The sequence below is a fragment of the Biomphalaria glabrata genome, chromosome 1, assembly GCF_947242115.1.
Source record: "Biomphalaria glabrata chromosome 1, xgBioGlab47.1, whole genome shotgun sequence".
Taxonomy (NCBI): domain Eukaryota; kingdom Metazoa; phylum Mollusca; class Gastropoda; family Planorbidae; genus Biomphalaria; species Biomphalaria glabrata.
Genome location: NC_074711.1, coordinates 2,297,430 through 2,419,325, shown reverse-complemented (window position 1 = coordinate 2,419,325; position 121,896 = coordinate 2,297,430). Strand labels below are relative to the sequence as shown.

The window sequence follows — 121,896 nt, the reverse complement described above, 5'->3', positions numbered from 1 at the left end:
CTGCAGACTCACCCTCGTTGTTAACAAATACTATTTTTCAATTCAAGTAGCTTGTCATCTCTTGTTTTCCAGCGTAATAGTTTAACATTATTTTGATGATATTTTAGGTGGCCAAGCGGGCCGCATTCGTCCCCCGCAAGCCCTGTGTTTGACATGCCTGTAAACACACTGGGGATTGGTTTCTTAATCAAGCAACTCTCAAAAACTTGCCAGATTTGTTATTGGGGGGGGGGGGGGGGCTATGTTAGTCATGTCATCTCTTTGTGCTAAGGAATATTTCTGTTAGGGCATAAAAATTTTGTTTGCTTCAGAACTAAATGTTCAAATAGCTTCAGAACTAAATGTTCAAATAGCTGACAAATGGAACTACTGAACTTTTCCCTTGTGGAGTGTCTCCAGAGAATGCTGACCAGGTCCTTCAAAACAGCTGGAAGGAAAGCTGCCAGATTTGGCAACCACTTAGCAGTTAACCTTAGATATTGATCTAGTCATCTGAAGTTCTGAACCCTCCAACATAAAAATAAGAAAGCTGAATTGCCAATTAGAACCTCAAAACTAATTCCCAAGCTTTTATTAGCTACCTTCTTAAATTCAATGATAATATAAAAAATTTACCTTATCTAACCAAAATAAAAAGCAACTTGAATTTAAGTAAAAAAGTATACTAGTGATTTTGTTGAAAAATTTATTGTTTAAATAATTTTCTAGATTGATTATTATAACAACTGTACATAAAAGATAAGATAAATATCAAAAGATGTATATTTATTATTAACATGAAATGAAAACACTTCACATTGTTTTTAACTACATATAAAATGCCATAAAAAAAATTAATTTATTCATGTACAAATTTTCGACTAAAAGTCTACACCCAAATAGTTTCAGAGATTATATATATATATATATATATATATATATATACAACTTCACAGTCCAAAACAAAGAAATAAATATACACAATTACTAATTCTTCATGGTGGGAGCTACAAAAAATTTGAAATCATGCATAGGAAATGAGATTCTGCATTTCTTTGATCCTGAAGGTGAAGCTTTACCTAGATTTAAAAGATATCAAATTGTTTCTTTTCCAAATTGATTATTAGTCACTGGTCAGTTTTAGTTCAACACTCCAAAATATCTCATTTTCTCTTAATCAGCTGAGTATTCATTTTAAACCTAATAAAATGGAACTATTTAAAATGGCAAGACAGATCTCTCATAAGTGAAGAATTTTCCAGAATCCTCTAAACTTAAGCTGTTTATAACACTCAGCATAAATTCGACAGTTTGTTGAGCAGTTAGTAGCTTTGGTACATTCTTGTGGTATGGCCGAGAGAGATCCGTATCCACAGTTCCAGGATGCAATGCAATGCACACAGTTTTTTTCTGTCCCCTGGTCAACTCGATGCTGAGATTCCTGGTGGCCATGTTCAAAGCTGCTTTAGACATGCGATAGCTGTACCAGCCGCCTAAAGCTGAACAAATGAGACAGTGAAAAAAATTATTACAAGATAAGGAAGTTTCTTCAAACAAGAAGATAACTACATCATGATTATATAACCTGTTAGGAGGCGCGGTGGCTTCCAAACCGGGGTCCCGGGTTCAAATCCTGGTGAAGATTGGGATTTTTAATTTTGGAATCTTTTGGGAGCCTATGAGTCCACCCAGCTCTAATGGGTACATGACTTTGGTTAGGGAAAAGTAAAGGCGGGTGGTCGTTGTGCTGGCCACATCCACAGATGACCTTTACATCATCTGCCCTATGGACCACAAGGTCTGAGTGGGGAACTTTATTTTTTTTTAAATAACCTGTTAGACATAATGTAATGTATCTTATCTTAAAAAGTATAGTATAGTAATCCCTTTCAGACTTTGCCATTTATTGGGGCTAGAAATATAAATCTCACGTGTTTGTATGGCAAATTGTAAACAAGGTTTAGCACATGTGGCTAGCACAACAACCAACAGCCTTTACTTTCTCAGAATAATGTCAGGTAGCCATTAGAGTAGAGTGGACTCATGTCAGGTAGCCATTAGAGTTGGGTGGACTCATGTCAGGTAGCCATTAGAGTTGGGTGGACTCATGTCAAGTAGCCATTAGAGTTGGGTGGACTCATGTCAAGTAGCCATTAGAGTTGGGTGGACTCATGTCAAGTAGCCATTTGAGTTGGGTGGACTCATGTCAGGTAGCCATTAGAGTTGGGTGGCAGTAAAAAGTCCCAGTCTTTACCAGGATTCAGACCCAAGACTTTTGGAAGTCAAGTGCATTACCACTCAGCCACATAGAGCCTTGTTATGACTTATAACACTCTAATTAATAGCTCATAATTAATGTATTTATACCATTATCACTAATGGAGCCCACTTTTGCACTCATGTTGACCAACACAGAAGAATGCTGACTTTTCTTATCTGCAGCCTGCTTCCCAATGAGACCTTGACCTTTACTTAAAAGTGCAGCAAAATGTTTTGCCATCAACAGAGGCCCGACAGAATTCACCAGATAAGTTTCCAGTAAACCCTAATGAAGAAAATCAGAGAAGTTTGACCCACATTAAAACAAATTCACTCTTATCTTTTAAATTACAGATTTTCCTTGAATAAGATAAAATACATTCCAAAATATATTGAGGCTAAAGTTAGTTATATAAAATTTTTCAACATCAATTTGGATCAGAAAATCTTGGCTCTTAAACAAAGAGAAAAACTAACCCTCAAAGATGAAAAATTGTTTTAATAACACTAAATAACACTGCAGAATATGTTTTTCAAACATACAATAAACATTTTTAGACATACATTTAGCTTGAATAAATATTCGCAACTTAGAATGTTTAGGCTGCATAGTAGTTTACCTGACTAGTCACAGCTTTAAGACTTGTTTCTCCCAATTTAGAAGGATGGATTATTCCAGCACAGTTTATTAGCAGGTCAAGTTTGCCGTGACTAGAGAAGAATGAATAATGAATGTTCTAATAAATACTAATTACAAATATTCCACCAAAAAATAACATTATCAATGTGTTAACCTTATGGAAAATGTTAATTAGACTAAAAAGTATACTATAATTGGTTTTCCTAGCTGAATCAGACCTCTTTCAAGCTCTAATAGCACTAGAAAGAAAGAGCACTAATACAAATTAGTCTTAGCATTAGGTTTAGTCTCTAATTAACAAGCACAACTAGCTCGACACATGGGTTCGCACAGGATGTAATTATCTTCTTCTTGGAAAGAACATCTGTACTTAAAAGGTAAGAGCATTGCTGTGAAATTGTTTTGTTTATATCGATTGTTACCACTAGTGTTTGTTTATATTTGTGAACTCATGTGAGATTGTGTACTGACTATCTTCTGTGTCTTGACCTTTACTATGTGTGTAATTAATTTTCAGCATTCAGTGTAATAACGCTTTAGATGTTAACACTGTCATTTTTTTGTATTAAAGTAAAAGTATAAAAAGTCAGAAGGCAAAAAACTCTCGATTGCCTATTTGACAATGAGATTTATGATTTATCTCTTCACATCTTATTTGAAGGTATTTTAACTCATTAAGGCTTCATGGAGGCTCTCACCTAAGTACAAGATTACAACACAAATAGTGATGCTCTGATGAATGCTGGCATGGACAGTGTATAAGCACCTGTCATTTATGGGATATGATGGTATGCTAGAGGCAATTTTTTCTGCAAGCTTAAAGGAGGATGTGTGGGGTGTGTAACTGAGGTGCCCTCCTAGAAATGTTTTAAAGAGGCTGGTCTTCACTGGATTCTGTTTGATAAGGTGGTATATATATATTTTAAATTGAACTACATGAATTATTGGATTTATATGATGTTAATGGTCAATAGCATTATATTAATAATCAAAATTAGATTAATGACATAAAAATATATATGCAATTGACTCCAAACATGAATTAAAATTGTTACACAAACTTTCTTGCCTTTGTTCCACTTGAGAAGCAGCCGCTGATATGGTGCCTTCATTAGTGACATCAATATTTAATACACTAAGTCTCTGGCTATTGTCCTTCATTAGCTGTTGCAGGTCAGTGGCTTCTAATGGCTTTCTACAAGTAGCTATCACCTGAGTCTTGTTGTTCATTAATAAAGCTTTACAAAACTGCAGACCTATGCCACGGCTAGCCCCTGAAAAGATTATATTTCAATATAGGTTTATATTGAGTATTTTCTTTTTTTTTTTAATTTTATGCACATATTTCTGTCTCTTTTAGGATAATGGCAGCCTGAACTGCCATTCTGTGGTTTTGAATGTCCAGGGTTCAAATCCCAGCCTATTACCCCTGATGTCCAGCAGGAGGTTTGGGCTAGGACGTAATTGTCTACAGAATCTGAAGGAACATCAGAAATATGTTTTAATAATGACTTACACTTATTACATCTATATTATATATATATATATATATATATATATATATATATATATATATATATATATATATATATATATATATATATATATATCCCTGTGGCGCTAGAACACACAGAGATACCTGGCCTGCTTTAGCATATCTCTCCATTCTGATCTATCCTGTGCTTTACGTCTCCATGACTTTTAGCTGTTGTAGATCTGCCTCTACGTCATGAAGCCACCATATTCATGGTCTGTTTTGTTGTGCCTGCCATTTGGTTTTTGCATATATTTATATATATATATATATATATATATATATATATATATATATATATATATATATATATATATATATATATTTCAAGTTCAATAGTCTACACGTACACCATGGCCATGGAACTAGAAAAATATTTAATATTATATTAATACTGTATTAGTATATATTTGATATTAGTATGTAATAGATCTAGATCATAGATCTATTATATTACGACTATATATAGCTCCTCCTTCGTTGTCGAAGATGAGCACATTTCTCATTTTTTATGGACTCGAAGATGACTGTAAAGTCCAATCCTCACTTTAAAAAGCCGGACGGATACGTGGCATGGGTAGGTTTGGTCAGTTAATAATAATAATAATAATTTTATTTATAAAGCGCTGTTAACAAACAAAATGTAGGCTCAAGGCGCTGTAACAACATTACAAACATAAACACAACTGCTAGAATAACAGTTAATCTAAAAAAGTTTTAAACAAGTAGGTCTTAATGTTCTTCTTAAAAGTGGTATAGCATGTTGTCTGTCTGAGATCAATGGGGAGTGAGTTCCAAACCTTTGGTCCGTGAACTGAAAAAGCACGCAGACCGTAGCTTTTGAGGGAGAAACGTGGCACTACTAAAAGCGTTGAGTCCATTGAGCGCAGGGTTCTCTGGGGGACATATGGAGAAATCAGTTCGCTAAGGTACAAGGGCATCTCATTGTTATATATACACTGATGACAAAGTGTGGCGACCTTGTAATCGATTCTCGCTTTCACGGGAAGCCAATGGAGCGTGCGCAAGAGCGTAGTAGCAGAATCTTGTCTAGTTTTTTTAAGGACTATTCGAGCGGCGTTGTTCTGTATACGTTGCAGCTTGGCTATTTTGTCATCAGGTATACCTGCTAGCACGGCGTTGCAGTAGTCAAGGCGGGAGAGTATGAATGCCACAGCTAGCGTTTTTGTTGACTCCGTTGTTAAATATGGTCGGATCTGGCCTAATCTGCGCAGCTGCAGATAAAGACCTTTGCAGAGCTGATTTATGTGTGGGTCGAAAGATAGTGTTGAGTCGAAGAAAACTCCAAGATTCCGCACTACATGGACAAAAGGAACATGGCAGTTCGTGATAAAGAGAGAATCTGTGCTTTCAACTTTTGAGACATTGTTCCTAGTGCCAATCTTAATTATTTCTGTCTTGTCTTCGTTCATCTTGAGTTTATTTTCAACCATCCAATCGCTCACCCTTGCAACGGTACTACTGATTTTCTCTGCCAGATGCGACACCTCTGAGGGTACTGATGAATCGTATAACTGTGAGTCATCGGCAAAGAAATGGTATAAGATGCCGGTTGGCCGTATGACACCGCTGAGTGGATATGTGTACATAGTGAACAGTACTGGGCCTAGAACTGATCCCTGGGGTACTCCGTACTTCAAAAGTAAGCTTGTTGATTCCGTCCCGCTAACAACGACACTTTGGGTGCGTTCCGTCAGGTAGGATCCAAGCCACTTTAGGACGACTCCTGCTAAACCAAAAGTTGCAGAGAATCTGGCCATCATAATTTCATGGTCTAGCGTATCAAAGGCTGCGGACAAGTCCAGCATAGAAAGAATTGATATGTGGCCTTTGTCGGAATTGTGAAGTAAGTCGTTTAGTACCCTGACCACTGCTGTCTCTGTGCTACGGCACTTCCTATGTGCAGATTGAAATTCTTCCAAGAGACAGTACTGTTCAAGATGAGAAAGAATTTGCACTAACACGATGCGCTCCAGAAGCTTTGACAGGAAGGGAAGATTTGAAACCGGGCGATAGTTTTTTAGACATTCCGGGTCAAGACTGGATTTCTTTAATAAGGGCCTGACAAGTGCATGCTTAAATTGCTGTGGTACAATGCCTGAAGTCAGTGAAGAGTTCACAATGTTGGTAATTGTAGGTACAAGCTCATCTAAACATTCAAGGAGCAAGGAGGTTGGAATGGGATCAAGGTCACATGACTTATTTGGCATCTTCAAAATAGTACTTTTGACATAATCTTCAGATACACGCTGAAACTCGCAAAAAGGAGTATTTTGAAAAATTGGAGAGTGGTCAAGCTGTGATGAGAGGGATGGCATGTCATTTCTAATCTGCTCAATCTTCCCAATGAAGAATCTATTGAAGGAATCAGGAAGTTCAGATAATGGGATAGATGACGGCAAACGTTCGTTATTTGCTCCCCCTAACATTTCAGCGGTGATCCTGAATAGCTCCTTTGAAGAATCAGAATTTTCGATTTTTTGTCGAATATGACTAGCTTTTGCGTCTCTAATCATACGGTTAACCTTGTTTTTTTCTAGTATGTATATTTGTCGATGTATCGTCAGACCTGTCTTTTGAAATGTACGTTCGGCACGTCGGCGAATAAGTTTGGCAGTCTTTATGTCTTCCGTCAACCAGGGTGCAGATGGCCTAACTGAGACTGTACGAGTGACAAGAGGTGCATGGCTGTCCAGCAACTTTTTCAAGCAAGAATTGTAATTGCTGAGAACGTCTGTGTTGCTCTGTTGCAACAGCAAAGAGGTCACGTCCATTTTGAAGGAGGCAATATCTATGGCTTTAAATTTACGGGAAGTCACGTTTTTCTTTGGCCTTTTTGCTTTTGATAGGCGCATTTCAAAGTTTACGAGAAAATGATCTGACAAGCCGCGGTCTGAGACATTGAGTTTGGCTACAAGCTCACTTGCATTTGTAACAATCCAGTCAAGAGTATGGCCTTTGACGTGTGTCGGAACATTTATCAGTTGGTCTAAGTTGCGATCCTTTAGCGCATTTTTCAGCGACATCGCGTATGTCTCATTTTCACTGTCAAAATGCAAGTTCACATCGCCTATGACAAATAGATCTTTTGTTGATATGTGACTGTCAAGGAGGTCTTGAAATTCTTCGATGAAAACTTTTGTTGTCAATTTATTTCTCTTGCTTGGTGGTGGGCGGTACAGGAAAATAAAAGTCAGTGTTCTACTGTGGTGGCACATCTCAAAGGTGGTGTACGTTGAGCTTTCAGGTCTTATTGTTACATACTTGGCTAGACTGTCTCTGTACAGTATTGCTAGACCCCCTCCGCTGCCTGTTTTTCGAGGTAGACTCTTTAAAAGAAAGCCTGGTGGCGTTAGCTCAATGGTTCTTGGCTCATCACCAACTTCTTTAAACCATGTCTCACTAAGGAAAACGATGTCGTAGCTATCATCAGTGATGGTGTCTGCAAGCTCAAGAGCTTTGTTACTGCATGACTGGGCGTTGAGGTGCATTATTTTAAGCAGACTGGAGGATATAGTCACCAGAGGCGTAGCACATTTTGAAGACACCGGAGGAGTAATATCCCGAATTATAGGTTTTTGATGGGGACATCTGACCTCTGTCGTGTGAGGAGTAATAGGGGTGGGGTGGTTAATAAAACAGTTTAGTAGGGAACTGCTGAACTCTGTCGTAGAAGAAATGACAGGGGTAGGGGTGGGGTTAACAACACAGTTAAGAGTCCTGGAAACTGTGTGACATGTATCTGTTGAGTTGAATTGCGGTAGGTTATACCATAGGCGAATAAGACGCCCAGCCCTAGACCCACGAACTGTCGGCAGTTTACGCCCGATGCCAAGTCGACGAATATTTCGGAAAACCTCGCTGTCTAGTCGTGATTTGAGTAACACACATGTGCGTCCTATGCGACGTAATAGATTAGCGTCCATGACTCCAGTACGGTGATTTGACACACTAGGACTGATGACACACAGGTTTGCGCTCCGACTGCTATGTAGTGGCCACGGTACACGGTTTTACCAAGCACATCAATCCCTCGGGCTATGAGTATCACTCTGTTACTGTTTATATAGATGCTTGTAGTATATATTGTTGCAGTATATATAGCCAATATAGGCCTTCTTCTTCTCTAAGCTTTTTGTTGGTTCGGCGCTCTTTCACCCTGGCCAAGAAGAGTGGCCATTACGACTATATATATACTAGGACACAAGGACTAGGCCTAAGCCCTAACTTAATTTTATTAAGTCACTTTAGTCTTAGATTCTATATATCTAAATATAACTATATTTTTAGTATATTAATCATTACATTATATTATAGTTAGATACTAGATTTATAAATAACCTGAATCCTAGATATTATTTACCTTGAACAAGACAAACTGCAGACATTTTTAGATTTAAAAGCAGAGAAAAACTAGATTTAAATTTACAGAAGAGTAGATCTGATCCTCTGTTTTTGTATTATGATTATCTGACTTATTACTTAAAGTTACTGTTCGTCTGTTAGTCAACTTTAGTGTTAGTCTTGAGTGACTTGAGACACTTGTCGTCAATCGAGTGTTAGTTAGTGACTTAGTCTAATAAGTTAGACTAAAAAAAATATTGTCATTGTGAAAAGGCAGCAGACTCTACTAAATTTCTAAATAATAATATTTATATTATATAACTAAACTGAAACTCTAAATTCTAAATCTATTGTTAATTGTAACATCTCTACTAGTACTAGATGTAGATTTCTAGAATGAAAATGTACTTTCTAGAAACTAGAATTAAGAATACTTTATTAACTTTATTGTTACTTTAATCTTTATACTAGTAGTAGTACTAGTGTTACGTGTAATACTAGTCTAGTCTAGATTAAGATTAATGATTAAAGATAGTAGAAGTCTATCATTATTACTATTATTAGTCATTAGTCAATAGATAGTGACTCAATACTTGACAATAGTACTAATAGTAATAGTATCATCATAATCATCTATGTAATTTGCTACTATCGTCTAGCTAGATCTACATCTGATCTAGTTATTTATAAATCTAGATCTAGATATTTAAGATATCTATCTAGAACTAGGTCTAGCTAGATCTAAGCCTAGTCATAGATCTAGATTCTAGATGTAGTTCAATGTTAACATTATATAATCTATATTATTAATATGTTTGATTTCGTTAAAAATGTCCGGTTTTGTTTTTTAGTGTCAAAATGTTTTACTCTTTTATTCTGAAATCACATTATTTTAATTCATTCACAGGGTTTGTCAACAACATGGGTGACCTCTGAAAATATTGAAAACATTTCATCATAGAATATTTTAAAAAAAATATTTATCGTCAATTCTAACCTGTTCTAATTTGGAACAGTATGAAGATTATTTGTCTCTCATCCATGAACCTATATTTCTTGATTTCAATATGTTTGTTTTAAAAGTGCACTTAAAAAAACACAGAGTAAGAACAACTAAAGTAAAAGTTTAAACCGGACTAACTTGACTAAGCACTAACTTGACTAAGCGTTGCGAGTGACCACTTTACGATAGTTACCTTTTATAATGATAATCCTCATGCCTCGTTATGTTTCATAACCCTCATGCCTCATCAATAAATGTATAAAAACTTATCATTAGTCTATCATTGAAAATGAAATAATTCTTTCAGTTTAAAGGGGGAAAAAGAATCATTTTTAGATCTTTGCTAACAATTTGCTTAGACTTTCTAGATTTAAATTTTAGATGTGTTACAATGTGTAAATTGTGTACAGTCAGTTGTACAGTGACAGTACACTATTCACTAACTACTACTACTTGAGACACTAGTCACTAGAGTCTAGATCAGTAGATCTAGAATATAGATAAAGATAGATCTATATTTTCTCGTCCCATATGCCATGATATGCTAGGACAAATTTGTACAAATACTCCTTCTTCCCTAGTGCTATGCTATACTATTTATTAGACTAAGTCACTAATTAGAATTAGAACATGGAATGGGTTGCCTTAGCTAGCCAGGAAAACCAGTGACTTGGCAGAATTTAAGTCATTGGTTAATATCCATGACGCGTAGTAACCTCTGTATTATATAAGATCCTGTCTGATAATATCTAATCCAAATAATTTTTTTTTAACATAAAGTATATAATATGAATTAATTTTTTTTTTAATTTTATAAAAATACTTTAAAAATTTTTTAAATTATTTTGTTAAGTGTTTTCCCTCAGTCAGAGAAAATATTTTAGGCCTGTCTATAGAGCATTTGTAGATTCTAGGGTAAATGTAAATTTATCATCTTGTATTTTACAGTTAATATTGCTTGAGTCGTTGCAGATTACTGTTACTTGTTTGTTTCACATGTGATAAAAGTATTGGAGTAATGTACTAAATGCACTATTAATGATTCCCCTTGGGTGTAAAAGGAACCTGTGTACGAAATTTCATGCTGATCCATACGACAGTTTAAAAGATATCTTGATCAATGAGTCAGTCAGTCAGTGAATGGTAGCTTACATATAGAATGTAGATTGGGGTTAATATTTGTTTTATTTACTATTTGTTTGTGTTTTATCTCTACTAGAAGTGAGGTACCATGTCAATGCCTTCGACCAAAATGAGAATGTTAGGAGGTAATGGACCACAACCACAGTTTAAGAAGGCTCAACCTCAGAGGCGACTGCTCAGGAAGAGAACAACACAAGTTGACTTAGAAAAACAGGTTAGTATTTTTGCAATGTTTATAATAAATTACTCTGTTTGGTAGAATTCTTTTACATCTTTTTTTCTCCCACTTCCCATTCTTGGATCAGATTGAAACTTAGCACATTATTCATTGTCCATGAAAAAACATAATCAATAAAAAAAAAAAAAAATTAGTTGTAATTAATAAATTTAGTTTTATTTAGAAAAAGAAAAGAAATCTTGTAGTATTGAGAATATTGCAGTAATTGAGAGGTTCTTTCCCATATTTAATTTTTTTCTTTAAAAAAAAAGTATTTTAAAAATATTTTGCTTGTTTTTTATTTCTATTATTTTTTAATTTTTTTTTTTTGTTTCATTTCTAATTTGATACTGATCAAACTCGACATAAAATTGACCAAATTTAGATGTAATAAGAAATTGTTTTCTATAAATGTTTTACAGCTTTTCTTTCTCTAATATTGAAACTTTGTTCTATGTCTAGTCTCATTTTGTCACCACTATTGACCTCAGGTCTATGAAATCCCTCAGCTATTCATCCTCTTTCATTTCCAATGATTATATAATATACTCTTCTACATTTAACCTTTGGATATTTCAGATTGACATTCAGACTATTTGTGCTTTCAAAATGGCTCCATCTTTCCAGCCTGATCATTTCATGACTAAAAGGCCGCTCATGGGAGCTTGTTGTGCTTGCATGCTATTGAGTAAGGTCAGTATCACTGAACATTCTTCACTAAACAAGCTGAATGGTTTTGTTTTCAACATAACTTCTGTAACATGGTAGAGCATTTTACATAATGATAGCGTCATGCCTGTGGCCTCAATATTTCTTTCATCATAAATGTCAATTAAAATTGTGAAAATTCAACTTTTGATATTTCTATTACTATTTATTGTCTATTTTCTTTTTTCTCAAGACATTCCTGAAAAAAAATAAATATATATATATATATAAATATGTATAAGTCTTGATCAAGAACCTCTTTTTACCCTCTAAATAGTTTATCTAGTGATGGTGGTCAAAACCTAATAAGAGATGAATTAATTAATTGATTATGCCATTAAAAAGGGTTATCAAGTCAGCTGAGCATTTATTTCATAATAAAATAAATTCTTGATATTTTTGTTTAATTGTCAGAGTGATTTTGTAAGGCCCGAGCTGCGAGAATTAGGCATGAGAAACATACTTGATGTCAGAACAGAAATGGCGTAAGTTATCTCTAGCGAGGCATGCTAAATATAATATATGTTTGTAAGTATACCAATAGACAAGATTTTTTTCTTTGCTTTGTTTTTCAAAATATTTCGTAACGTGATTTGTTTACTTTCATTGCAGCAACACTGGCTATATGTCCAGATGGTTTGCAGATGAAGCCTATGCCCTAAGACGACCTCTCTTCTATACATATCCTGATGTCTCAATGTCTGTACTTAGGAGTCCAAGGTAAATCATTTCCTAGTTTGTGATAAGAAAATGTCAAGATGACATGTGATAAGAAAATGTCAAGATGACATGTGATAAGAAAATGTCAAGATGACATGTGATAAGAAAATGTCAAGATGACATGTGATAAGAAAATGTCAAGATGACATGTGATAAGAAAATGTCAAGATGACATGTGATATGAAAATTTCAAGATGACATGTGATAAGAAAATGTCAAGATGACATGTGATAAGAAAATGTCAAGATGACATGTGAAAAGAAAATGTCAAGAAGACATATGATAAGAAAATGTCATAATTGTGTCATCTAAGTTAAAGCAGTTTACATTAGAAACATTGCATTTCAGAAAGGTTGTCTTTATATTCCATTTTTATGTTTATCCCGATTGAAGTTTTGAAAAAATCTTCTTTCACTCCTTGGAAGTGGAAACATAGCTCTCTTTTCTTTGATGGTAGCTTAAATAACTTGCATTAGAAAGATAAAAAACTTGGAAAGGTTATTACAACAAAACAACTCTTGTAAGATTAGAGGTGTTAAAGCAAACTATAAATTGGGAAACAATTAGTAAATAGAGATAACATAAGATTTGTAAAAAATTTCTTGGATAAAAGCAAATCTGGTTAAAAGGTTCACATTGTGTTATTGCCTGGCCAATGCTTTAGATATACTTTGTTAAACATAAATGATGTCTTTAATAGTATGCTTATTGGAAAACATTTTGTTTGTATATAGTTTGATTGTATGTTTAAACTAGTGAATGCAGTATAGATCTCAACATTTCTTATCATTTGTATTTAAACTTTGTCATTCCTAGAGTTTTAAATGCTATTGAACAAACTGCCAGTCAAGAAATCCAAATTTTACAAGGTCAGTACATTTTTTATTAGGCATAAATTGTTTATGCTTTTGTTGATCACCAATACATCTTGTAGTGTGTTGGCCTCCTTCAGTCAGGGAAAGAAACATGGCTCATCTTGTAGATAGTGAGATGAAAGCATGGGCATTGTAAAGATGTTGTTCAATCTCTATGCAGCCAATGTGTCCTAGGGAACAGCAAGTATCCAAAATATTTTGGGACCATCAGCATCACAGGCTCTATTTGAATGTAGTGCTGTGTGCTATAAGCTACCTAAGGATCACAGAAGCCTTTAATGTTATCTCATGTTTGGGTATAGCTGCAAAGCAGCAGAATTTTTTTTCTTTCTTCTATGTAGTCAGCAGAGGCTAACGAGCCAGTTTCTTGTCTTTGCCATTTTCCTAACGGTGATAACTTAGCAGTGAAAGCATATGTCCTCAAGCTTAGATTTTAGACACAGAATAAACTAGTCATTTGTCAAATAAAATAATTTATTCGTTGATTAACCAACCATGATAAAATAGATATACATTGATAATAAGTTGAATTATTGGAACTTTGAAAGATCTAACACCAGGAATATGTCAGGTAGTTAAAATTGTTAGAATTTAATCATGTCCTCCCTGTGTGTTTTTTTAAATATTTTTGCTAAGTGACTGGTTTAGACCAACACCATCCCAATGATTTTATTTACCTCTTGTAGTATATATATATGGCTCCCTTTTGTCTCGAAAGGCAATGGATGCGCCCAAATGAGTCACTAGTTTTGGCTTAATCTTGAGACGGGGCAGAATCTGGTGTGGCTAATCAAGCCAATTCTAGAACGGCAGACTTTGCCACAATTCGTACATGTGTTTGCCTCTGATTTAGGGCTAGCGGACAGGGCAGCTTTCTTTTTTTCCCTCTTGATTAAGGGCGCTTCAATTCTTTTGTTCTCAGCAAGGGTTGTCCCAGCACGCACAGTCTGTCTCCATGCACTCCGGTCTTTGGCTATGTTTTCCCACATACTTTCGCTGATGCCTGTGGCTCTCATGTCTCGCTTGCAGACATCTCTATATGTTAGTCTTGGGCGGCCCTTGGGTCTGACTCCTTCCACAAGCTCAGCATATAAGATATCTTTCGGGATTTTCGGGATGTAGTATATACTTGTGTATGTAATCTTGTAAATGTGTATATTGTCTTTGTCAAACCAATTTTCATGTAATGTGCAAAAGAATTGATAGAATTTAAAAGCAGAAGAAACTCAGATTTGTATTGTTTGTATTTGTCTTGATCAGGGGATGAAGCAGCGATGCAGAGACACCTCTCAGTAATACAGAAACATTGCATCTACACTATAAACAAAATGAAAGCTTCAGTCTCCAGTGTATTTATCAAGTCAGTCTACTTCTCTTAGTAATTTAGTTTTGAAATACTTGGGAAAATTTTTGTTTTCTAGATCTATACATCATTAAACAAATGAAAGCTATAGTAACTAATCTATTTAGCAAGTCTTGCTACTAAAGATAAGTTTATTTGGTTTGAAAAAAATATGCGAATTCGGGTTATTATCATTAAAGAACTTTGATATCTCATGATTCTTTCAAAAGATCAGACTTGTCATTGCAACATGAAAGAGGTATCTCTGTTCAGTTAAATCTCTGTTATTATATTAGACAAACATTAGTGGGATTACTTTCAGTATGTAAACATTTAAAAGTAAACAAATATGAAATCTATGGGGAAAAAATCAAACTATTAGACGTACATGTAGGAAACCCAGCTGCACCAAAAGTTCCCTATATGGATGTAGGCCCTATATACAGGTGGCTGCATGGTCGTTATGTATGCTCTCTTGGCTGTCACCTCGATGGTTTCAGGTTTGAACCCCGCCAACCGCCATTCATCAATGTCCTACTGGAGGTTTTGGGATATGATGTAAGCTTATTGAATTTTTCTTTAGAGTTGTTCACCCCACTAGAGTAAATCTTTTTTTTTTAACAACCAAAAGTAACCACATGTGTATACTTGTTCTTTTCTTTTAGAATAACTGCTTGGTTTCTCACCAAATTTTTGTCCAAATTTTTACGAAGTGTGCAAGTGTGTCGTGCACAGATGTTGATGGTCAAGCAGGCCAGTGAGGTAAGTGCATTGATATATGCTATATATGATATACATATAGTTAGCATACATTGGATTTATTGTTACTGTTTTTTTTTGTGTGTTTTATTTTACATAATGTGCCCTTTTTTAATTCCATTCTTAAAATTTTGAACCGAATTTAAATTTACAGAAAGGTGTCCCCATGATTTATTTGCCCCTTCACCGCAGTCACTTAGACTACATCTTGGTGACCTACATTCTCTGGCACTATGACATCAGAGCCCCCTATGTGGCAGCAGGCGATAACATGGACATTCCTTTCTTCAAGTATGTATGTCTTTGTTTTGTTTGCAGTGTTGTAGAGCTATAAATAGTATTTTGTTTTTCTTGGATCCTAAAATTTGATTTTTAAATAATTTTTTTGTTATGTTCATGTTTTGTTTAGTGAAATCTGTCTCTATTCAATAGTAATTTTACTGGTTTATACAAATTTATCCTATAATACATTTTTTTTTTAAAGTGTGCTCATGAGATGGCTTGGGGGATTTTTTATCCGTCGACGTTTGGACACAAAAGCTGGGCAGAAAGACTTTCTATACAGAGCCATATTACATGAGGTAACATTTATAATTATTCATTCATTTATATATTTTATTATATTAACACATTTTTTAAAAAGAAGTTTACGTGTAGGCAATTTTTAAAAACTTCTATCATACCTTTTTTTTTTTTACATAAAACTTGTCATTAAATCTATTTGGGAAACTGAAAGAACTTTTTATATCTATTTTAATTCAACTATTCAAATTCTATAAAAGTCTTCATAAGCTGATTATCTGAGAAAAATAACTAGTAACCACTTCTAGTGATGTCAAGTCTTATTATAGCAAGCATATTCCAGAATAGTTGCCGCATAAATTGTTTTGTTTTATAATTGAATCCTTGTTTTTATTTAGTACATGACAAAACTTTTGAGCAATGGTGAAGGTTTGGAATTCTTCATTGAGGGTGGCCGAACACGCTCTGGGAAAGCTGTCATACCAAAAGGCGGGCTCCTGTCTGTTGTTGTCGAGGCTTGTAACGAGGGTAAGATATTAATGTTCTCTAGCTGGCACTTGTTAGCGAGTGTCACTTATTCTGTTGTTGTGCAGGCTATGATTTTTTAATCTTATATAATCACATTGAAATGTGTTTGTCTTTCTATTTAATTGGTAAACCATATTTTCAAGGTTAATAATTTCATAGTTGGCAGCTAATTTCTAATAATTTTTGTTTTCACAGAGGAAATCTCAGATGCTTATATTGTACCAATCACTTTCAGTTATGAAAAAATTATTGATGGCAACTACTCCAGAGAACAAATGGTAAGTTTAACATTATTTCAAACCAAACTTCTTTTTGGTGACTGAGTGGTAAAGCACTTGACTTTCAAACCGGAGGGGGTTCCTGGTTTGAATCCTGATGAAGACTGGAATTTTTAAAATTTTAGGATCTTTAGAGAAACTCTGAGTCCATCACCTATCCTTTAGTCTGTTGGACCATTGGGACACTACAAGAACTGTCAACCATATTTCTCCATCCCTGTCCTTTGCCTTGGATAGAATTTAATTCACGAACAGACTTGTCCATTCTTTGGTTGATTTTGGAGTCCACTCAGCTCTAATGGGTACCTAACATTAGTTGTGGAAAAGTAAAGAAAGTTGGTCGTTGAGCTGGCCACATGACACTCTCTATTAACTATAGGCCACAGAAACTAATGACCTATGCCGTTGATGAAAGGGGAACTTTACTTTACTAAACTTCTTATCATATTCATTGTTGATTGATCAAGTATTAAAACTTGTATTATATTTCAGGGTCAGGGAAAAGTTAAGGAAACCTTTTTCGGAGCAGTGAATGCCATTTTTCGTGTTTTCTTCAATAGTTATGGCAGTGTTCGAATTGATTTTGCCCAGCCATTTTCTCTGAAGGCAAGTTATGTACACGAGTTAATAATTTGAATCTTAAAGAATGAATATGTTATACAAAATAAGAAAAGTTATTGGGAAAAATGAACGAAATTATTGTTAAGATTTTGTTTGCTTTTTGTTTCTAGGAATTTTTGCTACAGGCAAAAAGCAATCCCTATCAACCACTGACTGCCCCTACCACACCTGGACGTCTTCAGCTGGACTATGGGACATCTTACCCCAACTTCTCTCAGACACTTTTGTCCACCAATGGTGATGCTGAAAAGACAAGAATGATGGTCAAAGCATTAGCTGACCACACAGTTTACAGTAAGTTGTCATAGTGCAGAGGTTTGATTTGTGTTACAGTTAATTGTAGATTGATTTGATTCACAATGACATGTTGCATTAGTTTAATTCATCATCATCATGTTTTTATTTGATTTGCTTTACGACGTGTTACAGATTTAGTTTTTTATTTATACTTTTATTTATTTATTTTTTTACTCTCCAAAGGCTATTACATAGTTAATATGTTGTTTTTTTTAATCTACAGCAAGTGACCATTCAACTGCTCCAATGGCCACACATCTTGTAGCATTTTTACTTTTGACCAAATACAGACAGGTATGTCCTAGTATTGGCTTGGTAATGATGTTTTGAAAACTCACATGGAAAATGTCTGAAATGCCTACTATTAGACATAATTATTTTAAGTTATGGGTTAATTCAAGTCATACAATTTATAAGAGTCTTGTTTCAATTGATGTGTAGTTTTTAAAATTAGTTTTTTTTTAGCATGGAAGAGGTCCTCTTCAACTTTGATATGTCAAAATGTAATTTTGCACATCACACCATGTTTTTTTTTTATATGTAACTTCTCGAAAATACGAGTTTGACAAAATAACGATTTACTTATATTTTTGTCTTCTTTTCTGCAAAAACTTGACCAGTCTTTCATTGCTAATTAAATCAGTTTAATTATTTTAATAGTGGTAATTAGTTAATAATCATTATAGGTTATTATAATAGGTTTGTTTTTCTATTGCTAAAATAATAATGCTAATTTTTTTTTTTAATCACTGTTTTATGATATACAATAGAGCTATAAAATAATAAACATTTTACCATCAGAAGACACATTCTTATTGGACAATGTAAACATCCTTGGTATAATAATAATCTAGCTGTCTCAGTTATTATAAATACTAATTGCATTATTTCTTTATGTCATCAGGGTGTCTACACCAGAGAACTGAGTAAAGCCATTCAGTGGCTGGTCAGAGAACTGCAGGCCCTGCAGAGGGATGTTGGTTTCTGTGGCCGCTCTGAAGATGTTCTCCTGTACGTTCAGACTTTGCTGGGAGACAGACTCATAACAAAGAAATGGTCAGGCTTGAAGTTGTCTATAATTTAATTTAGGCTACCGGATTACACTTTTTTTTTTTTTTGGTTTTTATCAATACCTATTTATGACTTCATGTTCAAGTTATTTAAAAGTGGTTGGATACATTTGTAAGAGTAAAAAAATTAATCATGTGCATTAAATATTTAAATTTGAGGATGTTGTTATTTTGTTGTCTGTCTGCACAGGAATGAGGAGGATAATGATCTCAAACTGTTTCCTAACTTGACCTTGCCAGCCGTGTTTGAACTCAGTTACTATGGCAATCTAGTCACAACACATTTTGCCTTAGAGAGTATACTTGGTAATCCATTATATAAATAAATCTTTCACATTAGCATTAGACTCAATAGCTGTATGAATAATAAACATTTTTTTTTTTCGGCATTCAGCATGGTGCACTATGTCAATACTAAGTTGTTGCTGTTATTTGTTTTAGCTGTTGCTGTCCTGCTGGAGGCTGATATTTCACTCTTCAACTTGCTGACAGCTGCTCCGCTGAGAGACGCCAAGGTGTCCAGGGAGAAAGTGATAGAGGTAGCTGAGGAGATTTGCATGATCGTCCACAATGAGTTTATCTTCATACCAGTAAGTGCCACCGTTTTTTTTTTAATTTATTTTCTAAGATGTTGACATTGTAGCGCAACATGAATGGTAAATACACTGCAAGGAGAACTAGAAAAACAGTAACATAGGATTCTGTACAAAAATATTTTGACTACTGGTGCAGTATGTTTGTGGCATCCATAGGCTAGCACTTTTTTTGTTTACCAAAAGCTTTCATCTTTCTATTATTCCTTCGACTCCTGACTAAACTCTGTACTTGTCTAGACATAAGACACCTACTTCCGTGCTCATAATGAGTTGATCTTAACTGCTTATCCCATTGCTAATTGCTTTTCCTAATTATAAGCCCTCTGAAGACTCTCCTCTCCCACTCCGCCCCAAAAGAACTTTTCAACTTATAAAATGAATCATTAGCTTGTACATGATACATATCTAAATGTATCTTGTGTGTTTCTCAGCAAGCTAAGAGTTATTTAAGTATTTGGTTTTCTTATGGGGACATACCCTAACATTTTGATCATTCATTGAAATACCGGTACTGAAAACTGTAATTGTTTATCATTGATTATGTCAATTTTTTTTGTACCTTGCAATACTGTGAGTTATGTTTGGATTTGTCTAGCCCTGTGAAAACTTGAACTCAGCTCTTGTGGCCATGTTGGAATCTTTCATCACCAAAGAGATTTTGTCAGTTGAGGATGACACAAAGGTAAGTCTGCTCATGTATACACTTTTTTTTTTACCTTTTTGTTTCACTATTCAAACGCGTATACAAAAAATTAATTGTTCTTTACTTTGTGAGACTATCGAGGTTGTTAGTTGACTTGGAAACATGAAAACATCCAAAAGTCTGTGTGTATAGTGAATTTCTTTGTCTTTTGGCTTTTATATAATACATTTTCAATTAGGATAGCAGTATTAGTCTAATTCTGTCTTGATTTTAAAAGAAATGTTGCAACTGTCCAGGTTTCTGACCTTTTGTTTGCTGGTAAAGACAGACGATGGGCTGACAGATTGGCTTTGGTTTTAGATGTTGATGAAGAAGAAAATGATGGTTACTATTCAGAACAAACTTTACTGGTAAGTTGGCCAGGTTTCATTTTGTCTGCTTTTAAGTGTTTCCTGAGTCTATGTATGTTAATTTTGCTTACCTAGTTCATGTTGATGAAACTATTTATAATAAGCTTTAAATTTTACATTGAATCTCTAAAATGTGTAATCTTGGCTAATTGAAAATATCTGGAATTTATTTTGTTTCTTAAAATGATTAAGAAGTCTTTTTTTTGTTTAAGAATTATGCTTTTGTTATGACATGTTGTCATTATTGTTTTTGAGTTGAAATCTTGTATAGATTTAAACATCAAATTGAAACATTTTCACAGGTTAATTTGAACAGCCAGGACATACGAGAACGTCTCCATTTCTTGGCGTCAGTAATTGGTCCCTTTCTGGAATCTTATCAGACAGCAGCAAAGTTTACACTGCAGGAACTGATAGCAGAGCAACCAGGTGCCCACACCTCAATAGTTTTGTTTATTAGTTGGACATTCTTAATTCTGATTCAACATTGATGTAGTGATGTACATAAACATCCGTTTGGTTATACCCTAACTTAGTCATCAAAAGTTTTCCTTTTTGTTTGTTTGCAGAGGAAGAGTTTATGTCTTCCCTAGGACAGTTTGCCAGAAAGAGAGTGGAAGATGGTCTGACTTTGTTTTGTAAGTACCACTTGTATGTTTATTGTAATACGATTCCTTGTGTCTTGAGAGATGATGCGTGTACCCAGGAGATTTTCATATTTGTTTCTTCCGCTTGAACTCTGGGAGAATCTCTAGGCCAATCTGGAGTATCTTTGTCAATGTTTCAATCTTATAGCTAGCAGTGTTTATCTACTATTCAGGCTATTTCATCCTCTGGGCTCTCATTCATTCCAGCACTATCATTATCCACTATTTTCAATCACAGGCAACTTTCCATATTTACGTTGATAACCTTGGTTCAATAGAGGTCCTGCTTAGGGGCATCTGTTAAGTCTGGTTCTTGATGCAAATTCTAGATCAAACATGACATGTAACATAGAATAGCAAAACTAGGAAACAGGGGTTATTGAGAGAAGAAGAAAATATGATGACACATAAATAAGCATCTACTCAGACTTCTGAATCAGCCCCATCGCCTAGCAGTGACCACATAGCACTCTGGAATGCAGCTGACTTCCAGCCTAGGCAATCTTCAATGATGCTACTCTCTTTTACTGGCTTGAAATTTCTTGATTTGAGTTGCAGACAGCGCGTACAGAATGTTACTTCCAAGATCTTGGTGTATACTATAGAGCAACTCACTACACTGTTATTAGAGATGAGCATTTAGTTACCTGACTTTTCCTCTGACTTGCTTTAAAGTTTTTCCAATTCTTTTTGTTCACTCATTGACTTGGTTCAATTTCTTAACAGTAAATTAACTTAGAATTATTCATGCACCTCTAAAAAGCTGTAGCTTCTGTCCTGTTGACATTCTTTAACTCTTTCTCTCATAACTAACGATACCAATGTTGATTCCACCAGAATGTGGTAAATAATTACGGAGAGAAAGAATTAAGTCTAAGTTCTTAGGATAGTTTAAAACACAAATAAGTCTTTGCAATCATGCCTGGCAATATTAAGTGATTGCAGCTTTATTGTAGTGAAAACCAGTTTCTGAATAAGAATGCACCTCATAATTTTGGCTTTATGGTGAGGCAGGTTTAAAAAAAACTTCCACCTTTTTAACTTTACATTTAAAATCATCTAAAAAGAAAATGTCTTGATGTGTTTTGTGCCAGAATTCATCCTAGCTTCATCTTGTCATAAATAAAGAGTCTAGAGATAAAGCTATGGAACTCAACAGGGTTATGCTTTACCTTCACCTTTCTCTTACTCTGTTTAACTGTTGGAGCATGCAAATAATCTGTTGACTGTCTTTCTCCATTCATTTGTCTTTTGCCTTGATTAGAATCTCTTTTAATGGCAGGTCTGTCCATTCTCTGATATTGTCTTCCATCACTTTTTCTGTATGCTTCTTCTTCCTTTCTTTTTTCCTAAACAAAGGTCTTTACTAGCCCTGAGCTTACAAAAGCTGAACAAAGTTTCATCACTTTATTAGACTGCTTCTGTTAACTTTGTATGAGACCTAAATTAAATGACATTAAACAAAATACAAATGACATTTTATGAAAATGAAAGATGATAACCTAAGTTAGAATTCAATGTAATGGTATTTTTTCGTATTCAGCTGAAAGTTGTGCCATGATGACCCTGAAGTCAGCGATGAAGTCATTTCAAGACCTGGAGCTCGTCTACTGCTACAATAACGCCAACTTGACCATGATTGGGATGAGTATGCAGATGGACTCCAAAAATACATTAGAACATTACAGTACTCTGTTGGAATCAGCCGTTAGCTAAAAATATCTTTAATTCAACAATGAGATTAACAATGTTTTTTTTTTATATTTGTAACTTAGATACTCAGCTCAAAGCTCAGTTACTGCACACAAACACATCAAATATCCGACTCAGGGAAAGAAAGATTTTTAAAAGTTTTGATAGCACAAACCTAAAATCAGTTATTGTTTTTTTACAACAGTCTTGCAACAGTCATTAGTGATGTATCAGTCTACAATTACTTTGTATGTCTAACATTTTAATAATTTCTAGACCTAACTATTCGATGGTTACCAAATTATCATCTGGTCTTTTTTTATTGTCTAATCCCACAATTCTCTTCTTCAAGGAGAACCCTTTTATTATAAAGTTTCACTTACTTGACTATTACATTAAGGTCCACAATGAACTGTTGCATTCTGTTTAGTACTAATATTGTCATCAAACTTGCCCACATTTTTTAAAAAATTAAAATATTCTTCAAGTTAGTAAATATTTTCAAAATACTCTGTTCATTTTGACGAGAAATCAAAAGCTAATGTTGACATTTTTTTTTCTTTGACAAGTTCTGTGTTGTGCTTGAGATTTAGTTTTTTTTTCTATTGGTGTACATTCATTATGAAGTAATTTATTTCTTATAATACAGACCAGATTATGTACCCTGATGTTTAGTTAAAGTGACTGTATGAGTGAATGTCTGATGTGTGGAAGTAAACATATGCCAGATGTATGTATGTAAAATTTTGTTTTGACTCATGAAACATTAGAAATTAACTTTGTGTGGTTGACTAATGGATACAAATATTATAACAAAATGGTGAAATATAACAGTATTGTGGTCAGTTGATTTTCGGTATCCTAGCGTCTGCATGTTTTATAGGGTGCATGTTTCTAGAGAGGTGTGTTTTGTTGTTGGTAGATTCTAGACATGGGTGTAACAATACCATGTTGGTAGAATTAAAAATGACCAGCTGATTGAGGAGACATTGTTGCTGTTTTTATGTTCATCATGTTGCTTTGGTTTTTTTGTTGGATTAGAATAGAAACTGTTCTCCTTCATCAACTTGTGTTTTTTTTTTAATCTCTTTTTCATAGAATTATTTTTGGATATTAACTCTTTCTCTCCGTAATTATTTACCACATTCTGGTGGAATCAACGTTGGTATCGTCATTTAGGAGAGAAAGAGTTAAAATGGCTCTACCGGTATAACCATCAGCATTTAGAGATGAATACAAATGTATACATTATTGACAATAATCTTCTTTTTGACCACATTCCTCCAAGTGTTAGGATGACAAACAATTATATTTTAATTTAAAACAATCAACATGGATTAATAATCAAATCTATTTAAGTGTAAAAAAATAAATAAATCATGAAATGTTTGAATCCATATGTTATATGCATGCAACAAGCTTGTTGCAGACTTGTTCAGATTTTTTAATTTTAAAAAATAATAGATATTTCTTTTAGATCTACAGTAGCAGAGATTGACTTTTAGGGATTTCTGGCACGACATGGCGTAAAGTGTGCCAAAAAACTCTATACAGACAGTAGCACTTTTATTATTTATGCATAAGGTCTTGGACAGCACAATGTTGAAGATACATTTAAATAAATGATAGACATAAACAAAAAAATAAGATCCAAAAGCAAAAGCTTGTTATCTGTTCTGCTAAACATCTTTATAAATATATTTTCTGGAGAAGTTAAACAAAACTAATAGCAGGCCCAAGTGACATGGCTCCAGACCCATCTACCAGTTTGACTGTTTTTGTTGCTATGATTAATATTAAATGGCATGAGTATATTGCCCTGACAATAAAGATATAAAATTAAAATTTTTTTTTAAATTAAAAAAAAATGCACAATACTGAGTTTGAGCTTTACCGAGTGGAATAACAATTGAGTGCTCCACACAGTTCATAGTTCACCAAAGGGATGCATGGTCAGTGACCAAGCCAGTGCAGGATTTAGAGAAGGGTCCTCCACATACCTAGATCCGGCCCTGAACCTCGCCAAAGTGTATTGTCACCAATCTTTTAAATGAAAAAGAAAAGGTATGATCAAGCGAACAATGACAATAATGACAAGTTTGTAGATGTCCACACATTTGGATATTGTTCGTTACAAATGGATCCAGTTTATTGGTTGTTATTAGCAAGACATTCACATTACAGTCAGTCACCATCCTCAACCATTCCAATTGCAATCAGTCACCATTCCCAAGACATTTACATTGTGCATCAACATTTTGAGGTGTAGTTTTAGCGTATGTCAACTTAAATAACTCGAGATGCATGTTTTCCTTTACTGAACTAATCCTGAAAAAAAAAAAAAAACTGTGCTTTAGAGGACCTGGATTTCGACGATGACATCTGCCTCCTCTCCCACATACAACAAAATGCTCACTTCTGACACCATGTAATAGACCCACTAAAACAACATGAGCTTCAATAAACACAATGCTTTTATTTGTCTCTATTTATGTTCTTTACACCAGCCACTTGTTCTCTAAACTGACCTCCTTTTACACACAGTCCTGACACACGGCTGTTCACTCAACCATGTATACACTCAAGGTCCACTGGTCATTTCATACACAGACACACACACTGCACTACCAGCCACTCAAAACACATACATTTACTATCACAGACTACAAACCAAACTGATCAGACTCTCAGAAATAGCGAAAAAGAACTGGACTTCTAATCAGCAAAAGAAAGAATTTATGAGGATGAACAACAGACAAGAGAACCCAATCCTGCTACAGGGAGAGAACATCTTTGATACGGACCACTTCACTTATCTGGGAAGTAGAGTTGGTAAAGACGGCGGAGCTGATGATGATATACTAATTCGGATCAATAAAGCTAGGTTTGCCTTTTCAACTCTTCAAGCAATCTGGCGCTCTAAGGCACTATCTCTACATAACAAGACACGAATCTATAATACAAACGTTAAGTCTGTCCTTCTATACGGTTCAGAAACTTGGAGAGTCACTAAAACATATGGAAAAGCTCCAGACCTTTGTTAATAGATGCCTACGCCGGATATTAGGAATTATGTGGCCAGAAAAGATAGCTACTGTCGATTTGTGGGAGAGAACTAGACAAAAGCCCATAGCCCAAGACATCACAAAACGAAAATGGAGTTGGATAGGACACACCCTGCGAAAACCAGCTACCAATGTTGCAAGGCAGGCACTTGACTGGAACCCACAAGGAAAGTGGACAGACCCAAACAAACCTGGAAGAGGTCAGTCATCAGTACTGGAATGACATGGGAGCAGATGAAGGAAGCTGCGCAGGAGTCAGAACCGAGTTCTCTGCTCCCCTGGGAGTGCACATGATTAAGTAAGTAAGTAAAGATGAAATGAAGATATTTAAGACTTTCACTGGAACCTTCTTACAAATTAAGCAATTAAGCTAATTGAATTTGTAGTTTTACCAAAACCTTTTGCACTAACGGGAATTGGCTAAACCTGTCTACTCAAGCCAGTGGCGTAGCAAGGTACCCGTGGGCCAGGGTTCAAAAACATATTGGTGGGCCCCCCTCCAGCCAATAAGACAAATTTAGTGTGTGACAAAAATGAGTAATCTAAATGTAAAGATCGTATCTTTTAAAAAAAAAAAAGTAATTCGAATGGATGGTTTTGAGGTCATACGATGTGAATGTGTGGGCATTGGCACCGTATTGGTTTCAAAATCAACCACCGCTTGAATCCGCTGTCAGAATAATTTAAATCGGCACTCGCTGAACCTCCAAGAAAACATTTAACATTTATATTTCATATGTCATTGACAAAAATTTTTTAGTATGGGGATCGAACCCAGGACTTGCGTGTCAACAACCAGTCATTCTAATATGTACAGCATTTTGTTTAGGAAATAAATGATTCCGTCTTTTACAATACCTAGATCTGCATGTGTCTAACATGTTGGTTCTAGAATCTTTTTTTATTTCTTTTCTGTTCTGAAACAGATATTGTTAAATCTGTGTTAGTGCTTTTGGAGATTATGGCCTCATGACCAATCTACCCGCTGTCTCGCACCCCCCAGCCCCACTCCCCACCTTCGAGATGCTGTCGTTGATAACGTTTAGAAGCTTAACGTGTATGACAAAAGGTTGGTTGCCACCTAAAGCTAACGAGTTCCTCCTGCCCGAGGGAGAAGGAAAACTCAGAATTCAAACCTCTGCTGCCTCCAGATATAAATATGATGTTTAGATCAAGGCATATTTGATATGAGATACAGCCCGGTTTTTTTTTTTCTCCTCGGCACTATTTTAAAGACACCATTTTGTCAGCGCTACTTTGTTGTACGAAATTTTGGCATGTAACCCAATTTCAGTTATGTGTGCTTCTTGAAACAAGATTAATTCTAGGCAGTTCTATTTATTATTCAAGTCTTTGTTCGTCCATCCTCGGTAGGAGCGTGAAAAGAACACGTAATGGTGCTGTCTCTTTGTTTAAAGTCTAAAACTATAAAATCATATATAGGTCATGTTCACGTCGGATCTATTCAGACAAAGGTTAGCAGGCATGACCTTTTGTTTTGATTGTAAGCTATCGCAGCAGTGCAGGATTTAAGGGATGACAGAATAGAGACACTTTGAGAAGAAGACTCGACGACCATTTTCCCTGTGAATAAACGTTTTAACGGATAACTAAAGCGATATCCAGTTCTTTCAATAGCGTCTGAAAAGCTGTGCTGACTGGCATGTGTGTTATAAGTCTTGATTGGAGCATAACAATTTAGCCTATCCAATGTGATAGCAGTCTGGGTGAAAGCACAAACAGTAGAGACTGAATTAGACATAGCTTAAGGGACCATAAAGACAGGCTCGAGTTAAATGGGAGATAGCATAAACACGGCTTGGTGTTGGACCGAATTGATGTTGGAAATCAAGTGACAGTGCTTCTTAGAGACAGTATTATAAGCGCACATTCATAAAAGCACGGGATAAAACGATATTATTAATTAATATCTATTCGTTTTAAGACACATTAGGAAGTAATATGTAAGCATGTAGTTTAAATATTCGACTATTAGTGTTAGGTTAAATTTTAATTTAGGTGATCGCCAGAGATTGTAGATCTATACGACATAACCACTGCCTGCTACACAAGTAAATGTCACACTAGTAGGCCTACTGAAAGGACTATAGGACGTAACCACTGCCAGCTACACAAGTAAATATCACACCCAGTACTGCGAGGACTATAGGCCGTAACCACTGCGCCTGCTACACAAGTAAATATCACACTAGTACTCCGGGTTCAAGAACATCTTGATGGGCTCCTCTCCAGCCAATAAGACAAATTTAGTGTGTGACAAAAATGAGTAATCTAAATGTAAAGACATTCCAATGTAAAGATCGTACCTTTTTCTTAAAAAAATAATTATGTCATAACGTTTGATTCAGTTAGGACTGCATATAAGTAGTGGTGTCTTAAAAGTCAATGTTTTTACAACTTCTTAACAGAGTTGTGAGCCCGGGTTCATTGAACCCCTTCGCGCCATGAATGCTAGCCACTGACTCAAGCTTGTCTGGAAACCAAAATGTATTTATCAGAGGGCGGTATAATTCAATAAATCTATACTCTGGCGGAAAGCCTGTGTTACTGTGGCCTCATTGATTGACTCCCTAAACTTTTACCATGTTTTGGTATATCTGTAAGAAAGCAGAGGTTTGAATTCGGAGTTTTTCTTCTCCTGGGTGGGTAGCAAGGCCAAGGCTAACAAGTCTGTCCTGATCGAAGCTTTCTTATTTAGGGGCCAGTTACTCGTTTTAACCCCTTCTCCTGTTAGTGAAAACAGTTCTGCCAGATCCAATATCTGAGCCACACGTGAAGGCCCAGGGCAGTTAAGAATTTTAACTCTTTCAGCCTGTTTTGCCAGTATACTGGCAAAACAGCTATACCTCATAGCCTGGTTTGCCAGTATACTGGCTTTTGGGGGGTGGCTTCTAAAATTAGTCCGTTTCTTGTAGTTAGAGTTTTTAAAGTTATTTCTAAAAACAAAAATAGTAAAAAGAAACGAAACCTTCCTTTTTTAAGCGTCTTTGTGCAATAACCTGGATTATTTTTTTGTTTTAATAATATTTTAATTAGTGTGTTGCTTAGTAAACATAAACAAACATGGATGCTATGCCTGGATGCAGTGGTGTTAGTGGTAGGCCTAAAAGATTGACGGTAGCACAAGCTACTCAATTGTTTTTAGCTTTAGAAAGTTCTAGTGATAGTGATAGTGAAGATGATTCAACATATTTGCCAGAAAATCATGGTGTAGATGATAACATTGTGAAGAAGAAAAGAGCTAGATATGATGATACTGTGGTTGACTCAGATTCTGACAGTGATAGTGGCAGTGAAACTAACAATGATGGGACTGGTATTATTGCTACAATTCCAGAACCAGATGATTTTAGACCTAGAACTAGTGGTAATAATGATGGGTGGCAATGGGAGAGGGTTGCTGACAATTGTCCTGTCAGTACTGCCAATACATTTAGAATGTCCCAGCCTTCTAAAAGTGGAGTCAATTCTGAGTTAGATTTGACAAGAGATTCTACACCATTTGATGTTTTTACCAGGCTAGTAGATGGTTGTATCATGACCTTTTTAGTTGATAGCATAAATGATTATGCTAAAATTGTGATTCAAAAACACAATCCTCCTACTGTCAGGTCCACTTTTAATAATTGGACAGACACAAATGTTGCAGAAATGTACAAGTTTCTCGCAGTTTTTATTTCGATAGGTCTACAAAACAAAAAGTCTGTCAGGGACTTTTGGTCTAATAAAGACATATATTATCAGCCATGGTTTAATACCATGTTTACAAGAGCTAGATTTGAGCTCTTGTTCTTTAGCATGATGCATGTAGGTGAAGCGGTCTCGGTCGGTAAGGATAAAGTTGAACCCTTCGTAAAGATGATGTGTTCAAATTTTCAAAAGGCATTTTATCCTTTTGAGGAGGTTGCTATTGATGAGATGGTGATAGGATTTAAAGGCAGGTTTGGACCATTACAGTACAACCCTAGTAAGCCTGAAAAGCACCACATAAAAAATTATGGCCTGTGTGATAGCAGTACAGGTTATGTGATAAATCTTATTACTTATTATGGAAGTGACACTTCTTACTCAGACTCATCCAACAGTATTACCAGCCATGCAGTCAAAATATTTGATACCCTTCTACAACCACTTCAAAGTGGGCATCATATTTTTGCTGATAGATATTATACATCAACAGATCTCTTAGAATATCTAACTCAGAAAAGATTTTATTATACTGGGACAGTCAACTTGGCTAGGAAAAATTTCCCTGCCGAGCTCAAGAAGCAAAAGCTGCGTCACAGAGAAACTCAATTTTACAAGTCTGTGGGCAGTATAGATGCTCTTTGTGTGGCATGGCAGGATAAGAAAGCTAAGAAGCCTTGCATTATGGTGTCCACAAAATCAACCAATCGCATCATTAATGTGCAACAGAAGCGCAGTGTTGTCGAGAAGCCAGAAATGGTTCACGACTACAATATGATGATGAATGGTTGCGACAGGGCAGACCAAATGCTCTCTTATTATTCTGTGCATTCTAGAAAAAGCATGAAATGGTGGAAGAAAGTCTTCTTCTGGATATTAGAAATTGCACAGATTAATGCCCTCATCATTTATAATGCCACACAGGTTACATGTGACCAGCCTTCAAAAAAGCTTTCTTTAAAAAAATTTAAAGAAACTTTAATTGATGGTTTAGTTGATGCTGCCACTGCACTGGGTGATGTTCCCAGACAGGTGAAAGTGAAGACTGTTAAAGCTGACAGCAAAATAGCACCTGGGCCTCATCTTGTTCATTATGAAGAGAATGATCGCCCTTGTGTCTATTGCAAGAGTCAATCACAACGGAAGCGCACTAGATTCTTTTGCTCGGGTTGCCCGTCGCAACCTCGGCTCTGTGTGAAACATTGTTTTCGTCTATACCATGAGGATCTGGCAAAACAATAGCTTTCAAGTAGTGGCAGTAGCATCAATGTAATGTAAATAAATGTATATATATGTGTGTGTGTGTGTAAAATGTAAATATTATTCCTATTTCACTGGATATTGTTTTTTGCCAAAAATGATTTCCAATTGGATTTACAACTCTACGCGTCTAAGGTAATATCTGTTTTATAATCTTCACTGCATGTTTAAGTGTTGTATATCAAATTATTCAGAAATGAATCTTCTTTCTAATTAATAAAAAGTATTTAGTCAAAATGGTCAATACAAACAAAATAGAGAGTATATATTGATGTTATTGCAAAGAAAAAAAATCTGCGAAAAAAAAATGACTATGATCTAAGACATGAAATTACAAATTATTTACATGTAAGAGAATAAAGAAAGGGTAAAAAGGAATTCTTATGCATATCTATGTAGTTTGATATCTAATTTATGTTGACTGTAATAATAAAGAAATTTTAAAAAATTATTTTATAATAGATATGGAAAAAAAAGTAGTTTAATTAAAATTAATGCGATTTAGAAAAAAAATTAAATTAAAATAAATAAGCAAGAAATTAGGAAAAAAAACTTCATTTATGTTTATCAAAATGAATTTACTTTAAAATGAGTTCAAAATATACTCTTTTCAAGCAATATTATACATATATTATGTATAACAAACCTAGACAAAAAAAATTTTTTTTACTCTTTTATTTTTTTCCTTCCTATTCAACCTGTAAAATCATCTATACAAATTAAATAAACTACAAAAAGATTAAAATAGTTGTGTTGGTGACGATCTTTTCTTTAATTTGATATATAACTTTATTTATCTGTGATTTACCGTTTATGAGATAAAAAATATTTTCATCACCCTATTGTAAACAAAAACTGGTAGCCATTTTTGCCCGCATCCATTGCTATTTTAGCAACAGGCTGAAAGAGTTAAAGAACTCTTTTAAAGATTTCAGCTCAACCCCGACCTAGACTTATATGTGCATCGTACATTAGAATTAGATCTAGGTAGATGAAGTCTGATAAATGTGATAAAGATCTCTTTTCATCCAAGTAAATATTTACAGCTGAATTTATTATGCTAGATCTATATAGTTCAGTGCTCTAAGGATACTTTAAATATCTCTTCCAATGAAGACGTCCAAGGGAAGCTACACATTTTCCCTAGCAACAGCTTTCCTCAAACAACAGTAAAATATATTTTATCGAGGATAACTTTGCTATATTTATTTATGTTTTCGCATTTTATTGAACAACATCCACGATGACAGAGGTAAACCAGTTAGATCTTGATCTAGAAAATAGAGTTTAGAGCTACACTAATATTTATAATAATAATATATGGGTTTCAAGATCCACTTCTTTCAGTAATCACTAAATCAGTTCTTATTTCTTCCCGAATCCTGAATCATTATTATTATTATTATTTATTTATTATCATATGGTCATATGATATAATCATATATTCTTATAATTATGTATACACTACTACATTTTTACTGTATTAATGTATACTATAAGTGTATTGTGAAACAAGAGGCTAGGTATTTTTAGACCCGTCTTTAATACTTTTCCTTAACTTATTAAGATTATTGTTACAGTCTACTTATTATAATTAATAGGTATTATTATCTATTAGCCAGGGGTGTAAATAACAAATACTGATGCCAAAAGCTGAGATTACCATAGATTCTATTTAGAGCTTATACTACATTATTAAAGCATGGAATAGTTTACATGTATCATGTATCAGCTAGAGAAATTTAATGAATTATTGAAATTCAACTTTGTAAACATGAAAGACTAAATTAAAGTTTTTTTCTTTAAACTTTAAAATGTAGGAGGTAAAACTTCAAATTAAAAGCTTTAAAAATTGCACTCTAAACTAATTAGGAGAAAAAAGGAAATTGATCTTAAGGTTGATCTGCAAAGTAATTTTCCCCTTATAAACGAAATCTATAATTATTCTAATAGTATCATATTGTTTATATTAAATACACATATGCTGTGCTGTGTCTTTTATATGTGAGGATATTTTTTTAGAGATAAGCTGTTAAAAATTATAAATTAAATGTCTAGCCTAAAATTTTTTTTTTCATGTTGAATATTTACACTATTTTTAAACCTATAAATTTCTTATCTGTCAGGAGAAAAAAGACAAGGAAAAAGCACCAATCGATGATAGTGCCTTTGAAGCACTAGAGAAAGATTTTCAGGAGGTGCGTACACCTAGAAATTCCTAGTTTTAACTTCTCAATCCAGTAGTGCACTATTTTTTTAACTGAGTCTGAAAACTGTGAAACTGACATAAGAGGGTAAAGTATTATGGCCTCCTTTAGTCACCAAAGGACTATAATATGGATCATCTCATGGAAATTGCAGGCACTGTTAGTGTGTAGCATACTGATTAAAGTATAAGTAGCTTGCTTTTGACCAGACTCTTATTCACCTGGTCCATAAATGACAAGATTTTGAAGGACATTTAATATACTAAAGTTAGGTAAAGTGTGTTATTAGGTTTTCATGCTGTGAGGTTAGGATTAAAATGAAATTGTTATTTTTCTTATTTAAGTATAGAAATATTTACTGCTGCAGAAGAAGCAACTGAATAGAGATACAAAGCTATCATATAAAAAGGAAAATATGCTGGACCAAAATTAAAACTAAAGATATAAAGATATATTGTCAATATATAAAGATATAAAATGATCAAGTTATATAGATATATGGTCAAGATATAAAGATATATATATATATGGTCAAGATATAAAGATATATATATATATATATGGTCAAGATATAAAGATATATAGTCTAGATATAATAATATATACTCAAGATATATAGATATATGGTCGATATAATAATAATAATCAGCTCCTCCTTCATGATCGAAGATGAACACATTACTCATATATTATATGGTCACTGAAAGTATATGATGGTCTCATAGACCAAATGCTTTTAGTTTTAATTTTGGCTCCGCAGGGTTTCCTACATCTATGGTTATTGCCATACTTAATACGTAAAATTCTTCCTTAAGATTACTCTTTGTTCTTTTTTTCTGAAAACAAAAATGAAGAAAAATTATTTGATGAATTTGCATATTCACCTTTAACCTTCAACTAAAAAAAATGAAGAAAAATTATTTGATGAATTTGCATATTCACCCTTAACCTTCAACTAAAAAAAATGAAGAAAAATTATTTGATGAATTTGCATATTCACCCTTAACCTTCAACAAGCCCTTAGTCTGTTGAAGCATTGGGGAACCACTTAAGATCTGTTGACTTTCTTCATTCTTCTCAGTATTTTGCCTTGGATAGAATTTCTTTCAGTGACAGGCCCGTCAATTTTTAATTTTATCTTTCTATTACTTTCTCTGTCTTCCTCTTCTTCATGGATCTGGTACTGTTTCCTGATGGAAGATCTTTGCAAGCCCTGAGGATAATGCAATAATCTGCATATTATATATAATTATTCTGCTGCTGACTTTGTACTAATTCTCCAGCTGCCTCAGTTTGGTCACATTTCTTAGCAACATATTGAAAGCTGTTGATGAAGTGATGCCCTGTAAACATTTTAGTTAGTTACTTGCAGCTATTCATTGTCTTTGTATTTCATTTGTTTGTGCAGGTGCTTGCAGAGCTGACAGGAGATAGAAGTCTAGAAAAGTTTCGTCTAGAATATGAAAAGCTTCACAAAGCTCTCAAGAAGTCTCATGAAAGTGAGCGCAGACTTATGCAAAAATGTCGTGAGCTCAATGCAGAAATCGTGGCTAATTCAGCCAAAGTGGTCACTGCACTCAAGCTGTCACAAGATGACCAGTCCACTATTGCCTCCTTAAAAAAGGTGAGCTATTCATTTAAATAATTCTTCCTTTTATAATAATGATATTAAATGTGTATCATAGTAGATATTTATGATTATGCAATAAATTGCTTGGAGGATCAATAAGCTTGGCATCCACTGCCATGAGCAAACTGTGGAAAATCTGGCAGAGAAAAATCAGCTTCCAAGTAAAATTAAAGCTGTATTTCACCTCTGGTCTCTGTACTCCTATATGGTTGTGAAAGTTGAATACTGTTGTCTGTTGTATTTATGTGTATTATTCTGTTGTGTTGTCTTTATATGAGAAAAGAGTCCTTGTAATCACAACAAATTTCCGTAAGGATCAATAAAGCAGTCTTAGTCTTACTGAATAAAAGCTTTTGAGAGTAAATGCTATAGAAAAATGCTGGGTATCAGATACCAGAAAAAAAAAGACAAATGAGATTTTACTGTTACAATTCAACACTCTGGTTGGCAAAAGGAGGAACATCTCAACACTGTGAAGAGACGAAAGCTGAGCTGGTTCTGTCTAATGGTAAGTCATGGCTCAATGTCTTAAGTCATCCTTCAAGGCTGAGCTTGTTCGGTCATATTGTAAGACCTGACTCACTATCAAAAGTCTTTCTTCAAGGTGGAGGGAGCATAAAGAAAGGGTTGTCCAAAGAAAAGCTGGCTGGACAACAAAAAAGAATGGATTGACCTCTCTCTTGATACCCTGCTAAGAACAGCTGCTGACTTGGAAACATGGTGGGATTTAGTTATGCGAACTATTACAGCACCCTTATGATGAAAGACAAGATATAAAGGATAAGGATAAAAAATAAATTAATATATTGCAATACAATCAAGCAAGCGGAAATATTTCTGATAATCTGGAGATGTAGTCTGAATAGTCTGTTTCTGCATTTTTAAACAGGAAGTTGAAAAAGCATGGAAGATGGTTGATGCTGCTCATGAAAAAGAAGTCAAGTCCAAAGAAACGGCTCAGAGACTGAAGGCTGAGATTGAGCAACTCAGTAAACTAGTTGAACAAGGAGCTGGACTTTCAATGGGACAAGATCACAGGTTCGTTACAATTTATATAACTTCTTTTAAATGTCATGTCATACATCTGACTATATATATATATATATAGATAGATAGATAGTTAGGGCATACATTCACGCTTGTCAACTAAGTGCTTTCCTAATATTGTGATTTGTATGCTAAGTTTGCCAATGTCAAGTTTCCTGATGTGATATTTATTTCACAGCGTCAACGAGCTTTTAAAGGTCAAGGAAGACTTGACCAGAGAACGAGATGACCAGCTCACTGAGATAACAAAGCTGAGAGACCTTCTTGCCCAGGCCAAGGCCCAGCAGCAGAAACTGGAGGCTGACAAAGCGGATGCAGAAGAGAAAATCCAACAGGTTACTATGTACACAATGTACACATAGGCTGATAGCTAATGCTCATCTTCAGATATGACAACTTTATAGAGATACTAGTTGATACCCTAGATTTACTCGTTTGATAAATGTGCGAAAAAAGTTCCACACAGAACTGCAAGTGAATTCTAATAGCTCTTTGTCCTTGTTTCTCTGATGTAACAGTCTGATAGAGATACTCTTTGACACCATTTAGTCTTCACCTCTTACATACTGGTACTCATTCATTCATTCAAGCTGATACCCATTTTTTACTAAGTTGAAATTGAGACCCATTCTTTACTAAGTTGAAATTGAGACCTATTCTTTACTAAGTTGAAATTGAGACCCATTCTTTACTAGGTTCAAATTGAGACCCATTCTTTACTAAGTTGAAATTGAGACCCATTCTTTACTAAGTTGAAATTGAGACCCATTCTTTACTAGGTACAAATTGAGACCCATTCTTTACTAAGTTGAAATTGAGACCCATTCTTTACTAGGTTCAAATTGAGACCCATTCTTTACTAGGTTCAAATTGAGACCTATTCTTTACTAAGTTGAACTTGGGACCCATTCTTTACTAGGTTCAAATTGAGACACATTCTTTACTAAGTTCAAATTGAGACCCATTCTTTACTAAGTTCAAATTGAGACCCATTCTTTACTAAGTTCAAATTGAGACCCATTCTTTACTAAGTTGAAATTGAGACCCATTCTTTACTAAGTTGAAATGGTGAATATGTGCTGTTTATTTTAACCAGAACATTTTTTTTATTCCCTTTAGGACATCCTCCTCTCCCCCCCCCCCTCTTTTAATTTTGTGCAATGAGTCCTAAGATAGCCTTCTTTAAAGGATTTTGGGTCAGATAAATGATAAGAAGATCAATATGGGGAAAACAATCATTTCACCAAAACTGGTCTGGCTTAATTGTTTATAAAGTACATGGTAAATGCTAGTGATAAATAAATAGATCAATTAGTTCTATTTGTATAGATGGTCTAATAGTTCATTCTGTTGTGGAACAGCTCAACACTGACATCCAGATGCGTAACAACGAAGCCCAGAGAGAAGGGCGTAAGCGTGACAAGTTGGAAAGGGACTTAACCCAGGCGAAAGCAGACCTCGACAGCAAAAACTCTGAGATTAAGAAGATGCAAAGTCAAATAGAGCACTACAAAGAAGAGAAAGACATTTTAGATCAACAGCTCAAGGAGCAAAGGGTAGGTTCATTGTTTACTTTACAACACAACAGTAACCATGGAAACAAAATTAGTTTCTGATTTTTATTTTTCAAATATAAGGTACCTGTTTTAAGTTTCAAAAGCTTTGCTTAAAGCAAGAGAAAAATTCTTTAGCCACTATTATGGCATTGCAGCAATCAATATTTTCTCTTATTATAACTGGCTCTCTATCATCTCTATGAAAGTTGTGGTAGTTTTAACTCTTTCTCTCCGTAATTATTTACCACATTCTGGTGGAATCAACGCTGGTATAGTCAGTTAGGAGAGAAAGAGTTAAAGCTGTCAGATTATGGGGAACTCAAGTTGAAATGTAGGTAAAGCCAGGAAATTTAAGGATGCCCCTGAGTTGACCACATACTTGTCATGCTTGAAGGGGAAATTAGGCCCCATATGATCATTGTATTGGTCAGAAGACATTCATTAGCCATGGAAATAAGTGAACTGTACATCATCCTTGCTACTGACCACCATAGACTTGTAGAACTTTAGAGAAATATAAGTTGCTTCAAATTGCTTTCAATTTTTTTTGAATATTTATATTTCGATGATGACAACTTTTTTCATCCAGGGGACTGAGGGCCTTGCACTGGGGTAATGTGCCTCCTATGTGGCTGGTGAGACCTATGTGAGCCCAAATGTTCGGCTGCTCACTGAGCAGGTTATTCCAGCTGGTGCTAGTGTATACTTTAATGGCAGTTTGACTGCAAATCAAAACTAATTAGTGGATTGCAATTACTTATAAGGGAGATTGCAATTACATTTAATATAGAAATAGAAACACAGTCAGAAAATTATTAATTAATTTATAAATCAAAAAGAAAAACTATAAAAAAACAAACTTTTTCTTTCCTGGTACAGATTTTGAATATCACAAAATTATAAAAATATCAATGTATAAATGTTTTGATACCACAATTTTCTAAAGGTATTGAGTGAAAGGACACTTAAAGATGCAGAGGTTCTCAATAACAGGCTTCAGAAACTTACCTCTGAATATGAAAGTCAATTGATCAGTGCAGATAACTTAGCTCAAGAAAACCAAACTCGTGCAGCTGAACTTAAGGTAAGTTTATTATTATGGAAATAGATCATATTCAGAGAACATTTCAGATTTATAAAGGCCTGACGCCTTACATTAAAAAAAAAAAGTAAATTTAGGTATTTATAAGTATTTCTTGTTTACCACTCTCAAGTTAAAAGAGGATGAACTGAACAATTTGAAAAATGAAAGTCAGCGTCAGAACAAACTGAGAGAGACAGTTCAACGCAAACTCAGAACTGTTGAGGACAGTAAGGCTGACATAGAACAACAAAAAGAACTGCTCAAAGGACAGATCACTGGCTTGGAACGAGGTACATTTTGAAAATTACTTTTAAAATGTTCTCTAAATATCTATTAATAATCAATTACAAAAATCAGCTTTGTACATATTTACTTTACTTTAAAAAAACATTTTCAAAAATGATTTGATAGTGAATAATTAATTAGTAAATTGTATGACCTTTTCTTCTCAAGTAGTTATAATTAAATTTTTTAATAATAACAATTATAATAATTTAATTTATAGAGCACTGTTAACAAACATAATGTAGGCTCAAGGTGTTGTAATAATATTACAAACATTAATTCGAGAGCTAAACTGACAAACTTATCTAAAAAAGTTTTGAACAGATTGACATCAAAAATCTATACTCTACTAAACAATTGCATATTCACTTTAATGCATAGAGTTTCAAAAATGTGTTTTTTTTAAAAGAGTTGGAAGCTGCTAAGAAACAAGCCGAGGTTGACAAAAAGGCCATTGATGACTTGGTTCGGGAAAGAGATATTCTGAATAAGGTTTTGTACATTTTCATTTTATTTGATATACTTCCATCAATCAGTGGGGCGCTGTGGTTGAGTGGTTTAATGATTGGCTTCTGAGCCAGGAGTCCTGGAAGACTGAGATTTTAAATTTAGGGATTTTTAGGGTGCCCCTGAGTTCACCCAAATCTAATGGGTACCTGGCATTTTTTGGGTAAAGTAAATGCGGTTGGCCATTGTGCTGGTCACATGACACCCTGCTCATTAACCGTTGGCACAGAAACAGATAACTTTAACATATTTGCTCTATAGATCGCAAGGTTTGAAAGGGGAACTTTACTTCCATCAATCATGTCAGTAAAGATGAGTTATTCAATTGGTAAAAAATATTATTAAATTAAAAAATATATACTTATTAAGACTTATAAACCTTCATTGCTAGAGGGGTTTGATTTAGTAATATGCAATGCTTGTCTGCCAACTGGAAAATATCAATTTGAATCCCAATGAACTGAGATTTAACTTGAGCTATAAAGGCAGCTTGGAAAGCTCTACCAGAAACATGGAAGAAAAAAATTACTCTAGAGCACAAAAAAAAATATGTTATAATAGCATACCGATACAACTCGATACAATTTTTTACCAAGTTTATTTTTTACATTTTATGTGTTTTATTTTTATACTTTTTCTATTCAAAGTTTTATAAACTGATTCCATCTTGACAAGTACTTCAATAATTAAATGTAACTTCAATTAGACTCACACCTCCATAATATTTGTTTGTTTTCAGAATCTCTTAAAGGCAGCTGGGGCAACTCAGAAGCAACTCCATTTGGTTAAACTACATGACCAGTCAAAGAAGAATCTGGAACAAGAAATCGCCAACTACAAGGAAGAGGCCCAGAAGCAGCGCAAAATTATCTACCAATTAGAAAAAGAGAGAGATAGATACATCAATGAGGCTAGTGACCTTACACAAAAGGTACCATTTTGGTCTCTTATATAAAGGCATTCTATCTGCCATATAACTAGAGATGATATATCAATGGGATTCAACAGAGCCAAAGAGGTTTTCACCTTGTCAAAGTGTTCCTATATGTTTTTCGTTTGAAAGGTTCTTCAACACATGGAAGATGTTAAAGTTAGAGAGATGCAGATCTTTGATTACAAGAAGAAAATAGCAGAAGCTGAGACAAAACTGAAACAGCAGCAAAACTTGTATGAGGCTGTAAGATCTGATCGAAATTTGTACAGCAAGAATTTAATTGAATCTCAGGTAACTATTTCTTTATTACAATGTAATAGTCATCTTCACCTATCCCTAGGCTGTTGGGTCATCACACAGGATGTGTCGACTTTCTCTCTCTATTCCTCTCTGTCTTTTGCTTTGAATAGAATATTTTTCACTGATAGGTCTGTCCTTTCTTTGTCTACCCATTGCTTTCTCTGTCTGCTCCTCTCTCTTTTCTCTGGTACTGTTCCCTGCTGGAAGGTCTTTGGGAGTCTCAAGAATCTCACAATATGGCCATACAATTTTACTTTTTGTGTTTTTTGATAGTTGTCATCAGGTCATCATGGGGCCTAAGCTCAATAGTGATCCTGTTTTGGATTCCCTCATTCGTGGTACAGTCATTGTAGGTGATTCCTAAGATCCCTTCTATGGCAGCTTGAGTTCATGGCTAGAATCGTCCTCTTTATTTCTGCAGTTAGCAGCCACCAAGATTTGCAAGCATACAGGAATGTCCCCCATGACCAAGCAGTGTATTAGTCTGACTTGAATGCTAAGGGCTTAGTCTTTGTTTTTCCAGACTGTCTTGAGACTTTCAAGTTCTTGTGCAAATACAATATTAAATGAGGTCCAGAATAGGTGAAAACAAACATTTAAACTACAACACAATTTTTAAAACTTTTTAAATTTGTAGTTTACCTCATTTATGTGGTAATCACAAACAAGCTTGCTGCTACTGTACCCACGAATAGCTTCCATGAACGGGACTTTTTGAAAATGTTTAATTTTTGAATGGATGAAGTAGAATCTCAGTTGCATACTCTATTTATAATTGCTGTCACAGTTTCAAATACAACTTAATCATATTTTTCATCACTGTAACAATGCAAAAGTCACTTATAATTTCATTCACAATCTCATTAAATCTTAATGATAATTTTAATTACAATTTTGCTATTAATCTAAATATTCATTATTACGTAATGAGAAACTTTGATCAATTCATTTAACTTTCAAGGATGAAATCACAGAAATGAGGCGTAAGCTGAGGATTATGACCCACCAAATTGACCAGCTCAAAGAAGAAATTCAGGCCAAGGAAGCTTCATTAGTCAAGGAGACACTGACCAATCAACAAGTGGAGAAGGAGAAGGAAACTCTCAAGGTAAATTGATAGAATGTCTAACGAAACAGTTTTGTCTAATTTGTATATTAAAACATTTAGTGTAGGCTGGGTGTTTGTTGGGTTGGTTTGTTGTTATCACTCATTGTGATAATCCATCAGATGATATCAAAATTAAATATCAACATCACACTACAGTGGATCCCTGGACACATTGGCATCATGCGAAATGAAAAGGCAGATAAGCTATCAAAGGCAGGTTCATCTATGGAACAACCAGATAGACCTGTAAACTACCTCACCCTAAGGTCAATGTTTGTCAACAATCACAAAGAGGAGTGACTCAACCAATGGGCATCAGGAAACACAGGCAGAGCCATGTACAAAGAAATGACTATGCCTAACAAACTGGACAGTATTAACTTCCTCCATAGCAAAGAACAATCTACAATCTTCCAACTAAGAACAGCTCACACACCACTATTAAATTACCACCTGAACAAAAGAAACTCCACACAACTCTCCCTTTGCAGACACTGCACCCACCCCTTTGAAACCGTAAACCATATCCTCTTTGAATGCTCCTCCCTAATCCACCCTAGGCAGACCCTACTGCCACTACAGCCCAACATAACCAACACCCTGTATGGCAGTGCTGAACAACTGAAGAAAACAGCACACTTTTTTTCCTTGGCACAGTCTGCAAAAGCGCTCACAGCTCAGCAGCAATAAAGCTGGCTAGAAGTAGAACAAGTATATTAAAACATAAAGAATGGTTTAAATAAATATGAAAATTTGCTGTTTTTTTTTTTGGTGCATTCAGGCTGAATTGCAGAAAATGAAACAGCAAGCAATAGAAAATGATGCTCAAATCAAAGAAAGAGAGTCAGAAGTGAAGAAACTTAATATGATTATTAGAGAGTCTGATGCTGAGAGAATTCGTCAGAAGAAAGAGCTTGACCAGGTAAGTGACCTCATTTCTTTTCTGCTTCTCCTTAGTGACCAGCACTAATGTTCTTCCAACTAGACTATACAGTTCTCTTAAGGAAATGGTTTTGTAAACTTTACAGTGTTAAATTACTGGACAGACAAACATTTGGAAGTCAAATACTTCATTGTTTCTCAATACATGATGAAAATAGACTATGCCTTAAATAATATGTTATGTTAATTAATTTTCTTTGCTTTTTCAACCTATCTAATTCATTATAATAGAAATTTATTATAAATAATTACAAAATTAATTTTGTTTTAAGCTTTTTTTTTAAACTTTTTTTTTCTGTATATTGAACTGGTATTATAATAACTTACTTTATTTGAATTTTCATATTTTTAATTCTATGCATTGTCTCTAGATAAGCTCGGTTTAATAATTATCATAATATCTCAATTGTTTTTTCATCTCTTATCAATATCATTCATGCTAGTATCCTACTTAAATTGCAGGTTATCAGTGAGAGAGACATACTCGGCACTCAGCTAGTCAGACGTAATGATGAGCTGGCTCTTCTGTATGAGAAAATCAAAATCCAGCAGTCGGTGTTGAACAAGGGAGAGGTTCAGTACAATCAGAGGATTGAAGATATCCGCATCTTAAAGCTGGAGATCAAGAAAATGAGGAGAGAGAAATTTATTCTACAGAAGAGTGTTGCCAACGTTGAAGACTTGAGGTAAATCTTGCAAAAGTTTTCAGGATGGCTGCCTGGTCGTGTGGTTTGCGCGCTGGACTGTCTTTTGGATTTATCGATGGTCCGGGTTCAAACCCTGTCTGCTCCCATCCCCCGTAATCCTGTGGGAGATTTGGACTAGATTGATGAATTCTATTTTTAATACAGGTTACTTAACTAAAATCTTACTGTTTTGATAATTATTTAAAGAGAATCTGTAATCCTCTTATTTTTTGAAGTAATAGTCTGTATTTTATAAGATAACATATGATAATGTGTGGCTCATTTAATAAATTCACTAGCTAATTATAGTTTCTAAATATAGTAAAGCAGCATTTTATAACATTGAAGTTAGTGTCATTGTAAAGTACAAAGTCAAAGATAATAACAGGGCTGCATTTATGTTGATTTTAGGAGAGAAGTTTATCACATTCAGCGAGAGCTTCTAAGGGAGAGAACTCGCTGCAAAGCTTTAGAGGAAGAGCTGGAGAACCCAATGAATATTCACCGATGGAGAAAATTGGAAGTAAGTTTGTTGAATTTGGTGTGAGTATTCCATGGCACCACTTCATATGACTGTACCATCTTTTTGACTAAAAAATCACTAATACAGATATTCATCTATTTCCTACAAAATATTGATTCAAATTACAAGCCTGCCTAATATTGGAAATTTTCACAATAAACAATGTCAAAAAAAAGCTAATGGGAATCTCACCGCTGCCAATAGAATAAAATAATTAAGCTATAATTTTAACAATATCTCAGTCAGTCAACTCTCATATTCAATTTCCATCATTACAACTAATGAGTTGCCCAAGTATTTTGAAAAATAAATACAAGTCCTAGAGTGAAAGTAAACTGCTTCCTCCATCTTGAGATTATTTGGTGCTACAAATGGAAGAGCTCAGAAAGTTTGATTCTTCAGAGCTAAAAAGTGTACCCAAGTTATTATACACCTTTTAAAAAACAAAGATCATCAACTCTTCCTTGATCTTGTACACCAGATACATCTAAATCTAGTAGTATTATTTATAGTTTTTCTGCCATGAAAGAGAATCTCCACTATTCCAATACTTATTATAGCCTCTTATTACTGGTTTCATTAGTTTATAAATAATATAATAATGTTTAAATTTATTCTTTTAATTTTGTATATAAAATTGGTTACAAAAATATGTATTGAAATGGAAACTATCCTGGCCATAAAATTATTATTTCAGGGAATATTTTTTTATAAAAAATAGTGAGTTGAGATTTTGATCTATTTTTGTTCATGATACTTTAGGGCAGTGACCCATCCACCTTTGAAATGATACAAAAGATTCACACACTCCAGAAGAGGTTGATCCAGAAGACAGAGGAAGTGGTTGAGAAGGAACTCTTGATTCAAGAAAAAGAGAAGCTGTACCTTGAACTGAAGCACATACTGGCTCGACAGCCTGGTCCTGAAGTGGCTGAACAATTGACCATTTATCAACAGACCCTCAAGGAAAAAACAAAACAAATGAAGGTTGGTGTTTTTAATAATAATTATAATAATAATAATAATAAAATAATAATAAGGCTTGTCTTTAAGTCCAAGAATTAATGAGGAGTGCATGTTCATGTTGGCAATGTAGACATAACCAATTGTCCATTGGGAGTTGATTTAGATTTTCTTTTTGCCGTTTATGTTTGTCCTCAGCAGTGAATTTTCTTTTGGTTTCAAATTTATGTACTGAGACTTTTGTAAATGATCTCCCACTGTCTCATTCTAGAGCAGGGGTTCTCAACCTGTGGGTTGCAAAACCCCCTTGGGGGTCGATTGACGATTAGCCAGGGGTCACCTAAGACCATTGAAAAAATGAATTGTTTTTGTCTATTCTTCTATTGCTGCATGTGTGTATGTGTGTGTGTGTGGGGGTATCGCGGCGGAGTGGGGGATTGTAAAAAGGGTGGCCGAGCTTAAAAGGTTGAGAACTGCTGTTCTAGAGCCTCCTGCCTCTCCCTTCTCTGTCAGTTAAAGTAAGTGATTGCTTACACATTAAGAAACCATGTAGACAGTCACAGTTTTTAAAACAATTGAAATTCATTATTAGAATTATTTTGAGAAATCAAATGACAGCATAAGAGATGTCTTTGCATTTTTTTTAATCCACTTTTTTGGCTTGATAAATAGGAAATAGATCTTGAAGTATTGAATGTTCATTCTGCAGGGAATGGTTTCTGAACTGAACATGTATGAGGCTCAGGTTGGAGAGTATAAATACGAGATAGAAAGGATAGCCAGAGAACTACAGGAAGTTAAAAAGAAGTATTTCATGCAGAAGAAAAAGGAACAAATTTTCAAGTAAGCTGATTTGTGTTTTTAGTTTAAAAGTTTCAAAGAGAATTTTAAACAAAGAAATTGAAAATATTCATGTTAGGACATTCCCCTAAACCACTGTATTCATTCAATGTGATGTATTCATTCAATGTGATGTATTCATTCAATGTGATGTTTTCAGTCAATGTGATGTATTCAGTGTGATGTATTCATTCACTACGATGTGATGTATTCAGTAAATGTGTTGTATTCATTAAACTGTGATGTGATGTATTCAGTCAATGTGATGTATTCATTCACTATGATGTGGTGTATTCAGTCAATGTGATGTATTCAGTCAGTGTGATGTATTCATTCAATGTGATGTGTTCAGTGCGATATATTCATTCACTATGATGTGATGTATTCAGTGTGATATATTCATTCACTATGATGTGATGTATTCAGTGTGATATATTCATTCACTATGATGTGATGTATTCATCTAATGTGATGTACTCTTTCAATTTGATATTCATCATACTTTCCATCTTGGGATCATTCTTTAACAGTATCTCTGTTATACAACAGACTTGTTTTAAATCATCAATTGTTATGGTATGACTTTGTTTTGAAACAGTGTATATCCTCTTATAAATAAAAAAAACAACACTTTTTTCTTCTAGGGAGAGAGACAAAGCATTAACCCAGTCAGGAGGACCTCCAATCATATCCCAGCGAGCAGACGCACCGAGGTTTACAGGAGGAGGGTTCAATTTAAAGGCAACAAAGTCAGCAGCTTAACAAGAAGACTTGAAATAGAAATGTTCTTTCATGTTTCACAACAGCTCCATTTGAAAACTCAACATTAATGTATTTTTTTCTATGTTACCTTACTTGGTTAAAATAGTTTATGTAAAAATATACAATAGAAATGTTTATATTTTCTTGGAAGAAAACAATTTTGGCTGTCAAAATGACCCACAAGGGTTAAAAATGTTATTGTTAATTTTAATGATTCATTTCTTAAGCATTATACACAATCTAAGTTTTAAATTTTTTTTTTTTAATTTTAAATAAATCACACACAAATATTTCATTACATATAGAGTCTTGAAATGAGAAGCAATACAAATCTACTGCTGAGGAAAATATGCAATCATACAAAAAAATATATTAACGATTCTGATGTTTATTTAAATGTACTAAGTCCAATTGTTTAATTTCTATGCATTGTTAAAGTGAGTACTGCTTTGATGGATGGCTGCCTGGCCATGCGGTGGGCAAGCTGGACTTTTATTTGGTCATCTCGATGGTTCCAGATTCATACCCTACCCGCTGCCATTCCCCCCATAGTCCTACGGGAGGTTTGAGCTAGGATATAGATTACCGGTACCTTCAACTCTGAAGAAATATTCTAAACATATAAAACATTTTACAATATTAGTCAGTATTTGATTAACAGTTTATTTTGTGGTCCTTTACTGATTTTAATGTCTGCTGTATTGAAGGAACTATCCATGGCAGAACCTGGATAGTAAATTGACAACGTCAGTGATGTACAGATTTTAAAGAGTTGTATTAAGCTTTTTAATGCAAAGTTTTGTCATAGACTGTGATATTGTATTAATGTGATAGTGAAATGTAAACTAGCTGTCATCACATTGTTGGTTTAATTAGAAACATGAAAATATCAATTTGTGTCATGGATTTACAGGAACAAATTTCAATGATTTCTTGTAGACTATATTTTGTGAACAGTTTTTCTGTTTGAAGTATTACTGTTACTTAAAATCCTTCTGGTACTGCTGATTATTTACTGCTGAAAAATAAAAATCTTTGTTTATTGAAACTACCTCCGTGTCATGTGAGAGTGTGTGTAACTGCTGATGGAATGTAACTAATATTACAGTCAAATTTCTTCATAGGCCTATATATATTTCAAATTTACAATAATATATTTATATATATAAAATATATATATTTCAAATTTAAAAGATGAATAGATAGCCTTGAACAGGGCCAGTCCTAACAATTGCGGGGCCATATGCAATATGGATTGGGCGGGGCCCAGTCTGAGTAAAGATAAAGATAATAAGGGAAAATTTAGATTTTGTATTAGAAAATAAATTAATAAATTTTTATTAAATGAAAGCAGACAATGCCATTTTTTTATCGCACTTAGGATTGGCACCCCAAAATGACAACTTTGTCTATTTTTCAGGAGATTTTAAAAATTACAGGAGCCCCTGGAAAATCAGGAAGCCGCGGAAATGAGGAGAAATACAAATCTACTGATTATATAATTATTATTTATAAGTTATAATGGTTTAATTTAATAATTTACACCTAGAATTAGCGCAGGGCCTATGAAAGTGTGGGGCCCACTGCGACCGCATAGGTTGCCAGATACCATTGTGTCTTGAGCCAGATGTGACCTGCAGTTCGTAGTTTGGGTACCCCTGCAATTCACCATTAGCCATTGTAGTATTCTAGCAATGAAATTTAATAAAATGTTTTAAACTGATATAGTTTATTCTCGACACAATGCTTCAGAGTAACACATTCTGTTGTGCATCGCATGTTGCAGATTTAAGAGATGACCTATTAATTCTTATTGACATTTCTTATTCCATATGCTAGGACAAATTCGTAACCATTTCTTCTTCTTCCCCACTGCCATTAGAGCGTGGAACGGGTTGCCTGAATCAGCCAGGAAAATCAATGACTTAGCAGAGTTTAAGTCTCTAATTAACGTGCACGACTAGATTAGCGCATGAACACGCGTAGGGAGTAATGATCTTTCTCTTTCATGGACCGTTTTGTAATTTATAAGTTTTGGAATGTACTTTGCTTTCCATGCATTAGAGTAAATGACCAATCGAATTGCATGATTGGTGTTGATTAAGATCTAGGTTCTCAGTCAGCAATAAGTTGAATAAGCAAACAACTACAATTAGTATCATTGCGGAAAAACAATACTTTATTATATTGAACGCGTGCACCTTTGCGCACCATATCAACTTAAAGCAATAATCTAGGCCTACAAAAACAACAAAAAAAAGGTCTAAGAAATGTTACCAAAGATAAAGTTGTTTTTTTTAGCAATGCAATGGTTAATAACTTTAAACTGTATAGTCACACGATGAGTTCCATGTCAATTATATCGAGGGATCAGCAAAATATCTTGATTTTAGCGAAAAGTGTGCGCATGTGTGTGTCACACCTTACAGCAAGGGAGAAGTAAGCCGTCCAACTTCCTCAAATTAATACGCCTGCCGAAAAAGTCCAAAAATAGTTTGGCATAAAAGTTCGGTCAGTTTCCTCATTTATCGTTCAATGACAACAGGCTTACCAAATCTTTCAACTCAGGTCATTAGATGAGGAGATACACCAGGGTTCATAGCGGGTTGATACGTGCCTGACTCAACTGAAGGGTTCATGACCCCATGTAACGTAGGAGTGGATTACATCGAGATCAGAGGTTAAAGATGATTAATGATTAATTAAAAAGTGCAATCAAAGGGAAGTGATCGTTTTGCCTAGGTCGTAAAGTTACGTGAAATTGTGTCACTATTTCTAAGGACAGAGAGCTACCGGAAAGACAGTGTTGCATTATGGGTTGTTTCTGTTTCCGGAAAGGAGGAAGTTCACAGACTTTTTTTGTTTTCTTCATTTCCACTCAGTTTTAATAACAAACATTTCTGAAAAGGTCTGACGATTGGGTGTTGTTGAAGATCGTTGACTTGTAGAACCAAAGTGCTGGTAGACAGCTAAACATCCTTAGGCTACTTAACACAGTTTACTACAGCGCGCTTATCTTGCATCATTCTACAAGACCAAAATTAAATTAATGCTCCCTTCCTACAATTAACAATAACTACTCCCTTTCTCGATGAAAAAAAAGGCCCATTTCTTATTCCATACGTTATTAGAACAAAGAAGTTTATCCCTTAAATCAGCCACGGAATACCAGTGACTTAGCAGAGTTTACGTCTCTAATTAACATTCACGACTAGATTAACGCCTGGATACGCGAATAGCATAATTATCTTCTCCAATCTATTTTTGTCAATGCTAACAAGTCACTCTTTTTTTGATGGTTAGTGTCCACATCGGCTATGACTATATTCGATTTCTTTTTAAATACTCAAATAGAGATGAGTTTCATGTAAATTAGCAAAACTTAAAAAAATATTTAAAAAAATATACTAATAACACACGGTGTCACAATAAACAGTGGATGCAGTTGTATATGTATATATATATGAGATATATTTAGGGGCTCAAATCCTGTATAACCTCCTGCAATAAAACTACAAAAAGTTGAAACACGATTATCTCCGCCTTCAATTTACGTTTGACGTAGTCCAGTCATTCCTCCATCATTTAAGTTAATGGGAGACAAATACAACACTGACAAGAATACCAAACATCTGATTTCTGACATCAGACTTGTAAAAACTGTTTTGCATGTTTCGGATGTTCCTTCTTAGTTGAAGAGAATTTACTTCCTAGTCCAAACCTCCCGCAGGACAACGGGGGATGGCAGCGGGCAGGGTATTAACCCGGGACCAAGTCCTAACGACAGACGACAGTTCAGCGCACATACCGCTCGACCAGGCATCCACCACCGTGCTATGGTTGTGTTTTATTGCTCATATACAGTGACATACTTGTAGATCAACACCAGGGGCGGACTGGATGTCAAAATCGGCCCAGGCATTTCTATACAGTACGGCCCATAAATTGTATATCATATGATAGGCCTCCAATTATAGACCTGTCTGTTCTCAAAATCATTATGTTATTATTTTATAATGTATCGATGACTGTATGCATGCTCTATATCTTTATAAGAAATATAGTCCTTATGTTGCTTTTTAATCGCTATGTTTGTAGGCCCTAAAAGGATGAAGCCTACTAATAGCACTGTCTATACGGATGTAGGCTATTACATTATTTTTGAAAGTGTGTTAGATTAAATTAGTATTACACTGTAGTCTGTAAAAGATGTTTTTAAAATGACGCTTATATAGCCCCTTATATATGAGAATATTATAAAACCTTTAACAATTTAATGCGTGCCATAGTGGCATTCCTGAGGCCCAAATACCCATGTACCCAGTCCGACCCTGATCAACACTATTGTTTTAAAATTAAAAGTACATAGGCTATATTCAACTCTCTAAACTGGCAAAAAGGAACTACAGACCTAGATCGATATAAAGATTTATATAGATCTATATTTGTTACAGTTTAAAACGTGGCCTAGATTGATTTACCGTATGTAGTAAATTAATTAAGTTAATGGATTAAATATTTTACATTTGTAATTTTATTTTTGAGTACGCATTTTTTCAATCACATACTTGAACTTTAACCTTTAATGTGTAGGACCATGAGGATGTGCTAGACTCCCCAACCCCTTTGCTTAGCAAATGCCATCTAATCATATTATGGCGATCAATATCAAGACAAAATTCCGAAGATTTAAAGAAGTTGCTATTTACAGACATAACTTACACATACACATAAGTATATATATATATGACTTAGTGACTTGCGCTGAAAATGTTGATATATATAATAAAGATCATCCATCCTCATACGGTGATGGCCACTTTTGTCATTCAGGATGCTGTGGGTTTTGCCCTGCATTTTTTATGCCTCTCGTGTGGCTGGTAAGATCTACGTAAGCCCAAAATGATAAGCTGCACACTGGGCATTCTCTTGCCAGCTGGGGGCTCGTTTTAGTTGCCTTGATTTTCTTCTCTAGCTCTTTTTTTTCAGCCAAGGCTGTTTTCTTGCCAAGGCTGTTTTCTTTTTGTCAAGGCTGTTTTCTTGCCAAGGCTGTTTTCTTGCCAAGGCTGTTTTCTTGCCAAGGCTGTTTTCTTGCCAAGGCTGTTTTCTTCTTGTCAAGGCTGTTTTCTTCTTGTCTAGGCTGTTTTCTTCTTGTCAAGGCTGTTTTCTTGCCAAGGCTGTTTTCTTTCTCTTCAGCGAGTTATGCGCTGTCACAGCACAATAAACAAAAGAAATAAATAGACTCCCCTTTGGCTTAGGTCTAAGGCATTCTCCTCACAAAGTATCATTTAAAGAAAATCGACTTCATAATATAGTTTTACAACCTGTAATTTGCTTCGTTTCATCGAATTAAGGTAATCATGTTTTTTTTTGCCCTAATTCATAAGCATCTATCCTCTTGAGAAAGCACAAATTCTTGACCTGATGCTGACATATATACACTACCCATAACAGCATCGTGTCTGTCCAAGACTTTGGAAGCTGTCAAGCCCTCACTCAAATAGAGTTAGATGATAATGATGATCCTCCTTTATGTTCTGCTTTGGGCGTGTATGTGCCCTGTAACCTCAGTAAAAACTATTCTACAAAAAGAAGGTCTTTACGCTTGATAGAGTGTCTCGTACATTTCAACAGATCGTCAGATCACACAGCACCTCCTGGTTAAAGCGGAAGGATAAAGTAAAAGTTCTTTAAAAAAGTGACATTCGCTAGTTTACCTGGTTAGGAAAAGAAATTTGTCAGGGCATTAAATTAATGACATTGTCAAGCGAGTGACGTCATAAGATCTGTGTGTGTCTATTTGTGTGCTTATGGATTTCCTCACACCTTTCTAGTGACAGGAGTCCCTCACAGGCTGGCCTAGTCCTGACAGGAGTCCCACATAGTGTGGTCAAGTCCAGTCGACCGTGTCCATAAGGTGAGTAGAGGTGTTTTAAGTCTTATTTCGATCTCTTGGTTAATGTAATAATAACAATAATAATAACAATAATAATAACAATAATAATAACAATAATAATAATAACAACAATAATAATAATAATGAGTCGAGTGTTTACTGAAGGTAATTTACAACCTCATGACCAACCACAAGAGGTCGGTCTACTCCCTAACTCGCACCCCACACAATTATTGGTGGTAGAACGAGAGGAGCCAAAAGGATCAAATGGACAACAGAAATGAATGTTGACATTATCAAATCGTTCCTCCGTGTAAACAACTGTGATGATAAACCTCTCCCAGGTTATTGGCTAAAACTCTTCCAGGGATTCAACAAACATTCTCGTTGCCTGTCAGAGGGCGGTACTGCTGCAGACCTGCCTCATCACCAGAGAATGCCTCGGTGGAAACTGATAAAGGGACTACGATGAATTTTGTTTTGCGCCAGACAATGAATACTCGTTCTTTTCTAACATAATAGTAATGTCTTCGATTCCGAAGATTAAGTGTAAGATTAAGATGCAGTGTATCAGATAACTACGCAAACCCAGTCGCGACTGGCATGTTTTTCCACAGATTTATCCCTTAGAATCATAAGTGTTAACTTTTTCTTTTCGCTTATGTTAATTGATTGATTAAAATACATTCTGGTGGAATCTGTATAGTCTATTTTTTTGGAGCTGAGCTTTCACTGTAGACTGTATTTAGCTTTGATCACATTTTACCAGGCTTTCCCCAAATTATAAACGCTTGTTGTGAGATTGTAAATTAGATTTAAACGAGTTGAATGAAACAGTTTTTTGTTACGTTACAATACTAGTGTGCGTTATAAGTCACCAATATTTGTTTTAGTTATTAATTGATTAATTAATTAAAGAGTAATATTTTTTTAAATCCGAGATTTTAAATGTTCATAGACTTTGGGATTAAAGGATTATCAAAACCGTTGCCTCGTTTTGAAAGCGGGAAAAATTCAAACTTGAGACCCCTTGTGACCATGGAACGACAGCCCAGAGCGCTTACCTCATGACCAGTCGGCCATTAGTTTAGTTGTATTTAAGTATCGAATTACTTCGCCATTGATTCACATATTCCTGAGATTAGTTGTAAGTGTACGAAGAATAACTCAGTGATTGACTCATTCCTTAAGATTCATTTGATGTACATTGTTATTTTTTTATTATTATTTATGCTGAGTGCCAGAGCCGCCGAGAGCTCTTGAGGTTTAGATTATTTGACGAAAAAAGGAAAGTTCCCCTTTCAGACCTTATGATCTATAGGGCAGATAATGTAAAGGTCATCTGTTTCTGTGGCCTACGGTTAACGAGGGTGTCATGTGGCCAGCACAACGACCAACCGCCTTTACTTTTCCCCAACTAATGTCAGGTACCCATTAGATCACGTAATTAAAAATACCAGTCCTCGCCAGGATTCGAACCCAGGACCCCCTGTTCAGAAGCCAAGCGCTTTACCGCTCAACCACCGCGCCTTCATCTCTTTGTAAGCATGTACGTGTACAGTAGAAATTTCCTACTGTCTTTAGGTACACTGTATCCCATCATCGGATCACTCTTCTGGTCAATTATCGAATCAATCATCGGATTACTCTTCTGGTCAATTATCGAATCAATCATCGGATCACTCTTCTGGTCAATTATCGAATCAATCATCCTATTACTTATACGATCAATTATCAAAGGACTCTTTGGATCATTTACCAAATCCGTCATCGGATCACTTATTGAAGCACTAAAAGGATCACTCTTAAATTAACTAATTGGATCATTTATCAAATCATTCAACGGATCACTAATCGAATCATTCATTATATTACTTATCGAACTTAACGATTACTTGTCGAATACCTTATCGGATCACTTATCGATTCACTTATTAAATCACTTAAAATCACGAGTTTTTTTTTTTTATTTGTTTATTGAACTATTGAGCCAGTGCTACCCTGACGATAATTTAAACTGCCTGATGGATTAAACCTATTTGGAATAACTAATATCTTTTCACGTTCGGATACAGACTAAAGATGGCCACTATGGTCAACTTTACTTAAAAGCTTTTTCTCCTAATTTTTGCTTTGTTGAATTCTGTTGAAAAAGAGAAACAGACAGACACAGACAGACAAAGTTTAGTAAGATAGATCTTGGTTAGGACAAATATTCTACGGCTAGGAATGTTCTATTTAAAATTATTATTCAAAAAGTGCCAGACTTTTTTTTAAGTAGGATAAAAAGTTCTACATCAATATCGCTGAAAAGGCGATGTTGAATGGGGCATAATCTTTCACAGCAAATTTAGCACCTGTCCTCCTCTGTCTTTATGTCTGTGTGTGTGTGTGTTTTAATAGCTAAATGTGACAGCATTGTTCTAAAAATAAACTTGACCCAGTTAACGAATAAAAAAAAAAACAAAATGTCTGTAGATGAACTTTTACTTTTTAGAGGTAAACATTTTCTTACAAGATCTATTGCACACACCATGAAACTCTCGTACACTTTCATTTCTATATTTAGGGGTAGAAAGTAAGATTAATAATTGTGAGATATTTGACGTCATAGAATATTGTTCTTACATGTCCAGGTTTCTATAAATAGCAGGGAGATTGTTTTCATGTATTTTTTTTTGGCTTCTAAATTTGTCGTGTCTTGTTCGGACTTCTTGGCCAATTCCCGTAATCTTGTTCAATTAATACATATGATTTATTATGTAATTAATTAATTATTTTTTTTTCAGTTCTTTGGCAATATAATAATAATGAAACTCTGTCATTTGAAAAAGAGATCGATCTGGTTTTTTTTTGGTCGCTGTTGTCTTAAATAATTCATAACAAAATTTTGCAAGTAAAAAATATATATCAATATAGTTTTATCTAATTATTTGAAAAGAGCGAATTTTATTATGAAGTGCTTAACAGTCATATTGGTGTTGTTGTGGCTGAGTGGTTAAGTGCTTGGATTCCGAACCTGGGGTCCTGGGTTCGAATTCGGTGAAGACTGGGATTTTAAATTTCGTGATTTTTAGGGCGTCCTGGAGCCCACCCAACTCCTATGAGCACCTTACTGTTGTTTTACATCTGAAGTGCTAAACAATTCAAAGCAGGCTCCATTTTGCTTCTGACATTACAGTAGCTGTGTTACTTACAGAACTGACAAGCCAACTGTCTGTAGAGATGTTTTGACCTCATTTCGTTGCCTCCATTCCAACCAGTTACACACAAGACACAGTCAGTCTTGCACACAAGCACGCAACCTGTCCTCTCTAACTATTGTAAATTAATCTAGACTAAACATAATTATCTGTTTTGCTTCACTGCATAAATTATCTTCTTTTTCTTTTTTTCGTAAGCAAAACAAACCGGAAACACAATACTAAATTGATTACGAAAGGAGACATTTCCGTTGTTTTAAATGAAGAGCATTCTCTTGTCATTCAAAAGTACAAAATTAGACAAGGGAAGTAGAGCGAGCCAACGAAGAGTGACTTGTTGATAGCCTATCACAACACACCAACACTGACTATTATTAGGCCATAGCCCTGCCATGCACACCGCCATCCGAGTTAGTGCAGGAGGTGCGTTCTAGGTTATGCACTGTGCTAGACTAGACTTGGAATGAATGCTGATATTGGAGAATCAACGGAGCTCCGCCCAAGTCTGGAAACTTAGAACAAGCTGTGCTAAGGGCAGACTATCATTATGTCCTGTAAATAAACACCTTTCCTCGTTGAGTTGCCTTACTTAGATTTATTACAATATATATATATATATATATATATACTGTAATAGCCGTTATAAAATTTCTTTTATAGTGATTAAGATTCATAAAGCTAGTTTTATCTTCTTTGCTGCTGTTGACTTGATTTTAGGGTGAAGCAGACATCATAGGCAAGTGGGTCAATGCCGTCAACTATTTGCTGCTGATGCCAAAGCATTATATTTTACTTCGAAGTCTTCTAATACGGCACAAACTCAGATTGACTATCAGCCTAATATCTTGGTACAGGAGTTAGCTGTTTTACACGCTTAACCCTATTCAACGCCATTTCCCTTTTTTTTTCTTCTTAATACGCCGAAGGAATGTTTCGTTAACCGAGTTGACAGGATGCTGTTCATCAAAGCCAATCGTTACGTTTACATTGAGAGAATTGACATCTGTTTCTGTGGGCCGCGATTAACGAGGGTGTCATGTGGCCAGAATGACGACCCACTGCCTTTACTTTCCCCCAACTAATGCCAGACACCCATTAGAGCTGGGTGAACTATGAGTCGCCCTAAAGATCACGAGTTAAAAGCCCCAGACTTCACCAGGATTCGAACCCGGTTCGGGAGCCAAGCGCTTTACCACTCAGCCATAGCGATTTCTCTTTGTTAATGCCCTAAGAGTTTAATCTAAAACTCTTGTAACTCCAGGCCAATGGAAGGTTCCCTCCAACTGTTTGTCTGCACAAACTGATATGTTTTTTATCACTTGTCTTCGGTCTGTTTCTGAATGGTTCTATTGTACATGTTACGAAAAAAGACGCGTCGATGTTGACTTATAGCAAAGGAAACCTTTTTTTGTTCTTGAAAACAATGAAATTTAGTAATCCTAACAATAGCTCATAAAAATCCAAGCGCTAAAATTAATAGATCTCGTGTTTCGCAATTTCTTGATTTGTGTATATCTCTTCTTAAATCGAACTTTATGTCAAGGAAGATAGCAAAGTCTGTTGATATGTTTTATTGTTGTAACTGATTCATATTAAGCCATTACATCTGAAGTATTATGTGTGCATTGTTATTTTACAACTGAAGCACTAAAAGGCAGGCGCCATTTTTCGCAGCACTGGCAGAGAGGAAAGATTCACGTTTCGTTAGAGTTGTAGTTACTAGATCTAAAAATAGGACTATATGAAAGTAATGGGCCTGATTCACCAATCGTAAACAAACAACATTTAGCCACGCGATTCTATATATCTTCTATACAAATTATGTAATCCATAAAGGCTGTCACGTGATATGTATATTTCATAATTTTATCAATATTATAACGTGGATAATTATGTTTATTTACGATTGGTGAATGAGGTCCATTTCATATTTCTCCAAAGTCACATGATCCTTTTTTTGTTTGTTACATGACTTATAGAAGAATAGTTCCCTTTTTATTGATCTGCAATGTCAAGAGGCATCGTTCTTTTTGCTTCTTTCCACAGAATGTCGGCTCTGATCAACCTTATCACCAAGGTCAAGGTCAGCCTGTTGGTTGTGTTACTTCTCGTCTGCTCAGCCGTGCTGTCTGCTCCAGTACAGTCTACAAATACAGGTACTAGATGTTGTGAAGAGTTATAAAGAACTGACTAAATAACTAGAGAAAGAAATAGGTCTACTATTTCATTGAGAACAGCAGACGATTGCGGTCCGTTGCGATATTTAGGTCATTGGTTAATATGCATGACTGAATGCATGACGCGTAGGACGTAATCATCTTCTTTTTTTGAAGTAACATCTGTATTATATAAGATAAGATAAGATGGTGAGCAGTGCATTTTAGAAGGGGATTTAAAAAAGATATTTTCCACTTTTAGTAATAAAACAAAAAAAACATGACTAGAAATGAGATGAAACAAAAGTGTGCCCCCCCCCCCCTATGTTAGGTATACACAACATAACGTCGAAACGAAATAAAACTAAGAGAAGTGAGGCCCAACCTATGGCCTGCGGGCCATATCCGGCTCGTATTGGGATGCTATCCTTCAACAGGAAACAAAAATGTTTTTTCCACCCATGCGCCCCCCCCCCCCTATAAGAAGCAAAATAATAAGAAATAAAGAAACACATTGCATTGATTAAGAAAGTGTACTACACATTTTTATTAAAACTAGTTTTTCTTTTAAAAATCGCCTGCACCTCCCTCATGGAATCCAGACATTGTAGTAACACTGGCATATCCCTGAGATGGTCTCATCAAAAAGTTGATCTCAAGCTATCCCAGACTTTTCAAGGTATCATAACCCATCTTATAAGTTTTGTTTCTGTTTTAAAGTTGAAAAAAACATCATACGCTATCATCCTTTGATCATCTTTTGACGCTTGGTCTAAGTGGGATAATATGTCCACCTTTAAGAAAGTCCCATCACTCTATGAAAACATATCTTCAATGTGGCTAAGTTATGTCCCTTTCTGCTTTGCTAGGAACAGCGAGATATAAACAATATACACAAGATACCGACACCATTTTTTCTTCTTTACTTCAACCATAACAATTATTATACTCTTTCTCTCCGTAATTATTTACCACATTCTGGTGGAATCAACGTTGGTATCGTCAGTTCGGAGAGAAAGAGTCAAGTCTGTGAGGCTAACTATGTTTCCCAGTTTTCAAAACTTGATTTATATTTTTCAAATGTCACTGACATATATTGTAATTAGACCTAGCCAGCATTAAAATAGCTTCGAAGAGAACCGTTCTTTGCATTAAAATAGGTTTTAAAAACATGCATATTGATACCAGTAAAAAACTTAAGCATAGTAAAAGTAAGGTTGTACTGTCACAGGTGATATCAACTGGGATGTGACGATATGATACCTAGCATAATCTAGCTGCCGCCATTTCAGTTGTAATCTTTTGCCCAAAAATAAAAATAAATTTGTTTTCCACTTGAGTGTTATCCCCCTGATGCGGTTCGCACCCCCTCCTGGTGACGCTGTTGCATATTACTGTGATTAAACTCTAGTGTGAAAGTCCCTAATAATGAAATGCTATCGAAAGGCTCGTTCTTCCCTATAAGAGCATGGATTCCATTGAATGGGTTGCCTGAGTCAGCCAGGAAAACCAATGGCTTGGCAGAATTTAAGTCATTGGTTAACATGCGTGACTAGATCGACCTAGGGATACGCGTAGGACGTAATCATCATTTTTTTTAAAAAGTTAAGTCTGAATTTTATAAGATTAGATAAGATAATCTTATAACCTGCTCCATTCCGCTTTTCGTTTAAACTCTCCGATTTAAAAAAAATACAAATGTGCTATCAAGCGTAACATAATTTTAGAAAAAAGTTAAAACTCTATTTAAAAAAAAAAACTAAAATTAATTCCAAATTAAAAATGTTTTGCTTTCTTCCGCAGTTGGCGGTGAAAGTAAACCAGAAGCCACTGAAGCTTCCGGTCCCATGATCCTCTACCCGTTGAAGTTCAAGGTCATGCTGTTGCCCGCCGACTCGCAACCTTCACTTATGTATGTAAATAATAAATTTAAAAAGTTAGGCTTTGAAAATATTTTTTTTTATTTATTTCGTAAGTATCCACGTCATAGGTAAAAGTAAAGGGAAATAACTGGAGAATAGAAATGCGAAAAATCATTGACACTTCACATTTCTACTCATATATTCAAAATAATCTAAAAGCTAAGGCTGTTAATTTAATTTTCCATTGTACGAGCTTTGTATATGAAGTATATTGAAGCCATAAAGCCCAATGGACAATCGGGTGAAAAAAAAAGTTCTTATGTTGTTATTCAAGAGAAATACAACGATATAAATATGTAATGTTCCCCTTTCAGACCTTGTGGTCAATAGGGAAGATGATGTGAAGGTCATCCGTTTCTCTGGCCTATGGTTAACGAGGGTGTCATATGGCCAGCACAGCGACTAACCGCCATTACTTTTCCCTACTAATGTCAGGTACCCATTAGAGTTTGGGTGGACTCAAAGGTACCAGAAGATCTCGAAATAAAAAATCCCAGTCTCGGGTAGATGAAAATCATAAAACTTTTGAAATTGAAGAGTTTCTGAGTGACGAAAGCCGCGCTGTCTCTCTCTATATATATCTTCACTTTGGTCGTATAATAAGATCTATGTCTATTGTAATTTTCTATACAGTCGTTCAACCCGGTAGCATTAGATCATTATGTGTTTCACATTATACATTTCACTTTACGTAATTTTTTTAAAATAGCAGTCTTTATTTAGGATAAGTGTCCGCCCCTGCACAGCTGTCGAATGGTAAAGCCGCCAGCAGAACATGCCCTTTATCGAGCGTATGCCCTATATGGAACGTATGCCCTTTATGGAGCGGATGCCCTTTTGGAGCGTATGCCCTTTATGGAGCGTATGCCATTTATGGAGCGTATGCCTTTTATGGAGCGTATGCCCATTATGGAGCGAATGTACATTTGATGGACGTGATCGAGGAGCATTAAATGCCTTCGATACAGCACCCAAGTCTCAGAACCATACTAGAGTGAAGTGAGAACCCCTGCTTTAAAAACATTGACTTTTGTTGCTAGGTGAAGAGACCTATTCCGCCATACTCTCAGTTTAAGGCGACCAAAAGCTCTGTTGGCCTTTGCGAGACGGTAGTCTAGTTCTCTGGACAGTGATGCATCGTTGGACCCTATGCTGCTCAGTCGATCTTCTTTGGCGAGCTTAAAGGGAGACGGCATAACAGAGGTGCCCCCCCCCCCCCGTAAGCGCTATAAAGATCCACTCTGGCGCCATTTCGCGCTCACTGGCATAGAAGAAAGTAGTTGGCAGCAGATGGCCCCTGAGAGAGACAGTTGGCGAGCTCTCACAAAGTCACATTTGAGACCCATAGGAAGTTCCTTTTTGAAGACAGGCACAGAAGACGGAAAGAAAACTTTAATAGACAACAGCTTTGTCTGCACGAGATGCGGAAAAATAAGTAGGTCGCAACTGGGTTTGCGTGGCCATGTGAAATACTGCACTCATCCTTAATCTTCAGAATCGAAGACATTGCCTTTATTTTTTTTTAGCAAAACTTTCATTAAAAACTCATTTTCAATTTTTTTGTCTTCATATTATTAAAGTAAAGTTTCCCTTTCAGACCTTGCGATCTATGGGGCAGATGATGTTAAGGTCATCTGTTTCTTTGGCCAACGGTTAACGAGCAGGGTGTCATGTGGCCAGCAAAACGACCAACCGCCTTTACTTTCACCAACTAAAGTCAGGTACCCATTAGAGTTGGGTGGACTCTGGGGCGCCCTAAAAATTCCGAAATTCAAAATCCCAGTCTTCACCGAGATTCGAATCCAGTACCCTAGGTCCAGAAGCCGAGCGCTTAACCACTCAGCCACCGCGCCCCCTCTTCATATTATTAATTTTCCTTATTTTTTTCGTTACCATAAATATTGAGTTACAGATTGACTGACCATTGTCCATTTCTGGTGTGTATCTTTCAGTAACGATGTCCACCAATGACCACCACAACGACCACCCGCCCAAGCCCACGCAAGACCACTCCCCCGGCTGCCACTTTAAGAACACGGAAATCGCTCTGCCCATCACCTTCTCCCTGGAAATGCCCTCCTACGTCATGGTGGGAGGGCACAAGTTCAACCTCAAGCTTCAGATGCCCAACATCAACATCTAGACCCAGGACAAAGTCAGGACCCCCACACTCCTTGTTCGCCTAACAAGAAAATGACAAAACTAAAATTCATACATTCAGTACTTGTGTATATTATATACATCCGCTATACAGCATGCAGTGAAGAATTTGTACACAACAATTAGACTATCATACTAATTGAGTCAGAGCACAGCTTAGCTTTTTATTGATAAGATTATTTAAAAATATGCATTATAGGGAAAGTTTTTATTTAACAAATATATTGAAATATTTTAATACTAAAAAAAATGTCTTCCATTATTACAAGAGATTCTTAAAAACAAATTATAGCTCTTGCGGTCATGAGCTATGTACACTAGTTCGATCACCCTGACAGCTCACCTATGTAATATGAACGTAGATATGTTAACTTATTTGCATTGTGTGTTATTGTAAATGAAAGTATAATCCGAATAAAAACTAACAAACTATTGGAGCACCATAAATGACCTGTTGGACTGTCTTTCTTAATTCCTGTCTGGGTTTTTTTTTGCCTTGAGTAGAATCTTGGTGATAAACTCGTCCATTCTTTGAAGTCTTCGCCATCGTTTTCTCTGTCTGCCAACATAGCCTTAATTAGTTACCTTTACCTATCCCTTAGGTCTGTTGGACCGTTGGGGCACCAGGCAAGGTTTGGTCGACCGTCTTTCTCCATTCCTCCCTTTTTTTTTTTGCCTTGTTTAGAACCTCTCTCAATGGCAGGCCCGTCCATTCTTTAATGTTGTCCTCCCATCGCTTTTTCAGTCTGCCTCTTCTTCTTTTCCTGGCACTGTTCCCTGAAGGAAGGTCTTTGCGAGCCCCGTAGATCTTGTAATGTGGCCAAAGGTTTTAAGCTTTCGTCTTTTTACAATAGTTAGCAGGTCGTCATAGCCTTAATACAGACTCTTAAAGTGACATTCAACGACGAATTAGAGCTTTTGGTTTCTGTCAAGAATTCAATGAAAGCAAGATATAATCTCTAACACTGAAACAAAATATTAAAGTTTCGCTTACAATAGACACCCAAGAAAAACATCACGCAGAAAAGCTATAAATAAAATTGTTTAAAAAGTCATGTATGAAGTCTCTTCTTACTGACAGGTTAGGGTTTAGGGTTTATTGTTGTTACTGACAGGTTAGGGTTTAGGGTTCACTGTTGATGCTGTTGTGGGCGTGATCTCAGTGGTCTGTGTGGCTGTAACTGACCCAAGACGTGGTTTGTATGTTTACTTGTAAGATTCTGTTATTGTTGATGTAGTTTGATACCATCTTAATGATTCACTACTTCATCAGTGCTTCTGTTGTTGTTGATGTGAAATAAAGATGTCATTCAACTGACCATGAAGATTTTGTCTTATGTTCTGGTGTTTATTAATTGATTGTGTAGATCAGGGGAGGACTGGCTATATGGGCATTCGGGCAAATGCCCAGTGTGCTGGTACCAAAATGGGCCGGTAAGACCACAGTAATTATCATCTTTTTTGAAGTCACGTCTGTATTTTATCCATGGAAGCCAAAACGAGGAAAGCGCAAACAGGGACGTCCTCGTATTACTTGGCGACACACCTTCATGGAGGACCCCAGAACAGTGGACACCAGGTGGGAGGAGGCTTCAGACATTGCCAGTGACAGATCTTTATGGAGACAGCTTGCCGCCCAATGCGCCGAACGGCGCGGGAGGACCTAAGTCTAAGTCTGTATTTTATAAGATAAGGGCCGCATGGATGTCACTAAGGCACGTGTTAAATTGTTAAAGGTTTTATTAGTATTCTCTTACAAAATAGTTCCTCTGAGCGATACATTTATAGTCACTATAGGCATGTAGGACGTAATCATCTTTTTTTTAAAGTAACGTCTGTATTCTCTAAGATAAGATAAGAAGATGTGTACAGCTATCGATACATATTCAAACTTAACGTAATGATTTTGAGGTCAAGTAGACCTAGACTTGCAATAGAGTATCTTATCTTTTTATCTTATATAATACAGACGTTACTTCAAAAAAGAAGATGATTACGTCCTACGCGTCATGCATTTAGTCATGCATATTAACCATTGACTTAAATTCTGCCAAGTCACTGGTTTTCCTGGCTAGCTCAGGCAACCCATTCCATGCTCTAATAGCACTAGGGAAGAAGGAGCATTTGTACAAATTTGTCCTAGCATATGGTACGAGAAATGTGCCTTTATCTTTGTGTCTTTCAGAGTATTTTATTAAATTTTGTTTTTGTATTTGAAGATTATGGCTCAGTGTTTTATGCATAATTTCTACTTTACTTTTGAATATGTCCATTATCTAATATATGGGCTGGATGAAATAGAGATCCCCGGGCCGATTTTGACACCCAGTCCGCCCCTGATTTTAGATGAAGTTGTGCCAGCCCCACCCTCCGTTCCTATTGCAATCCTGTTTTTTTTTTTATTTTAGATTCTCTTGTAATACATGGCAAGCCCTTCAATGCAAAGAAAACGACCCTAAGCCTAAGTAATGTAATACGCAGGGCCGGATTTAAGTATGTGGCGGCTCCGGGGCAACATTTTGGACAAATTATCTTTCAACTTTGAAGGAACACCCGAAACGTGGGAACCATTTTACTAACAAACAAACAAATAGTAGGCCTACCATAATCCCGTCTTGTACATACGGGTTACTCCTCCAGCTGGTCTAATCCAGTCGTCTTAGATTGTATTTACGCCTGTATTTCAATCGGGGCGGCTCTACCTTGTGCCAGAAAAGTTACGGCGCCCATCAACTGATCAGTATCATTTTAGAAAGATTTATTAATTGGCTACAGACGTAAAGAGAAAATAATGACGTCCTACGCGTATCTATATGTCAGTGATATCAAAAACTGCTAATATGCTGGTTTTCCTGGCGGATTCCATGTTAAACCTATTCTTTGGTTCGGCGCAAGTATTTATAGACCTAGAATCTCTTGAGGGGAAAGCCAGCATTTTAAACACAGGGGCAAGACACAGGGGCAAGACTCAGAGGCAAGACTTGTTTATTCTAAAATGAGTGTTTTTTTTTACATTAAATATTAAGTATTACGGAAACTGCAGGGTCCCCCAGAGAGGTCAAGCCCCCCGGGCCCACAAATGATGGAAAATTCACAGCTTCGCCTGTGATAGTAAATGTATGTGTTTTGAGTGGCTGGTAGTGCAGTGTGTGTGCTGTGTATAAAATGACCAGTGGACCTTGAGTGTATACATGGTTGAGTGAACAGCAGTGTGTCAGGACTGTGTCAGGAGGTCAGTTTTAGAGAACAAGTGGCTGGTGTAAAGAACATAAATAGAGACTAATGAAAGCATTGTGTTTCTTGAAGCTCATGTTGTTTTAGTGCAGGGGTTCTCAACCTGTGGAGCGACCCCCTTGGGGGTCGATTGACGATTTGCCAGGAGTCGCCCAAGACCATTGAAAAAAATGGATTGTTATTGTCTATTCTTCTATTGCTGTGTGTGTGTGCGGGGGGGGGGGTCGCGGCTTAGTGGGGGGATTGTAAAAAGGGGTAGCTGAGCTTAAAAGGTTGAGAACCGCTGTTTTAGTGGGTCCATTACAACGCCCATGTTATTCAAATAAAGTCTCTAAAAAAAACAATCAAAAGGAGACTCGTTCAATTATTCCTGACAGATGTTTTTATTTTATCATAAAATATGTACAAAGTATTGAAATCAGCTTGTGATGGACATAAAAAAAAGTTTAAAAACCCAGAAATGTATTGTCTATGTAATGAATTCACTGTTGTCCGTCGCCTCTTTTGTCAAGATGTGATCCAATGTTGTTTCACTCTTACTCGTCGAGATAAAGATTTTCTTTCGTATCTTTTGCTTCGGATTGTTTCGTATTTTGTAGTGCGTTCTGAAAAAAACAACAACTCACACGTTAGAAATGACTAAAATGAAAAAAAAAAGGCCATTAAAAGGAGTTTGTGTTACGCACAAACTTATAGGCGGCCCCTGTGTGCCAGTCCATTACGTTACACCCTTTTACAAATAAAGTTTATTTAACACTAACTGCCTTTAAAAGCTCGTTTAAAATATTTACACTCTGCGGTGTTCAAATCGACAAGTCCTCGAATATTATCTTCACGGGCTGGCTCTGGATGCCATCGTTATTAATCATGTTTCTTATCTTATCTTATCTTATCTTATCTTATTACAGACGAATGATTTGTATCTAAGGAATATAGACATTTAAATATTGATAATTTTTAGTCCGTTTACATCATTGATGGGAAATGCGCTTGGCTTGGCTACCTATGAATGGGGTTCGAGGTTCGACACCCGACTCGGGCAGAGTTGTGTTTACTGAGCGCCTAAAGGCAGCACGGAAAAACCTTCTCCTAGATACCCCCTCTCCCCCCCCCCCGCCCCCCCCCCCCCCCCCACTGGTCCGCAACTGAGATTGGACCAAAGCGCTCTGAGCATGCTATAAGCATGAAAGTAGCGCCATATAAAAGCCATAATTTATTTTATTTATTTATTGAAAATATTGAATAATTCGATATCATGCTTTTTTTAGGTCTTGCTAATTTCTGGTCCAACGGCTACTTCTTAAAGTGAAAAAGTTTTGTTTTTAAAATCAACCTTCCAAGTAATTTTAACAAAAGACTTCATGGGAGGTAGGACTTTAAAATAGGTCACTGGCTTCCTTATTGACAACTTTGGCTTCATTCATAGATTCTCATATTTAAAATAGCATCTATGCTCGCAATAGAAAATATTAAAGCTTTTTTTAAATTTTATTAATATAGCTTTTAAATACAATACTTATTCAAATGTTTTTTTTTTGTTTTGTTTTTTTAGAAAGGTTTTTGCATTTGCTTCAGTTTTGAGTATATAAAAGTAATTACCTACACAAATGTTAATTATGTCTATCCATACGGAAACCAGATTTAGATTTTAAGTGAAATAATTATTTGAAAACGATTTTAAAAAATTAAACTTCTTCCCTAGTACCGTTAGAGCATTGAATGGGTTGCCTGAACTTAACAGATTCAAGTCACCGATAAACTGGGCCGGCCATGCAAATAGCGGGGCCCAATTTAATGGATGCTTGCGAGGCCCCTCTTTTCATTCTTTAACGATAACAAATACGATAAAAATATACCATTTTTACAACTATTCACTAATAATAACAACAAACACGGGAGGCTATTAAGATATAGTAAGAGATATCACCATTTCACATACTTTTAACACATTTGTACAAACAGTTTTAGATTATTGCTAAGTTATGTAAGTTCTGTTATACTAACTGCTACATTCACAAAAAAATGGTTACTATTTTTTTCAAAGAGAAAAAATCAATTAAATATGCATATAAGTGGAAGATAATTTAAAACAACAATTAATAAGTAGTTTTTCATAATATTGCGTGAACTGCACTGGCCCACATACAAAAGGTACGTAACTAATGATTTTAAATTTTTGTTTTTTTACGAAATGTTTTATTTTTTTAATGAGGCTTTCAATAAGAGATTGACCCTATACAAAACATTTAGAATTATAAGATAATCATTATATGAAATCAGTTAGGCCAGGTTCACATCTAACTTCACCTTCTCTTTCACCTATCCCTTGGTCTGCTGGACGGTTCGGGCACCACACAAGATCTGTCAACCTTCTTTCTCCATTCTTCTCTGTCATTTGCCTTTGATAGAATTTCATTCTGATATTATTTCTGAAAATATTGAAACCTGCCTTTTTACCTGCCTGGGTGGACTACTTCGCGTGTGATATGGCGGACCCTTGTTTCCACTCCAACTGTCTTTGTAATTGTGTTAAAATTTAGTTTTGGAACAGGTTTATCATATTAAAATAATTTTGTAGCAGGCCTTTTTTTTGGGTGTGTGGGGGGGGGGGGGGAGTTGCTAAAGGATACAAACCAGAACCAGGAAATTCAGTAACCTTGAATATTGGATTCTCCACTTACCAGTAAGAATTTATCCGTCTTGTCTTTCAGTGCATCCTGATTATTCCACCAGGTGATTGTCTCCCGTGTATCTGGAATGTGTCCGAGCGTCAGCAGATAAAAAGATAAACCCTTCAACGTGCCAGAAGTGTCTCGGCGCCCATCGACGTGGAGTTGGTCACTTCCAACCCTGGCGCCCATACTTCGCTTGCCATTACCCGCACCTCCCCAGCCTGTAGACTTGGACCACTGACCAGAGGCCGGAATAACTAGTAGCAAAGATGACCACAGCGTAAAGTGGACAAAACGATTGGCCCTCATTACTGAAATATAACAAAGATAAAAAAAAAATACATGCTTTAAAATATAGCTTATATTTAAGTGAAATTGTATCAATTAGTTTGTAGAAAGAAGGGGGTACCTGGGTGATGTTTACCGGGATAGCTTTTTAACTCTTTCTCTCCGTTATTATTTAATACGTTCTGATGGAATCAACGTTTGTATCGTCAGTTAGGAGAGAAAGAGTTAAATGTATTTTAGTGAAGAGACTATGAAAATAGAAGGTTTCATAGCCATCTATTGTTAGTTTCCAACTTTAAGCTACAAAGTAGAAAGAGGACTAACTCAATTTATACCGCCACAATAGTCAAGTACAATTTCTTTCCCTTGTTCGATATCAAACAAAATAATTAATTACCAATAATTTATTTACTAATTGATTAATTTGTTTTATTGATTCTTATTTTGTCAGGTACAAGAAAATGTTTTGCAACGTTTCAACGTGAATCGAGGATAAGTGTGGGAGAAATAACGTGTTCTAACTTTTTACCAGACAGACAAACAGACAGACAGACGGACAGAGTGAGTTGATATAAGCTTTGTACTAAAATAGCAATAATAATCAACTTTGTTACCCTTTAACGAAGCTCATCCCTGGCAGTGCTAGAGATTAAAAATCAATTATTTAAAATCACCGCCCAATCACTGCAATATGTCTTAATATTGCAAGCTTTATCTCACCAGTTTCTAAATAAAACAAAATTGATTAATTACTTTTAATTCATTAATTAACTGGTTAATTTTTGCTATTGATTCATGTGTTGTCTTTGACTATGAATAATTGGGAAAACTGTCAATTTTATCCGAGAATGGAGAGTGGAAGAAAAAAAGTGAAGAAGAATACTCCAAGACAGACAGACGGACTGACAGAGTAAATTAATATAAGCTGGGCCAAAATAAAAAAAACTTAACTGAAAAAAAAACAGAAGTTTCTATCCCCATGAATAAATTGTCATAGCTGTTTCAATATAAACAATGTATCAATGTTTAAAGTTCTCCTATTGCAGACTTGTGTAACACTGTTGAAGATATGAATTCTCTAAGCGCATTGTGATGTCATAGTTCAGTTTCAAATAATTAAAAAAAAATGTTTTTAAAATTTAAAATTCAAGTTACATTTTATTAATGCATGTCATGTCAATGTGACATAATACGAACAATGTCAAATCGCCAATAGATTCAATTTTACGTCATGTAAGTATCAACCATAGGTGAATGCTAGACACACCAAAGGCAAAGAGCTCATGTAATTAAACACAGTTAGACAGAAGTCAGGATACACTTTGACCAAGTCTCGAAAAAAACAAAAAAACTAACTGTCAATATCAATAACGAATATTCATTACATTGTGGGAAGCGTGGCCGAGAGGCTAAGTACGCTTGAACTTGGCTTGTCTTGGTTACCTAGAAAGGGGCTAAAAGTTCGACACCCGACTCGGGCAGAGTTGTGTTTACTGAGCGCCTAAAGGCAGCACGGAAAACCAACTCCTAGATACCCCCTTCCCCCCCCCCCCCCCCCCCACTGGTCCACAAATGAGATTGGACCAAAAGCGCCCTGAGCATGCTATAAGCATGAAAGTATCGCTATATAAAAGCTATAATGAAAGAAAGCATTTTCAACATCAACAGTTTTATCATTTGAGGCTCAACTTACATGGGGACCTTCTGACCATTGTCAAAAATGCCTCTTAAGTCCATATCATGTGATTATCGGGTATCACCCCATAGACATATATATATATATATGTCTATGGTATCCCCAAAAACATTTCTGCAGCGAACAGTACCAGGTAAAAGAAGGAGTGTGGCAGACAAGAGGGTTCGATGTTAGGAAATCTTTAAGGAATACACGAGTTTGTCAATGAAAAACGCAAGCTCTGGCAAAAGACAGAGAGAAATGGAGAGAGATGGTCGACAGATCCTGTGTTGCGCCACAACCAGGGCCGGCCTTATATGATTTGAGGCCATGGGCAAAGTGAATTTGATGGCCCCCAAATAACATAGAAAACAAAATAGAGAAAATAAAAGTACGCAATTTATTTAAAATCTTGTGACTATAACAATAACATTGGGCACAAGTCTCGCTATTTCTTCTCTAAAAAAATCATCACATAACAAATAATTGACCCCACATTCGGAAGCACTAGGCTGGCCCTACCCCCAAAAAACAAGAGACAGCTGAAAGTAAACGTGTTTGTCCAGACAGCATAGACACCTTAACATGACATACATATCCTAACGAGACACCTTAACATGACATACATATCCTAACGAGACACCTTAACATGACATACATATCCTAACGAGAAACCTAAACATGACATACATATCCTAACGAGACACCTTAACATGACATACATATCCTAACGAGACACCTTAACATGACACACATATCCTAACGAGACACCTTAACATGACACACATATCCTAACGAGACACCTTAACATGACACACATATCCTAACGAGACACCTTAACATGACACACATATCCTAACGAGACACCTTAACATGACACACATATCCTAACGAGACACCTTAACATGACACACATATCCTAACGAGACACCTTAACATGACACACATATCCTAACGAGACACCTTAACATGACATACATATCCTAACGAGACACCTTAACATGACACACATATCCTAACGAGACACCTTAACATGACACACATATCCTATCGAGACATCCTAACATAACAGAAATTCTAACGTGACATACACCCTAACGTGACAAAGATATTTTAGCGTGACATATATGCCCTAACGTGACATAGATATCCTAACATGACGTAGATCTCTTAACGTGACAAATATATTCTAACGTGACATAATAACCTAACTTGATATATATATATATATATATATTGACATGCAGTAGCTTTGAAATACAATAATAAAATGTAAACTCCTTTACTAGGCAATAACAAAATGAATTTCAACATTTGACTAGAATACTATCGTTAGTAAAATCATTAGATTTACAGTCACCCAGGAGACTTATTAGTAGAGTAGCAGTAATACATGTAGATATTATATAGTCGTTACAGAAAGTATAGGTATATAAGTTAATATCTCAAGGACGAACGGTATATATATAAATCGAAAGTGAGGCCATCGTCTGATTGTCTGTTGCTATGGCCATGTAGTTGTGCGTATGGTAAACAAATTTTGGATAATCTATTGGCATCTTAACCTCAAGGGGAAGTATTTGTGAATATTAATGTACTAATGAAATACTCCTTGCAAATTGATATATTTTTATGTTTCCTTAAAACAGTAAACCACAACTTCTTATCCTCTTATCTTATCTTATCTTATATAATACAGACGTTACTTCAAAAAAGAAGATGATTACGTCCTACGCGTCATGCATTTAGTCATGCATATTAACCAATGACTTAAATTCTGTCAAGTCACTGGTTTTCCTGGCTAGCTCAGGCAACCCATTCCATGCTCTAATAGCACTAGGGAAGAAGGAGTATTTGTACAAATTTGTCCTAGCATATGGGACGAGGAATGTGCCTTTATCTTTGTGTCTTTCAGAGTATTTTATTAGATTTTGTTTTTGTATTTGAAGATTATGGTTCAGTGCTTTATGTATAATTGCTACTTTACTTTTAAGTCTTCTATCCTGAAAGCTTTCTAAATTTAGTGATTTTACTAATGGTGTTACTCTAGTCAAATGTGAATATTCGTTTGTTATGAATCTCATTGCTCTAGTTTGTGTCTGTTCCAGTTTCTTAATGTTTTCTTGAGTTGAGGGGTCCCAAACGGAGGATGCATATTCTATTATTGGCCTAACCAAGGTTTAAATAACATTTTAGTTTTATGTTCTTATTTGATTTATAGAAAGTTCTTTTAATAAACCTTAATAACTTCTTCATCATCTCATCATCTGTCCATTAACTTTCGTCGTAGGGGTGCTGTGACAGTTCGAGTAACAAAACTCCTTCACATTTCCCAATGTCAGAAGATGTTCTTAGTAGGATATCAAGAGAGAGGCCAGTCCATTCTTTTAGATTGTCCAGCCAGCTTTTCTTTGGACGACCCTTTCTTCGTGCTCCCTCCACTGGACCTTGAAGGATGACTTAAGACATTGAGTCATGACTTACAATTAGACCAAAACAGCTCAGCTTTCGTCTCTTCACGGTATTGAGAAGTTTTTCCTTTTCGCCAGCCATAGTGTTGACTTGTACAAGTACTTATTCATTTGTTTTCATTTCCTGCTATCTGATACCCAGCAGTCTTCTGGAGCATTTACTCTCAAAGGCTTGAATGCTTCTTTCAGCCTCAGTGGTCAGTGTCCAACTTTCACAACCATATATGAGTAGAGACTTAGAGACCACTAAATTAGAATACAGTTTTAATTTTGTCTGGGAGCAGATGTTTCTTTTCCAGATTTTCCAGTTTTCTCATGGTTGCGGGCGCCAAGCTTTATTATTTTTTCTCTCTTTTATTGATCCTCCATCTTTCGCTATGTTTAACCCTAGGTATTTAAATATCTTTACATATGTCACACGACTAAATCAATATACATAATCGATTCATGGCGCCAAAAAAGGTCAGGTAACTCTGTTTCCTTATTTGTACGATTCAGCTCACATTTTGACTCACATATTTTGTCACCTACCCCAGACTTGCCAAACAATGATTTGAAATGTCGGCGGACGCCATTTGCTCCTGACTTGTTAGGGAACATATCAGGGTCGGACTGGGTGTCAAAATCGGCCCGGGCATCTCTATTTCGTCCGGCCCATAAATTGTATATTAGATGATGGACATCCAATTCTAGGTCAATTGTCCTCAAAATCATTCTGTCGAGTTTGATAATGTATCGATAGCTGTACACATGCATACAGTGACTATAAATACTTCACTCAGAGGGCCTCTTTTGTAAGAGAATACTAGAAAACCTTCCACAATTGAATACTTGCCCTAGTGACATCTATGCGGCCCTTATCTTATAAAACAGACGTGATTTAAAAAAAAAAAGATGATTACTGTTGTTCTACCGGCCCATTTAGGTACCGGCCCACCGGGCATTTGCCCGAATGCCAATATAGCCAGTCCGCCCCTGGAAAATATCATAAATGCATTATGGACGACTAGGGGATGGGAGCGGGCTGGGTAAGAACCAGGGACCACCGAAGCGACCGAACGACAGTCCAGATTGAATACTTAAGTCCAGGCAGGCATCCATAATTATTTTGATGGTCACGAAGATTAACTACATTTAGCGCTATGTCTACAAATGAAGCGAGTACAATTCAATTCAGACCACATTTATCCTTCTATTGGCTATGTGAAATTTAGCAGACGACGCCAACCACGGCTTACTACGGACACCATAGCACTTTTTCTAAATGTAATCAAAGGGAAGCAACTGCAGAAGACATTAACGCAGAAGTAAATAAACTGTGTTTATATTTCATGAGTAATTCCCCTTCTTGGATTGGTCTTCATTATAGCTTGTGTCGTACTTAAAAAATAAAAAAAAAAACATGTTACATTCAAAGCTTTACTACACTGAATGACAAACAACTACACACGTAGTAGAGTTCACAACACGGAATAAGGTCAGTACACAGTCTAACAAATGTAAATAAACTCTAGGGGCGACAATCAGTGATAGACAGATTCACGACATTCCCCCCACGTTTAAATTGTATGCATATAACACAACCACGGGTAGTCAAAGCAAAATACAAAGATGAATAAAACATAAACATCTAAACACATCTGCAATACTAGTTAAAAGCAAACTGTTTATCAAACACAGTCTGTTAAACCCTGTAGTTGGGTTTTGATTTTCCTTCTCTTACGTTGTATAGGCAGGTTGGCTTGGTAATATCAGTGCTATCAATATCAGTACTATCAGTATCAGTACTATCAGTATCAGTACTATCAGAATCAGTACTATCAGTAACAGTACTATCAGTATCAGTACTTTCAGTATCAGTACTATCAGTAACAGTACTATCAGTATCAGTACTATCAGTATCAGTACTATCAGTATCAGTACTATCAGTGTCAGTACTATCAGTATCAGTAGCCTACTATCAGTATCAGTACTATCAGTATCAGTACTATCAGTATCAGTACTATCAGCAACAGTACTATCAGTATCAGTACTATCAGTATCAGTACTATCAGTGTCAGTACTATCAGTATCAGTAGCCTACTATCAGTATCAGTACTATCAGTATCAGTACTATCAGTATCAGTACTATCAGTATCAGTACTATCAGTGTCAGTACTATCAGTATCAGTAGCCTACTATCAGTATCAGTACTATCAGTATCAGTACTATCAGTATCAGTACTATCAGCAACAGTACTATCAGTATCAGTACTATCAGTATCAGTACTATCAGTAACAGTACTATCAGTATCAGTACTATCAGTAACAGTACTATCAGTATCAGTACTATCAGTATCAGTACTATCAGTATCAGTACTATCAGCAACAGTACTATCAGTATCAGTACTATCAGTATCAGTACTATCAGTATCAGTGCTATCAGCATCAGTGCCAACAACGTTACTTGGCGACTCAATGGTCGGGGCTTCAACCGGGTCCACTTCCCCCGATAAGAATGACTTGGTTGTTTGGTTAGCAGGAGGTTTCAGAGTAGAGTTCTCTGCGTTGTTTTCTCTTTGGCTTTGAAGTGAGGATGTCGCATTCCCATAAGAACCGTCTCTCGGCACAAGGGGTCTCACATTTTCTGTGAAACAAGTCTTTTTCTTTGGGCGCCAACAATCTTAAAGACACTGTTTCTTCTCGGCCTGTAGGTGTTCTGTGATAAGAGCATATTGAGGGTTGCTGTTCACAAGCTCTACCTCTTCTGTTAAAGGGTCATACGTAGAGGATCTATTATTTCTCTTTAACAACACGGGACCAGGCGATGTTAACCACGTTGGTAGGGATGTTCCAGAAGTACTTCTGCGATAGAATCCTAAGAGTCTCTCGTGTGGAGTTTTATTCGTCGCCGTACACAGAAGTGACCGAATTGAGTGCAACGCGTCTTGCAATACTAGTTCCCACTGAGACGTACTCAAGTCCTGGGAGTGTAAAGCTAAGGTTATAGCTTTCCAAAGACTACTGTTCAGTTTCTCTATTTGACCGTTTCCTCTAGGATCATAAGCCGTGTTCCTGCTCGTAGCAACTCCTCTTTCGTTAAGATACTTCTGTACTTCAGCAGACATAACAGAAGTACCTCTGTCGGTACATTTACGAATTAATACTGAACTATTTCTACATAGCCATATTTCTAGTTATAAACTGTGAATATTCATTTAGTGTAGGTGAATCTATGAAATATATATATCGTGTAAAAGAATATATTACTATCTATTACGAAACACAGTCCGTCCATTGCCCTTTATATACAACACTTGTCTAAACGTACACGCTACCAAAATCGAAAAGTTTTTTGTCTTACTGATTTATGTAGCAAGTATAAAAGTTGCAAAGTTCAGCTCTCACATGAATTGTTTTAGGGCATTTGTGCCCTTAGGGCATCACGAATTTTTTTTTTACCATTATTCATCTAATCTGCGCCCTATCTTCAATTACTAGCTCCTCTGACTCCAAGCTTTCTTTATTTCATGAAATATTTCAGGTGCCTAATTAGGCTGGACTCAATGACAATTTTAGTATTTGAGAAAAATAACCTTAGTTATTACTAGGATTCGAAATCATATTCTTCAGTTCTTACTTAGCGTTCTAGCACTCGGCCACCAGGTAACGCCAATATCATATCTAAATAAAAAAAAAGATGATTGGTCCTTTTTTTTTTTACAATGTTTATGTTAACTTACGCTGTCTGTCTATCTGTCTGTCTGTCTGTCCGCTAAAAAGTTTGTAACTTTTATTTCACCTACACCAATTCTCGGATCAAGCTGAAATTTTGTAAAATTATTCATTGGCATAGACAACACATGAATCAATATAATAATTTAACTAATTACTCAATTAATTACTGGCAATCAATTATTAGGTTTGATACCAACAAATCAAAGATACGGGTAAATTTGTATAGTTTCATCCCCTTAGATAAGTGAACACGTTATTTCTCCATACCTATTGTTGAAGTTTTAAACATTAATGTATTGTACCTAACAAAAAAGAAACCATTATAAAATTAACTACTTGGTCAATCAATTAATGGTAATTAATTATTTTGCTACATATCGAATAAGGGAGACATAACTCTATATTATTGAGCGATACAGTTGTAATTGGGGAGTTCTTTCCCTTAGATAAGCTTTGTTAAAAAAAAAGATTGTTTATAATTTTTCGTTTTTGATATATGTTCATCTTTGTTATTTTATTGCAGAAAAAAATTGAAACTGAAGATTAACTATTATGTTTAATTTTATTGCGTTACAAAGAACTAGAAAGCCTAAAAGTTATTTTTTTAAAAAACATTTTAATGTGTATAAAATGTTTGTTTGTTTGTTCAATGTTTTACATGTTTCGGATGTTCCTTCAGAGTTGAAGATAATTACTTCCTAGTCCAAACCTCCCGCAGGACGACGGGGGATGGGAGCGGGCAGGGTTTGAACCCTGGACCATCGATAAATCTGAACGACAGTCCAGCGCGCAAACCGCACGACCAGGCAGCCATCCTATAATATCAAACAATTCTTATCCATTGTTTCTTCATCCACTGCAGTATAAAGTATCCCACAAATCATAAAACTATTAGCGTCAATTAAAAAAATTTTAGAATCAACAATTCAGTAGCTCTAGTTCAAAAAATTATTAAAAAAAAAAAAAAGAATTGAAGGTGTTGAAAACGTCCAATCCAATTAGTTGAGTGAGGGCCGGTCCTAACAATTGCGGGGCCCTATGCGAAACTGATTACGCGGGGCCTAGTATGAATGGGAATAAGGATAATAATTGAAAATTAAGATTTTGTATTAGAAAATAAAATCGACTTTGAATTTTATTCATTCTTTACCAAGTACAAAATTGCCATCAAATTAACTTTACTTTACGAACCTTGCAACCTATGGCATATGTATATGCCAGTGACTATAAAAGTAAATAAAGTATTGGAACCTCCGATTAAGGTGAAAATCACCCGATTATTACATTTTATTACATGAAAGCTGACAAGCCTTTTGTCTTTAATCGTGCGTAGGATTGGCGTTTTCCGCAATGAATGACACCCACAAATGACAATTTTGTCTATTTTTCAGGAGATTTTAATAAATTCATGAGATTTCCAGGAATTTTTCGTATATATTTTGCAATTTAATAATTATACATAGAATTAGCGCGGGCCCCACTGCGACCGCATAGGTTGCAGTGGCCTAAGACCGGCCCTGAGTTGAGTGTAGAGTCTAAACATTAGAGCTTACCTACCTGTGACGTACGTCGCGTAGCTCCTAAAGCAAGAATGGACAGCTCAGGCCAAAGACCTGGCTTCTTTTATTCAGATTCTGCGTCTGCTCAGCCCAGAGAGAATGCACGCGCTGTCAAAGAAGAACTATTTCCAGAGACAAAGAATGCATTGTCTACATGTCAGCTCATCGTTTATTCATATCACGTGACCTGGACTTCAGTAACTGTGTCAACTATTTGTAAAAGTCATCAGATACTTCACATGACACCATCAAAGTCAACAAAGACCAAACAAGTCTTGAATTGTTGTTTGTCTGTAAGTTTCAATGTTTTCACTGGCATTAAAAAGAAAATGGACGACAATTGTGTGGGCTGAAGAAGCTAAAAGAAAACAAAAATTGTGTAAATAAGAATGGTCATTCATTGTGATGGAAAGAAACGTGTTTGAATTTCTAGAGAAGCCGTGAAGTCAGGGATGAAATGCCACACCATCATAGCCGCAGCCGTGATTGTTCTAGAAACGTGTCATTTGTGATGTCAGCGACTGCAAAAACAGTTGTTGGTTTTTTCGTTGGTCATCCTTCCAAGGCTAAGAAAGCTTCATTTTATCCCAAAAGGTTAGGAACTTGTTTTAATTGTTTTTTTTTTCTAGAACTTCCAAGATTTCATGTAGCAGGCATGCCTAAACTCCGGCCTGAGGACAGTTTCCGGACCATATTGTTGTGCTAACCACAAACGAACCTTTCGCTCACAGTGCATGCTGGGATCTATTTTCCAATATTTGTTGTTTGTTTTTGATGATGAGATCTGTGACAAAGTATTGAAACTAAATTGAAAACAACACCCAAAGACTGGTCTAGACTGCGGAAAGGATGGCTTTCTGATTGTGTGGTATACACTCTGGAATGGCGTTTGGTTATCAAGATGGTCTCGGGTTCGAATCCCTCAGATTCCGCAAAAAAAAATCCCGAAAACAACACCCAAAGACTGGTCTAGACTTCGAAAGATGGCGGTCTGGTTGTGTAGTATACGTTCAGGACTGACGTTCAGTGGCAACGAAGGTCCAGGGTTCGAATCCTGCATAGTGCTGTCCCCCCCCCCCCCCTCCTGTCGTCTTGTGAGAGGTTTTGTATAGGATATAATTATCTTCAGAATCTGAAGATGGACTTCAGAATCATGTAGAACATTTTTAAACAAGACTCACATCGACTATCAGCATGCAACGTTACTATCTGCCTTTGATGTGGTCAAATGTACAAGTTAAAATATGTAGAACAGAGCTCGGACTTCGTAGTCACGCACATTGAAACACTCCTTCTTAAATCTTCAGACTCGAAGACAAAACTGCTGGACATTCTTGTGTTAAATGTTTTCGGAAATAATTTTGCTTTTTGTTTTCCCCACACAGAATTCCGGCCCTGAAAGATGACCTATATCAGTGTTGTCACCCTCAATTCTCTCCCCCGTCCCCCCTCCCCCCAGTTGAGTGAACAAAAACAACTGCGTTTCAGGAAGAAATCCGGCAGCAGAGCTACTAGCTACTAACCCTAACCTAGAGCTACTATAAACTAACAGACTTTTAAAGTAATCGAAAAACAAAATTCTAACGAATACAAACTTTATCTCAGGCAAATAAATGTTTTCTCACTTTGTATAGCTTCGACTACTTAGTACTGTAACTAAAAAAATAGCTGTAGATATTGAACACACAATACTATCTACTCGCAACTGTCTACAACTGGCAAGTAAAGAGGTGCTTTCCAACCCTCGAGATTTCTGCATAATAAGCCGCCCAGGTTCACTTCCCTTAAACTTTAAACACAAGACCTTTGTGGGTCGGACTTTTATGTAGCACCAGGAAGACAGTGTCTACAACATCAGCAACATCTATGACATCTATGACATCAGTATCTATATCCTCTACAGCTTGTATTGTAACAGCCTCCTTATTATAGCATCTACATCAACAACATATAACATCTATAACATTTATATATAACATCTATAACATCTATACCATCTATAACATCTATACCATCTATAACATCTATAACATTTATTTATAACATCTATAACATCTATAAAATTCATAACATCTATAACATCTATACCATCTATAACATCTATAACATCTATGATCAACAACATCTATAACAAACATGTGCAGATATTAAGGTCCACGGTCCAAATAGCTTTAGTTTGAACTATGCAGTTTATAGTTTATATGCAGTTAATAGTTTATATGCAGTTTTTAGTTTATATGCAGTTTTTAGTTTATATGCAGTTTTTAGTTTATATGCAGTTTTTAGTTTATATGCAGTTGATAGTTTCATCACAGTTCTGACGTCATCACAGGAAAATGTAAGATTTTTAGTCTTTACGTAGTGCCATAGTCGGGTAACGCCCGGGTGGCAAAGACTAGTGTGCAGCAATTTAAGGTCATTGCGAGTAATGGCAGATTCTGGTAAATGTATCAGCTACAGTGTTCTGTTTGCCAGGGCGATAGATGACGTCATAGTGGAAACACGAGAGTTCTAGTTTCCACCTCTGGATTTTTTTCATTTTTAATTTTTTCATTTGTTTGACCTGTCATACATGAAAGAGACGGATCGCTGATCCGTAACAAGTGTGAACGCTTTACCAACTAAGAAATGTTTCCATTTTCTCAACAACTCAACAATGGCATATGCTTCTTTCTCAGCTGAAGAATGTTTTCTTTCACTTTTTGTTAATGGGCGAGAGAAGAAAAAGCAACGGGCCGGCCATCTTGGTTGAGGGTAGCGGCACAGTTTTGATTCAGTGTATAAAGATTGTTATGAACATATTGATAACAGAGTTGAAAACCATGCCCGCTTAGTATGGCTTTAATACAGTGAATGACTACACAGCACACATTTCGTCAACACATTCTTACGGACGAGTTACAAGCACATGTAAACATAAGAACGACAACCCATACAGCATATAATTTTCATAAAAGATTTATTCACTTTATAAATAGGTTCATAGATTTATTCAGCAGAAAAAAAAATTCTATAATTTTTTTTTACAAGTATAAACAAAACATTGGGCACCAATAATGAAACGGAGAACACCTTTTCTTAAGTCAATTTGCTAAAAATAGAACAGTGGCGCTGCAATAGAAATCGAAAATGTGAAGCGATTACATATATAAAATATTAAATAATGGAAGAAAGACTAAATAAAAAGTTGAACACATATTTTGTTTGAAACAAATATTTTATAAGTACGTTGCGTTAATACGCAAACTTTTGTATGAATGTGTTTGGATACGTCTTTTTTTTTTTTTCCGAAGCCAAAATTTCAACCAGGACGTTTCTTACTTGGACCCAAATGTGTGAGATGAGGATAATTGGCAGACGTTCCCGAAGTTCCCCGGATGAACTCATAAAAGTTCCGAGGCTTCAGATGCTACGTGCATACTTGCTCAGTTTTCTATCTTTTTGATAAGTTCTGAAAAAAATATTTTCAAATCCACATATTAGAGAGAAACATAATCACAAGAGCACGTGATCACACGTTCATGTTAATACAAAGCAAAGCAAAAAAAAAACAAAACAAAACAAAGACTAATAAAAAGGAAAGAACTCCACATTTACATTCAAAATATCTCAATACTGTAAGATTTGTTTCCCTTTTATATAAAAAAAACAAATAAATTAATTGCCAAATAATGAGTAATGGTACACAGTTTAGACTTCATCCGAGAATGGGAAGTGGGAGAAGTTATATATACAGACGTGGGATTGAGCTAAAGAAAGCAAATCACCGATTCTCAGATCGCTGGTAAACAATCTCCAATCCTCCGTCGAGGAATCCAAAAATCCTAAAAATAAAGCTTTCTTAACACACTCACAAACGAACTCGGGTCATTTTCACCCAAACAGCGTTCCCGTGAATGTGTGAATTCTATTGTCTCACCCCTAATGTCTGAATCACGTGATTGTGTACTGACCATAGTCCGTGTCTTGACCTTTACTCTGTGTGCGGTTATTTCCGTCATTCACTGTCATAAAGCTGATCACATGTTTTTTTTTTTTGTGTTATATTTAAATACGATAAAAACATAATTTGCACTACCAGAATCATACAAAAAAAAAAAGGTTAGTTAAGGGGGGGGGGGGAGGGTGACCATGCTGTGCTATATATATATATATATATATATATAAAGGATGGCTGCCTGGTCGTGCGGTTTGCGCGCTGGACTGTCGTTCAGATTTATCGACGGTCGAGGGTTCAAACCCTGCCCGCTCCCATCCCCCGTCGTCCTGCGGGAGGTTTGGACTAGGAAGTAAACTATCTTCAACTCTGAAGGAACATCCGAAACATGTAAAACATTTTACAAACAAACATATATATATATATATATATATGGTACATATATAGTCTCTTCATGATTTAAGTAAATATACATATATATACATTTAGAGACAGGGTCCACGATGATCTGCTAACTATTGTAAAAATGAAACTCCATTTCCTTGATACAAGGTTTTCGGGGTTCGCAAAGACCTTCCTTCAGGGAACAGTACCAGGAAAGAGAAGAAGAGGCAGACAGAGACAGCGATGAAAAGACAGCATAACATTATAGTGGGACTGCCCTTATAAGTGGGATCATTCGTCCTATAGCATGCTCAATGCGTTAGGGTTCAACTTATATATAGATTTATGAGACATCTATCACTGGGTGAAGAAGTGTTTGTGCTACCTTTAGGTACTCAGCGCAATCAACTTAATTCGGGTTTCAGTCTCAATCCCTACTTACCGATAGGAATATTTTCGTGATGTCGCTTTCTACAGACTCATCATTCCGACTGGACATTTGGTCTTGCCCATCGAGGTGTCTGTCTTCGTGATTCCAACTGGACACTCTGTTTGGTCCATCGAGGTGTTGATCTTCGTCACTCCAACTGGACATTGGGTCTTGTCCATCTAGGTGTTTGTGATTCCAACTGGGCATTGGAATTTGCCGATCAAGGCGTTGGTCTTGTTTTAATAACTGAATGAAGAAGCCATAAAAATCAGGGCGCCCTATAATGCGGAACTCACTGCCGCTCCTGGCGTCCATACTCCTCTTGCCGATGCCACCGGGTCCCCAGCCTATACTCTTTGTAATCTGGCCAGCGGCCGGAGGTATGCTGAGTAAACACCAAGACCACAAGGTGGAGGGAAGAAGGAGCGGTATCAGCCTCATCACTGCAATGGAGACATACACATAGAAACCAAGAATGAGAAATAAATATTTGAAAATAATCTTTTAGTAGATTAATAATCTAAAAATTCCGCACTAAAAGTTAATCAGAGTGTGACGATTGTATTTGTAAATAGCACTTGATAGAATCTTGGGTGTAAGATATAACGAATTCTAGGTTTATTTATTATTATTTCATTGGTCTATTAGTTAAAGAAGAGTAACTTCCCTGGAGAGATTGATATTGTTGTCAGAGGCCTGAGATTTGAGACTAATCGTAGTGCAGTATAAGGCAGTTGCATAGCTTGTTGCATGTTTAATAGTTCAACATTTGATGGCGATAAGGAAAGAGAAAAGTCCCCTTTCAGACCTTGCGATCTTTAGGTCGGATGATGAAAATAAGTGAATCTTTTAGATTTGTATTAGAAAATAAATTTGTCATTGCATTTTATTCAGACTTTACTTACTAAGTTCAAAATCATGGTCTAATTAACTTAACTAGCTATCTACAGTAGATGGTAGTTCTCCAACAGAAAGCTGATCAACATTCAGATCGGGTTTTTAGATTTACTATCGACTATCAAAATGTAGCTTTTGTTATTTTTTGAGAGATGGAGATAACACTTACCTAAGGTATGGGTCCTACTTTGAGATAAGCCAAGCATCTCCAAGACAACAGAGGACAATGTAGGACATAGACATGGTTTGTTTTATATAGTTTTTCACCTCTGCCCACCTGAGATCAACTACACCCTGTCAAAAGGGAGACAACATTTGTAGACATTTTTAAAATTAAAGTCTTGTTTATTCATAACACTGCCGAGGATTAAAATAGCCGTGTCAAAATAAAGGTTCAAATCATCATTTACAAGATCAATAGGCAGGGGCGGACTTGCTATATGGGCATTCGGGCAAATGCCCTTGTGGGCCGATACCGAATTGGGCCGGTAGGGCCACCGAAATGGCCGCATGAATGCCAGTAAATTGTTTCGAGATTTATATTATGCTCTTAAAAGGCAACACTTTGAGCGATAGGTATTAAGGGAAGGGAGATGAGGGGGGATGACAAGTGACTTGCGCTGGAATTTGGATTAAAGTGAGGAGGATTTGCACAACACGTCGACCTCACTCTCTCGCCCCAAAACCCGTCCTTTTCCGGAAGCAAGATTTGGTCAAGACGTCCGGGGACAAGTTTGGGTGCAGTGGATGACCAGAGACTTTCTATGTGTCTTGTCCTGCTCTTGCGTACTCCACAGCACTGTGCTGGTACTTGCCATTTTGTCCGATTAGTCTAGTTTTTGTGACGTTACGCACAGGCCGCCAAGTCCAGACTTCACATGCTAGGTTTGACAGAACCTCAGTGTACTGAGTGCCATGGACACGCCAGATACCCTCTACCTGGTTTAGCCGGCCAGTCAAAGCCGTTTCCGGGGTGTGGCCGCTGCGCATGCTACAGCTTCTGGGAGCCACAGGCGAGAGTTGGGTACCGAGTGGGGACCAAGAGTGAGCCAAGCTACCCTCAAAAAGAGGGTACGACTGCCTGTCCACCAGAGGTGCTACCCCTCCTAGATACCCCATACACCCCGATAGGGCTAAAACAAAATATATTTTACACTTTTGAAGTCTAATACTAATCTAAATCATGGTCGTAGATATCCTTCATTCGTCTATGACTCTATAGTGCTCTTAGTAGACGTGCTTAAACGATAAACAAGAAAATTATGGCATTTGTTTCTTAAAGAGATCGACGTTAGTGTGCAAGTCCTATAGAGGACATGTCCTGTCACATAGGCAGGGGCGGACTGGTTATATGGGCATTCGGGCAAATGCCCGGTGGGCCGGTACCTAAATGGGCCGGTAGGCCACCGAAAGGGCCGCATGGATGCCACTATGACACGTATTAAATTGTTAAAGGTTTTGTAATAGTCTCTTCTAAAAGTGACCCTTTGAACGTCGTTTAAGGAAATCTTTCACAGACTCTTCAGTGTAATACTAATTGAATCTAACACATTTTCCGAAATAATGTAATATCTTACATTCGTAGACTGTGCTACTAGTAAGCCCCGTCCCTTTAGGGCCGACACGTTTAGCGAATAAAAAGCAACATATGGCCTACATTTCTTATAAAGATATTAAGCATGTGTACAGTTATCGATACATTATCATACTTAACAATGATTTTGAGGACAGATAGACATATAATTGGAAACCCATCATGTTATATACAGTTTTTGGGCCGGATTGTATAGAAGTGCCCGGGCCGATTTTGACATCCAGTCCGCCCCTGCACATAGGAATTCTTTTTTTGTTTGATGGAGTTGGCCCGCTACGAAGTCCTTCACAAATCACAATTATTATCATGAACAGTGTTGAAATGTGTTGATTGAAATCAAAATGCAAAAAAAAAAAATCTAAAAAAGAAGGAGCAGAAAATAAGTAATATGGAATGGAATGCTATGCAAAACAATATTACAAAGAGAGTTTATGTTATCAGACAAACTCAGAGGCGGCCCCTGTCGCGTAGTATAGACAAGTGTCTATTTCTTTCTCCTAACTCTGTTTTTTTATTTCCTCTACTGGTAGTACGTGTACGGGGCGAGAGTGTCTTGTATTTTTTTGTTTTGAATTGTTTTGCTACGTCACAAAGTCCGGTGACATCTATGGGTCATTCTTTGTCATGAGGCAGTTCACCCTCTGAGTTTGGTTGTAACGGACGGTGTGTTGGCCCGTAAAACGTTATTTGTCTGTACCATTTTCTCGGACTTATTATTCAGTTGGATTTTTGGGACCCCTGTTTAGGGTGAGTTATTCGTTTGTGATATCTATTATTGTATGCTGTATGAGGTTGTCACTATTTCTATTTTTAGTGTAGAAGTTGAGAGTATTGTGTTTATTTCGTTTATAGGGTGTCAGTGTTGGAGTTGTGGGCGTCGCTTGCCGTCTCAGGAATACATATTGCAGTTTTTTTCATTGTCATTGTCAAACTTTACTATTACCGAGGTTGGCAGTGTTGTGACGCCAGTCGGTCAGAGTCTGGTGGACCATAAAGCCAGGGTGACAAGTTAATAGCTGTAGCAAAGGTGCTTAAATTAATTATTGTATAATATCTTTATATATACCTATTATATATATATATATATCTAATATATATATACTGTCTATTTGTCATCCTCATTGTACATACACATATATGTTTCATACAATTAAATTCATTTATTTTTGTTGTTATTTAAACTATTCACCTAGTTGTTTACTGTATGTACGACTGTGTGTGAGTGACGTTCTTGTCAGGTTGAACCCCGGGACCTTAACAGTATACAGCTAGTTAAAAACGCAAATAAATCCTAAAACTTGACAAATGGGGGCTCAGAGTCCGGCTGTGACTACTAGGTCATAGATTGTCTTATCTAGTCTTGTTATCTTATAAAATAAAAAAAAAATATATACTGCCTAATACCCCTTTATTGTATTTATATTTGATGTATTGGGTACAATTTGCTGAAGAAAAAAAAATGTTTATGTACGTCTCATAATTGTTTGGACATCAAAAGTAGCAGAGGCTTGAAACATTGTTAAATTTATCATTAATTTGTTTGAATTCACCGCCATATTACCATATGTGTTGATTGTTGATATTGAGGATTGTACCAATGCTAAATTCATCATTTATGATTTTGAACTCATCATCATATGACTATAGGTCTTGATATTTTAAGATTGTGATTTATATTCATTTATTTAATTTTTTCTTTCATGTAATTTTGTGCTTCACTTTTGACCGAGTGACGAGTGTCTTCTCGCTCCCGACAACAGACAAGTGTGTGGGGATTGACCGTTGATACCGGTGTTAGAGGCCATCGTTCCTGTGTTGGTGTTTTGGAAGTCCCTGTAGCAGCTACCTTTCTACGCATCGGCCTGGAGTGAGGCGTTTTCTCTCCGACGTTGGATACTGCTCAGATAGGTTTTCTCTTTCTTTGCCATACGACACACTCATAGGTTGTAGTTTACATCTTATGTCTGTATATTATAGTATATCATAGTAATAATAATTATAGTATTAGTTGATTTAGCTTAACACAGTAAGGCACTTAGACCATGGAAACCAGGTTAACGGTAACGTCACAATTTATTAGTGATGGCCGTGCTATGGGGTACGAAGGGGAAAGGCTAGAGAAATATGTGAAGGAACGGAAAGCTGAATATGATAGAGATAAGGAAGTCGCGAAGGCAGAGGAAGAGGCTAGAAAGAAAGAGGCGAAGGCAGAAGAAGAGGCTAGAAAGAAAGAGGCGAAGGCAGAAGAAGAGGCTAGGAAGAAAGAGGAAGAAGAGAGATTTGAACGTGATGAGAAGGCCAAACGCGAGGAGCACGAAAGATGGAAGGAAAGAGATGCCAAGGAGTCAATCAAGAGGAAAGAGGAGTTGGAACTGGCTAGGCTTAAAGAAAAGTCTGCGCCAGAGGCAGGCGGGGCGGCAGGACAGTCAGGGGATGTGCGATACAAGAATGTCTTAGACAGGCTTGACAAGAGTTTCCAGGGAATGAAAGATGACGACGACCTCCTAGCTTACCTAACACACTTTGAGGCCGTTGCAGCAAGGTGCAAAATAGAGAGAAAAGAGTGGTCCTTGCTGTTGTCATATAAACTGACCACCGCACTCAGAAACTTCATGCTAAGGGACAGTCTGTTCCTTAGCGAGAATTATGAAGAAGTCAAGACTGCACTTCTTCGCCATGCAGATATCAACGCGGAAACCTGCCGCAAAAGATTCCATCTCGTGAGACCAAGTCAAAACGACTTTAGGAGATATGTAACAGAATTGAAAACGGCCTTAGACAATTGGTGCAAGATGGCCGAAGTCGGTAAAACAGTGGAGGAGTTAAAAGATCTGTTGATCAAAGATAGGATCTTAGAAAGCGTATCGAGTCGTGTATACAGGCAACTGGTTTTGAGCAAGCACAGAACAGTAGAGAACATGCTGGAAGTTATAGAAGGCTTTAAGGTTGCTGGGTCAGATGAGCCGATTTGTAAGGAAGAGAGTGTATATGTGGCGGCAGCATGTTGTGAACCTGTGGGTAAAAGAAAGGTAATTGTGTGTTTCAGTTGTGGTGAAAAGGGGCATAATTCAACCGAGTGCCGTAAAGGTGTTTCCCCGTCTAACGAGATTGATGTTGAAGATGTGAACTCTAATGATATTGTCAGCGATCAAGATCAAAGGTCAAGACATAGATGACTAGCGGCTCGTCGCGATTCGGATGGTCGCCGTGGGTATAAGTTAGTTGCGGATCGCTACACAGTAACTGTTCAAAATTTGCCATTCAATGTTAACTGGCAGAAGTTAAAAGATAGATTTAGAGATGTTGGTTTAGTGGGATTTGTGGAGGTTTTAATGGCAAACGGGAAGTCGATGGGCGTAGGTCATGTAAAGTTAAGGAACCTGGCCGATGTTGCGAGAGCAGTTAAATATTTAGACAAGTCCAAACTTGGAGGTAGAACTATTGTAGTTGTCCCACATCGTATAAGTGCGCGGGGGTAACGATATGATAACTTTGATTCTCTGTTATATATATATATATATTTATATATATATTTGCTTTGTTGGTCAAACGTTCCAATATTTAGACCTATGGAAGTAAACTGGAACTGCAGGTGTGCGTTGGCATTGAATAGGCTGCAGACTTGTCTGAGTAAGTATCCTATTCTTCGTTTACCTGATACTTCTCTAACTTTTTTTTTCTTCAGACAGATGCTTCAGATAAAGGAATTTCTGGCATTCTCTGTCAGTGTATCAAAGGCATGTTACATCCCATAAAGTACGTAAGCCGTAAATTGTTGCCTCGGGAGCAGAAGTACTCTATTATTGAACGGGAAGGAGTAGCCATAGTATATTCTGTAAAGAAACTGGACAGGTATTTAGCAGGTAAAAGATTTCCCCTGCTGACTGATCACAAGGCCTTATCGTATCTCAGGAGCACAAACTTTACCATTGCACGTATCACAAGATGGGCATTGATGCTACAAGACTACTCCTTTGACGTTGCCCACGTAAAGGGAGAGCACAATCTGCTGGCTGATCTTTGTTTAAGATTGATATAGACTTCCATCCGCCATTTATATTATGTCTCTATGTGTTATAACATTTGAACTTGTGTTTTATATTATGCAAATGATACTAATTTCAAGAATATAATGTGTATTTATTTACCATGAATATAATTTGGTATATTATATTAATGTTGTATTTGTAAATATGATTTTGTAATATAACTTGGTTCTTGGCCCAAGTTGATATGGGTCACCTTTAAAGTCAAGGTAACCAACTTTTCTTTGTTATTGGATCTTTATCTTGACGTATATTGTGTCTCCTTGGTTCATTAATTGGTGACTCCCCATCATTTTTTTCTTCCATTATTACATTTTGAAATGTCACATAGATGCACTTATGATCTTTTTGTTCTTCCTTGTTCTTTCTACAAAGTTTTGTCTTCGAAAGGATTTTTGATTACTGGAATTTCTTTCAAAATTTCCAGTTCGTCGAGGAGGGGGGATGTCGCGTAGTATAGACAAGTGTCTATTTCTTTCTCCTAACTCTGTTTTTTTATTTCCTCTACTGGTAGTACGTGTACGGGGCGAGAGTGTCTTGTATTTTTTTGTTTTGAATTGTTTTGCTACGTCACAAAGTCCGGTGACATCTATGGGTCATTCTTTGTCATGAGGCAGTTCACCCTCTGAGTTTGGTTGTAACGGACGGTGTGTTGGCCCGTAAAACGTTATTTGTCTGTACCATTTTCTCGGACTTATTATTCAGTTGGATTTTTGGGACCCCTGTTTAGGGTGAGTTATTCGTTTGTGATATCTATTATTGTATGCTGTATGAGGTTGTCACTATTTCTATTTTTAGTGTAGAAGTTGAGAGTATTGTGTTTATTTCGTTTATAGGGTGTCAGTGTTGGAGTTGTGGGCGTCGCTTGCCGTCTCAGGAATACATATTGCAGTTTTTTTCATTGTCATTGTCAAACTTTACTATTACCGAGGTTGGCAGTGTTGTGACGCCAGTCGGTCAGAGTCTGGTGGACCATAAAGCCAGGGTGACAAGTTAATAGCTGTAGCAAAGGTGCTTAAATTAATTATTGTATAATATCTTTATATATACCTATTATATATATATATATATCTAATATATATATACTGTCTATTTGTCATCCTCATTGTACATACACATATATGTTTCATACAATTAAATTCATTTATTTTTGTTGTTATTTAAACTATTCACCTAGTTGTTTACTGTATGTACGACTGTGTGTGAGTGACGTTCTTGTCAGGTTGAACCCCGGGACCTTAACAGTATACAGCTAGTTAAAAACGCAAATAAATCCTAAAACTTGACAGCCCCCATAGAATTCGCCAAATGGACCAGGAATATTCAAGCCATAGTCTTGTTTTCATCATTTAAAGTAATACATTTTTAAAAATCATTTGGCGTTATTTTTCACATAAAAGCAAACAGTGCAACACGTCGTCTTTGATAAGACTCTTCTAACTCTTCTGGAATAAGTAGAGTAGTGTTAAGTGATCAGCTAAGAACTTTTTTTTTTAATGTCAGGATCTTCGGGCGCCTCTGAGTCCATCCAGCTCTAATGGGTGCCTGACATTAGTTGGGGGAAAAGCGGTTGGTCGTTGTGCTGACCACATTTCACCCTCGTAAACCGTAGGCCACCGAATCAGATGACCTTTACGTCATCTGCCATACAGACCACAAAATCTGAAAGGGGGGAACTTTACTTACTTTACTACTGGGTAATGGTGTAGGCCTACTATGCTTTTCGCATCAGATTCACTTCTTAATGTTTACATAAAAAATAAATCTGCACCCCCCCTAAGCTGTAGGAAAATAAGCTATATCTTAAAAATGTATAGATGTGAATTTTGTTCAAATTGTTTAATACATTTAACTCTAGATCTACGTCTGGCCATCTATTTAGTCTAATTTAGATTGGTGTCATTCACCACCTTTATAATGACAGCATTTACGAATGAACAGGCTTAACGCCATAAGGAACACTAGTGCCAAGACGATAAAGTTATTGACTTATGTCGAAATACAAAGGGGCTTTGCTAGAAGATGAGATTATCTTGACAGCATTTGTTTACTGAACGTAAGGATATTAAAAACAAGTGGATATGTTCTGTTGTGTATGTGTGTAGCCAGCTTTAAGATGCAATCAAACTAGGTTTCCAAGTTATTGCGAAAGCAGTATATGAGAGTAAAGTTCTCTTTCGGACCTTGCGATCTATAGATCAGTTGTTAAGATCATTTGTTTCTTTGCCAATGGCTAACGAGCAGGGAGTCATGTGGCCAGAACAATGACCAACAGCCCCTTACTTTCTCAACTAAAGTCAGGTACCCGTTAAAGTTGGGTGGACCCAGGGAAGCCCTAAAAATCCCGAAATTCAAAATCCTAGTCTTCACCGAGATTTGAACCCAGGGACCCCAGGTTCCGAAGCGCTTAACCACTCAGCCACCGCGCCCCATGACCTTGTGGGACAGTTAAAATAATGGAGGATGAAGAGTTGTATTTGTAAATTGAAGTTCAAATGTCTGAGAACATGGCGAGGAGTGAAAGTGAATCCTAAACAATATGTTCGTTAATGGGGGATCTTCAGATGTTTTGAATGTGAATGCTTATGTATATGGAAGCAAGAACTTTTCACATTAAGAGATTCCCAATTCCAAGTGTTATACTTTATTCATTTAGTAATATCGCTTATCAGATAGTTTCAAAATCATCAATAAATTATTCATATACTAACTACTTTCGATACATTATTAAAATTTACATTATGATTTTGAGGTCAGGTAGGATTGGGCACTCATCATGTGGCATTGCAATTTGTTGGCCGGATTGTATAGAAATGCCCTGGGGGCCGGTTTTGACTCCCAGTCCGCCCCTGTCCATAGGACATCAAATATTATTTAAGTTTATTATTTAAGTGATGCATAAACTACGGCCCGCGGGTTATATCCAGCCCGTGACACGGCCCTGATCCAAAAGACTTCTTGCTTAAAGTAGATAACGAGGCCGCAGAACCTCGGTACCAATGGACTCGATGATTTGTGTGTGTGTGTGTGTGTGTGAGTGTGTGTGTATGTGTGAGTGTGTGTGTGTGAGTGTGTGAGTGTGTGAGTGTGAGTGTATGTGAGTGTGTGCGAGGGTGAGAGTGTGTTTGTGTGTGTGTGTGTGTGGTGTGCGAGGGTGAGAGTGTGTTTGTGTGTGTGTGAGATTTTTTTAAATTCCATATGCTAGGACCAATTCGTACACGTGCTCATTCTTCCCTTGTGCCGTTAGGGCATGGAATGGGTTGCCTGAATCAGCCAGGAAAACCAACGACTCGGCAGAGTTTAAGTCACCGATTAGCACGTATGAAAAGATTGACACATGAAATGCGTAGGACGTTATTATATTCCCTTTCGAAGTAACGTCTTAAATCTTATAAGACAAGATAAGAAGATTGACTGTGTGACTGTTTGACTATGTGTGACTGTGAGTGTGTGTTTGAGTGTGTGTAAATGTGGTGTGGTCTGTACCCTGGCCTAGAAAGATGTAGCACCACTGGTCTAGCGAGACGTTCAATCACAGAGAAAAAAAACACGTCGGTGGGCGGGAAAGGTTGAGTGCCGTTTCAAAATGTGGGAAATCCGAGATTCGTAAGGATTAAACGCAACATGTAACAGCCTTGGGAACTATTCTTTTAGCGAAATTTTCTTTGGCTTTTCAACACATGAATTTAGTAGTTTTATCACTCCTCACCCGATTTGATTTGAAAAAAATATTTTAAAAATAGCTAGACCTAAAAAAAAAATTAGAAACTACCTAGTTAAATAATCAATTAGTAGTAATTAATTAATTTTGAGGTGCTGTGGGGCTCGATGTCAAATTTCTCTGGCCGAAATATCCTATCCATTTCGAAATTCTTACAACTTCGCAGTTTCGATTCAGTGTATTAAATGGACCTCATTCTCCAATCGTAAACAAACAACATTTAGTCACGTGATAATATTGATAAAACAACGGAAAAAAAGGGTGTCACGTGACAACTTTAGTGTATTACGTAATTTGTAAAGAAGAGATAGAGATTCACGCGGCTAAATGTTTGTTTGTTTACGATTGGTGAATGAGGTTCATTGTTATGATCGTAATGATATTGGCCTACTTCAGTCGTAGAACGACTCTGGTTCATCTCAGAAGTGAGATGAAAGCCTGAGCATTGTTTATGGTCGGAACGATGTCGCCCACACAGCAGTTCCCCCCTCTCCGCGCAGCTGATGTGACCAAAGGAACGGAATATCCAATACAGTTTGGGATCAGTAGCGCCGCAGGATCTGCCAGGCTGTAGCACGGTGTGCCACAAACTGCCTAAGGGTCACCAGCTCCTGATTTTTCCTCAGGGATGTCTCCCGAAGCCTTTCCCGTGTTTGGGTATAGCCGCAGGGCAGCGGAGGTTTGGATTCAGAGTTTTCCTTCTCCTAGATGGGTAGCCAACCAAGGCTTACGAGCCCCTTCTGCCCGAAGCTTACTGGTTTAGGCGCCAGTTGCTCGCCTTTGCCCATTCTCCTGTCTCTGGTAACGGTTCCGCCAGGCTCAGTAACTGAGCCACACGTGAAGGCCAGGAGTTGGACTGGTTGTCAGAGGCTATTTGAGACGTATGCCATTGGAAGCACTTTATAGGTAATGATGGGCTTAAGACCATTACCACTTCCGGCGTTAACAACCTTGCGGAACCACATAATGATAAACCATGTCCGCTTAGAATGGCTTTAATACACACATTTTGTGAACACATTCTTACGGACGAGTTACAAGCACATGTAAACATAAGAACGACAACCGATACAGCATATAATTTTCATGACATAGATTTATTCAGATCATAGATTTATTCAGTAGAAAAAAAAATTCTCTATTTTTTTTTACAAGTAGCTTATAAACAAAACATTGGGCACCAATAATGAAACAGAGAACACCTTTTCTTTAAGTCAATTTGCTAAATATAGATTAGCCGCAAGATACAGTGCATCAAAAATGTGAAGCAGTTACATACATAAAATATTAAATAATGGAAGAAAGACCAAATAAAATGTTCTAATTCCTTTTCTATTTTTAAACAAATATTTTAAAAGTACGTTGAGTTAATACGCAAAGTTGTGTTTGGATATGTTTGGATGAAGTGTTTGGATGTGTTTGGATGATGTGTTTGGATGTGTTTGGAGGATGTGATTGGAGGATGTGTTTGGAGAATGTGTTTGGATGTGTTTGGATGTGTTTGGACGATGTGTTTGGACGATGTGTTTGGATGTGTTTGGGTATGTTTGGATGTGTTTGAATGTGTTTAGATGTGTTTGGACGATGTATTTGTATGTGTTTGGAGGATGTGTTTGGATGTGTTTGGAGGATGTGTTTGGATGTGTTTGGATGTGTTTGGAGGATGTATTTGGATGTGTTTGGAGGATGTGTTTGGATGTGTTTGGATATGTTTGGATGTGTTTGGATATGTTTGGATGTGTTTGGATGTGTTTGGATGTGTTTGGAGTATGTATTTGGATGTGTTTGGAGAATGTGTTTGAATGTGTTTGGATGTGTTTGGATGTGTTTGGATGTGTTTGGAGGATGTATTTGGATGTGTTTGGAGGATGTGTTTGGATGTGTTTGGATGTGTTTGGAGGGTGTATTTGGATGTGTTTGGAGGATGTGTTTGGATGTGTTTGGGTATGTTTGGATATGTTTGGATGTGTTTGGAGGATGTATTTGGATGTGTTTGGAGGATGTGTTTGGATGTGTTTGGAGGATGTGTTTGGATGTGTTTGAATGTGTTTGGAGGATGTATTTGGATGTGTTTGGATGTGATTGGAGGATGTGTTTGGATGTGTTCGGATGTGTTTGGATGTGTTTTGGATGTGTTTGGATGTATGTGTTTGGAGGATGTGTTTGGATGTGTTTGGATGTGTTTGGATGTGTTTGGATGTGTTTGGATGTGTTTGGAGGATGTGTTTTGGATGTGTTTGGATGTGTTTGGAGATTGTGTTTGGAGGATGTGTTTGGATGTATTTGGATGTGTTTGGGGGATGTGTTTTGGATGTGTTTGGATGTGTTTGGAGGATGTATTTGGAGAATGTATTTGGATGTGTTTGGAGGATGTGTTTGGATGTGTTTGGATGTGTTTGGATGTATTGGGATGTATTGGGATGTATTGGGATGTGTTTGGATGTGTTTGGAGGATGTGTTTGGATGTATTTGGATGCGTTTGGAGGATGTGTTTGGATGTATTTGGATGTGTTTGGAGGATGTGTTTGGATGTGTTTGGATGTGTTTGGATGTGTCTCTTTTTTTTTTTTACGAAGCCAACATTTCAATCCGACGTTTCTTATTTGGACCTAAATGTGTGAGATGAGGATAATTGGCAGACGTTCCCGTAGTTCCCCGGATGGACTCATAAAGTTCCGAGGCTTCAGATAGTGAGCAGTCGATAGTATATCTCAGGCCTGTCTTTTACGTGCATACTTGCTCAGTTTTCTAGCTTTCGATAAGTTCTGAAAAAAATATTTTTCAAATCCACATATTAGAGAGAAACATAATCACAAGAGCACGTGATCACACGTTCATGATAATACAAAGCAAAGCAAAAAAAAAAAAAAGAAAAAAAAGCAAATATAAAGGAAAGAACGCCACATTTATAGCCAAATATCTCAATACTGTAAGATTTATTTTCCTTTTTATATCAAAAAACAGATAAATAAATTACCAATCATGAATAATTGTACACAGTTTAAGCTTAATCCGAGAATGGGGAAGTGGGAAGGATTATATATATAGACGTGGGAAGGAACTAAAGAAAGTAAATCACCGATTCTCAGATCGCTGGTATCTCTCTGATGGCAGAAGCACAATCCAACTATGATCAATCAATATCCCCCGGTAAAAAGAAATAATGTCGCAATCTCCAAAATCAAATTTACATATCCCGATTAAAGAAAACAATCTTCAATCCTCCGTGGAGAAATCCAAAAATCATAAAAATAAAGCTTCTTAACCACACTTACAAACAAACTCGGGTCATTTTCACCCAAACAGCGTTGTCGTTGATTTGTTTATTTCGATTGTCGCCCCTAGTGTGTGATTCACGTGATTGTGTACTGAGTATATTCTGTGTCTTGACCTTTACTATGTGTGCAGTTATTTTCGTCATTCGGTGTTATAAAGCTTTAGATGTTAACATGGTTTTTTGTTATATTAAAGTACGACAAAAACAAAAATCACGCTACACCGGATGTGGAAAAAAAAGTGTTGGACAGGGGGGGAACAGGGTTACAGCACTATATATATATATAATCCCTTCGTGATTTGGTCGAGAGGCCAAGTGCGCTTAAACTTGGCTTGGCTTGGCTACCTAGAAGGGGGCTCGAGGTTCGACACCCGACTCGGGCAGAGTTGTGTTTACTGAGCGCCCAAAGGCAGCACGGAAAACCAACTCCTAGATACCCCCTCCCCCCCACCGGTCCACAAATGCGATTGGACCAAAGCGCTCTGAGCATGCTATAAGCATGAAAGTAGCGCTATATAAAAGCTATAATATATATATATATATATATATATACTGGTCGACCGGCGGCGTAGCATACGCCGCTATTTTGCATAGCCGGTCTTAGACCACCGCAACCTATGCGACCGCAGTGGGCCCCCACTTTCAAAGCATCCGCACTTTCATAGGACCTGCGCTAATTCAAGGTGTATACATTATTAAATTGAACAATTTTTTTTAACTTAAAACAGATTTCACGCGCCCTCATGTCGATTTACCAGGAGGTCAACAATTCTCAAAGATAGATTGAAACATTTGGTAATTCTTGCTGTTGAGCGTGATCTATGTAGGAAACAGAATTATTATGATATACTGTATGACTTTGCTATACGCAAGGCTCGCAAAGTAATTCTGTACATAGTAAAGAATGAATAAAATGCAAAGACGAATTTATTTTCTAATTCAAACTCTTAAATTTCACTTATTGTCCGCTTCCCTACCCAAACTTGGCCCCGCGAAATCCGTTTCGAAAAGGGCTTCACAATGCCTTCCTATTTAGTGTTTTTAAAATGTTTGTTTGTAAAATGTTTACATGTTTTGGATGTTCCTTCAGAGTTGAAGGTAGTTTGCTTCTTAGTCCAAGCCTCCCGCAAGACGAAGGGGGATGGGAGCGGGCAGGGGTTGACAGTCCAGCGCGCAGCCATCCGTAGCGACGTGTGAATACCGACGTATTCTCCCCCTCCCCCTTCTTGTTATTTCATGGGGTGACTCCGCAGAAATAAGAGAGTGATCTTTCCTTTACTTCTTGTTTAAACTGTTGAGGGAAGAAGAGAATTATATATAGAGAGGATAGAAGATATTTAGACACAGGGTCCACGATGATCTGCTACTGCAAAAAAATATGCGTTATGGCTCAACTCATTTATCTACGCTGGTATGTTATCACGCTGGGGAGAAGATATTGTGTTGCCTTTAGGTACTCAGCGCAATCAACTTAATTCGGGTTTTAACCTCAATCCATACTTACCAATAGGAATATTTTCGTGTTGTCATTTTCTACAGACTCATCACTCCGACTGGACTTTGGGTCCTGCCCATCGAGGTGTAGGTCTTCGTTATTCAAACTGGACATTCTGTCCTGTTCATCGAGGAGTTGAGCGTCGCGAGACCAACTGGACATTTTGTCGCGTCCATGAAGATGTCGGTCCTCGTGATTCCAACTGGGTCCTCTGTTTGGTCCATCGAGGTGTTGATCGTCGTCACTCCAACTGGACATTGGGTCTTGTCCATCTAGGTGCTTGTGATTCCAACTGGGCAATGGAATTTGCCCATCAAGGCGTTGGTCTTGCGTGAATAACTGAATGGAGAAGCCAGAAAAATCAGGGCGCCCTATAATGCGGAACTCACTGCTGCCCCTGGCGTCCATACTCCTCTTGCCGTTGCCTGCGCCTCCCCAGCCTATGCTCTTTGACCACTGGCCAGCGGCCTGAGGCATACTGAGTAAACACCAAGACCACAAGGTGGAGGAAAGAAGGAACGGTATCAGCCTCATCACTGCAATGGAGACATACACATAGAAACCAAGAATGAGAAATTAATATTTGAAAATAAATATTTTAGTAGATTAATTATCAAAAAATTCCGCACTGGAAGTTAATCAGAGTGTGACGATTGTATTTGTATATAGCAGTGATGCCCAAAATACGGCCCGCGGGCCAGATGACGTTGTTCTATCAGGCCCGCCAAAGGTCGCCACAAAGTGTAGAAAATCCCCTCTTCCTAAAAAAAAAAGATTCGAGGTTGAAAAAATGTTTCTTAACTTACGTCCCATTATTGGTACCATGACATTTAACAATTTGTGCGTTAAAGACATTGGGCTCTGAATGTAGAATCTACCCCAGAAAAAAAGATGGATTTTTTTATTTTTTTGTGTGTGGAACATGATAATAAGCCAACAAATTTGCTTTATTACGAAATTTTGTCTGTTTTTTTTTAAAAAAAACAACAACTGATTAAACGGCATTATGAAACAAATATGATGGCACTTTTGGTTTGAGCGGCGAATTTTTAACTCTAGAGATTGAAGAATTTAGTAGACTATTTACCAAAAAGAGACAAGAAAATGAGTCGCTGGTAAAGCTTGCTACAATTTTGCTCACATAAGTAGAGAAATGAAGCCGTTTTCCGTAAAAAAACAAATAAACTTCTAAAATCCCAATCATTAATGTACGTTTCTAATCAACTAGTTTAAAGTCATTTCGTTAGTTGATCATGATGCGGCCCTCGACACGAGTATCGGAAATTGAAATGGCCCACAGGGCGAATTATGTTGGGCATCACTGGTATAGAGTATTGTAAATAGCACTTGATAGCATCTTGGGTGTAAGATATAACGAATTCTAGGTTTATTTATTATTATCTCATTGGTCTATTAGTTAAAGTAGAGTAACGTCCCTGCTCATATTGATATTGTTGTCAGAGGCCTGAGATTTGAGACTAATCCTAGAAGTAAATTATAAGGCAGTTGCATAGTTTGGTGTATGTTTAATAGTTCAACATTTGATGGCGTTAAGGAAAGAGAAAGGTCCCCTTTCAGACCTTGCGATGATGAAAATAAGTGAAACTTTTAGATTTTGTATTAGAAAATAAATTTGTCGCTGCATTTTATTCAGACTTTACTAAGTTCAAAATCACGCTCTAATTAACTTTACGAGCCATCTACAGTAGATGGTAGTTTTCCAACAGAAAGCTGATCAACATTCAGATCGGGCTTTTAGATTTACTATCGACTATCAAAATATCGCTTTTGATTTTTTTTAAAGAGATGGAGATAGATTTAGATCTATATTTATATGGCAGTGACTATTAAAATAAATTAAGTATTTGGACTTCCTGTTTTGGTGAAAATTCGCCCATTTTTATCATAGGAAAGTTGACAATGTCGTTTTTTTTTTATCAGGAGTAGGATTGGAGTTTTTCACATTAAATGACACCCCAAAATGACAATTATGTCTTTTAAAAAATAGATTTCCATTAGTTTTCAGAAGATTTTAATAATATCAGGAGATTTTCATGTTTTTTTGTGTGCATATCTTGCAATTTTAGAAGAACCTTGTAATAATAAGTTAAAATGGTTTAATTTAATAATTTACACCCAGAATAAGCACGGGGCCTATGAAAGAGCGGGGCCCACTGCGGCCACATAAGGTGCAGTGGCCTAAGGCGGCCCTGAGAGAAAGCAATATGAAGAAATGTGGTGGTTAAATAAAAGAACCTGAAGCCAAACGTACGACTATGAAAAGTGAGGAGTGTGTGAGCTAGTTGAAAATAAATGGACAAACCAAACAATGTCATGGACGCCACATCGGTGTCCACATCAGTGTCCACATTGGTGTAAACATCGGTGTCCACATTGGTGTCCACATCGGTGTCCACATCAGTGTCCACATCGGTGTCCACATAGGTGTCCACATTGGTGTCCACATCGGTGTCCACATCAGTGTCCACATCGGTGTCCACATCGGTGTCCACATTGGTGTCCACATTGGTGTCCACATCGGTGTCCACATTGGTGTCCACATCGGTGTCCACATCGGTGTCCACATTGGTGTCCACATCGGTGTCCACATTGGTGTCCACATCGGTGTCCACATCAGTGTCCACATTGGTGTCCACATCGGTGTCCACATCAGTGTCCACATCAGTGTCCACATCAGTGTCCACATCAGTGTCCACATCAGTGTCCACATCGGTGTCCACATCAGTGTCCACATAAGTGTCCACATCGGTGTCCACATCAGTGTCCACATCAGTGTCCACATCGGTGTCCACATCGGTGTCCACATCAGTGTCCACATAAGTGTCCACATCGGTGTCCACATCGGTGTTCACATCAGTGTCCACATCAGTGTCCACATAAGTGTCCACATCGGTGTCCACATCAGTGTCCACATCAGTGTCCACATCGGTGTCCACATCAGTGTCCACATAAGTGTCCACATCGGTGTCCACATCAGTGTCCACATCAGTGTCCACATCGGTGTCCACATCGGTGTCCACATCAGTGTCCACATAAGTGTCCACATCGGTGTCCACATCGGTGTTCACATCAGTGTCCACATCAGTGTCCACATAAGTGTCCACATCGGTGTCCACATCAGTGTCCACATCAGTGTCCACATCAGTGTCCACATCAGTGTCCACATCGGTGTCCACATCGGTGTCCACATCAGTGTCCACATAAGTGTCCACATCGGTGTCCACATCGGTGTCCACATCAGTGTCCACATCATATCTAAATCTGTGCTCTATTTAGTCTTATTTAGACTGTCAAGTGTATAATGAGGATATGCCAAAAACTGCTCGCTATAAAAGTAGTTTTTTTTTTTTTAAACTTACAACTCAAGCGAAGTTTGTATCAAAGTTCTTTTTAAAAAACAACATTTCAATCAGTATTTCATTCAATGAGTTAGTTAATAAATGGAAAATATATTGTGTAATAATACATTGATACTTTTTCCATTGTGACCTTAGATGCAATTTTTTTTTGTACCAATGCGACAATCGATGAATGAAGCTTGAGTTATTAATGAAGAAGTCTGTGACCTTTTTAGAAATCTTTTTTTTAAAAATCTGCTTGAATAGATAATTTTTAACATTCAACCGTTCGCTATCGGAAAAGAATAAAGTAGCCGAAAAATCAAAACTTAGAATGATCTAAAATATCATGATGTCCAATTTTGATTTTCTCTTCCTCTATTTTCTGAGACCTAAACGGGACGGACGGACGGACGTACAGACAGACCACACAAAACTAATAGCGTCTATTCCCTTTTCGGGGTCCGCTAAAAATTTAAAAGGAACATTCTACATGTTTGACATAGATCTAAATTCAATCCATTAGATCAGTAATACCTAAACCAGGGGTTCTCAACCTGTGGGTCGCGACCCCCTTGGGGGTCGATTGACGATTTGCCAGGGGGTCGCCTAAGACCATCGAAAATAAGGATTGTTATTGTCTATTATTCTATTGCTGTATGTGTGTGTGCGGGGGTCGCGGAAGAGTGGGGGATTGTAAAAAGGGTCGTTGAGCATAAAAGGTTGAGAACCGCTGAACTTAACTTAGGCTCGCAGGCCGCGGTTCATATACGGATAGTTATAAAAAAAAAGTAACACAGTATGCACTTATAACGTAGCGTGATATTCGCTTGTGTATTGTGCACAGTATGAGATCAGATTAAAAAAGTAAAAGTAACAGTATCCACTTTCAGACATTGCGATCAGATAATGTTAAGACCATCTGTTTCTTCGGCCAACGGTTTACGAGCAGTTCGTCATGTGGCCAGCACAACGACAAAACCGCCTTTACTTTCCCCCAACTAAAATCAGGTACCCGTTACAGTTGGGTGGACTCCGGGACGCACTTAAAACTCCGAAATTAAAAATTCACAGCCGCTACCGAGATTCGAACCCATGACCCCAGGTTCGGGAAGCCAAGCGCTTAACAACTCAGCCACCGCGCCCCCGTAAGATTAGAAGCAGTGAGAAAAAAAAGTTTAATTTCAAATTCCCCCAGACCCCCCAGAAATGTCACCCCTAGCTGTTCAATAGAGTCGAATTATCAATGTGCTACACTTACCTAAGGTATGGGTCCTACTTTGAGATAAGCCAAGCATCTCCAAGACAACAGAGGACAATGTAGGACATAGACATGGTTTGTTTTATTCAGTTTTCTTACCTCTGCCCACCTGAGATCAACTACACCCTGTCAAAAGGGAGACAACATTTGTAGACATTTTTAAAATTAAAGTCTTTATTTATTCATAAGACTGCCAAGGATTAAAATAGCCGTGTCAAAAATAAAGGTTCAAATCATCAGACACAGACAGCCTTTCACAAGATCAATAGGACATCGGATATTATTTTAAGTTTAGCGCAGTGGTGCATAAACTACAGCCCGCGGGTTATATCCAGCCCGTGACACAGCTCTGATCCAAAAGACTTCGTAGATAACGAGGCCTCAGGGCCTTGGTCCAAGTGGACTCGATGATTTGTGTGTGTGTGTGTGTGTGTGTGTGAGTGTGTGTATGAGTGTGTGAGTGTGTGTGTGAGTGTGTGTGAGTGTGTGTGAGTGTGTGTGTGCGCGAGGGTGAGAGTGTGTTTGAGTGTGTGTGTGTGAATGTGTGTGAGTGTGTGTGTGTGAATGTGTGTGAGTGTGTGTGTGTGTGCGAGGGTGAGAGTGTGTTTGAGTGTGTGTGTATGCGAGTATGAGAGTGTTTTTGAGTGTGTGTGTGTGCATGTGTGTGAGTGTGTGTGTGTGTGTGCGCGAGGGTGAGAGTGTGTTTGAGTGTGTGTGATTTTTTAAAAATTCCATATGCTAGGACAAATTCGTACAAGTGCTCCTTCTTCCCTTGTGCAAATAGAGCATGGAATGGGTTGCCTGAATCAGCCAGGAAAACCAACGTCTTGGCTGAGTTGAAGCCATTGATTAACATGCATGACTAGATCGACACATGAAGTGCGTAGGACGTTATTATATTCTCTTTCGAAGTAACATCTGAAGTCTTATAAGATAAGATAAGAAGATTTGCGTGTGACGGTTTGACTGTATGTGTGACTGTGAGTGTGTATGTGAGTATGTGTACATGTGGTCTGGTCGAAAATGTCTTCGGTACCCTGGCCTCAAAAGATGTAGCACCACTGGTCAAGCGAGACGTTCAATCACGGAGAAAAAATAAACAACATGTAGGTGGGCGGGAAAAGTTGGGTGCCTTCTCACGATGTGGGAAATCCGAGATTCGTAAGGATTAAACTCGACATGTAACAGCCTTGGAAATTATTCTTTTTAGCGTCATAAAATTTTCTTTGGCCTTTCAACAAATGAATTCAGTGGTTTTACCAGTCCTCACCCGACTTGATTCGAAATAATATCTTAAAAGTGGCTTTAAAAAAAATAAAAATAAAAAAAAAAAAGACTTAAAAAAAAAATAAAAAATTACCCAGTTAAATAATCAAGTAGTAGTAATTAATTCATTTTGTTTCATAGAGCAGAAAGGGAGCTAAACCCTGCAATCTTGAAATTAATGACAGCATCTAGCGGTTCTTCCCCTTTTTATTGTTCTTAAAAGAGTATTCTTTTCATCTTTTGCTTCTTGTAAGATACTCTTATAATTTTCTAATTGTTTGGTTTTCGTGTTGGACGTTCAATCAGATTTGAAGATTATTACATCTTAGCACAAACCTGCACCAGAACGACAGGGGATATCAGTAACCAGGGATTCGAACCCGGGACTGTCGGTCGAAACGAAGGTCCAGACAGGGGCGTAGCTAGGAAGTTGCCGTCATTTGGGGGCCCGGGGGGGGCTTGACCTCTTTGGGGCCCCCTGCATTTTGCGTAATACTTAATATCTAATGTAAAAACTCTCATTTGGGGGCCCCTCTCCTTCCCCACCATAGCTACGCCACTGGGTCCAGAGCGCTAACCATATGCCCAGGCATCTTCTTGTCCATTTTAGATTTAATTTGACATCAGGACCAAAGTTGTTTGTTGAATGACTACTCTGTATCACAGAGCTCACACTGGCTGCCTGGTCGTGCGGTTTGCTCGCTGGACTGTCGTTCGGATTTATCGACGGTCGAGGGTTCAAACCCTGCCCACTCCCATCCCCCGTCGTCCTGCGGGAGGTTTGGACTAGGAAGTAAACTATCTTCAACTCTGAAGGAACATCCGAATTATGTAAAACAAACATTTTACCGTAACATATTCCTTAGTCTGTTGAACCGTTGGGGCACCACACATGATTTGTCGGCTGTCTTTCTCCATCCCTCTTTGTCTTTTGACTTAAAACCTTTTTCAATGGCAGGCCTGTCCACTCTTTAATGTTGTCTTCCTATCGCTTTCTCTTCTTTTTCAGGTAAAAGATGTCTTTACGAATCTCTAGGACAGCGATTCTCAACCTTTTAAGCTCGACGACCCTTTTTACAATCCCCCACTCTGCTGCGACACCCCCCCCTTTTACCCACACAGCAATAGAAGAAAAGACAAAAACAATTCATTTTTTTGATGGTCTTTGGCGACCTCCTGGCAAATCGTCAATCGACCCCCAAGGGGGTCGCGACCCACAGGATGAGAACCCCTGCTCTAGGACCTTGTGATACAGTTGTAGTTTTTTTTTTATAGTAGTCAGTAGGTCATCATGGGGCCCAAATCGCTATTTTGATGTCACTTTGGATTTCTTTACTTTTGGTGCAGTCTTTGCAGTTGATACCTAGCATCGGATTCTATGACTAGGCCCTCCTTTCTAATTCTGCAGTTAGCGTCCAAGATTCACAAGGAGAATGCCACCATGTCCAGGAAGCGCATCAGTCGGACTTTTAGAGAGCTAGGCCTTTGTCTTTCCAGGTTGTTCTTGAGCCTCGCAAATGCTGCTATGGATTGAGGAATTCAGAACAGAAGCTCAGGTTTGGTTCCTTCATCTGAGACGATAGCTCCGATGTAATTAAAACTTCTGACACCAGTTTTTGTCTATACTATTAATGTCTGTTCTAAAGCCTTGCTCATAATCCACTCAGTAGTAATTTTGCCGTAAGATTAAAGTAGATCTAAATTTTGAAATATTATTTTTCCATAAGGCTTAGTTATAATTAGCAACGCCAAAAAGCCATTCATATTGTAATAACTTAAGGGAGGCAACTCAACGATATACAGATGTTTATTTACTTATTACTTCCCCTTAAGCAGGGTTATATACCTGCTCCTACTCTGTTTGCTATCTTCTTTAGCGCAACGTTGAGCCAATGAGGCAGACACTTCACGAAAGGCATCAATGTCAGTTTCCATCCAGACGGCAATGTGTTCAACCTTTAACGCCTACTGTCCCTTACCAAAACAAAAGAGATGGTCATCATCGAGATTCTAAACGGCCGATGATTGTACCTCATTGTTTTTTTTTTATTGACGCAGAAGACGGGAAATAAAAAAAAAAAGGAAAATAATTTAAATATACCACTTCCGGTCAACGGCTTTGTCTGCATCAGATGTGGGAAACTACAGGCTGCAACTGTGTTTGCGTGGGTCATGTAAAACACTGCACTCATCCTTAAATCTTCGGAAACAAAGACATTGGCAGACATTCAAATTGGTCCATTTAAATATATTAATCCAACTTTTACTATAGACTATAGATAGTGTCACCGCGGCGCCGCGACACAACATCCTAAAATAGCCGAAGATATTTAAAATAGTGTTTAGTCAAAACAGGTATAAGAAAATTGAATATTTAAATATCACAAACTAGAATCGTATGATAATTACTCATAGTCAGGGGCGGACTGGGTGTAAAAATCGGCCCTAGCGATTCTATACTACCCGGCCGATATATTGTATACTAAATGATTAACATCCAATTCTAGGTATACCTGTTCTCAAGATAATATCAATCGCTGTACACATGCATAGTGTGAACAGTATATCCTTATCAGGAATATTATGTTGCTTTTTAATCGCAAAGTGTGTAGACCCTAAAAGGATGAAGCCTACTAGTAGCTGACTACGGATATAGGCTATTTTATATTTTCGGAAAATGACTTTGAATGTGTTAGATTACATTAGTTGGCCCTAGAAGAGTCTGTAAAAGATTTTTTTTTAATACGTCTGCTCAGAGGGCCTTCCCTTATAAGAGAATATTATAAAACCTTTAACAATTTAATACGTGCCTTTGTGACATCCATGCGGCCCTTATCTTATAAAATACAGACGTGATTTAAAAAAAAGAAGAGGATTACTGTGGTCCATTTGGATATCGGCCCATCGGGTATTTGCTCGAATGACCATATAGCCAGTCCGCCCCTGCTCATAGCACTTTATAAATGCACAATATGAATTATTTGGAACAATTCACATTGAATAACGCAAGACGCACACCATACATCTTGACTTTTCCCTCTGTCGCGTGGTGCAGGCGACAATGTCCCAAGAAAAGTGAAAACAGGAAGTCGTTTTTCAAACATCCATTTTCAATGTAAAAAATATGATACATGCGGACGAGATAATCGGTTTACCTTGACAATGTTGGAGAGTTTTACATTTCTAAATTGAGTTTAGGAGTCTATGAATACGGGACACAAATTATATCGAAGCCAATCAGCAATTGTGCTTCAAGCTTCATGCTGAGTCTACTTTTAATAATAATAATAATAATAATAATAATAATATTCCTAAATATGGATTTTAATGTGAATTATTATTTCTTAATATACAGTGTATGGTCATCCTTCCTAATTTAAATTTGAGGAACACGGTTATGTTTATATGTAGAGGGGATGTCTGTGTATGTTTCAGTTAAACACCCCGGCTGTACCTTCGACATCGGGTCCTCATATTCATGAATAAAAAAAAACATTAAACCTTTAATGAATTAATTGTTGGGGATTAATTTTATTGTTTTATATCGAAATAAGGGGAATAAATGCTACTTAATGAAGTAACGTCTGTAAGATATAAGATAAGATATTCAAATCAATACACGATGTAGAAGCTATTCATGTATACACTCACTTTCATTCTCCGTGACGTCTAGGAATATGTGAACTCTATAGTTATTAACTCTTTCTGACGATACCAACGCTGATTCCACCAGAATGTGGTAAATAATTACGGAGAGAAAGAGTTAAAGTGGTGAGCGCCCTTGAAATAAGAGAAGTTTGGAGGAGCGTGTTCAAAGCTATTTTTACAAAGCTTATATCAACTGTCTGTCTTTCTGTCTGTCTATTTTTCTGGTAGAAAAATGTGAACATGTTTTTTTCTCCCATTTCCCAATCTCGGTCAAGTTTCAACTTTGCAAAAATTATTCACTGGACCTGACAAAACATGAATAAATAAAAATAATTAACCCTTTAATGAATTAAATGTTGGGGATTAATTATATTGTTTGATATCGAAATAAGGGGAATAAATGCTACTTAATGAGAGATGTGGATGTATATATGGATTTAATCCCTTTATTACGTTTTGACGCGTTTATTCTCCCACTTCCCATTCTTGGATCAAGTTACAATTTGGAATAATTACTCATAGTCAATGACAATATCATAAATCCATCCAAAAATTAACCAATTAGTTAATAATTAATAATTAATTAACTTTTTTAATAGAGCAGAAAGGGAGCTAAACCCTGTAATTTTCAAATAAATGTAAGTTATTAGTTGTTTTTCCCCTTATGGAAGCTTTTTCTTTTTTTTATTATTATGAGTTGAAATGCATTCTCGAGGCAAAGAAACATTCGAAGCATGTCAAACATTTTAGAAAAGCATTTTACGTTGAAGGAAATTATCATTAAACTATGATTTACTTGTTTACAGACCATGTATGGGCCACCCCTGTCCTTGATCATACTAAAATGTTTGATTGTAAAATGTTTTACATGTTTCGGATGTTCCCTCAGAGCTGAAGATAGTTGACGACGGGGGATGGGAGCGGGCAGTGTTTGAACCCTCGACCGTCGATAAATCCGAAGGACAGTCCAGCGCGCAAAGCGCACGACCAGGTAGCCATACTGTTAGACGTATGGTGCTCATGCTACTTAAATGGTATGCCACCATTTGATTTAATCAATTATTGTTTTTGAAAAGCTTTCAAAATTTAACATGTAAAAATCTGAAGATGAATAAAAATAAGACGCTTGAAAATCAAAGTTACTGAAAGTATATATTAAAACCCAGTGACTGGTATTTTTTTTTTCTGAAGAAGCAGAACATTTTTATTTCAACAAAACATTTCATTCATCTTGGTCGTTCTAATTGCAGCCTGTGGCACTTTACGTCTCGAGAGACGATCTTCTCCCTTTGCAACTTCTCGTGTAACTAAAGAGGCCTATCCTTGATACACAGCTGCGATCACAGGTTGGGCTTCTGTAATCACCAGGCGCTGTTGCATTTTCACCCTTCTTTTTACTTCTGTTGTGCTTGGCATCTGCAATCTGGGACACTTCCTCTATGCTCGCTTTCCATGTGGATCTATCCAGTGCTACTTTTTCCCCAGCTGCTAGTGTCGATTTTGAAGCTTTATGTCGTGTTTGCATACATCTGCATATCGTAAAAGTTGGCGACCAGCGGCTCTCCTGCCTTCTGTTAGATCACCATACAGAATGTCTAGTGGAAGTCGACCTTGTGGCATTATATAAACGTGGCCAAGCCAGCCAAGGCGTCTGCTGCTGATAACACAGCAGATGCCCTGGCACCCCGCTCCTCGTAGCACTTCCTCATTGGTTATTTTATCTTGCCACCTTATTTGAAAGATCCGCCTTAGGTATCGGAGGTGGAAGACATTTAGCTTTTTTTTTTTCTTGCCATGAGTATAATAGTAGTACTTGATTGTACAACTTTGCTCAATCTTATTCCTTCCAACACTTAATAATCATAATAACAATAATAAAAATCAAATGTATAGAGCTATGTTAACAAACAAAGTATAGGCTCAAGGTGCTGTGATTACATTACAGATATAAACTGGAGAGCTAAAATGATAAACTAATCTAAAAAAGTTTTTAAACTGACTCATAGGTTTCACCCTTTTGATTATCAATTTTCTTAAATGTTTTACATTTTGAAAATAATTATTTATCCATTTCTCTACACTAGAGTAGGCCATGGCTGATGATTCACATCTCTAGGGGGGTCTATTAAGTTTGTATTAATTGAAATAAAGGGATTTTTTTTCTTTATATTTAATTTTTCTCCAACTTAATTTTTTGACTAATTTCCTGACATTGAGTCCAAAAGTTGTAAATATATTCTCATGAAACTTAGCACATATCAAGAATGGTATGTTTCGGTTTTAATTGCATGAAAGGTTTGAAAGTTATGGCCATTTTAAAAGTGTTATTTTGATGTTTTTGCTTACAACCCCCTCCCCCCATAAATTATAAAAAAATATTTCAAAGGGTAATACACTTAAGAATATAATCATTTTACTAAGGCATGTTGGTAATATATGCATGAACATATCTGCAAAGTTAAAGCTCAAAATTTGTTATATTTTTTTGAGAAATCTGTTCCCAAATGTTTGTTATACGCAGACGAAACGACATACCAAATGTTAAAATAGAAATTTGAATTTTTTATTACTCATTTAATGTGTTAATCTAATTATTTGGAAGCTTGCATGGCTGTAGTACTATTCTAAGATGAACTATCTGGCCTTCGCATGGTAGTGTGTTTGGTAAAAGAAAATGATAGTTATTTAGTTAATTGGAAGTTCTGTCTCTGTATGGTCAGAAGTAATTTGCATAAAAAAACTTCTAATAGCTATAACATTTTTTATGAAACATCATCGACAAAAAGAACCACAACTCATTATAAAATCTGTCAGTTAGTTTTTTTTTTACTGTATGTGAATTGACCAATCAACTTTGAGATAGCTTTTAAATGTGCTAAACATATTTCTTCATTTATTCAATTGTTTATATAAATCTTATATTTGTTGCGCGTACACTGTGACGTAGCGTAGTGTGTGTAGATAGTTATTTAGTTAATTGGAAGTTCTCTGTATGGTCAGAAGTAATTTGCATAAAAAAAAACCTTTTAATAACTATAACATTTTTTATGAAACAACACCGACAAAAAAGAACCACAACTCTTTATAAAATCTGTCAGTTATTTTTTTTTTTTACTGTATCTGAATTGACCAATCAACTTTGAGATAGCTTTTAAATGTGCTAAACATATTTCTTCAATTCAAAACAATGTTTATATAAATGTTAAATTTTTCTAAGTGGGCAGTGGCGTAGCGTAGTGAAAACTTGGTGCGCGACACAGAGCTGCATTTGAGGACTCAACTCTTACATTAGCGTGAGTTGTTGTTGTTTTTTTAAACAAAGGTTATGTTTATTCGAAATTTCTCCCGCTTAGAGGTTTTACCTTTGTGAATGAAAACAGAACCTAATTCTACGACAGCGCTCACCCTCTATCGAGCCTCCACAAACTAATTTTCTTTTTTATATATAGGTAAGGTTGCCTCGTTCTGACATAGGGGGGCTCCTTTTTGGGCACAGACGATGTAAAGCTCATCTGCTTCAATGGCCGACGATGGTGTCATGTGGCCAGCACAACGCCCAACCGCATTTGCTTACCCAACTTACGTCAGGTACTCGTTATGGTTGGGTAGATTGAACTGGATTCAGAGTTTTCTAAAAATAGCCACTCGGTTCGGAGGTCAAGCGCTTTAACACTCGGCCTCCACGCCCCTGTCATTAGTCTGGTGGGTCATTATAATTATGTCCTAAAAATAGGCGGGGACCCGAACAATGAGGATAGAATCTCCTATTTCCGTTACCAAAAAAAAATAATTTACCTATGAAGTAATAGCTACGAGAATGGTTACAAAAAAACTTTTAAAAATCTGCATTATTTTTTAAAATGGATAATTTGTATGAATAATGAGGGCTTACAGAACTAACCCTATGTGGCTACATGACACGTTGGGAAAGTTGTCCCAAACAGTCCCACGCTACGTCACTGCTTGTAAAACATCTACTTTTCATGTCCAGCCTTTTTTGCGAATTTCCTCAGGGATTGTGGGAAGTATACCACGTGACTTTGTCCTCAACACTGCCATCATGAAAAGTAATGTCCTAAAAAAGCTGTTTCACGTTGTCATGGAGACAGAGCAACATTTTCTGAGACAATAGATCTACATTGAGCCTTGAACATGTTTTGATGGTCATTTAATATGTTTTGCTTCATAGAGGTGGATACACAGTGTAGCAGACGTGTTGATGTTCTATTTATATCACTCAGGCAAGGGGAGTAACTGACAGTTTTTTTCACATGAATTTGAGAACTTGTTACAGAACTCTGAAAAAAAAATAATGGAGAAAGCTTAATGTCAAATGTATATCACTGTTGAAGAATCAAGTTAATGCTGCAAAAATAATGATATAAGATTTCATTATACGAATAAAGTTTTCTTAAAAGTTCTGTCCATGAAAAGCGCATTACAAGTGATGTGGTTACTGTGACATCAGACGATTGTCATTGTGTAGAATCTCCAGCACCGCCAACGCATGACGGGATTTTAGTTAACGAAAAAAAAAAAAGGATTTATTTTGGTAGCTTCCAGAAGTGTTTTTAATCTAATAAATTTATCTATCTATCTATCTATCTATCTATCTATCTATCTATCTATCTATCTATCTATCTATCTATCTATCTATCTATCTATCTATCTATCTATCTGTTTCTGTTTATCTATCTATCTATCTATCTATCTATCTATCTATCTATCTATCTATCTATCTATCTATCTATCTATCTATCTGTTTCTGTTTATCTATCTATCTATCTATCTATCTATCTATCTATCTATCTATCTATCTATCTATCTATCTATCTATCTATCTATCTGTTTCTGTTTATCTATCTATCTATCTATCTATCTATCTATCTATCTATCTATCTATCTATCTGTTTCTGTTTATCTATCTATCTATCTATCTATCTATCTATCTATCTATCTATCTATCTATCTATCTATCTGTTTCTGTTTCTGTTTATCTTTCTATCTATCTATCTATCTATCTATCTATCTATCTATCTATCTATCTATCTATCTATCTATCTATCTATCGCGAGAGGGGCATTTCTTTTTGGACATATTGTATACAGAGAACAAAAAACCCATTGGTTAAAAAGAAGAAGACTGTACACAAGTCACACATTCATTTCAAAGTGACATTTTGGTAGCTGGAGGCAATGTCAGGGAATGGTTTAGTAAAGAATGACATGTCATTTATATGTCATGATATGTGTGTGTGTGTTTGTGTGAGAGACAGAGAGAGAGAGAGAGACTCTAAATGACAGGTTCTTATTCTTTTCCCATCCTTTTCTGCCTCTGTGCTCACCCCGCCCTGTGTTATTGAAGGTGACTATCCAGTAGAAGTGAGACTCACGGACATAAGAAAAGAATGACAAGGTCTAACGTAATGAGGGGCGGGGGTTGGGGGGATCTCAACATGTCTGATGGCTCAGGCGATTTTTAGACATGTCGGAAGTACAGAAGACGGATGTACGCTAGTAAGTTCAGTCACGTGGTATTTCGGTGTCTCTCCCGGGGTGAGTCTTAGGTTAAAATAGAACTAATTAGTGAGTAGATACACTCAATCTCATATATAAAAGAATGTTGAAAAAATTCAACATGGCTTCTGCATTAAAATTTTGTACTTCTACAGGTCTATTAAGATTTATTTTCGTATTTCATAACTGGTGTATTAATCTATGAATAACGTTCAAGTGAGAAAGTAACTTATACATGGCCCAATACTTCATTCTATATTTGGTTTTGTTTGAAACTGGAACCAGGTCACTCTGCAGCAGCGGTTCTCAACCTTTTTTTTTACTCGGCGACCCCTTTTTTACAATTCATCACACTGCCGCGACCCCCGAACAGTAAATTATTTTCGTTTTTAAGTATTAGTAACTGTGGTTTCGCTAATGTTACAAAATTATAATTGTAGGCCTAATGTAAATATCGGATTTCCATTGCCAAAGCTTCATGTTTTATCATGAAACAATCTGTTATAAAATATTATATTCTTTGCAAGCTAACAGCGACACAAACCAAATTCGACCTGCGGGCCATTTTAACTTTCGACACGCGAGTCGCGGGCCACATCAACAAAAAATTCACCTGAAACTATTTGAAAAAATTGGATCTAGTATTAATTAATGGGATATTTAAAGTCTATCATTTTTTACGCGTCTAAAAATGGGCTCATTTCTCTACTTAAAATGTGAGCGACATTGTAGCTACCCTTACCACCAACTTATTTTCTTGTCTCTTTTTGGTTGATATTCCCATAGATCGTCCTATCTCTAGGCGTAGTTTGACCAATCTTTTATACTCGGCTCAAACTATAAAGGCCTTCATATTTGTTTTATAATGCCACTGTATATGTTCTTGTTTTTGAAACATCCAGACTTTCTTTACAAAACAAATATGTTGGCTTATTTTCATGTTCCACAAAAAAAGATCCATTCCCTTTTCTTGGTAGATTCTACATTCAGAGTCCCATTTCATAAACTCATAAACGCGCAATCGTTAAAGGTCATGGTACCATTTCATCAGAGAAAAAGTGAAGGCCCTAACATTTTTGAAGGGGTGAGGATTATCTACTTTTGTGCCGACGTTTCGGCGGGCCGGATGAAACCACGTCGCGGGCCGGTTTTGGCCCGCGGGCCGTACTTTGGGCATCACTGCTCTAGAACATACTACCATACAATATGTGCAGACACCACTAATATGTAACAAAGATATTTTACATATTTTCACAAAAAGTTAACATATTAATGTTTTTAATGTGATTGCAAAAGAGAGACTCATCTTTAAATCTCCAACATTTACAAGCGTAACCATTCCTCCAAAATACAGGGTATCCATGATGACAAAGCTCAGTGGCGTAGCAATAATAGGGGGAGGAGGGGGGAGAATTTGAAAATCCCCCCGGGCCCCCTCAAGTGTTTTTTTTTACATTAATTATTACGCAAAATGCAGGGGCCCCCAAAGAGGTCAAGCCGCCCGGGCCCCCAAATGATGGAAACTGCCTTATTACACCCCAGACTAAGTTCGGATGCTAGCCATTAAAAAAAAATGACATTACAGTTATTTCGGCTCCATAGATTTGACTTAAGACAACTTCGTAACAAATGATAGACTAAGCGTTTTTCATATTCCTGCTTAAACTAAAGGGGCAGGCAGAGGAAACAGTGGAGCATGTCTTACGAGAGTGTCCAAGAGCTGAGGGGAGATAACCGAAGGGTCACTTGAACTCCATGGGAGCTATGAGGCACTACGTTCAACAAGAGTCTCTTACCCTAGCACTACGGGAGGCCCATGCTTTCCTCCCCTGCTACCATTTGGAGTTCATCCAAGGTTCATGTTGTCCGATTCGTTATGCATTTCTAAATTGCTATACAAAGGTTACATATTAAAAAATTCAAATTTATGGATGCGTTGTTCAACCTTTCTCAAAACGTAATTGTTTTCGTTCACATATTACAGAGTTAACAAGTTTTTTGTTATCTTAACACAAACATCAATATAAAGCCCCAAAAAAAAAAGGGAAAGAAAAGAGGCATAAAGCCCAAGGATTCCTATGATGATAAAGCTAAACCTGAATAGCGCAAATTCTGAGGTTTCCTTTAAAAAAAAAAAAAGAATTAATAATAATTCTGAATCCAGAGCTTTAAAACACCACTAGACGTATTGACCAGCTTTACAGTAATCAACTTAAACTGTTAAAACTATATCTGCTGATACAATTAAAATGTTTGAAATCAATTCCAACTCAATTGTCTGCAATATCAATCCTCGAATAACAATACAAATAATAAATCCCAATGAAAAAAATCCTTTGTATGTGTCAAGTTATAGGCCTACATTTCAGAATTGACCGAAAAAAAAAATATTTTCGATGGCCTTAAGCGACCTCTAATAAATGATCAATTGACATCGAAAGAGGGTCGCTACGTACAAGTTGAGAACCCCTGCTTTACACATTACACTAACTCTTCTCCTTTCAGAATGTAGTAAAAATATCCACAACAAAATTTGAATAACTTAGCGCAGTGATTCCCAAACTATTTCTTTAACGGAACACATTCTGAGTATTAAGTGGATTACTTTTTTTTTTAGAGTGAATAATTCCGGTGCCCACACTAGATAATTATTCCGGTAGTTCGTGGAACACTTAGTCAGGCCTCGCGGAATACTAGAGCTCCACGGATCATAGTTTGGGAAACACTGGCTAAGCGATGTGAGAGTATCACGTGACCTTACCTGACCAATGAGCATCATGTGTCAAAGTGTTGGACAGTCTTTTAGACAGCTACTGAGTCGCTTCGCTTCTTTCTGGAAGAAAAAACCCATACTCACAATTAATGCCATGGGCCGTACTTAGACTTACAAAGGCCCTAAGCTATTTGAGAAATGGGGTCCTTTATAAGTTCAGATATTATTTGTCAGTGCTAGATATTTCTTAATGGTATTAACCTTGTGTAGCCTATAGGTAAATCCGGCAACGATCAATACCCACAATCAGTGCCCACAATCTGCACTCACAATTAGTGCCCAGATTAAGTACTTACAATCAGTATCCATTATCAGTACCCACAATCAGTGTCCAGTAGTGCCAGTACCCACAATTAGTCTGACGAGATCAGATGTTATTAAAAAGTAAAATTCCCCTTTCAAAACTTACGTCTGTAGTGCAGATAATGTCAACGTCATCTTTTTTTTTGTGGCCCGCGGTTAACGAGAAGGGTGTCATGTGGCCAACACAACGACCAACCGCCTTTACTTTTCCCCAACTAACGTCATGTACCCATTAGAGCTGGGTGGACTCAGAGGCACCCTAAAGTTCCCGAAATTAAAATTCCCAGTCTTCACCAGGATTCAAACCCGATTACCCCGGTTCGGAAGCCAAGCGCTTTACCATTCAGCCACCGCGCCTCTCGATTGTAATTAGGATTATCATTATGTTAATTTGATTTTGTATATAACGTCTTTCATACCTCTTTCATGCCCCTATCGCAATGCTCGGTGCACTCTGGACTACTCGTTTTGGTGGACAAGTGAATGACCGCAGCTGCGTTTCAAGGATTGGCTTTTTCATTCAGTCACGTGATAAGCTGCAAAGAGAATAGATCGTCTGCCGAGACGTAAAATGACGCAGATATCGGAAGCTCACTTTAAAGACGTCTCGGAGTCATGAAGAATTACATACATTAAAATGAAAAGAATAAAAAATCTTAGACCACTATGAGCTTCATAAAACAGGAATGGATTTAATTTTAAAAAAAACGTTCTTTTTTATATTGCTAGTTTTTTACTGCAGCGATTGGACCCCCACGATGACCTGCTAAATATCGTAAAAAAAAGCAAGCTTGAAATCTATGACCATACTAAAAGGTCTTCGGAGCTCGCAAAGACCTTCCTTCAGGGAACAGTATCAGGAAAAAGAAGAGGCAGACAAAGCGAGAGAGAGAAAGGCAGAGAAAGCGATGGGAAGACAACATAAAAGAATGGACGGGCCTGCCATTGAAAGAGGTTATAACTAAGGCAAAAGACAGAGAGGAATGGAGAAGGACAGTCGACAAATCTTGCATGGTGCCCCATCGGTCCAACAGACTAAGGGATAGGTAAATGTAAAAAGGGTAAACACGTTCTGATATGAATTAAAATGAGAGAAAACATGTAAATACAAGAACGACCCCACCCCCATTTTCCCTCTTTGTTCTCAACAAGATTGAATATAGAGTAACTTACTGTTAATAATTTCGCTATATCCAGTAAAAATTTGAGATCCGTCTGTTCCAAACATGATATGCTACTGTAGGAGCTCTCCTCTTCAAACTGGGACGTCAGTGACCGCTTGCCATTGTTACCCCAATCAGGCGTGAAGTGAATCTGTCCTAGCGTCCATCCGATGGTCATGAGGGTCAGTAGTGTCACAAATCTTGCGTTCTGCATTCTGGCTTTTACCTGAAAAATCACAACCACCCCCCAAAAAATTAGACTTATATTTAAATTTACACCTATACCTTAAAAAGCTGAAAGTTTAATCAGGGGGAAGTAATACTCTTTCTTTACTCTTTCCCTTAAGTGACAAGGGCAGCTACCAGAACATGAAACTAGAATAGTATTTGCCCTTGGTTAGACCAATATTAGAACGGGCATCCTTTGTCTGAGACTCCTCACCTCAAATAAGAACTAGAACGGACACAAAAAGAGCCTTGCGGTTTAAAATAGATGAAAACCAAAGACTTAGAAGTGGAGTATAAATGAAGTTTATGACCATCTTGGACTGCAAGTGGAGTGAAAGTGTTGAAGAAACCAAAATTGTAACTGTGATACAGCTCAATAGCCATCATTAAAATAAGTCATATGACCACATATAAATAGATAGATAGTCTTATGCCCATAGATAGACAGCCGTATGCCCACAGATTGATAGTCGTATGCCAGTTGATAGAAAGTCGTACGCCCACAGATAGATAGCCGTGTGCTCATTGATAGATATTCGTATGCCAATATATAACACTTCACCAGAACTGAATCTAGTAGTTCTCCGTATGCTCTACATTAAAGCCATTAAATTGAGATCCTCCACGTAAGATGATAGCTACAGTGATCCAAATAGAGGGACCTTTTTTTTAAATCACGTTCTTCCATCAAGAATATTCAGATTAAAGTAAGTAATGACATATCTTTGGGTATGTAGAACCAACGTCATTAATTTATTTTTCAATATTTTTTTTTTACGATTCAACAAAAAATAGGTGCATATAATTGTGAATAAAAAAAAATTTCATGGCGATAAAATTCAACAGGTATCAACGGAATTTTTACCTGCTGGCACAAACCATCTGCTGTAGGGCTGGGAATGGCAGCGGACAGGGTTCAAACCCAACACTATCGTCCAGAGTGCAAACCATAAGGCTAAGCAGCCCTATTATACAACACAAGTAGGTGGACAATTTCTGTCTATTAAAGCTATTGATATTTTACAAGTAGCACTTATCTTATAAATTACAGACGTTACTTCAAAATGTCTTTTAGATCTAGTTCATTAGCTCCGAAAGAAGTTTTGCAAGAAAAGACAAGCCAAATAAAAAAACAAGATTTTCTAATGGGAATAACGGAAAATCACTGCATTTCTCAATACTGTAAGGTTTAATCCGTTTTTTTCCATATTAAACAAAATTAATAATTCATCGCTAATTGATCAACTAATTATTTAGAAAAAAAAAGAAACAACTGATTCGTGTATTGTCATCGATTGCGAATAATTCTATAAAATTTCAACTTGATCCGAGAATGGAAAGTGGGAGAAAAAACGTGTCCAAACTTTGTACCAGACGGACGGAGTGATTTAATATGAGCTTTGCACAAAAAAAACAAAAGTCAATAACTCAACACAAGATTCAAAGTACTTCGTTAAAAAAAATGATTATACTTATTAATCTCGTTATGTGCTATCTAGAGTAGTACTGCTTAAAAATGAATTTGTCCAAAATGTGAACAACACTTTTCAGTTTTTTTTTTTAATTTCCGTTAAACTAGAGTTTCACTTACGTCTGATCCCCTCAAGTGTCCAGTTTCTCATCACTTTCGGCGACAAAAACCTGGCTATATAGAGCAGCTGAAAGAGGGGGGGGGGGGGGACAACATTCCCCAGTCTACGATCTTTGCATATCTACTTTTCCCCTTTTCCCCCCAAAACCTTTTTTTTTTTTCTCAACCCACACTCACAAAACTCCCACCCCCCCTTCCTCCCTTTTTTTTTTTAACCCTGGGTGATGTGGTGGGGTAGACTTGAAGCAGAGGTCACTTTAATTGTGGTCAGGTGCAAGAAAAAAAAAGGTCTCCGCTTCCCTTCCCAGAGTTGTTTCCCCCCCCCCCCCTTCCGATGCTGTTAGGCAGTGAATCAATAGCTTGCTTCCAATTGGACAAAATCATCAATTGCAGGGACAGCATGAACAAAAATTTCTCGTCTAACTTTGTGAACATCTCTAAAAATTATCTCCCTTTACAGGACTTCCTACAACTAGAAGTGTTAGATAATAATTTAAGCAATGATAGTATTATATGCATTTTTTTGTTGACCCTTTTAAAGTCCAAATTATTAACGCTTTCCAAGAAGAAAAATGACGGTGTAATTTACTCAAAGAAGGAGATCTAAAATTCGTTTATGATTTAATACTTTTGAATTATGAGAACTTACAAATAAAAACTATTTTAAAAAAGCCCACAAAAGAGGCATATAAAGCTCCAGAAAGAGGCAAAGAAAAAAGGCCTAAGGCCCATGGATTCCTATGATGAAAAAGCAAAAATTGAAAAGTGCAAATTCTGAGGTTTCCTTTTTTTTTTTTTAATAATAATGTAGCAAAATAAATTTGTCCCATAAACTATTTAGTAATGGATAGCTAGGCGGCAACCTATTGGATACCTTCGCGCTTTTGAGAAGTGCTGAAAGGTCACTGAAATAAGAAGCTATAATATGATACAGAATAGCAAGAAAAAACTCTTTTAGATCCTAAAATTAATCGAGAAGATGATCATAAAATGTTCTTAGATACATAGCAAAAGACAGTCGTAGTTGTTTTTTAAAACTTGTTATGAAAGTGGAATATTGCTTCTTCCGTCTTATTGCCGTTAGAGCATCGAATGCGTTGCCTGAATCAGCCAGGAGAACCAATGATCTAGCAGAGCCTGAGTCCTTAATTAATTCGCATCATTAGTTTAAAACTTGGATGTGCGTAGGATCCAATGATCTCCTGTTTCGAAGAAATGTTTGAAAAATAATCTAGCCTGGAACACCAAACTTCACCTTCATCTATCCTTTAGTCTAATAAACCGTTGGGGCACCACTCAATATCGGTCGACTATCTTTCTCCATTCAGTCTTTTGCCTTGGAAAGAATTTCATTCAGTGACTGGGGGGCTCGTCCATTCTTTCACGCTGTCTTCCCACTTGCTTTCTCTGTATGTCTCTTCTTCTTTTTCCTGGTATTGTTTCCTGAAGGAAGGTCTTTGCGAGCCCCGAGGACCTTGTGGTAAGGCCATAGAGTCTACGTTTGCGTTTTTTGACAGTGGTTTGCGGGTCATCAATGAGGTTCAAACTACGGGCCTGAGAGTTATATCCTGCCCGTGAAGCGGTTCTAGCCTTCCTTTTGAAACAGCTGCAATACGAAGCCACAGAGTTACAGCATCATTGGATTCGATTATTTTTCAGTCGCTGTGGCCTGTGACATGCGCCTCAGAAATTTACGTGGCTAGAGCCGGCCCGAGATACGGCTCCACTCTGCTCTTCGAACAAGGCCGTCTTTAGATACTTGGAGGCCCTAGACAAACTGAAATTGGTGGCCCCAAATGAAATTGACAAATACAAAATAAACTGTGAAAAAAAATTATACTCAAGTCATTTCAAATTGATGGTACTCCAACAACAGCATTCAAAGCATGTTTCCATATTTCTTCTCTAAAAAGATTTTTTGAGGCCCCCAACAATCGAAGCTAATCTAAACTTCAAAGCTAATCTAAACTTCAAAGCTAATCTAAACTTTAAAGATGATCTAAACTTTATAGCTAATCTAAACTTCATAGCTAATCTAAACTTTAAAGATGATCTAAACTTTATAGCTAATCTAAACTTTATAGCTAATCTAAACTTTAAAGATGATCTAAACTTTATAGCTAATCTAAACTTTATATAAGCTAATCTAAACTTCAAAGCTAATCTAAACTTTAAAGATGATCTAAACTTTATAGCTAATCTAAACTTTATAGCTAATCTAAACTTTATATAAGCTAATCTAAACTTCAAAGCTAATCTAAACTTTAAAGATGATCTAAACTTTATAGCTAATCTAAACTTCAAAGCTAATCTAAACTTTAAAGATGATCTAAACTTTATAGCTAATCTAAACTTTATAGCTAATCTAAACTTTAAAGATGATCTAAACTTTATAGCTAATCTAAACTTTATATAAGCTAATCTAAACTTCAAAGCTAATCTAAACTTTAAAGATGATCTAAACTTTATAGCTAATCTAAACTTTATAGCTAATCTAAACTTTATATAAGCTAATCTAAACTTCAAAGCTAATCTAAACTTTAAAGATGATCTAAACTTTATAGCTAATCTAAACTTTATAGCTAATCTAAACTTTATATAAGCTAATCTAAACTTCAAAGCTAATCTAAACTTTAAAGATGATCTAAACTTTATAGCTAATCTAAACTTTATAGCTAATCTAAACTTTAAAGATGATCTAAACTTTAAAGCTAATCTAAACTTTAAAGCTAATCTAAACTTCAAAGCTAATCTAAACTTCATAGCTAATCTAAGCTTCAAAGCTAATCTAAACTTCATAGCTAATCTAAACTTCAAAGCTAATCTAAACTTCATAGCTAATCTAAACTTCATACTTTTTGTACACTGGTTAAATAAGAGAAAAACAAAAAATACAAAATAAAAAAAATAAATTTTGTTGGTGTTGTTTTTAATTCAGTATTTGTGTAGTGACATCAATAACTTATACACAACCCAAAAAGACAACAAAACAAAGTGACGAAGACTTCTGGGGGACGAAGTCGTTCTAACTGAATATCTATAACCTCCACTTCATCCGGGGACATAATTAATTATCTCACAATTAAATGTTCCACAATCTGTGCTTCGCCGAAGCCAAAAATTTTTATTTATATTGTAGAGCGAAAAATGTAAAGTTCACCTGCCATTTTGTCCCCGAAAAATTGGTTACATTTACATGTTGATGAGTTTCTAGATCAAAATAAAATGATTTATTCAAAAACAAAAGCAGCTCCTTTAGTAGTTGCGTCAAACTTTAAAAAAATGTATCTATCTGTTGATATATATATATATATATATATATATATATATATATATATATATAAATATATATATAATTTATATTTTGCACACATTTGAAATGCAGGGGAAGCGATGCATTGTCTCATCTGTGGGTAAAAATCTTATTCCAAAAGTAGACAATTAAAACATTTCTAGCAGACGTCAACTTTGCACCTGGCGTCTGCTGTTGAACAAAAGAGACTTCCTCGCCAGGAGAGCTCGACAAACATTGGCCAAAACTGATTTCTTTTGATTAGCGAGCGCCATGATTCCGACATGTCTAGATGATATTGAAAATGTGAAAAATCTATTTTCATGGACGGTCCTTAGGGTTGTCAAAATAAATTCAAGAGTGTGAGTTGGCCTTGATTAGACTCCTGGAAACTTAACGCACTCAGATAAATCACACTAGTGCTTAAATAGATAGCCTGAATCAGAACTCTGTGCTGTGTATAATGATATTTCATTATAGTAATGCACATCGTATATAATAAGGGTCG

The 121,896-nt window shown here is 36.6% G+C and overlaps 7 protein-coding genes across 11 annotated transcripts; 3 read left to right on the top strand and 4 right to left on the bottom strand.

Moving 5' to 3' along the window:
• Positions 1–668: 668 nt before the first annotated feature.
• Positions 669–9,588, bottom strand: LOC106062029 (C-factor-like). 4 transcript variants are annotated; one of them, XM_056004281.1, is made up of 6 exons: positions 9,333–9,588; positions 8,797–8,811; positions 3,948–4,152; positions 2,859–2,949; positions 2,347–2,524; positions 669–1,478 (listed from the first exon to the last, which is right to left on the bottom strand). In XM_056004281.1, the coding sequence occupies exons 1-6, from the start codon at positions 9,343–9,345 to the stop codon at positions 1,198–1,200; spliced, it is 783 nt and encodes a 260-aa protein (XP_055860256.1). In that variant the 5' UTR covers positions 9,346–9,588; the 3' UTR covers positions 669–1,197. The 4 variants fall into 4 exon arrangements, with proteins under 4 accessions (XP_055860256.1, XP_055860311.1, XP_055860376.1 ...); XM_056004336.1 differs by having other exon boundaries at positions 8,797–9,071; positions 9,333–9,587; XM_056004401.1 differs by having other exon boundaries at positions 8,797–9,022; positions 9,333–9,587.
• Positions 9,589–9,660: 72 nt separating this feature from the next.
• On the top strand, positions 9,661–23,914 carry LOC106062028 (glycerol-3-phosphate acyltransferase 1, mitochondrial-like). 2 transcript variants are annotated; one of them, XM_056004115.1, is made up of 23 exons: positions 9,661–9,880; positions 11,000–11,137; positions 11,720–11,833; positions 12,263–12,333; positions 12,461–12,568; positions 13,385–13,437; positions 14,704–14,803; positions 15,451–15,547; positions 15,699–15,835; positions 16,029–16,125; positions 16,465–16,594; positions 16,790–16,872; positions 17,365–17,478; positions 17,604–17,787; positions 18,014–18,084; positions 18,695–18,846; positions 19,051–19,166; positions 19,302–19,450; positions 20,052–20,138; positions 20,396–20,509; positions 20,812–20,938; positions 21,079–21,147; positions 22,700–23,914. In XM_056004115.1, the coding sequence occupies exons 2-23, from the start codon at positions 11,012–11,014 to the stop codon at positions 22,870–22,872; spliced, it is 2,472 nt and encodes an 823-aa protein (XP_055860090.1). In that variant the 5' UTR covers positions 9,661–9,880; positions 11,000–11,011; the 3' UTR covers positions 22,873–23,914. The 2 variants fall into 2 exon arrangements, with proteins under 2 accessions (XP_055860090.1, XP_055860159.1); XM_056004184.1 differs by having other exon boundaries at positions 9,668–9,792.
• Positions 23,915–28,997: 5,083 nt separating this feature from the next.
• Positions 28,998–30,863, top strand: LOC129924275 (piggyBac transposable element-derived protein 4-like). The gene has a single exon (XM_056018512.1). The coding sequence runs from the start codon at positions 28,998–29,000 to the stop codon at positions 30,861–30,863; it is 1,866 nt and encodes a 621-aa protein (XP_055874487.1).
• Positions 30,864–31,977: 1,114 nt separating this feature from the next.
• LOC106051622 (cilia- and flagella-associated protein 58-like) lies at positions 31,978–47,303 on the top strand. The gene is made up of 18 exons (XM_056003999.1): positions 31,978–32,133; positions 33,008–33,079; positions 34,497–34,712; positions 35,608–35,756; positions 35,944–36,100; positions 37,127–37,321; positions 38,268–38,405; positions 38,536–38,695; positions 39,100–39,182; positions 39,937–40,128; positions 40,261–40,422; positions 41,393–41,539; positions 42,321–42,461; positions 42,944–43,167; positions 43,579–43,690; positions 44,453–44,677; positions 45,363–45,496; positions 46,138–47,303. Exons 1-18 carry the CDS (start codon positions 32,125–32,127, stop codon positions 46,253–46,255), a joined length of 2,634 nt encoding a protein of 877 aa, XP_055859974.1. The 5' UTR covers positions 31,978–32,124; the 3' UTR covers positions 46,256–47,303.
• A 26,313-nt stretch (positions 47,304–73,616) lies between these two features.
• LOC129924274 (uncharacterized) lies at positions 73,617–75,038 on the bottom strand. The gene is made up of 3 exons (XM_056018511.1): positions 74,888–75,038; positions 74,076–74,557; positions 73,617–73,886 (listed from the first exon to the last, which is right to left on the bottom strand). The coding sequence occupies exons 1-3, from the start codon at positions 75,036–75,038 to the stop codon at positions 73,617–73,619; spliced, it is 903 nt and encodes a 300-aa protein (XP_055874486.1).
• Positions 75,039–80,149: 5,111 nt separating this feature from the next.
• Positions 80,150–83,126, bottom strand: LOC106068213 (uncharacterized). The gene is made up of 3 exons (XM_013227517.2): positions 83,025–83,126; positions 81,971–82,401; positions 80,150–80,658 (listed from the first exon to the last, which is right to left on the bottom strand). Exons 1-3 carry the CDS (start codon positions 83,059–83,061, stop codon positions 80,641–80,643), a joined length of 486 nt encoding a protein of 161 aa, XP_013082971.2. The 5' UTR covers positions 83,062–83,126; the 3' UTR covers positions 80,150–80,640.
• Positions 83,127–96,982: 13,856 nt separating this feature from the next.
• On the bottom strand, positions 96,983–101,713 carry LOC129924273 (uncharacterized). Its single transcript, XM_056018510.1, has 2 exons — positions 101,609–101,713; positions 96,983–97,524 (listed from the first exon to the last, which is right to left on the bottom strand). The coding sequence occupies exons 1-2, from the start codon at positions 101,643–101,645 to the stop codon at positions 96,983–96,985; spliced, it is 579 nt and encodes a 192-aa protein (XP_055874485.1). The 5' UTR covers positions 101,646–101,713.
• Positions 101,714–121,896: the final 20,183 nt, after the last annotated feature.

What these genes read in the sequence shown, in the direction of transcription:
- LOC106062029 (XM_056004281.1), bottom strand. An exon ending in GCTTCTCAAGTGGAACAAAG is followed by an intron (nt 2,950 to 3,947) that starts GCAAGAAAGTTT and finishes ATTCTTCTCTAG; the next exon opens with TCACGGCAAACTTGACCTGC. An exon ending in TTAAAGCTGTGACTAGTCAG is followed by an intron (nt 2,525 to 2,858) that starts GTAAACTACTAT and finishes TTTCTTCATTAG; the next exon opens with GGTTTACTGGAAACTTATCT.
- LOC106062028 (XM_056004115.1), top strand. Translation starts at nt 11,012, where the DNA reads ATGTCAATGCCTTCGACCAAAATGAGAATGTTAGGAGGTAATGGACCA. An exon ending in AGCTGACCACACAGTTTACA is followed by an intron (nt 17,788 to 18,013) that starts GTAAGTTGTCAT and finishes TTTAATCTACAG; the next exon opens with CAAGTGACCATTCAACTGCT. An exon ending in ACTGATAGCAGAGCAACCAG is followed by an intron (nt 20,939 to 21,078) that starts GTGCCCACACCT and finishes GTTTGTTTGCAG; the next exon opens with AGGAAGAGTTTATGTCTTCC.
- LOC129924275 (XM_056018512.1), top strand. Translation starts at nt 28,998, where the DNA reads ATGGATGCTATGCCTGGATGCAGTGGTGTTAGTGGTAGGCCTAAAAGA.
- LOC106051622 (XM_056003999.1), top strand. An exon ending in GATCACTGGCTTGGAACGAG is followed by an intron (nt 38,696 to 39,099) that starts GTACATTTTGAA and finishes TTTTTTTAAAAG; the next exon opens with AGTTGGAAGCTGCTAAGAAA. An exon ending in AGAAGAAAGAGCTTGACCAG is followed by an intron (nt 42,462 to 42,943) that starts GTAAGTGACCTC and finishes CTTAAATTGCAG; the next exon opens with GTTATCAGTGAGAGAGACAT.
- LOC129924274 (XM_056018511.1), bottom strand. Translation starts at nt 75,038, where the DNA reads ATGTCTGCTGAAGTACAGAAGTATCTTAACGAAAGAGGAGTTGCTACG. An exon ending in TTTACACTCCCAGGACTTGA is followed by an intron (nt 74,558 to 74,887) that starts GTACGTCTCAGT and finishes CTTGTTTCACAG; the next exon opens with AAAATGTGAGACCCCTTGTG. An exon ending in TGATAGTACTGACACTGATA is followed by an intron (nt 73,887 to 74,075) that starts GTACTGATACTG and finishes TACTGATAGTAG; the next exon opens with GCTACTGATACTGATAGTAC.
- LOC106068213 (XM_013227517.2), bottom strand. Translation starts at nt 83,061, where the DNA reads ATGCTTGGCTTATCTCAAAGTAGGACCCATACCTTAG. An exon ending in AAGTAGGACCCATACCTTAG is followed by an intron (nt 82,402 to 83,024) that starts GTAAGTGTTATC and finishes TCTCCATTGCAG; the next exon opens with TGATGAGGCTGATACCGCTC.
- LOC129924273 (XM_056018510.1), bottom strand. Translation starts at nt 101,645, where the DNA reads ATGCTTGGCTTATCTCAAAGTAGGACCCATACCTTAG. An exon ending in AAGTAGGACCCATACCTTAG is followed by an intron (nt 97,525 to 101,608) that starts GTAAGTGTAGCA and finishes TCTCCATTGCAG; the next exon opens with TGATGAGGCTGATACCGTTC.